The sequence below is a fragment of the Phodopus roborovskii genome, unplaced genomic scaffold (genome assembly GCF_943737965.1).
Source record: "Phodopus roborovskii unplaced genomic scaffold, PHOROB, whole genome shotgun sequence".
In the NCBI taxonomy this organism is placed as follows: Eukaryota; Metazoa; Chordata; class Mammalia; order Rodentia; family Cricetidae; genus Phodopus; species Phodopus roborovskii.
Window position 1 is genome coordinate 658,855 of NW_026126606.1, and position 144,179 is coordinate 803,033.

Genomic DNA, 144,179 nt, shown 5'->3' on the forward strand with positions numbered 1-144,179 from the left:
AGGGGAGGGGTGTTGAGACACAGAGGGATGTTGGGCATATTTATTGGGCTGGGCATCTGCTGCTTGGAGGGAGGGCTCCCACAGAGTAAAAACAGAAAAGGAGCCAGCTATCAGGAGAGGGTAGACACTGAAAAGAGCTCTTCATCTTCCCAAGAAGGCTCTGGGGATGAAGAGATGACAGCCTTGTCTGTGGCTGTGTGACAAGTATGAGCCCTGGGGAAATGGAGACGATGACCTTATCCAACCATACTTTGTTTCTAGACTCTAAGGCAGAGTTGATAATAGGCACAGGCTTCTCTCTCCCCCCCTGGGGATTTCCTGGATAGAGGCTGCTGGCCTCAGGAGCACTGCTGTCCTCCAGAGTCATGATCCAGCCTGCAGTATTCTGTGTGGGCCCCCGGTACCTGCACCAGTGCAGGCTGCTGGGTACAGCTGTGCAAAAGTCCACTCTGTCACTACACCCACGTATGACACTGACATGGTGGGGGAGGTCAGGTCCAGCCTGTTGGGAGTGAACTATAGCAACTCAGGGATCTGAGAGCCCAGGAGTCCAGACCAGGGCTGTGGCAACCAGGGCCAAGCCCCTGGTAGCATGAGCACACGCAGCATCTGCCTTGAGCATAGGGTCTAGGCTAGAAAGTAGGAAGGTGGGCTGTTCATCTGAAAATGAGACCTCTGTGACTTCCAATGCTCCTGAGAAACAGTGTGAGCAGGAGCTATATAATGGATAGGGACAGACGATAGATACCAGTAGTGGATCAATTGATAACCAGACAAGCTATCCATGCGCATGTGCAAACAATCTCTTGTTGATAAAAAGTCCTTCCATAGGGGAGACATAAACAATGTCTTTCTCCTAAGGCCCCAATCACATCCACCAGAGTTCAGTCTGTGTTTATTGGGCTTCCTTACAGAGCACTGGGGAAGGGTTTCTTATAGGAGTGAGGGTGCTCCTCTTACAGGAGTGAGGTGCTCCTCTTACAGGATGCCACACTAGAGGTCTTCATCCAGCAAGGTGGCAGCTTTTCCATACCTGCATCGATGGAGCCTCCTCTTACTATACACTCTAGCTCCACCCAAGGTCATGTAATATGGAACAGCTAGATACTCAGGTGAGGTCTTATGACTTCCCCACCCCCTCTGTGAGAGGGAATAATCCCATCTGGGTGATGGCTAGAAAGTGGGCAGAGGATGGCCCTGTGTCTCCATATAACCATATATATTATCTTCCATTGTCTCTTTAATGCTCTCTCTCCCTCCCCCTTCTCCCTGTCTCTCTGTCTCTCTCTCTCTCTCTCTCTCTCTCTCTCTCTCTCTCTCTCTCACACACACACACACACACACACACACACACACACACACACACACGGGGAAGTAAGGGTGGGGACCACAGGATTATCCGGGCAGAGAACATCTACTAACACCTAAGGCTCATTTGCTTACTGGAGACCCAGGGGAGCTAAAGCAGGCTCAGTCTGGAGACCTGAGACTGTATGGGGGCGGGGGGGGGGGAAGGGTGGGAGATGGGTGAGCAGGGAGGTGGGGGATGGGTGGGAAAGCCAGAGCAGTAGAGTAGTGTGGTATCTGAGGCCAGGAAAAAGGGATACACCAGCCTAAGAAGGGAGAATGGCTCACTCCTTCCTTTACCTCATTCTAATCAGGCTCCCAAAGTGTTGGCTGGTGCAAGTCCAGGCTGGTGAGTGGTATCTCCCTCGTTGGTCCACAAATTCAAAGGCTGCTACAGATGTATTTCCTGTTGCAGTGCAGTGAAAGTCTCATGTAGTCCAAATTGGCCTTGAACTCACTGTGTACCAAGGCTGGCCTTGAACTGCTGAGCTTCTTAACTTCCAAGTGCTGGGACCACAGGTATGTGCCACCATATCCCCAATGCCCATCTCTTCAAGAAACAATTTCACAGAGGCTGCCAGAAGTGATGTTTTGCTAGATTCCTGGGGATTCTTAGCCTCTTCCCACCCTTTCGTCCTTTTAGTACCCACACTTATTACCCTAAAACATACTTCATCTCCATAGATGTGCCTCTTCTCATACAGCCCCAAACACCCCAATCCTCTCCCCGAGGAGCGCTGTATACTCTTAATAACCCACAACTTAAAATACTGTGATTCGAAAGTGCAATTCTCACATACTGATAAAAGTCTATAGCTTACACTGCATGGGAAGGGAATAAGCACGAAGAGAAAACAAAGATTTGCATCATGCATGGGCCTATGCACAGCTGTACTTATAACAAAGAGGAATTACTACTGTCACAATCCTTACTTTCGTGACTGGCTGAAGGTGGTAGCTGGCTTTACAATCTACCTTTTATGTGTTCTGTATTTGCTCTGACTGAACCATGTATCTCAACATTGTAAAGCACCCATTCCCTCCTGGAGAGTCTGGGCCTTTATCATGGTTAATTTTAATGGCCACTTTGACTGGATGAGGGACCACATATGGCATTAATGAAGTGAATCACATCTAGGCATGTCTGTGAGGACATTTTCAAGGGGTATTAGCGCAGCGGGAAAGAACTGTCCTGATTGTGGCAGCTCCATCCATGGTCTGAGTCTCTTAGTACAAAGGAAGAGAAAGCCAGCATTCCTACTTCAGCTTCTAGAACCTTCTAGGAGTGAGCAGATTCCTGCAGCCATGCCTTTCTCACCATGATGGACTGCACCCTCTCAAATGTGAGTCACAAGGTATCTTCATCCCCAAGTTGGTTAGCTGAGTGTTTTATCATTGTGATGAGAAAGCCAGTTCATCATTCTGGCTCCATCAAGCTGGTGTTAACCACTGATTGAATCACAGGACTCAGCAGGAAGCTGCTCCCTAAGTGACACCCCACCCCATGTTCCATACTTCCTCCTCCTTCTATCTGCCACACAGCTGTCCAGTTTCTCCATGTGTACTGGCTAGTCTTATGTCAACTTGACACAAGCTAGAGTTATCTGAAAGGAGGGAGCCTCAATTGAGCAAAAGCCTCCACAAGACATAGCTATAGGGAGTTTTCTTAATTAGTGATTGATCGCGGGGGGGTCCCACCCCTGGGCTGCTGGTCCTGGTTTCTACCAGCGTAAGCACCTGAAGAGGCTAGCAGAGGTTTACAAGTGGTTGTAAAAACCAGTGTGGGTGCTGGGACCCGAACTTGCATCCTCAATCAGTGCACACTCTAACTGATGACTGCCTCTCCAGCTCCTCGTTCTCTATTTTGAGACAGGGTCTTGTAGCAGAGGCATGACTATCCATGTCCCGGAGGCTGACCAACTTCTGACCTGCCCACCTCCCAAGTGTTGTGATTACAGGCATGTGCCACCATGACTGGACAGAAAGCGGTTTTTCTGGGGGTGGGAGGGGTCGCAGCAGTACCATTGCCACTTCACCTGTTGACTCCTGGATGCCATAAGGACTAGGTGGCCTTGTAACCAAAGGGACACTCCACACATAATTCTATTAAGGCAGCCCTTGGGACATGAGGAACATGCAAGACCTGAGAATTCTCGGAGCATGGGCTCACTGAAGACTCCTGTTTGTGGAGAATTTTGATCAGAGGCATTGCTGTGGAACATCATGATGGTGGATAGGGCACTCTGTAAGTGTGCAGATGGTAGTTTTAGCAGGATCATTAACCAAGGAAGGAAGCAAACACAGTGTTAATTCCAGTGAGAGTCACTGTCCCTTACTATGACTAAAGATGTGTTGTAGCACGGTTTAGTGCTTGCCTCTGCTCATGGTTGATTGGGCACTCAACAGTAGCCAAAGCCATATCAGCCTTGAAGAGTGGAAAGCTACTGATGAGCCAATGTATAACCTCCATTCCCACCATGGATACCACTGTGGGTGGGGAGGCTACCTCTCTTTAGCTTAGTCAATCTACTCAAATGTTCACATTCCAAAGTACAGAGTCCCTCATCCCCAAGGCAATGTCTTTACATTAATAGACACCCTGCATGGCTGTACCACAGTCACAGGATGACGGTCTCTGTCTGATGTCCAGCCAGGGACATCTGCTGCTGTAGGAGACACAGGTCCTTCCAGCCCAGACCTAGGAGCCCAGGGTCTACATGGCACCTCAACTAGGTCTCTGGAACCCAGAACACATCTTTCTCTTCCATTGTTTTGTCCCTTAAGGCCAAACAAACACCATTCTGTTTCTTGGCTTTTCAAGTTGTCTAGAGGTCCCATAGTCAGAGTCGCAGCTCTTTGATTAGAAGCATTTAAGGAAGAGTTGGTCCAGTGGTGAGATTTCCCATATCCCTTATTCACAGTTCATTATTATGGTGTTCATTACTATGGTGATGGTGGAGGCAGCAGTATTTTAATTCTGTTAGATAGCCCACTCCAGAAACTTTTCTGCCTTAGGACTTTCTCTGTGGTTATCTTAGAGACCTCCAATTGCCTTGTCATAGAGGTGCAACATTCATTCTGGTAGCTGACAGGATTTTCTTTCTTTTTTTTCTTTCTTTGTTTTTTTGGATGTGACATTTGTATTTGGTGCAGAGATTTGTATTTGAAGTGGGTAGCAACTACAGGAATTTGGGGCCAGGGGTCATGAGCACAAGACAGAGGAGACCTGAGCACAATCAGGTTTGACCCCAGAAGGCAAAGGTCAAGGATCAAAGGCTGGCTGCACTGGTAATGACCTCAGGTGGGTTGAGAACATCACCAGCAGGGTGACAGTCACAATCTCCTTTTCTGGAGTACCCTGAACCACAGACCCACCCATCCCCTCAGCACTCTCAAGGTGCAGCCAGTTCTCCACAGGCAAGGCCCACCCAACCTTCCTCTGTGATGCCCTCCCAACTGGGGTCTATTGACCCCTTGAAACCATCCTTTCCTGAGCCATTCTCTCAGGCACCTCTTAGCAATCCCCATTCACTAGTTTTCACTCAGCCTGAGTCAGAGCTGAGTGAGGAGGGAGCCAACAGCAGCTCTGGGGCTGGGAGGAAGGGCTCGTGTGGGGTAACTACCATCAACTCTGTTCCCCAAGATGGATCTGAGCCACCAAGTCATCAGTAGCCCAGGCTGTGGGCACAGGCTGGACTTCTGGCCTAAGGATTAAGGTGGAAAAATACATAGACGTCATGGGAAATCTTTTAGGGGAGTTGGTATCATTAACTGCATCATGTTCATTAAAAGCATGCAAGTAATCCCAGGGCTGGGGAGGCTGAGGCAGAAATCTCAGTTCAAAGGCAGCCTGAAGAAATGCTGGGCTGCGGTGGTGCATGCCTTTAATCCCTGCACTTGGGGAGCAGAGCTCTGAGTCTGAAGCCAGCCTGGGCTACATAGCAAACTCCAGGTTAGTCGGGACAGAGGAAAAGGATGGAGTGAAGGGTTCACCCTGAAAACTAGAGCCAACACCATGTGAAATAGACATAAAATTCAATCCCTTTTTAAACACATTCAATAATACAATTAAAACAAGTAAAATTTATTTCATAAAACAAAATATAAAATAATGTTATATGACCCGTATCCCATATCTCAGAAAACCAAGTATTTTGTTCACATACTTCATTAGAATATTTTTACCTAAGTATACCACTAACAATCCTACTCATACAAATGACCTATTCTACTTCCCTGAACCTAAAGAGACCCGCAATTGTATTTCTGATACAGGATTTGTTATAAAATTACATTGTAAAGTTTTTTATTTTTTAAATATTTAAGTGTGTACAAAACATTCCCCTGATGCAGTGATGTATGTCCATAAGAGCTTTCTAGTCAGCACTCCGTAGCTAAGCTTCAAAGTTCTCAAACATGGTACTCGCCAAAGTCGGCCCACTTTGGGGTGCATCGATGATTCACAATGACAGTTGTGACACTGCATGGGCACAGCTTGCTGACACTTGCATACACACCTCACAGTCACTGCAGCTGAGTCCCCCATTAGCTCCACTCAGGGTGCAGAAACCCCCATGGTGGTGACAACTCAAGAGCAGGCGGCTCTGCCACTTGAGACGGCTTTTTGCTAGGTAACACTTGCTTGTGTTTGGGAAAATGCATTCTACCTGCTTGGTCCACATTATCAAAAATAACCTCTTCTCTGGGGAGGGTTTTCAGAGTAGATCTTCCTGCTTGCCTCCACTATCTGTACACAGACACCACATATATATATATATTATATTTATATCAGACATGTATGTACACATTTACATGCAGGCCTTCAAAAAGATATTGCACTTATATACAATGCAGCTTTTAACTGAACTAACTTCACACTGTCACCCACTCTGGTTCTTCATAAGAAAGGCAGTCCACATGTCCAAGGAAGTTGCAAGGAGGATTCCAGGAATGCACCCTATTTAGTAAACATTAGAGGAGGAGAGGTGGAGGGAGAGGGCTCAATCCTTTATTGCTCAGGGCTGGGCCCACTCCTCAAGGCAGCTGGATTTAGATTGAGGCCAGGCAAGAACACAGAGTCCTCAAAGACAAGCTATTGCCTTCCCAACTCTTGCCAGCCAGCAGCCCACCACTATCATGGACATAGGCAGATCTCCTGAGATTTGGTAAGTAATGTAGCAGATAACCCAAAGGTTCCCACAGTCTGTTTTATCCAGTACAAGGTTCTCAGAAACTCAAACACAGCAACACATGATTTCTATCACACAGGAAATAGCCACACAGCTTGCTACACGCACTGCCATCTCCTATGTGAAAGGTTCCTTCCCTGATATTCCAGGTGTTGGCAGGGTGGGTGCCCCAGCTCCTCAGCTGTCCCAACTGTAAGTTCTAGGGAACGTTTTCTCGGAGCTTCCATACCTGGGGGCTGAGCGCACCCTACACCTCAAATCTCTGTCAGGGTGAGCTTGTACGACCCACCAGTTTCTTCAATGTGCAACTGGAAGGTGTCTTCATTGGAGTAGTGTTTCACAATGTTGTCGTCCATGTTCACCAGGATCCTGAACAAAAACAGCACATGAGTCCCCACCATCCTACTTGGTTGCGCAGCAAGGCTTGGATTTGCTTGTTAGCTGGGAGTTGGGCGACTGTGACTTGTGGGAACATTGTTACACCCTCCCATGCTATGGCTGCCTCATTCAGAGAAAACAGAGAGCCCCATGGTGCCTATGGCAAGGACTAGTGAGAACCAGGTAGGGAGGGAAGGAGTTAAGGATCCCAGTGATGGAAGCTGGAGGCAGACAGGAAAACACTGCCCATTTTATCACATCCAGCCTGGATGTTCACACACTAAGTGGTACTCAATATGGGCTGTTCTACATTAGAATTAGTAGAACTCATCTTCATGGAGTCACAGCTGCCTGACCTATTTATTACCTTCCTGGAAAGCCACCCTCAACATTTAAACAAAGTAGTAAAGCTTAACCCTTCCTGTTAGATTCATCTTGAAAATTCCAATTAGCATTTAATTTAGAAATAAGACAAATACTCTACTTATTCATGCCAAAGAACACAAACACTTCAACTAAAACATAACTAAAAATCGTAATTCTGGAGCCAGCAAGATGAGTCAGCAGGTAAAGGTGCTTGCAGCCAAATCTGGAGATCTGTGTTCCATCCTCAGTATCCACATGGTAGAAGGAAAGAACTGACTCCTGAAAGTTGTCCTCTGACCTCAGACCTGCACTGAGTCATACACACAAGCACGCACACACACTAACTAAAAATTTCTGGACAAGAAGCAATTTTCTATAGCTTGAAATTACAACCTAAGGTAGGGCATATCCAAGAAGAAAGGGAAAAGGCTTTGGGGTCAGTCATAACTGGTTTGAGTCACAGTTCCGCATCAGCAAACCACAGGACCACGGAGCACCACACCACCAAACCACAGGACCACGGAGCACCACACCACCAAACCACAGGACCACGGAGCACCACACCACCAAACCACAGGACCACAGAGCTCCACATCAGCAAACCACAGGACCACAGAACTCCACACCACTAAACCACATGATCACGAATAAGCCCTTCCTCTCCTGAGCCTGAGACACCTCACTGACAAACACTAAAACCCATCTCAAAAACATGAGATGAAAAGTAGGTGAGTGGTGAAGATGTGTCCAGGCTCACACCTGGCTGGTGATGGGAAAGGAGGGCCCTGACATCTTTAGTCAGCTTCATTGCACACCCTGGAGTGTGGAGCCGCTTCACCGCTGCCAGACAGAAAAAAACTTATCTTCAAGTTTTATAAGGAAAAGAAAGTGAGGCATGGCTCATGCCTACACTCCATGCACTGGGGAGTCTGAGGCAAGAGAATTGCCGTGAGTTCAGGGCTAGACCAGGCTACAGAGCATGACCCGAATCACTCTTCCACTTCTTCCCACACAAATAAAAGCAGAAAGCCAAGCTTTAACACCTGAATTTTCATGGCTGCTTCTGGACTGCGCATCACATGAAAGCCATGTGACATCAGTGCTATGGACGACAGTCATCGGGGATACACACAACACTGGTCATTACTCACTCACCCTTTTTTGCACTTCTTAAATATTTTCCCAATCTTCTCATGGGGGACATCATACTTGTCTGAGATCTAGAAGAACAGAATAGGAATGCTGTTGTCAAAGTTTTTAAAAACAGCCACACAATTATATTCAACTTGCCATTTTAGCTTTTTTTTTTTATTTTTGTTTATGTTTATGTGTAGACACATTTACTAATTTTGAATTTCTGTGAAAGAGTGTTTTGTCTGCATGTGTGTCTGTGTGCCACATAATGCCTGGTACCTCTGGGTCCTCGGAGACTGGAATTATAGACAGCTGTGCACCATTGTAAGAGTCCTGAGAACTGAACCCAGGTCCTCTGGAAGATCAGCCAGTGCTCTTAATCACAGAATCTTCTCTTTAGTCTACCAGCATGCATGTGTGTATGAGTGTGTGTGTGTGCCTGTGTGTGTGTTTTGAGATAAGGACTTACTATGGCTAAAACTGGCCTCAAATTTGGAATTCCTCCTGTCCTGCTCCACCTCTCCCCCAATATTGGGTTTTACTGTGTAGCCCTGGCTGTCCTGGAACTCACTCTGGAGACCAGGTTGGCCTCCAGAGATTTGCCTGCCTCTGTTTCCTAATTACTGGGATTAAAGGCGTGCCTCACCATAGCCCAGCTTTCAGCCTCCTGTTTTAAAAAGATGCCTGAATGTCAAGACCCAGACTATGTCGTGGGCAGGGCAAGGGAAGATGGTGTTTCCACTACTTAATTCAGATGTCAGCAAGCCAACTGTCTGAAAGAAACATCCATAGGACCATGTGACAAGGCTTGGTTTCGTGATTCAGAGGCTTTGTGTTCAGAGTGGCTCTAGTTTATGTGGCAACTCCTTGACTTGTTCTGCCGCCTCTGCTCCATCCAGGAGCTAATACTTTGTCAGCTGTGCTCACTGAAGCCTCTGTGCACATCAGTTCATGCTGCTGGTCTGATGAATGACATGTATTCATCCTTGAGATTCATGGACAAGTCACACAGTGTAAGTCAAAAGTTTGTGCCATCTTTAAAGTATGCAAAAGCCAACATGGTGGGCATGCCTGAGATCCCAGCACCCAGGAGGCTAATGCTGGAAGATCACTGAGCTGAGGCCAATCTAAGCAGGAAGGGTCACACGGAGGGATGCTGGGACACATGTGGATGTCTGGCTATTTCATTGTCTTCTGTCTTCCTATCGGGGCAGACCACTCCATTTGGGATTGTGTCATTTACTCTCGTGGCTCCAATGCCCACAACAGCACCTGGACAAAGCTAAGTGTGTTAACCATGTCTGAAATCCCAGCAATGGGGAGTCTTGAGGCCAGAGTGGGCTATATAAGCAAGTTCTAGACCAGCCTGAACTACACAGCAAAACATAGGTTTTTGTGCATTTGCTTTTAAAAGACTTTCTAAGTGGGTTCATCATACTGCAATTGCCAAGGGAGCTAAGGGACATATTTCTAGCCCAATTTCACTTTGAGATAAACATTTCTATGGTTTGTAAGGGCTGGTGCTGGGTCCTCCCATGCTTCTCCCACTGACATCCCCATGGGGACATGAGCTCAGCTGAGTGCAGCCCTGTGTCAGCTCCTGGGACTGGTGGTCATCACAGGTCACACAACTACACCCTCTCAGATATACTCTGGATAAGGTCTGTCATGGTTGGCAAAGGCAAGGAAGGAGCAGGGGCAGACTGGGCCCTGATGAGGAGCAGGCCAGACTGGGAGCTGGAGTTTTTGTTTGGAGACAGGTTTGTCTTAAATACCCATGTTTCTGCCCTAGCTTCTAGAGTTCTGGAAGTTACAGATATTGCTCTTAAGTCTGACTGAACCACTAGTTTATGGATGACACTTTTAAGATTTTACTATTGTCAACTTCTATGTGGTTTGCTACATGGATTTTCTTTTAATCAAGAATATAAAAGTTAAACTGCCCCCTAGGCCATCACAAATGGAATTCAACAGGACACACATGACAGAGGGATCCACCTACCAACTCCAGGCTGGTCACAAGGGACAGACAGACCTGCAGTCAAGCGAGGATGCCCAAGGCAGGTCAGATGGATGCAATTCTACAGGCATACAAAGGATGGCTGGGAAAGAGGTCAAGGTTCCAGCATGACAGAGGAATCGGGTTGTCTAATAAAATGCTTCAGCGTGACTGTGAGGCCACTTCATTGTCACAGAGGGACTGTGGTGTGTGTCCTACTTACCGCCTCCATCAAGCCCTTCAAAGACGGAGACTTGAGCATCAGGGCATCGAAGACCTCTTCAGACTCTTTTCTGACATAGAGCAGTACTGGGTAGGGGCAGGGAGAAAAGAGTTAATTCTCCTAAGCGAGATTCATGAAAACGGCCACAAGTACTAGTTAAGTCCCATGAGGGACAGCAACATATACCACCACAGTGTGAGCCCCAAGACCCAACTGCAGCTTCCCCTGAACTCTGCCCCCTCCCAACTTGGTGGTCTGAAAGGTGAACATGCAGGGGGGGGGGCAGAGAAGCCAAGTTTATGAGCTCACTGCCAGCTAAGAATTCCTATCTATCACTGGGATCTACACACCTCTCTTCGGTTCTTCTGTCCGGGTCATCTTAGCAGGTGGAGGAACTAGAAAGTCATCTTCGGTTCCGAATGGCCCCCTTTTCAAGACAGACCTGTGGGTAAGCCGCAGCACAGTTAGGTCATGCCCTTCAACTCTGGAGAACTGCATGAGCGGTCACTACACTTCAGACTCAAACTCCTTCATCCTTTATGTGGTCCAAGCTGGATGAGGGCTCATGAGGCCTGGGCCACCCAAATGACATGCTGGGCGGGCTTCATTGCCTGACACACTTCCACCAACTCAACAATAAGCACACGAAGGCAGAGCCAGGTCTGCTGTGATACACGACACACCTAGGCAGGCAGGCTGCCTCCTGCGTTCAGCTTTAAGGAGTCATGGGTTTTATGTCACAGGTCAGGAGACTCTGCAAGTTGTATCAAGTGGACAGTTGTGGCTAAAATGTCAGGCCCACAGGTAGGACAGTCTATTAGAAGGCGTGGATGACAACCACAGTGTAGCTTCTAAAGGCTTCCATGGAAATAGCAAGGGAAAGTGGAAAAGGAGCCTGAGAGGAAAGTTCACAGGTCCGAGCCACAGCTGGCAAAGCATGTGTGCTGGGGAAAGGCTATGGAGGTAAGCGAAGAAATAGAAAGAAGGACAGAACAAGCCCAGAAGTATCAGGGCGCCTCAGCTCCTCGGTGGCAATAGCACTTGGTGAGGTGGCCCAGGGGCAACACGATTAATGGACCCGGTGGCACAGGCCTAGTGGCAACAAACGTGGGCCGGGAGCTGCTCAGAGAGGAGGGAAACCAGAAAAATAACCAAGAGAGCCAGGTGTGGGGGCTTTGTGCCTGCATTCCAGCACTCAAAAGCCCGAGGTGGGAGCTGCTCCTGAGCTGGATGCCAGGATGGGTCACACAGTGAGTCCTAGGCCGGCCTGGGCCAGGGTACAGCCCTGTCTCAAAAGCCAAAAACAAAACTGGGACGCAATGAGGCAAAGGAAGCCAGCAGTAGCTGCACTCCATCTCCATGCACTTTTGTGTGAGCAGAAAAAGGAATGGCCAAAGCAGACCCCAGTATTCCTTCAAAACTGAGTCCCAAAGCCATCATGAAGGATGAGCCAGGCTGGGGTCTGCGCAGGCTGTGGATATTCTAACAGCAGGGGACTGTGGTGGTGTAAGGGGGCCAGGGGAATGAGCAGGCTAGCTACAGAGAGGAGCATCAAGACTTCAGAGGGACATCTAGGGTCCCTTGTCCTGAGTTCTACACACTGTCTCCCCTACGGGAACTGGCGTTTCTTAAAGACTGGTTCTGTGGCAAGACAGGGAAGATCCCAGCACTAAAAGTGAGTCAAAAGGAGCGGGGCTGCTCCAAGGGACAAGAGCCCTGTGTCAACACAGGCAGTCAGTGAACCCATCCCTGTGAGTGGAAGGGATGGGTCACAACTTAAAAAGTGAGGGGCAGAGCCTGGGACTGAGTAAGTTGCAAGTTTGGGGGTGAACAAGGTATTTGAGGGCGCAACTGTCTCCACAGAGTAGACAAAAGGGAAGAAATCTCAGCAGAGATTTAGTCGTGTGGTCACTGTGGTCACAGTGAATGAGATAAACTGAGCAGGGTGTCAAGGGGAAGAGGTATCAGAGGGCAGGGTTGCTGTAAGTAATCCTGCCAATACATACATCTGGAGTGTGCAATGAGGCCTCAACTGCAGATGCCCCAAAAGTTAAGTCAAAGCAGGCTGTCCTAGACTGAGGTAGTTCAAGACACAGTACCATGGGAGGCTCTGAACAGTATCTGACCTTGCATACGGTGTTACCATTCCCTTCCTCATCGTGGGATATAAGCAAGGTCCTTGTTGGTGGGAGACAGACACCCAATACTGGGACTCGGGGTCAGCTCCGACGGGTCTTGCTATGATGTCCTGGCCTGGGACTCACTGTGTAGTCCAGGATGGCCTGAACTCACATCTTCCTGTCTCATCTCACAAGCTCTAGGATGGCAGGTGGGTGTCGCCACACCTGGTTGAGAAACTTATGCTCAGATAGTGCAGATGAAAACAAGTTCTTTGTATCTTATCTCTACATTTTTGGTGAGTTTGAGTTTATTAGAGTAAAGCAAAACATAGCCTTACCCTTCACCTTCCAGTTCTTCAGAGGGGATGGAAAGAACCTAAAACCAAAAACACAAGATTCAGATTGCTTCCCAAACTTGTTCAAATATTTCAGATGATAAGTAAATTAGTCCCCAAATGGAGATAATTTTGAATGGGACCAGCCTAATACTAAACCATTCCTCTAAAAAGACACAATCCTGTAGTCATATCTTTTAACACCAGATTTTTACAGTTCTCTTCAACTTGGCTGACTCAGAGGCTGGTCTCTGTGGCCCATGGACCAAGCCTGATGGAGGCTGGCTGATGTAAACATTTAGTGAAATGAGGTCCCACTCATTTTCAGTCACTGTGTGTGGCTCCTTCTGCAACAGAGTGGGAGAGCGGAATAGCACCCAGTGGACGACACAGATCACAAAAGTCTGAAGCATTCACTGGTGCCAGCCCCTTCAAAGAAAAAGCCCTGAGCTCTCACTAGAATAAGAGTATTGGCAATGCCTCTGAAAATTCATTAGTCCCTTACAAATCTTCCCACTAAGTGCATGGCAGGGTCGCTTTTGTGAATTTACCTGACCTCAGTATAAAAAGAAAAGCCACACTCTCCTGAAACTCCTGTCCCACAAAGCAGGCTTTTAAATTTATCATGGGTTGCCAAGACATGGCTGTAGAGTACATGGCACATGCCAATGACATCTAACATGTAGAGTACATGGCACATGCCAATGACCACAGACTCAGACTCCAAATGTGATGCTACTCTCAACACCTTTAAATGAGCTACAACATGAAAGAAAGCACGTGGAACTGAGATCGACAGGTTCAGCACTGTATCTTCGGACCAGCACCATTTACCATCCCATTGTAATGGGTATCACGTCACCATGACTGAAAGTTCCAGAGAGCTCACTGATTGGTCAGGGACCACTGCAGTCTGAGTTTCTTTTTGCCAGGCCCTGCAGCCTCTCCCGGAAGGCTGGTACCTACATGACTGCCCCGCTGCAGGTTGGTAAAATGCACGTCAGGGATGAAGAGGACAGGCTGGGTATCCAGGTCCAGGAAGGGCTTGAACACTGTGATGTCTGTCCGTTTGTGTGAGGGAAGCAGCTGCACTTTAACATCAGAAACTGGGGAATCAAAAACAGAAGCCACCAAGAGGTTAGTTATGGGCTGGCTGTGTTAATCCCAGCATTTGGGAGGCAGAGGCTGCTTCATTTCTGTTACTTGGAGGCCAGCCTGGTCTATATAGTGAGCTAGAACCAACATCCACTGGCCTGCAGTTCTGTGGGTAAGCCTCTGCCCTCCTCAGCAGCTGCTGGTGAACACCTTGATGCAGTACTCTCCCCCATCCAGCTGGCACTCCCCCGGGAACTGGCCAGGGCTCTTGCCTTTTCTCTTGCTTTGCTTTCGCTCTTCATCCCTGATTTTCCGCTCAGCTCCCTGCAGACAAAGGAGACAAGAGCCTGCCCGTCAGATCCTCTGGAAACTACTAGGCTCTCTGCAAGATAGTGCTATCGCAAGGGCTTGCCACCCCTCCCATTTCCCCGTACAAGCCCATCCCTCTCACTGAAGGACATCATAAGCATGTGTGGAAATGTCATATGGACTTATCTACAATTAACATATCTAATAACACTTTCACAACTTTTTAAACACATTCCTAGCTACATGAAATCAACCACAGGGAACATTTTAAATAATAAATAAAGCAAAATTCCTGTTGATAACAAATGCAGCCGGGTTAAAGGCAAAGATGAGAGAACCTGCTAGCACACCACATGGGCCAGCCAAAGGGGTGGGTAACTTTCCCCCTTCTTATAGGAAAGGGCCATCAAAAACAAAAAGAAAAGGTGGCCCTATGAATAGTCTCTGTGTGGCCGCTGTCATCACAGGGAGCAACGGCTCCCTCTAAAGACATGATGCCCATGAGTGACAGACACAACCAGGTATCAATGACAAAAACAAATGTCACTAGTGGTCTTTGTGCTCTGTGTTCTATAAAAGGACTTATCTGTGCCATGCATATCAACCACACAGAGAGGCGGTATCATGCAACTGAACCCACAAAAATATTCACAAGAACTTTACTGGTAAAACCTATGACCTGAAACCGGGTACCATTTGACACATTAACATGTAACGTTGACTCATTCTCCTTTGTCTAGTAATGCTGTCTCTGGACTGTGCAGATGGGTGACTTCACAGCTGCCCAGTGAGGCAGGGACTGTTGGCGTACATTCTGTCAAATATACTCCCTGATAGGAAGGAGCTGGTGAAGGGCCTCTCATTGATCTTTGGCCTTGTTACACAATAAGGATCAGCTTTGAAAACAACACAGAACCTCTTGCCTGCTTTAGAAGGTTCTAGCACCTTGTACACGCACATGGTAGATGTACAACATGGGAGATGTACAGCCTGCTTATAAGAATTGCTTTCAGTACAAGGGTAAGGACTAGAATTCTGATCCCCCCCAACACCCATGTAAACTGTGGATGGGCATCACAGTCCCACCTACAATCCCAGTGGGCAAAAAGAGATAGTGCATGCCTGAAATAAGTGGCAATTTGGGTTCAAAAGAGATCCTGCCTCAGTATATACTGTGAAAAGTGACTGAGGAAGACAGTACATCAAACTCTGGCCTCTTCCTCTCATAAGTGTGTGTGTGTGCATACACACACACACACACACACACACACACACAAATAAAATGATTGCTATGTGCTACACAGACTCCTTGATACAGAGAAGCAGGGCAGTGCCCATAGCCCTAGCCAATCCTGAATAGATCTGCACCCCCACCCCAAAGGTGGCCTCACACAGAACTTATTATTGGCCATGTCCACAAAGAGTAACAAGGAACTTGGACTCACAACCTATTGTGAAATAAAGGACCGAATCTAACTTAGGAACCAAGGAGTTTGATAGCCCCTTGACAGCCCCTGAGGAGGAGGGGGGGCAGGCCCTTCATCTGCAAGCCCTGACACCTCCCTCCCCAGTCCCAAGCTGAACAACAGGAGGGAGACGAAGGAGATTCAAGCCTGAGAGCTCCGCGCAGCTTCACGGTACACAGGTGCAAAGAGATTACTCCAAACACACCCCAGACAGAGAGCCACACCCTGACACAAACACAGGGTAAACATACTGTCTGTTCCCACCAACTGGACTGGAAAAAACTTTCCTCTCATAGGGCACTGAGCCAACACCCAGGAAATCCTGCACAGTAGTGCAGAATAATGGGTCTGACACAGTATGGCCCAGAGTTCCCTATGGATCATAAGATGGGTCTGACACAGTGTAGCCCGGAGTCACCGATGATCATAAGATGACATCTGAATGAATCTAACTGTTTCCAAGAAACTGAGTGAGCACAAACCTGAAGAAGCAGCCCCAGAAAGGCAAAACACACAAGGCTAGATACCCAGCAAGACAGACTGACTTGGAAATCAAACAGGGGACGTAGACCCAGATGTGGGTATCAGGAACAGACATTAAGCTGGCGATATCATTTGAAAGCTATTGAAAAACTAAGCCTGGGCTGAGGGTATGGCTCAGTGGGACAGCATCTGCCTGGTGTGCACAAGTACCCATGTTTGCTGCCCAAGACCACAACAGGAACCACCAAAACCAACAAATAATAACATCACTCCCAACAGCAAAGATAAACCCACTGCTTGCTGAGCAGAGTCATGATGGAAAAGGGGTCCAGCTTGAATTTTCAGAGATAAAAACACCAACAGATGGAGTTCAGTTGATCAGCTCAGAGCGGGCAAAGGATCAGGGAACCTAGGAGAAACGGTGGGAACTATCTGGGATGAAGTAAGAAAAGCCAAACAATGATGACAACAGGCCATCAGTGAAACTCAAAGCACTTCGCAGATGTACCTGGAGACTCTGAGGGGAAGGAGCAGGCATGTCTAAATAAACAACAGCCAAACATGCTCCAAAACCCAGCAAAAGCCATCAACACACAGATGCTCCACAGACTCAAGGACATGCAGCTTCATCAGACTCAAATGCTCACAACCAGTGGAAGAGAAAATCTTGCTAAGAGCTAGGAAGATTTTACGCATAGAATAGACTGGCATAATCTGTGCAGCATCCACTGACAGATGGACTGTACAGACAGACGGACCTTAACACCCAGCACAAGAGTGTAACATGAAATAAGAGCTTCTCTCGCAGAAGAGCTGAAGGGTTCATTCCCAGTTCAGGCGCTGCACGGTGTCAAAGGAAGTCCTGGGATGGTATGGGGACCAAGTAGCCACAAGCTTTTTGTACTCTCATCATCACCTGCTGGAATGTGCTTGGCACGGGAGGACTTATCCCAAAAAAATGTTTGCCTGAAGAACCCGCTGCCTGTTAGGGCAGTTAGGAGACTGACTCCTGAGAAGGTGTTAGTGAGATGGTGGCACAGGCCTAAGCTCAGCAGAAGGCTCAGGAGTTCAAGGCCGTCGCTGCTTCTACAGTGAGCACAGGCTACGTAAGACAGCCTGTCAGAAGCAAAAGGACGGGCCAGTGAGACAATAGGAAAAGCAGCGGCTCAAGTCCCAGTGGTTAGAAATCCAAACTCTGCCCGCATTTTCTCTGAAAATACATTTACCAAACCAGCCAAGCAGCTCATAACAGAGAGGGATTCCATAGGAAGGAATCACACTGTCCATATGTCAAAGGACACCTCAAAGTGACTTACTGGTAGTTTCTGATTGAAAGTGGAGATCAGACTAGTCAAGAGCTCTGAGAGCCAGTGGAAGGCAATCAAAAGGCAACAAGTAACTCGTGGGGCAGGGGCACAGGGCAGTCAGGGCTGCAGGTGCTCAGGCAGCGGAGAGCTGAGGCAGCTCCGGGTTGCAGAGGTCTTATTGAAAGGGGGGAAAAAAATCTTCATGGCACTCAAAAAATCGAACTCAGGAATTCTTAAGAATGCCCAGGGAAATTATTAGTCAGATTTAACAGAAACATCAGATGTGAAAAAAACAAAATGTTTGAATAAAACTGAAAATTCTCTAGTTTTATAAAGAGTGCAAATATCCTGGTAGCTCCTCCTAAGTGTGTGAGTGTGTGTGTGTGTGTGTGTGTGTGTGTGTGTGTGTGTGTGTGTGTGTGTGTGTAGCCCAGGCTGGCCTGTCTCCCAATTCTCCTGGCCTATTGGGTGTGGGTACCACACACCTAGATCATCAGGTTTTCTCCGGGCTATGGAGGAATGTGGTCAGATGGGAAGAGCCTGACCTGGGTCATGAGTGCACGTGCCCACCCAGCTGTGACTCACTGTTTCCAAGTGCAGCCCACAGGAAGCACCTGCGTTCCATTAATCTCTACACCTGATCCTGGGGCCTGGGAAGGAGCAGATTACACGGCAAAGGGGAAGGAAGGCTGCTAGATGACTGTCTGGAAGATGGGGAAACATTCTCAGGTCAGCTGTGGAAGCCCTAGGTGATGACAAAGGCACCAGAAAGCAGAACAAACCAGAGGCATAATGAAGATGCACGAAGAGGGGGTATGAGTGATCAGGTGTGAGCCACTGCAGGGTTGAGACAGGCATGGCTGCAAACTGAGTCCAGCAGGAGGAAAAAGCATGGAAACAGACCCGAGATAGTTTAGAAAGGATCGCAGACCTGCTCACACCTCGATATCAGCTCAGGTAGAGTGAACTACCAACAGATAATAGTGTTGCTTTAAGCAGCTGAGTTTGTGATCATTTGTTACAGGTGAAGACCCTGGTCTGCAGGAGAGCCTGACCTGGCCAGTGGTTGAGAAAGCTCTCTGAAGGCAAAGGTCCCAGGCGCCCCCCAGTGGTCAGATGCAAGTTTGATTTGATACAGAAACCTGGCTCTGTACCCAGCAAAAGCAGCATGAGTTTCCCAGGGAAGAAGCTGCAACAGAAAAACTTGAAGCAGATGCAGAAATCTTGGGGATGGCCTGCCCAAGGGCCTTCTTGGAGGCAAGTCAGGTGGAGGAAGTTGGTACGGTAGTTACTGGTCTGGACTGGATCCACATCCTTTACTTATTGGACACAAACAACAAAACGTAGCATCCAATCATCTCCATCTTTTTTAGTTTGAGGGAGTACTCACCCTTCCTTATATAATTTAGCTTCCTTTCATGCAAGGGTAAAATGCTAAGTATATCCATTTAAGGTTGGAAGGAAGTGCCAGGCATTGTTCGGGAAGGATGAGCCACCTCAGCTGCTCCTCCCGAAGCCCGCTGCTCACTCACCTTGTCACAGAACACCTTTATCTGGCAGTAGGCCCGGTGTACTGGCTTGTTGCTGCGGTTGTTGTAGCTGTAGGTGTCAATCTGGATGTTGAGAGGCAAGCCCTTCACACCCTTCTGAGAAGAGAAGTCTGTGCTCAAGCAGTTCACGGAGATGAACACCTGTGAAGGAAGACAAGTCTCCATGAGTGACAACTCCAGCAGTCAGCCCCACCCAGACCGGCCTTTGCAAATGATGGACACTGGAGCCTGCCATGAATCTGTTTTTGTTTTCTCTCACATTACAGCTTATCATCATGAAGGGAAGTCAGCAGGAACATAGTGGCAGGAACTGAAGTAGAGGCCATGCAGGGGAAACGCTTACTACCTTATTCTCCACAGCTTGCTCAAAATGCTTTCTCTTACTACCCAGGACCATCTATCTAGGGTGGCATTGGGACCAGTGGGCTGGGACACTCATGATTCTTAGAAGCAGTGGAGGACATATCCTAAGAGCAGTTCTGAGCATAGGTGTGGAGAGGAAGAGGGGGTGCTCGGAAGCTGTCTAATCCCAGGCTTGCTCTTGAATGTCAGTTTGGAGAAGCAATGTGGAGTAGCCCCCGTGCTAATGTCATTTGCCAGGGACACTGTAGTGTGTCCCCTGGCTGCTAGGGAACAGGTCTGTACACTCTCTGGAATCACCCATTATGGTTCTGCATAATTAGTGAGCATGCTCCATCTCGTCCCCCTTTATGGTCTGGGTTTGAATCTGTCTGATGTGGTCCAGATGCTTTTCATTCTCCAGAGCACTGGCTTTGGAATTAATTTATGGGCACCATACAGAGGATAGGATTAGAATCATAGGTTTATTTAAAATGGGCAATTGCAGAGATGCAAGACCCTATGCCACACAACCGGGATTCCTTCCAATGCCTAGGCCCCAACAGTCAAGGGCAGGTTACCTGAGACACACAACAGTCCCATTCAACTAAGGCACAGCAGGGGTGGCCTTGGGTCGTGAATGGGTATGCAGTGGGGACTGTGTGCTACAAGGACATTGGGTGGAAGAGAAGAGGCCAAGAGAAACTGGAGAGAGAATTAGAGCCACAGTGACAGAGAGCCAGTTCCAGAAGGGGTGCAGGCCTGGCTAGACAGTTACTCTCCTCTGCCTAAGTGGGAAAGGGTCGAACCTCCTAAAGAGCCTGGGGTGTGTACCATCACAGGATCTGAAGATTACCCCTCATCTGTTCCTTCCCAGGTCTTTCTCACTTTCCCTGGACACTGTCAGACTCACCACATGCGGACCCTGCCAGCTCCCTTGCTGACCTGGTCAGGTCCACACACAGCCCTTTCTGCCTGTCAGGGCTGAGGGTCCTGTGGGATCCTGTCCTCCACATAAAACTCGTCTCTTCATACAGGCTGTCACACTCAGCTGTCACACGTGCTTGGACCACGATGTGCTCTTCAGATGCTCTACAGAGCTATCCCTGTGCCCAGAAGAGGGCGCTGTCCCTCCATATTTGAAGCCCCAGGAGCTGTTAGGGCTGGCCCTGGTGGAAAGTGCTTTCCTACCTCTGTGAAGTGATCTTTCCCACACTAACATAATCCCACGGACTTTATTCTTTGGGTGGAGGTTGGGATGGAAGGTGCCCAGATGTATCCCTTTCTCCAGGCTGTTCACACACAGACAATGTGGTATCTTGCTTCTAACAGTTTTCTAATTATTTCCAGTAAACAAACAAAAGTACTTAAAAACAAACAAAAAAACAAAAAAAAAAACTGTGTGTCTGTGTGAGTGCACATGCATGCATGTGCCAGAGGACAACCCTGGGTGCTATCCCATCTGCCAGCTCTGAGGCAGGCCTGCCCTTGGCCTGAAGCTCACTGATGAGGCTGAAGGGTCCATTAGGGACTCCCAGACAGCCTCTTCTTTTCCACTTCCTCGGCACCTGGTGAGGAAGGCACACCACACCCAGGTCCTTGAGCTTGCACAACAAGCACTTTACTGACTGAGTCATTTTCCCAGCCCTGCTTCTTTGTTTAAAGACTTAGGTCTAGATGCACAAGCAGGAAATGGCTCGTGAGATTTCTGAACTGCCTTACTGAAACACCAGTGCTTTGACTTGCTACCTTCTCCTCATAGTTAAAAGAACATTATGAATCCATAAATATGCTAATGAGAGATAGGAGACAGTCTGTGGGAAAAGGGTCGCTGAGATGGTCCAGCAGGTAAAGAAAGGCACCTGCCACCAACCCTGCCGACCTGGAGTCAATGCTCAGAATCCATGGGGTGAAAGGGGAGAGCTGGCTCCCTGACCTCTGACCTCCACATGCATGCTGTGATACATAATACATAAATACATAAATGTGAGAGAAAAGAAATCTGAAAAGGAAAAATAAAATTAAAAAAGGTGAAAAAAGAAGGCAGTCTTTGTAAACAATAGAAGTTACTAACTCACTGTAGGTTTTAATTTCCAACCAAATGTTAAAATCTAAACTTCTGTCCTCCTGGGCCATGTGACACAATTCCTAACTCAAAAGTGGTTCTCCAAATCTAGGAAGCCTCTGACACACAGGGCCATTCCCCTGACAAGAGGATTTCACAGTAGTGCACTCAATCCCCCCCACCCCACCCCCAGCTTCCCAGCTTCAAGCTTCTGCTCCCAGCAGCCAGGGCCCAGGACCAGCCTGAAGGCAGAGAGAGCCTCCAGGAAGCCCTACCTCAAGGTCTTGCTTCCATGTGTTTACTCAGATGCTTCCTACTTATGAGAATCCCTTTCAACTCACAAGACTTCAAAGGTTATCACAAAGGGCTGGGTCATCCTAACTCCTTGACCAGGTAAAACACCACACACCAGTGGGTAGGACAATGTGGGAGACAGATGCACACTGTATGAAGGGCAGTGGCCTGAAGACCCCAGAGCAAACAGCACAGCACTTACTATTCTCATTTCTCACACAGTAGCATTATGGAAGAGATTGTCAGGCCATTCTGGGCATCCTAGGCCAAACCAAGGGATACCCATGCTGGTTTAGGCATTCACCAAAGGCCAACAAAAAAGCAACATCCCCACCCCACCCCCATGTTTTTGCTGGGTGTGTGTGGGGTAAGGTGCTCAACAGAGGAGGATTTGATCTGAAAACTAAAGCAAGTTTGGCCCCACTCTGTCACTAACTAGCGATGTCACATTAACCAGCCAAGGCAGAGGATCTCCAGGTCACTTCCAACTCCAGATCTTTGGATAAGGAAGATGAGCCCCAAGCCTTACTGTCATTACTACAGATAAAATGATCAAATCTGGGGCCATGAAGACCCATGTTTGATCTCCAGTACACACCTAAATCCTGGGTGTGACAGCACATGCTGTAATCCCAGTGCTGAGGAGACAGAGACAAGGGGAGAGCTGGGGTCTGCCCACCCTCAGTCAGTCTAGAGAGCTGGTGAGCTCCATATTCAGTGAGAGACTGTCTCAAAATGCAAGGTGGAAAGTGAGGGAGGGAGGCACCCACTATCAACCTCTGGCTTCTGCATACATGTGCACACACACAGAGATACATTCGTGTGCACATGTGACCACACACACACTCACACACACACACACAAAATGAAAATATGTTTCACCAGTCTGTTCTCGATAAACACTGTTACTTTAAAGGTGCCATGTAACCTCCTTCAATTTGGCCTGGGAACTTGGTAGACACATAGATCTCTTGTGTCCTCCCTCCTCCCCACAGTCACTGCAGGGGAGCTACTGCACACAAAAGCCCTGGGAGCCCATCTCTCAAACACTGGTCCCACCACAGCCATGCTGGAGTCCCTCATGTCCCCAAGCCCGCTAGGACAGGTCACATGGCTGAGGATTTGGACCACCTCTGCTTGAGTAGGTCTGACACCAGGACATCCCCTTCTGGTGTTCCCCGGGTATTCATGTGATCATCCGGGATAACACCACCTTGTGAAGGGACTGGTCTCCCACACACTGGCATACTTCAGGTCACCTATGGTCTCCTTCTGCTCCAAAACCCTGGGGTTATGAAACACGCCCCAGTGCATGATTTAATCCAAAGTGTCTTACAGAGAGAGACATAGACCTACTGGATAGGAATACTCACTAACCACAGATCTTTCTATTTAACAAGGCCATAGCAATCCTCAGCTACTCAGTTGGTAAGAACTTTTCTCTGAATTAACACCTCTGTAAGAACGGGTGAGCTGAGGCTCAGATTCCAGTTGTGACTCTGAACTGTACTACATGAGACCCCTTAGATCACACCAGTCACCTCTGTTCCTGACACCTGGGACATGCCTATACTTAATGCCTATGCTTTTATTATTATTATCTTCTTGGTTCTCTTTGTCCTGGAACTCACTCTGTAGCCCAGGCTGGCCTTGAACTCAGAGATCTGCCTGCCTCTGCCTCCCCAGTGCTCTGGGATCAAAGGCATGTGCCACCACCTCCTGGCCCACATACCCTTTTAGTAAAAGAGAAAACGGAGACGGAGTGTTCCATTTCCTACAAGGTGTCCAGCCTGGGCTTGATGGAGCTTCAACTGAGTTCTAGAGCCACAATGGCTGGCTATACTCAGAGGGCTTAGGGAGGTAGCAAGACACCCAAACACATAAAGTTATTTAAGGAGCACTCCATTCCACATCTCGAATGAATAAGAATAGACCAAGGCAACCCAGTCTGTATAAAATAAGCATTCCAATCATTCTTCCCGGCAGAAGAATCCCACTGATAACATCACAGTGCAAACTCAAAGTCTCTTCCAGAAGCCATCAGAGTCAGAGTGAAACAGATGGTTACACACCCAACTTTTCCATGAAACACATGTGGAAAGACATGCATGAGTGTGCAGACACAAGCATGCACAAGCATGCACCACTTTCAATTCTACAGCTAAAGTCTGCAGGAAGGCTGGCACATGAGTTCCCTTCTGCTGAGTGTTGGGAAGGTCTCTACTTGGAAAAGAACCCTTAACGCTGACTTTTGTTTCTATACTTCCTTGTTGCTTACTCTGAAGTAAAGTAGTGATGTTATTCAACCAATCAACATTAATCTCAAAAGATTACAACTAAAGTCCCCACCCAAAATGGCTATTAGGGAAATAAAAAGCTAAAAACAAACAAAAAAACAAACCCCTAACCACAAAAACCAACTACTGAACAGGCCAAAGATGTTCTGCAAGATTCTTTTTAACGGTCCAGCCCCCTTTTCTAGGACAGTTCCTCATTCCTGGTTGAGAATTCACACACACAATATTTAAAAGGATTTCCATTGGTTTGCAAACATGGCTTGAAAGTGAGGGATGTGCGTTAGTGGATAACTAGTGGAGGATTGACCTGTCAGGGGGTTCATCCTTATGTTCTCCCACACCCTGCTGTGCAGGATTCTCCATCAGCTCCTTGATACCATTCACACAGCTGGCTGCTCCTCCATGTCTACCCTCCAAGGAACAGAGGTGCAAAAACACAAGGAGGCAGAACATGCACTCAGAAATGACGGCCCAGAAGCCATCTCCCAGCCGGCAAAGCAGATGAGACTAAAAATACCGATTATGAGTCTTTGCCTCATCCAGTCCTCTAGGAGCTTTTCTTTTTTCTTCCTAACTGAGATTTGAGCACAGTCCCAGCAAAACCCACGGGACTGTGAAGAGACTAGCCTGGCATATAGCTGACAAGGGCTCTCGCCTGTAGGGAGAAACTCGGGGACTCTGAACCACACATTTAATTCATGGAAAAGGACACATATTCACAAAACACTTGGAATTCTAGACTGGACACAGCTCGGAGATGTAGCACTTGCCCAGCTCCTGGAACTCCCTCCCCCACACCTTCAGAAAACAAGACACCTGGACTCCATCAGCCAAAAGTTAGGAAACTTCCAAGGAGCCGAGCCAAATCCTGAATGACAGTATTGATCAAAGTAGGGTTCACTATCCCACGAATAACGAAGAAGCTGGCCTTAAAGAACTACAGTGATGGTGGTGACAGCCACTCCGTGTTTCTGTACAAGGAGTGTGAGCACTGACTGACTGGCATCGTTTGGCTTTTTTTTTCCACTGAGAGATTTAGGTAGAAGGTTGTACGCTGCTGTAAGTTCATGCTGTGGGGGCGAACACAATGTCTTTCGGCTTTCACGATGCAGTGTGCTCAAACGATATACTACAGTGAGGAAGTTGCCACAGCGTGACTCACTCAACAATAGGAATCACGCTTTGACAATTTCTTAAGGCATGAAGATTTCATTCAAAGGGCCCAATTCACAAGCAGAAAGAGAACTAGTAAAACACTGTGTGCCCGAACAGGTTCTTCAGTGACACCAGAGGGAGACAGAAGGGACTGTGAGAGCAAGCCCAGTGCCTAGGCCTGGAATGTGCCTGCAGACACCACGTGTGTTATGTGGATGCAAAGATTTGAGGCAGGCAGTGAAGTGGGCCATGGGCCAGAGGCAGGAGCAATGGCTCCCAGGGATGCCGCTCTCTGCCCAGGCCACTTGAACTTCACACTATAAAGAGCTGTCTCTTGCCGGGTCTGATGGCATACACCTTTCACACCGGCTCTGGGGATGTAACTCGGGCCTTCACACTTGCATAGCAAATACGTTATCCACTATGCTGATGAGGCCAACATAGACACACCTGAGAGGAAAAACCCCAATAACGAATTGCCTCCACCAGGGAGGCCTGTGAGCATGCCTGGGAGTGTAGGGGCATCTTGTTCTGCCAATAGACTTGAGGTAATGGCCTTAGTGTGTATGGAGGTGACCCCTTATAGGGAAGAGGAGGGGCTTACTCTTGGGCTGTGGTCTCTGTATGCTGGACTGCAGACCTTTCGAGGCCAAACCCATTGGGGGCGTTTTCTTTCAAACCACCACAGAGGTCTAGCCCACTTTGAGCCTGGGGTGTGTAAGAAATGTAGGTGAGCAAGCCAGGGTACTAAATGAATAACCACCATTCCTCCATGGTCTCTGTTCCGTTCCTACCTCCAGGTCCCTGCTTTGCTGTCTCTCAATGATAGGCTACAGCCTACAGGTGAAATAAACCTTTCCCTCCCCACAATGCGTTTGTTCATGGTGTTTATCGATGGCAACAGAACTTGCATTTGGTCACCCAGTGCGTCATCTTTTAAGTTCGGGCTTTTATCGGGCTTTGACTTGGTACCTGTGCTGGCTTGTTTTTATGTCAACTCGACACAAGGAGGAGCCATCTGAAGAGGGAACCTCTATTGAGAAAAGTGCCTCTATACGATTGGATATAGACACTCTTTCCATTAGTGATCAATGGGGAGGACCAGTCCATTGTGGGTGGAGCCATCCCTGGGCTGGTGGTCCTGGGTTCTATAAGAAAACAGGCTGACAAGCCATGGGGAGCAAGCCAGTAAGCAGCACCTTCTATGGTCTCTGCATCAGCTCCTGCCTCCAGGTTCCTGCCCTGACTTCCTTAAGGAATGGGCTGTGATGTGAAGTGTAAGCCAAACGAACCCTCCCCACATTGCTTTTGGTCATGGTGTTTCATCTAAGCATAGAAACCCCAACTAGGACGATAATTAATTACCTTACTCCACCCCCTGCAGCTTCACAGCAGTTACACACAGGGCAAGGACTCCTAGTCTCCAGTGTGACCTTGGAGTTACAGAGCACAAGTCCACCATTGTTTCTTCCTCCCCCAGGCCATGCTGGGTCCTCATATGCCAGGCTGCTCTTCAGACTAGGCTGCTCAGTTGCCTCTTTCCCACCTAAACTCACAGCAGCTGCTCAGACAAGCAGAAAGAACACTCCAATTAAAACAGGCCTTGCCGAAATATTCAGCAGCCGATGAAACCCTGGCTTAAACTGCTTCTTCCCCCTGGAACGCCTAAGAACATGGTGCTTGCCTGGCTGATGACAGACCCAAGAGCGGTTTTGGCATTACTACCCATGAGCATCACAGTCTGGAGGATGCCTCAGGCCAGGCTGCCTGCTCCAATCATGCCTGTCTCCTTCCAGAGCTGCACAGGTGATTGGCTGGCAGGCAGCTGAGTTAGGAAAGCCAGCTTTTTGCAACGTGGCCTCTCAAGCCAGTTTTTCTGCCCTAGTAGCAAAGCATTGGTTCTGTGTAGTACTTCCTGGAAGGATGTTAGAAACAGTCATACTCGTCCAGAAAAGTTCAAGGGTGAACCAATGGCATTTTGCTCTTACACTGCAGAGTGATTTGTGGGAAAGGCCTGGTTTCAGAGCCCAGAGTTCATCATTCACTTGATACCTGTACATTTAGATGCAGCTAAAAAGGTCTCACTGCCCCATATACACCAGAGAAGCTCCGATGGAGGGGAAAGGAAAAAGTAGATGGGCCCAACTGGGGAAGATGCTTTGGTGAGTTACCATGCTAACTGAAGACAGTTTGACATACTCCATATGAACGGATCCCCAATGCCCACTCTTCTCTCAGACGCCGCACTACCCACAGTCTCTGGCTCTCATAATCCTCCACCAGAGACAGGCAGGGCCAAGCTGTGGGGTTCAGGGTTACAGAGCGCAGATGGGGCCAGGGAAAACGATGACAAAGCTCTAGTAGGGCCCAGCTCTCAGGACTCCAGAGCCAACGCCTGACCTGGCCGGCACTCACGGAGAAGTGGGGCAGTGGGGGACAGTGGACACCCAGACAGAATACGGAGCTGAAGGGCACCTTGATCATGAGGCATGAAGTTAAAGATCTCCGTGTTTCAAATCAAACAGCTACTCTCTGCCAAGCTTCCTACTTGTTACAAATAAGTCACAGACAGGATTTAGTTGATGGCCACATGGCTCCAGAAGACACAGAGACAGACATCTTGGATACAATCCCAGTGGCCTCTGGGAATCTAACTCAGTTTTTGTTTTTTAAAAAATAAATCAAAATTCAACTTAGTCAAATACAGAGAATATGTATTCTGTCTTCTAAAAGGAAGCAGAGTCTGTAGGATAAGTTTAAATTTAATTATCCAAATCATTATAAAAATCTAAGTAGCTCTTTACAGGTAGAAACTGACCGACAGCTTAAGTGAAAATACAAGTAACATTTCTCCCTCGTTCCCAATAGCACTACTTAAAGAGAGTAAAATCACCACTTTTCTAGTACATTTCAATGAGGTTAAGAAACTGGATCGAAGCTGATAGACTAGGCAAGATTTTAAACTCGGCCAAACACTATCTAGCAGGGGACATTTACTGGGCTTACACAGTCGTGTCCGTCCTCCCCCCCCCCCCAAGAACAAACTAACAAACCCGCCTCCCTCCCAGCTCTGTCCCTCTTCCACTCCTGGTTGCCCTGTCCACAGCTAATGAGCGTGTGGTGCTGAGGCGGTATCGAGACTGAGTCATCCACTCGGCAGCGTCGGTCCGGTTCCACTACTGATGCCGCCGATAATCTGGGGTGCGTCACATCTGCTCCCTGCTCTGATGGGAGGTGACCGCATCGTCCTAACTACACAACTACAAGTACATGGCCACTGTCACCACCAGCTGAAGAGCTGATCGGAGGGCTTCAAGGGCACAAGCAGCTGAAACACTTGGGTTGCTTCTCAGACTATCAAATGACCATCAAAAGAAAAGAGACGAATGGGCAGGAAGGGGTGGGGCGGGCAGGGACGTGGGAGGAGAAAAAGTACCGACTCACAGTCTTCCCACGGCCAGGAGGGGCGTTCCCTGAAGGGGAAACAAGCTCCGAGTCAGCAAGGCTGTTGCCACAGCCCGCTTCCCACGCCGCCCACACAGTGTCTCGGTTTCTGTGCCACGCAGAGAGCCAGGGGAAAAGTCACCGAGATAAAAGAGAGGGAGGCATGGAGGAGAAAACATTTGGAGGGACCAGCCTGCTCCCCTTTCCTCTGGTATGTCCCATATGCAAGACCCACTGAACCTAAGGACACTTGGCAGATGCAGTCATTTGGCACTTGCTGTCCCAAATAAGCAGACTGTGTGCTCTGAAATTTGCAGAACTGCATGGGGGCGTGACTCAAGGCAAACACAGACCACATTCCATCCCCACTGCAGAGAACAGGACAGGTGAGCGAGCCCATGGGTCACAGAGGGGACTCGCAGGCGAGCTGACTGCCAGCCAAATGTTCTAGACTCACTAATGTAAACGGGCTAAAGGTAGGAGTCTGTGGATTAAGGCAGAGAGGCCAGTGGGACCTGTGGGAAAGGCTGCTACTTCCAAGAGCCCCTGACTCCAAGGTCCCCTCAGGCCAGAGCCACAGCTGTTCTGTTTTGGTTTAAAAGTAGCAAATCTACAAAAAAAAAGGGGGGGGGGAGTTAAAAAACAAGGAGCAGCAAACCTGACTGAAACAACAGAGAAAGCCACAGGTGGGATTTCCAGGAAGAAATAGGAGATGGCAGGTTAGGTTGACAAGCTGTCAAATGAGAAGTCTCTACACAAGGGCTCATTGTCTCCTCGGGGTGCCATAGGGGAGGAAGGGTAAAAATTCACTCCACCTCCCCCGAAAAAAGAAAACACATAACTCAAGCAACAACACAAACGGTGTCTAAATAGACAGGGGTGCCTGAAACTCGTTCCACAGGATAAAGGTTTCACTACCAAACTGAGGCTTTCTTCAGCTGCCAAGAGTCTCCTCGGCAGTCAGAGACACCTTAGGCTGGCCCTCACCCTCAGGCACATGCTGAATAAAATGCTTATATTGTTACTGTGGGTTCTAAGTCCTGCCATGGCTCAGAGTGTTTCAGTTTACAAATAGGCGGAACCTCTTGCTTGGACACTGCAGAGTACACACACAGAGCGCACACACACACACACACACACACACACACACACACACACACACACAATGTGAGAGCAAAGCCCCAAAGTCCTAGCTTTTAATGACACCCAAGGAGAGGTCATCCTTGTAGTGGTACCCAAGGCAGCTGCCTCATTGAAGTGCTCGGTCTAAGACAGACCAACCAAACCCCGTTGTCGGCAGGCCCCCCCCCCTTTGGTGGTTTTTTAAAATTTTTTTATGTTGGGGGGGGGGGGGGGGGGGGGGGGGCTTGGATGAACTATTTCTGCTGTCAACAAACCCTCCATCTTAGTCCCTTGAGACAAGGTCTCCCTTGGAACATGGAGCTAGCCCAGCAACCAGCAACCCTAGAAATCCCCGTCTTTGCCATCCACAACGTTACAGATGTGCACAGCTACACAAGGCTTTTGCCATAGGTGCTTCAATTTTGACCCACAGAGCCATCTTTTCAACCATAAATAGATGTTTTAAACTACATAAGAGAAAATCTTTGTAGTCAAATAAACTCTAAGCACGGTGGCTACCTTCCTTGCATGTTCCTGGAGGTGAAAGGTGTCTGTGTACAGATAACCCATGGTCTGTCTAGGCTCGATAGCCTAGTCACTTCTTTGCTGTCATTTTAAAAATATTTATTATTTAGTATATGTGTGTGTGGCTGTGGGGGGGTCAAAGGAAAAATGTGGGGGTGTGTTTTCTCCTTCTACCATGTGGGTCTGGTGGTTGATCTCAGACTGCTAGGCTTTGCAGCAAACAACATGCCTGCTAAGCCACCTCCCTGGCCATGTGCTTTCTTTAAAAAATAACACTGTTTCCTGATGGTATCCCCACTTTAGCTTTAAGTCCCCTGCCTAGCATTTAATTTGCAATTATAAGCATAATATATGACTCATTTCTTTCTTGCCTCCTGCCTTCCATTCACACTGGAAATTTAAAGTTGCAAAACAAAACAAACCTGTCCCAGCTTAATGCAACCAAACATGGTACCACCTTATTTTAATATCACTCAAAGAACACTTCACTAGAATGGAATCCCTTTAAATGCAAGCAATGTGTTCAGTTTAAACACATTTAAAAAAAAAAAAAACACTCTCACAATGAATTCCAAACTTTATGCTTAGACAAAACAACAAACTGTCATTAAACTCAGAAGCCATGCACCCCACAAGCACACACAAAACATCCCAAGTTCAAGTTACCAGAGCGACCACGCCCCTTTTACAGCCTTCAGCCTAGATGGTCCCGCCCCAGGAACTCTTGCTGTGACCAAGAGGCAAAAGGAAAGATGTCATTCCACCTAAACACAAGAACCCTCATGGTAAAACTCAAGGTAGGCATCAAATCATTTTAATCCTCTTTATTTTATAACATGAGACTTTCCATGACAGAACACTTGTGTCCCAGAACCATCTGAGTCTCCTGAGTACCTTCTCAGAGCAGTCAGTGAAAGCATACACTCTAACCCCACAGCTTTTCCAGGACACTGTGCCTCTGACTGCCCTTGTTCCTGCCCTATCCACTCCCTCAGTCTAGGCCCTGCATGGAAGGCAAGAAAAGGGGGAAGCTAACTAGACCGAGAGATGAAAAGTGTGTTGTAACTGATCTGTCACACCCACAGATGGGTCACAGCATGGAAAGTTGCCTTCTCATTGGTCATCGAGCAGCCTGGTCACACAGTGAGATTAATCAGCTGCCTTCCTTCTACAGATCTGACAGCAAGTCATAAAGAGCATCAAAGGCCTTGCAGCAGAGTGGTGTAAACAGACCCACAGCTCAGGCATCCTCAGGCCCCAGGAGGCACAACAGGTAGGCGACACCAGGCTCTATGCTAGCACTCCAAGGTACCACCCATCCCAGGGCCCATGCCTGGTAGGGAGCTCTTTGGTATTGGTAGTTTCTGAGTGGGACATGTGAATGCAGCTATAACACAGTCTACCTTGAAGGCTGACCATTTATATCTGCCCTAGAGAAATTTCCTGGTTAGAGATTTTGTATTTAATATTCACAAAGACCACGTCTAGAGCAAACAACAAAGAGATCTCGAGGTGTGCTTTGAACTGCCGCCATCTTCCCCTTTGCCATTCTTTCTGGTTGGTTGTGATCAGAGCCACTCCCAGGCAGCTGCTAGATGACCTTCCTTGGAGATACTGCCCCAGGACCAGTTGCTTTTCGATTTATAATGTCCTCTCCTCTGCAGCCGACTATCATCCCATACAAACTTATTACTTGGCAGTGAACATGTTTTCTAGAGTAATTCTATTAGTGAGTCTGCCATGCTGTCCTACCAGTAACAGCAGCTTCAAATAACAACATACAGCCGGAAACACTGGCTATCCACTTCCTGGTTTACCACTGTTCCTCAGGTGCCTGGTTTCACTAAGCCAAAAAAGGACCCTGGGAGGGATAAGTGTTGCTGGGTGCTGGATGAAGTGTGAACATGGCAAGGGCCCCAGCACAGCCTGTGAGTGACAGTTACACAGAGGACTTAGTTCTCCCTCTCACTTCTCTTCCCATTATCTATTTTAGATCCCTATGCTTCTGCTCCCTTCCTATCACTAACCCATCTCAGCCCTGTTGTAAACACTTAAGGTTTATGATTCAAGCCAGATAAGAACAGACTCTAGGCCAGGAGCTCCAGTAGATCCACAATTCTTCCCTTTTGTTAGAACTATTGCAGAATAGAGAAAGACCTTGACTGAAATGTCTGTCTCTAAACTTCATGTGTAAAGTAATGCACACATTTTCCCTTGACATGGTGATGTTTTACTTAAGGTCTTAGGCTACTCCCCAAAAGTCCATTTAATGCATGACCTATGTGGTACAGTCTGGAACCCCAGATCTGGAGTTAGGAGTCTGCGGCTAGCCTTGCCAGTGGGGTCAGTCTGGCTCCCGCAGGGTGGAAGGAACCTGCTGGCACAGGGGGATGTCCATGCAGCTGAATGCATGCCCACTTTGTTGTATGCCTGCCCCTCACATCCCTTCTTCTCTGGGTGAGAGGGCCCGAATGTCTTTCCCTAAAAATCCTACACTCCAGCACCTTGACAATCTTTGAAGGCCCAAATGCAGATGTTGCCTCTTTCTGCTGAACTATGTATGGTCAGTAGCCCAGCTTGGCTATACAGTGTTGGGAAGAAATTGGAGCTGCTGCCTAAAGGAAGGTCAATGGCTGAACTATAACCTGTCCATAGACTTCTAAGTCTTTAGAAAGACATCCAGAACAAACGGACGTCTTTCACTAGGCAGCCCTGGCTGACCTGGGACTTGTTATGTAAACCTGTCTGGCTTCAAACTCAGAGGTTTGCCTGTCTCAGCCTCATGAGTGCTTGGGGCAAAAGGCGTGCATCAGCACGCCTAGACATTCCTACTTTTCAAAGCAACCTCCCTTTCTACCTGTGCTTTAAAAACAAATGGATTTCCCTTCTTGCTTCCGTGGCACCAGCAGGTCCCAGTTTACACCCATGAACCTCGAGTGCACAGGCATCCTGTGAGTTGAGATCAGGCTGGAACAGTGTTTTCCCAAGTAGCACATTCATGATTTACCTTTGCTTGTTCTCAAAACCGTGGCATCAAATGAAGAGGCAGACGCCCACTAACAGGTAGGACTCAGAGAGAGATGCTGGGCCAGAAATGTGGATTTACTCACACTGGCGTGCTAGTGTACACTGCCATGGGAAGTCAGAGCAAAGGAATGCCATACATCCCCCACCAACCTGGACGTTTGTGGAAGACAATCAGGAATTAACATAAGCTGGACTGGAGTATAGCTCACTGGGAGAGCACTTGCCTATCGAGCAAGAAGCCGGGGTTTACTTCCCTGCACTATTAAGACAACTATGAGTTAATTAGGAACGAACATACCTAAGTGAGAACAAAAAGGGAGCCATTTAAGAAGGGAGATACTTTCATAAGTGAGTAAACAAAACACCCCAACTCTACAGGATTCTGCATGCACTCCTATTCACTCTAGCTACCTCGAGGCAGTAATTACTTTAAGTATGAAAACAGGAGCATGGACTTGGCTGGGGAGAGCAAAGAATCCTCTTGCTGGATTCCAGCACATGGTTGCAACTGATGTCTGCTATCAGCTTCAAAAGGGAGCAGCCTCATTAAGAAATGGCACACCACCATGGGAGCAGGAAAGGGCTGTGCATAGACTGTGAGCTGGTAAGGAGGGAGCCAGCTCTACCTCCCTGTTATGGGGGCTGAAGACTCCCCTCCTTAGGGAGCGCTTCTCTCTGTGCAGTCCCCAGCCTGCAGCACACAGCCAAGCTGTCCTTATCTGTTTTCTCAGCCTTCCTTACTGCCACCCTCAGTGACACATCAAGCAAACAGAGCTCCTGCCCAGTTCTTCCAGGCCCTGACAAGTGCTTATTAATGCTGGCCACACCCATTAGAGCCAGAACTGGCCTCATCAGCCTTTTGAGTTTTCAGTGGTAGAAAAGGTGCAAAAAGCAAACAAACAAACAGCACAACCCCGCCCCCTCCAGCTAGGGACTGACATAGGTCACACAAATTGGAATAGAGAACTCAGTACAGGGTTTCTTTGCTGCTCTTTCCTCAGGCTCCCAGTGTGAAGCAGGAAGCATTTCTCAGGAGCCAGAGGCCAGGAGCACCCAGAGGGCATGGGCAGCTCCTCTGACCTAGCTTCTTAGAAGCCACGCACTAAGTCCTACTGCAGTTTTAAATTTCAAAATAACTGAGACAGAGGAAGTGGCGGACTTGCTTCCCTCAGCAACCCCTCTAAAACTTAACCCAGTACCCAGCGCTCTTGGAGCAGTGGGCTAACATTTGGATGGAGTGGTGTGGGCTGGTAGGAGAGCTGCCACAGCCCTCTGAGGTCCCTGCACACTGTCACATGCAGTGGAAGGATGTCCTCTGCCTTAGATACAACCACCATGGCATGGGGGACAGGAGAACTCACTTCATGAGAACCAAGACCTCATTATTTAGTTTTTGATTTCTTTTCCTTTTTTTTTTTTTTTTTTTTTTTTTTTTTGAGACAGGTTCTCACTATGTAGTTCTAGCTGTGGCCTGGAACTCACTATGTACAAGAGGCTGGCTTGGAACTCACAGAGATCCATCTGCCTCTGCCTCTGCCTTCTGAGAGCTGGGAGTAAAGGCGTGTGTCACCACACCCAAACACATTATTTTATTTTTTCAAAGTAACTTTAAGCAATAGAAATTGAAGCCCTGGTAACCAACCCTAAGCTTCTAATATAACATCTTGTTCCATTAATTTAAAGAGTTTCTCTTTTTGAGGGAGAGCAGGCATGAGATGCTGGGGATCAAGCCCGAGTCTCAGGTATACTTTATTATAAGGGCCACACTCTCAATGAAGACTAGAATTCTTGCTGAATAGAAGACTAAAGAGGAGAGGGTGAAAAATGGCAGAAAGGTGATCAGACTGTACATGGGAACCCTGGAAGAAAAGCATCACTAATCTTGTAACAAAAGCTTGCGATGGATTTTGCCCCAACACCTGTCCAAGAGTTTCTGGGGCTTGCTCTGATTTTTAAAGTAACTAGATGCCAGAACTCTATACTTTTTGGTTTTGTTTTTCTCGAGACAGGGTTTCTCTGTCCTGGAACTCATTCTGTAGAGCAGGCTGGCCTTGAAATCAGAGATCTGCCTGCCTCTGCCTGCCATGGGAAGGGAGGGAGATACATCTTAAGAATATGTTTGCTTGCCCCAAGAACTCCTGAGAAGCCCCAGAAAATCATCCAAGCGACCCTCTGACTCCACAGCACTGTGCATTGTAAAAGCATGAGGCAGAAGGCTCTTCTAAGGTAGTGTTTGGTAACAGTGGGGAATGGGCACTGCAGGTAACTTGGCTTTGCCCTGTTTGCAGGAACCCCACCTGGCTGACGGTGGTATTGCACTGATCCTCACATCACTGTGAATGGAGGCAGGGCAGGGTGTGACTGCTATTCTGCAAATGAGGAAGTGCAGCCAAGTGAAGGATGGCTGGGTGGGCCTGGAGGTCACACAGGAGGCACTGGCAGGTGACAGCCCAGCCTGGAGATTTCACATACTGGTCCCTGTGTTGAGGGATAGTAAGAAAAACGCTGCTTTGGAAGAGGGTGGGAACTGAAAGGGACAGTTTAATAACATCCAGGAGGGGAAGAATGTAGAAGTGCCAAACACATCAGCTATGAAATCGTGAAGCTCCTCCCATTTTTCTAACACCCTGACATTATGAAATACCTTTGCTTCGTCATTGATGTCCCAGGTGAAGGAGATGGCGTTATAAGCAATCTCTTCAATGTTGCTGATCGTATTGAAGCTTTCTTTGTAGTCAGCTACATGAGGCAAAGGATGAGAAAAAGAGTCACAACTGTTAGTTCTGATGTGCGATCATAGCGGACCAAGAAATACTCAGTTTTCTGCATCATCCTCTGAACGATTTGAAATAGCATATTGTTGGGTTGAAAGAAATTCCCAAATAAAGGAGGAAAAAATAATTCCAGGACTCCTTTTTTTTTTGTTTTGTTTTGTTTTGTTTTTAATAGTGGCAAGCTTAAATATAGTTAATTCCATATCATTGAGTCAAAATTAGGAAGTTTAAGCCTAAAAAGTTTAAGCAATGGTCTCAAGGTCCAAAATTGATCTGTGGAACCAAGATTAGAACTTTATTCTTCTAAGTTGGGTGTGGAGGCACATGCCTATAATTCCAGAAATTGGAAGGCAGAAGCAGGAAGATTTTGGTGTGAATTCAAGGGCAGCTTGGGATATGCAATCAGTTCAAGACCAGACTGAGCTACCTCAAAATACCTTGTCCCAACAAAAAGAGACTCAGCTCTTCTGGTTCTTACAGAAAAGAGAGCCATAGAATTTCAGAAGGTAAAGAAACAGGAGCCCCAAGGTGGGCAGCTATCTGTTAGCACATGATGACAGGAGCCCCCAGGTGGAGGGCTACCTGTTGGTAGATGATGGTGCTGTGTGAGACTGGAAACCGAAAGGGAACAAACGCTTTGAAGAGCTGTACCCTGGGAATCCACCACTGGGTTATTACAGACCAGTGAGTTCAGCAACTTAGCTCAGGGCATAGCTGGAGAAGTGATTTCCTTTTGCACATTTGGAAACCTCCTTATCATTATCTCTAAATAAACTCCAGCATCTCCTAATGAAGACAGTTCTGCACCCCTGAAAATGTGCAGACTGAGTGGTTGTCTAGCATGTATGCAGCCCCAGGGTTCCATCCCCAGCAGAGAAAGGGATAAAAAGAAATATAGGCTCAAAGTAAGACACTCCTGTTGATTGGCTAATAAAGTTTCTGGCTCCAGGGTCATGTGGCAAACCAATGCCTGGCACAGGCCCCAAGAAGGAAGTGAAGATGGGAGTCCTGATTCCGGGAGGCCCAGGACACTGCCTGGAACACACCAGTGGCTGGCAATGAAATCCAAACACTTTTGGCAGGAAGGTCATCATGACCAAAAATTGGAACCTGGCAGGCCAGGCACTCGAATCTGGGAGAGGGAAGGTGGGCTCCTGGCCACTCACCGATGTCAATGCACCTCTGCTTGGCTGTGTGCTGCCGGGAGTGCCAATATTTCCAGTGTCTTAGCTGGTCTTCTCTGCTTTTGTCCTCAGCGAAAACCACCATGATCACGCTCTGAGAATGCAGTGTAAGGACACCAGGGGGTGAGCAACTTCAGGGAAATCATTTGTTGTTAGATCTTACAGTTAAGGCTTAAAGTAACACTGGGGGCAAGAAGGGGGGGTGTAGAGAAATGTCCTATTGGTTAAGAACACTTGCTGCTCTCCCAGGGGACCAGAGTTCTGTTCCCAGAACCCACATCTGGCCTCTTTTAACAACCTGTAACTCCAGTTCCAAGGGAGCTGATGCCCCCGAGGGCATGGCTAATGTGCACAGCCACAGATCATAGGAATGAAAGTAAAAATAGTCCTTGAAAACAACCCACCAGCCCTGGCACTTTCAGGCCTGTATGCAGTGACAAGGACCCGGAAGTATTTGGACCTAGGGTCATCTGACAGAAGCTTTTTGGGAGAAGAACAGAATCAGGTATAGAACTTACTCGAACTTTGCTGATCGGATGATGAATCCCTTCGTTGCTGCTTACTTCTTTTAAGGTGACAGGATAGAACTGGCCTTTGTTCAGGTATGTCATAGTGCTATCCCCTTGCTTCTGCCGAAGTGACTTGGAGGCTTCTAGGGTATACTCAAAGTTGTTCCTACAGGACAAAGAAGCACCAGGTTTTGGGGGCCAATCTCTTGGAAGCTTCCAGTACATGCCTCTGTGTGTGTGTGTGTGTGTTTGAGTGCATGTGCATGTAGGTTACTGAGACAGAAGAACACCAGCAAACACCCATCTGACTGTGCAGTTGCCCCCTTTTCTTGATAAACAGGGTCCTAAACACAGGTGCTTCATGATCAGAGATTCTCAGATTGTAGGCCACGAAATACTGATTACAAGTTCTATGACATAATGTTAACAACCAGACGTCTGAATGCCTGGGCTACAAATGACATCAGGAACTGAACAGGTGGTAGCAGGATGCTCTTGGGGCTTGCTGCCAATTTGGTCTTTATGGAGCAAAGGCTGCAAACTGGCACTCTCTTGCAGCTCCCACCCGCAATTTGTCTCAAGACAGGTACACCATGATTGCCTGTGTCTCCTATTACTTTATACAACCACTCAGAACTTTCCTAGACTGGATGTCAGTCAATTACACCTATGCTTTCAAATAGTTTTATTAGAACATAGCCTCACCACTCATTTATGTCTTATCTGCAGACCCCTTTTTCATTATCTAGCCCACAGAGCCTAAAATATTTGCTATCTGACATGTCACAGAGCTTGCCAGCTTTATCCCAAACCATAATGTTTGTGAGTTTGTGATCCTTGAGCCTTGAGACATACTTACAAAAGGAAGTCTAAATCCCACAAATCCAGAAAACAAGGGCTTTACACGTATTTATTTCCCTATGTATGTATGTATGTATGTATGTATGTATGTATGTATGTATCTATCTATCTATCTATCTATCTATCTATCAATCATGTGTGTGGTGGTCAGAGGACAACTTGTAGGAGGTTCCCTGCTTCTACCTTGTGGCCTCCAGGGACTGAACTAGGATCATTAGGCTTGGTGGCAAGTGCCTTTACCCACTAAGCCATCTCATTGCCCCCCCTTTAAACTGAAAAATATGATGCAGTTAGACACATAAAATAAAAAAATGAAATCCTAAACTTTAAAAACAATCTTGAAGTGTCTGTATAATTCTTATGAACCTAGAGAATGCTATTTCCAGAGTAGGGTGTAAATTTGCTAAGTTAAAACAAGTCACTGGGTTAAAGAAAAAAAGTTACATTTGTTTATTTTATCATTAACAAGAATAATAAAGTCCTTTGTTCACTTAATTTACCCCCAAACTGTCAGCTATATACATACTTTTAGGAACAGACCGCTCTAGTGATCTACCTTAATCCCCATCTCTCTCCTTCAGATTGCATCCCACCATACCACAGAAGGGAGCCAGGGAAGGAAAAACACCAGCACCAGTGGGTGAGGAAGCCGAAAACCAGAGTCCCGCATTGGATCACCACAGGAAAAGTTCCCTACCCAAGGTAAGGCCACAGCTGGCAGAGTCACAAGAAGGCAAAAGCGCACCAAAGTCACCTCAGATTTGTCAGGATCAACACACCAAAAAGAGAAGAGACCACAGAGGCTGAAAATCCAAAAGTCAAATAAAAAGACAACTATTACCCAGAAACACTGTCAAACACATAGTCCTCTGAATTCATGCCCGGCATCCGAAGACTGAGGTCCGAGGGGAAGAAAACCTGAAATAGCAATGTAGTGAGCCACAACCATTTAACCATCATCATGGTTACTAAAGACCAGGGTCTGGTATGGACACAGCATGTGGCGTACGGTAACCCACAACTCCATGAGGCTCTTTTCAAAGTAAGGAGTTTAGAGCTATTAAAAAATTTAAACTAAGAAAAATTATAAAAAGTAAATATTAGCCTGGAGGTGGTATCTCACACCTTTAATCCCAGCATTCGGGAGGTAGAAGCAGGCTGATCTCTGAGTTCAAGGCCAGCCTGATCTACAGAGCTAGTTCCAGGATAGCCTCCAAAGCAATACAGAGAAATCCTGTCTCAAAAAACAAAACATGAAAAACAAAACAAATATAAAAAGTAAATATCTAATTTTATAAAGCACTCACCTGAATAACCACACATGCACAGACATACACATACATACTCTTCACACACACACACACACACACACACACACACACACACACACACACTCTTTATACACACACTCTTCACACACACATACATACACCACATGCACAGATATGTGTATACACACTTTTCACATACATTCTCCCCACACACATACACTCTTCACACACATGCACACAGATATGCACATACATTCTTCACACATTCTCCACACATACACATTCTCCATTCACTCACACTCTCTACACACACACACACACAGACACACTCACTCTTCACACACACCACACTCTCTTCAGACATGCATACAGATCACTCACATACACTCTCTTCAGACATACACACAGACACACTCACACACACCCTTCACACACACAATCCACTAGTCCCCTTCTCTTATCTTTCCCACATACCACATGTTCAGAGTCTAGAAACTGTAGCCAAAATACAGGGGCCAGGAGTCAAGCTTGCACCAGGCTGGACAAGTCTGCTGCCCTTTCCTGGACAGTGTCAGTTTCTACACATAGAAGTCCCTCCAGGGGCAGTAAGACCACCTCCAACACCCTAAGTGCCTATCTTCTCCCTGAGTGCCATCTGTATGACCAGACCTTTCTGACCCCCAGGGATCATAGACTGCCCAGATTCTGTATCACACCACAAAATAAGCAAAACCCAATGAAGATTTGACAGCTCCATGCTAGGCCAGCTCAGTAGCTTGCTTGGGTCCAGAAGGCAAACTCAAGAAATGCTATAGGAACATAGTTGTGGTCAGTGGAAGATTGTGCATGGGCTTCCTTTCTCCCCCACTCCCCCAGAAAATCTCTTAGCAGAAACCATAATTGTTAACTCAGCTGTTGGTAAGATTACCCATGTGCCCTTGATGATAATTTTTGGATTTGTAGGTTTAGCTTACAAATTATACCTACGGACCTTTCTTTTAAAAAAAAAAAAAAAATCTTTTTATTCCTGATCCACTTGTTCTGGGCTAAGTTTCAAGCTTACATAACCAGGAAAAGGTGGAACCCAATACTTAGACAAACATGCTGCCGTCTTAGGAAGATGTTTTTGTCTTTTGTACCTCCTGAACACCCTCCTTGAAGGTCTCTGAGAAGGTAGAGTCTGGAGTCCTCCGCTGAGCATTGGGTGGCTGAGTGCTGGGGCTGAACTGGTCAGTGCTGAGGTTTCGGTCAAACACCACCACACGCTCGGCAGGCTCTGGATGGTACACTGACGGGGGGATTCCCACAGCAAAGCCGTGTGGCTGGATTTCTGTCTTGATGGAGTGGGTAGGCATGGTTGCTATGGAGACAGTGACTGTTGTATCAGGAGCTGTCAGGTGGCCTCTCTTATCAGTGCCCAGCTGGTTGCCATGAGGGAGGACAATGTTGAAGGGCACATTTTTCAGCACTTGCACCCTGTTTTCCCCAGCAGAAATGAGGGGCTGCTCTGTCACGTTTGGCATGCTGCTCCTTCGAGAAAGGAGAAAGGACATTATATTTTCAACCTTGGTGTTGATACAGAGTTTTGATGCTTTGGGAGGTGCAGGTGCTGGGGGCCCAGGGCATACTAAGCAATGCTCTGTACATACAACCTGAGGCAGGAAGATTGGAAGCTGCACCAACCGGGACAGCTTGAGACCCATTCTCAAAATAAAGGTTTTCCCTGTGGCTGTGTCACATCAAAAGACTAGACATGGCTGCAAATGTTAGTACATTTTGAGTTTATTTCCAGACACTCCAGCAAAAGTATATAAATGAAACATGAATTAATTCTAGCGTGAAGGAAGAGGAAAGAACAGCCTTACCATTATAGCTGTTGCCTGGCAATGGATATACACTCACTTCTAACATTTCTCCTTTTATCTTGCTCAAAAAGGTTCATAACAAAGTGTAAAAAATAAAATCTATACATAAGCCATTCTCCAAAAAATAATCATGCAGTTTTAAATAGCAACATGGAGAATACTTCTGAAACAAATTATGTGGAATAAATGCACACTTCCAAAAACTACCTGTATCTAAGTGCAGCAGCCATGTTAAAGAAATAATTGTCAGGAGTGTGGAATATGAACCGTTACTCATTCCTTAAATCAACTTCTGTTCCCTTCCCTTGCAAGATGGGATTTGACTGTCATAGCCCAGACTGGCTTTGAAACTCCTGCTTAAGGCTCCCTAGGATTGCAGGTATCTGCTATCATGCCCAGTTGTTGTACTTCTTACTACTAATAAAACATGGGTCAATTTAAAAGCTATTTTTAGTGCCAGCAAGTGCTTGCCACCAAGTCTGATGACTTGAAGGGGGACTTCTCTTAATCTATCCTCTGACTGTCACACACATGCCTTGGTATGCACAAACATGTTCATGCACACAAATAAAATAAATAGATGTAAAATGTATCTTTTAAAAATGTTTCATGGCCATAAGGTTGAGTTGTAACTAATTTACTAAAGTTTTAACCTAAAATGCCTTCAAGAGGAATTTGGACATTAACTCCTTGAGTTTTACTCAGGCAACTATTCTGGAGTCATTGGTGTCTTTCTGTTTTTTGTTTTTTGTTTTTTTTTTTCTTTTTGTAGATCTGGGGAGTGAACCCAGGACCCTGTCCATGCTAGGCAAGTGTTCCATCACAAAACTGCACCCCAAGCCTTGCTTTGTCTGAAGAGGGCTCTCCCAAGAATCCAGGCTAGCTAGAACTCCTAACAGGAGCCTCCTGCTTCTGCCTTCCAGGTACTGGGTTTACAGATATGTGCCACCACACTTGGATGGTTTTTAGACTCTTCCCGCTTTAGATGAACAAACACTTCAGGTTTTACTAAAAACACCCCTCTGGAGGAGTAGAGCTTGATGTATGTTTTTTAGGAAAAGGAACCCTGCCTAAATAAACAGTAACTTCACAGAGTAGCAGCAAATCAGCAACAGAATCTAATGCTGAGATGACGGCCACTCTACTGTCTCTTCCACCAGGCCATTCTGGCTGACTCTTGGAGCCTGGCCACCTCTTCATGATAATACCAGTGTGTACCGGCTGCCACACTTACCTTTTGCTGTGCTCTGGTTCTGGGTGATCCCCCTCTGGCTTTGCTGCTGACGACCGACGCTCTCTGGGAACCTACAGCGTCAACACCAATGAAAGGGATTCAGTCCTTTTCCAGGGGAGAAGCCTTCGGCTTTTATTTCTCAGGACTCACTGTTTATTCATCTCCTGATTGTCTGCTGAGCACCAATCTGCTCAGAAGGACGTGGCAGCCTGGTCACCATGCAAGAGGTGACAAGCAACTGCCAGACAGACTTTTTTAAAAAAATGTTAAGATATGTGTTTTATTTTATGTGTATGAAAGTTTAGCCTTTACTTATGTCTGTGCAGCAAATGAGTGAACCATGCCCATGAGGGCACTGGATACCCTGGAACTGGAGCTACAGACAGCTGTGAACCACCATGTGGATGCTGGGAATTGAACCTGGGCCCTCTGGGAGAGTAGCCAGTGCCCTTAACCACTGAGCCATCTCTCCTGTTCTATTCCTTTTATAACTCCTTTGTTTGCTCCAAAGCCAAAGAGCAGACAAATGACAATGGACACATTGTGACATTAACCCATCTGAGAAAAAGAGAGAGGTCCAAACAGGTGCACAAGTGTAGTTGAGATGTGTGCGGTTGAGGGACGTGAGATATTTGCAGTGCAAGAATTCCTTCATACTTCACAATTAACAGCAAACAAAGGGCTTGTGGGATGCTCATTTCATTGCTCTTGCAGAGGAGTCTGGATTCCAGCACTCACATCCAGCAGTCCACAGTGACACTCCAGCTTCAGGGGATCCAGCTCCCTCTTCTGGCCCCTATGGGCACCTGCACTCATGTGCAGACACTCTTCATAATCCCCCATACACATACACATAACATGAAAGTAATGCTTAATTTATTAGCAATCTGTTTTTAAAGCATCACTAGTTATTAAGTAATAACAGCTGATGCTCTCAACTAAGAAACTTAAATGGCCATCCCATGAGCATCTGCCATTGGTCAAGCCTAGGAAGACAGCAGACATGGGCCACTTTCCAGCACCAGACAGGACAGTCTGTGTCAGGAAGTGGACTGGGACTAGAACCTAACTGAATACATCCTAGTTGCAGGACCTGAGAGTCGGAAGTGACATAGAGGCTGTCCAGCGTGACACAAGTCATCAGTGAGTGACAGCTGAATTCCTGGGACTCCATTAAAGAACGACGAGGCAGACTGGTGCAAAAACCTATACACAGTACATATGACAGTTAAGGATAATTCAACTGTCTGAAAACAGACATGATAAACATATTAGAATGAGGCCCCAGAATTGTAAAAGTGTGCATTTCCTCCAGCCAATCCTAAATACAGGCTTGTGATGGCAGTTACAGAAAAGGCAATCACCCTGACCACGGGAAAGGGAATGGCCCAGGTCAGCTGGCACCAGGAACCAAGTTTGTTTCAACTGGGAGAGATATGGCTACTACTTTTTCTTGTAGCAGCATCTCCTTCAGCTAGGGCCAGAGCAGCTGTTTAAAAGCCATCCTTTGATTCTGTGATCCGAGGTGCTCAGCTTTGAACCACAGAAAGTCCAAGTGCTCATTAAACTATTTATAGTCACTACAGAGGCAGCCAGCCGGACATTCAGCAAATGACTGTTTTATAGGCTGCTGAGTCAGGTGCGTCTGAGAACGCCATTCAGGGCTGTAAAGAGCCCGCAACCCACCTTGTAGTAGTCATAGAGCAGGCCCAGTGCAGCTGCGCTGTCTTCATCTCCATTGATGCTCATCATTGCTTTAGTTGCAGCAGTGAGAGGGTTTTCCAGGAAAGACTTCCAGGCCTCATCCTCGCTGGTGTAGGAGCGCCGCTGTGGGTAAAGGGCTTCATTCTGAAGAACCAGCACTGGCCTTTTGCTTCAGAGAGAGAAGTTCAAAGTTAAATCCTCACTTCCCATAGCCAGACAGCTTACAAGCTGTAAAAACAAAACAAAACAAAGCAAAAAAAAAAAACCAAAAAGCAAAACTGAACAAACAGTTCTTTGACATTCCTATAAAATAGGACACAAGGTCCTGTGCCAAGAGATAATTACAGGTGGGAGGCAGCTCAGTGACAGGGCAACTGCCTAGCATGGCACTGGATTCCATCTCCTGCATTATACTGAATTAAATACCAGCACCTTTCCAAGGCCTGCCTGAAGAAAACTCAGTAAAGGAAATGAAATGGTGTTCATGCTCCTCTTAAAACATCTTAAAGATATTTTTGAAATAAATAAAATGCTTTTTCTAAAAGCATGTTTTAAACTACCCCATGACCCTAGTAGTCAAATGAAGACACACTCAAGACAGAGCAGACCCGAGGACCCCCATCAGAGAACCTGAGGGTGCAATTTGTCAAAACCCATAACCACCCCCAAGAAGACACAGAGCTACTCACACACAGGGACACACAAAGTACGGATGCTTTTCAAACACTGTCAGGTCGGTGCCCTCTCCCAAAGCCCACACGGAGCTCCAGGGCGCCTCAAGCTGCTACACGTGACTTCCCCCTTCCCAATGCCTATGCCATGACTTTAAAAATGCTCCTTCCCAGAACCAGGGGCAGGAAGGAGGGACCGAGGGCAGAAGGGACATTTCACTTAATCCTTCAGGGTGTATGACAAAGTTAGAAGACTCTACTGTTACTAGAAGAAGGAGCCTGGAATGTAGCCAAAGGGGAATATAAATCAATAAACAAACATAATTTTCTGGCATGGGAGTGAACTGCTTATCTTAGAGATAAACACAACCTACAACCAAAGAAGCCATCTGGATGAAAATCAGCCTTTACAAAAAACAGTGAACAAATCTGATTTAAAAATCTTCACATGGACCCCATAAAACAGACCTGGGCCCTACAGAGTGGAAGGAGACAATAGGTTCCTCTGAGTTGTCCTCTGACTTTCAGACATACACACACAGGCACACAGAGCAAACCAATCAATTAAAAACCTTCCTTAGTGGATGACATAGTTCAGTTGGTGAAGGAGCCCGTTTAAGTCTCCAAGATCCAAGAAGAGACGGGCCCTGCCAAAAGAGGGGGTGGAGAGAGAGGGAGAAAGAGAGAGAGAGAGGAGCATAAATGCAAACTAGTACAATAACATAAGGAGTAAAAAAAGGAAATCTTTGCTGGGCTTTAGGGCTTGAGGGCACAGCTCAGGTGAGCATATGATCTCTCTCCTCAGGGTCCAGGGCTTTCTGGGGTTAGTCCCTAGTGCTCCCTTTCCCCTAAATAAATAAAATCTTTATTAGTTTTTCACATCAGGCAAGGGCTATGTCACCTTAACAGTGCAGTTTGTGGGAAAAATCTGGAAAATCAATGGTAACTTTAGAGTCGCTTTTATAGGAGATTTAATTTTAAATAATTCAGGCAAACATTGCTGATTCCAAAAACTGGAAATGTCAACAGTCTCAACAACTGTTCAGCTGGTAATATTTAGTAAGTCAATAGACGGGGAAAAAATGGAACACAGACTTTAATTAGCGAGGTGAAGCGGTACTTTTTGTGTGTGTGAAGGGAAAAGAATGGAGGTGTCTGGAACTTCTCTGAATGATGATGGCTGCCTTGACAGCAGAATTTAGGGCTCAGTTCTCGTTGCAACACATGAATGAAATATGTAAACGGCCTGGAGGTGACCCTACCTTTTCTAAAAGTGAGTGTAGAAAGTCTTATTATCTTTTCAAGTAATCAGCAAAAGTTAGGGCTTGGCAGTCACCCAAATCCTTCAAAAACAGATACAGATTTAGCAAGAAAATGAAAGATGGAAGAAAGGAAGAAAGAGGGAAAAGGAGGTCATCTGTGAAATGCAGTAATTTCTCCTGCCCTCAGAAGGCTGAGTTGTTTGGAGACCAAGTCTTTAACTTGTGCCTATGAAGACGATTCTAAGGGCTTGCATCTGGAGGTGGGCTTATTATTTTGAAATTTAAAAATAGAGGCTTATCTTCACAAATCTCAAATTTTAACCAGAGAAAGAAAAATACACAAAAAGGCATTACTCAAGCTATTGGGTCTTGAGTCCAATGGTGGCACGGTACCCTGGTGAGATTCCCTGATATACAGCTGAGCTGTTACTAATAGCCTAATAACTACTTCCAAGAGATTCTCACAGCAGTTGGCTCGTTCAGCAGTCGTAATGCTAGATTTGCAAGCTTTCTGTCTTCTCCCACCTCATCCTACATTGGTACAAGCATCAAAAAATAAATATTTTCCATTGGTTTTATGTCTGCATTTTATATTTCCAAAGTATGCCTAAGGCCCAGATGTTAGCGCTGGGACTTTTGCCTTGTCAGTACATAGAGAAATAAACAGAACAACCACAGCCCACTTCTTCATGATCAGCAAGCTGTTGTTCTGGCCCTGAAGGTTCATGGGTGTTTCCAGATGAGCCTCAGACTTTCAAGAGAGCCGATCACTAAAATGAACCTCATTTTCTACAAGACAAAATTAATCTGTCGCTGATTCCACCCACCGCTAACCTCCTTCAGAAAACAAGCACAAGGGGGGAAAAAAAAATCCACCTTTAACAAGTAACTACGAAGCCAAACTGTGCTCTAGGTTTATTGAGGGCGTCTTCATACTTATAGAAAAGTTACGAGTAAAATCAAGAACCATCCTTGCCCCCTAGTCCTGCCGACGTCTTACACCACCCCAAACTCCAAAAGGCAATCCCGATTCGCAAAGAGTTCTCCCGTGTATCACCCCGCTTGCAGCCTCCTGCCCTACATGTTCACGAACGGCAGAAATTACCATCGGTGATGCGAGGGCCCAAGGACACCCACAGCAGTGTTCTCACTCAGCAGCCGCGGCGAAGAAGACGCGCGGGCAGCGGACACACCAACATTCCCCCAGATCGCTCGCTCGCTCCCGCGGCTCGGCAGGTGACAGCAGGCTGCTCGGGGTCCACCCGTCCCCGCCGAGCCGGGGGCGCGGGGCCCGGGAGCCCCGCCCGGCCCAGCCCAGCCCAGCCCAGCCGGGCCTCGAGGCCCCCGGAGCCCGCGCCGTCGCGGCGGCAGGTGCGGTGGCCCCCGAGCCCTGGCCGGACTCGCGCCCGCGCCTCACTCACTTGTCGTACTCCTGTGTCATCGCGCTCGCTCGCCGCAGCCGGGCCGCAGAACTGGACTTTCGGGTTGGGACAGTACACCCGATCCGGGGGGAGGAGGCGGCAGCGGGCGGCGCACGGCGGCAGGCGGTGGGTCCGGAGCGGCGGCCCCGACGGGTTGGGTTCGCTTTTCTCGCTCTGAGCCGGCTCGGCGCCGGCAGCGCGCACTGAGCGCTAGGCTCGGCCTCCCATTGGTTGGCGGCGCGCCGGCTAGGGGCGGGGCCTCGGGAGCTGGGGGGAGGGAAGATCCGTGTGATTGGCGGGGTAGCGGGCCGGGGGCGGAGTCCGAGGGCCGGGCGGGAGGGCGGGGGCCACGCGGTACGCGGCGGAGGCGCTGGGGAGCTTGCGCGCCGCTGGCCGCGGTGGCGCCGGGTCGCAGTGGCGCCGGCGCCGCGAGGCTTCGGCGCACACCCGCGTGGGCGCGTCTCACCTTCCAGTCCTCGCTTGCGGTCACTTCCCCGGCCCCATGGCCTTTCCCTCGGAAGTATCTTGAGAAGGTTCCGTCCTGTCTTTGCTACTGTGCAGGTTTGGAGTTTTCCTGCTGGTCCATCTCTTAGTTTCCACTGTGTGACAGTCGCAAATGTGCACAGCCCCTTAATAGCCCACTTTACCAGGGCCAGCGGTTCCTATTTATTGGTCGCCTACACGTGTCAGGGCCATTGGGCCACTCCAAGTCTCCTTACCAAGCTCCAGAGCGCCCACCCCACCCCCAGCCTCCCGGGAGCATCCCTACTTGCTTCTTCATCTGCTCAGACCTCCATTTGGGCTTCAGCGTCCTCACCTCCTAGCTGACTGTACGCAATCTTTGTCTAGCTGGCTCCAGGTTGGTTTTCACTCTCCTCCTATACTCTCTTTCCCCTAAAGACGCTCTTTTCTAAGGGTCTGCTTCTTTAACTTCAGGAGGCCTACTACAGTCCAGACAGGGTCCTAGACACAGGACCGGGCAGAGGCAGAGCACACAAATTCCCCTGCTTCCTAGAGCATCCTAGTTTGGGAGTGACGATGATTGCTTTGGTGTACGGAGAGATGGCAAGCTCTGAAGGCAGGTGAAGAGAGTATGGTGGAGCTCCGGGTTAAAGATGTCCGTGGTGAGGGGTGGGCATCCAAGGTGAAGGCACAGCTATGGATGGGATAGGCAGGACATCAGCGTGTCCACATAAGAGCATGAGAACAAAGACAACTGGGCACAGGCGGCAACAGAGCCCCGCAGGATTCTGGAAGGTCTTAACTGAGGAACCTTTATGGAGGGCTTGGGGTAGGGCATAGACCTCATTCTTGCTTTAAAATAATCTGGCTACTGAACAGTGGGGAACCAGTAGGAGACAATTTCAAAAATACAAGCGAAAGATAAAATAGTAGCCAGAAGCCTGGCCTGGGGTGATGGAGCAGTGAGAAGTGTTTGAATTCTAGATGCAGTTGTGTTAGCTAACAGGATTTCCTGAGAACCGGAGAGAAAGTTTAAAAGAGTTTCATGGAGAGATGGTGTGTCCGAAATCCCAGGACTGAGGAAGCTGAGTCAGGAGGCTTTCCAGTTTCAGGCCGGTCCCAAAGTGAAACCTTCAACAACACCACCAAAAACAAACAAACAACAACCAAAAAAAAAAAAAAAAAAAAAAAAAAAAAAAAAAAAAGAAAGAAAGAAAGAAAGAAAAAAGAATTAAGTATGAATGCAGTTTTTGTAATTGAGCAACAGGACAGAATGACTTTTGTCCCCTGAGATGGTGAGAAGCAGTGAATATGAAAGTTTAGGGGTACACAATGGTCCTGTTTAGGATGTGTTAAGTTAAAGTGCAGTTTTTGTCTGAGTAGATGGTCATGTAGATGGATGCTACACTGGTGTCCAGGAGGAAAATCTGGGCCGAAATTTGACCTTTGGCATTTGTCATCCTGAGGGTGGAATTCAAAGCCTTGAAATGTGCCTGAACCTCCAAGGCAGGGAGGAGGAAATAGGATGCAATGGACCCTGGGTCCTGGGGCCTCAGACGCTAAAAGCTTGGAGGGAGAAGAGCCAGTAGAGGAGACATCACAGACAGAGGCTGAGCTGGGAGGGAAGAAAGAGGGGGGTAGGGTGGGGCGCTGAACCAAGAAGGAAGGACCCATGCCTTTGTCCTGTGTTAGCCACCCCTCTCTTCTGCGCCCTGTCTTCTCACATCTCTAAGGCCACAGTCAGTAACCATACCTGTTTCCAGTCTCTGTGCCCAGCCCTGGTGCAATACTGGGGCCCGACCCCCTGTTCTTTCTTTACTTAATAGTTCTACATTTAAGAAAATCACACACATGCATGCACTGCTATGCACCCCCCCACACACACACTCAGAGAAAGAGGTCTCCATACTCTTGCCAGAGTGTCCCTTCATAAAGCTAACCCCATGTCACTCCCAATAAAGCCCACTCTTCCCAAGCCAGCCACTACCCTGAGATCAGCAGACTACACATCACTCACAGACTCAAGAGCATTTCCATTCACCTATTCAGAGTTCCTGAGCCTTGGCCCAGTGAACCATCCTGTGTGCCTGTGTGATCCACAGCACTTCCAACAGAGTTCCAGTGTTTACTGTGCCATCTTCCATGTACATGTACAAGATCCTTATGTGATCTTTCTCAGAGAGGACATTGTCATCACATGGTCCCCAGCACTTGGCATGGACATGGAAAATGTCCTGGAGATGGTTATTGAATAGTATCGTTGGTACCGTTGGTCCTTTCTGGCCTATCTGTGGGGCTGACAGGTGGGCCTCTCGTGTGGAGGGCATAGAGGAGTGCTGGTCCATTGGGTTCGCTATCTGACACATGGTAGGTCCCATGTAAACAGGAATGATGAAGATATGTTAGGCCATAGAGTCAGAAACAGAACAGGAAGGCCCATTGGTACCAGATATAGAAGTGGTGGTAAAAATGTATGGTCTTAGGTATGATGATGCACAACTGTAATAATCCCAGCTGTCAGGAGGTAGAGGCAGTCACCCTCGCCTATATTTCTAGTCTGAGGCCAGCCGGGGCTACACAAGACCCCGTAACAAAACAGAAAAACTGAAGAATTTAGGTCTCATCTGTAAACTTCAAGGTAGGATTATTTCACTTATTTCTAATAAAGTCTCAAGTTTAAGTCCATATCTGTGTGTTGTTAGCATTGTCCTTATTTTTACTTCAAATTCTTTTACACTTATTTATTTAGTGTGGGGGTATCTGTGGGTGTATGGGCCACACACAGCATGTGTGTGGACATGAAAGGGCAACTTGTGGGAGTTGGTTCTCTTCTCCCATTATGTAGGTCCCAGGAATTGAACTCAGGTCATCAGGCTTGCTGACAAGCTCCTATACCCCTGAGCCATCTAGAAGGCCCTTCATTATACTCAATGCTACTTTTAATTATAAAAATAATAACTACTCGAAGCTGGGTGGTGGTGGTACACGCCTTTGATCCCAGCACTCAGGAGGCAGAGGCAGGCAGATTTCTGTAAGTTTGAGGCCAGCCTGTTCTACAGAGCTACACAGAGAAACCCTGTCTCTAAAAACCAAACCAAAACAAAAGAATGGGGTGGTATTGTTGGTTTCTGCATTGCTTTACTGAGATAGAATCTGATTATATGGTCCCAACTGATCTCAAACTCCTGGGCTCTAACAATCCTCCTCCCTCAGGCTCCTGAGTAGCTGTGTCCAGACATGTCACTATGCATCCAGCTGCAGTCTTATTTTGTTTCTTTGTTACTATTGCTTTCACTGGGAGGGATGTGCTTGTGGCTGTTTATTTTTTAGACAGTCTCACTATGTACCCCATGCTGACCTCAAACTCATGATCCTCCTGTCACAGGATCTCAAAAGCTAGGGCTACGGAAATGTCACACACTGCCCAGTCAATGGCATTGTTTTTAAAAAGAAGAGCATGTCCTAAGTGATGAGTGTCAGTGGTGGAATTCATTGGGCCTCCCTCCCAGTGCAGATCCTGGGTAGCAATGGACTCTGGAAATAATGTGTCAAGGCTGGGTGCACATTGAGAGGGTCATAGAATAGGTGCTCCTGCTGGCTAGTGAGGTGCTTTCAACACAGTGTAGATGCTCCAGCTGGCTAGTGAGGTGCTCTCTCTGGGCCTCAGTAAAAGACACAGTTGGACAGGTCGTGTGTGTGTGTGTGTGTGTGTGTGTGTGTGTGTTTGTGTGTGTATGTGTGCACACACGCACGTTGGCCCATCACGCTCCTGTGTCTCAGGGCTCTAAGAACAGTTTCTGTGATGAGAATCACCCTGGATATTGCAGTTGCTTCCCAATCTGGCCCCCAACATGTATCCTAATTGACATCCCAGTTAAAAGCTTCCTACACGATGTAGCCCTATTACAGTGTGCCCTGGACCTTGTGATTCACATCTGCTGAGTTTTAGCCCCTTTCCCTGGCTCCCGCTGTGCCACTAGAATTGCTCTGAGGGGCTCTGCTCACAGTCCCTTCTAGAGGACTCAGGCTGCTTGGCCTTCTCATTAGTTTCAGTCCCATGTGACTTTTCCAGTTCAGGATTCAAATTGTAGGTCGGCATCACATTTTACCTCACGTGGCTACGTCCCTGATGGCCCTCAGTTTCCACTCGGGAAGTAGTTCTGAGTGTGGTGGAGTGAACTGGGATGATGTATTTCAAGAATACCCACAGTGGGTTGTGTAACATGAAAGCAGACGGGAGACTATTGACGTGAGTTGGTGAGAGGGGGACAATAGAGGAGACCAGGGATGGAAGTAAGGTCAAATGACACAGGTATGAAGATATCATAATGAAACCCATTACTGTGTGTGTTAGCTTTAAAAATTAAAGACACACTTAAAAAAAAAAAAACCCTAAAAAGAGCAGGGAATGGTGGCACATGACTTTAATCCCAGCACTCGGGAGGCAGAGGCAGGCAGATCTCTGTGAGTTCGAGGCCAACCTGGTCTATAGAGTGAGTTCCAGGACAGCCAGAGTTATTACAAAGAGAAACCCTGTCTAGAAAATAAAATCCCACATTGTCTGCCTGGCACATAGACATTTAAAGATGTCTTCTATCTTCTCTAAAGATCTTTAGGTGGGTAGAGTATAGCTCAGCGGTAGGACACTTGCCCAGAGAGTGCCAGGACTGGCATTCAGCCATTCAGCCCCTCGTATTCACCCTCCATCCCAACAACAAAAATATTCTAAGAGCAGGAACCTATGCTCTTAGTCCTTAGGCACGGCACCCCATTGCTTCACAGCTGCCATTTGTGCGACTGGATGACAAGGCTGGTATGGAAAGGACATCTCAAGAGTCTCAATGATAAAGGCAGAGCCTCTGTGCCAGATCTCTACCGCCCCACCCAGCTCACCGTCTCAGGCCTTTGCCAGTCTGAGATGAAAGACTTTTCACTCTGGAGAACAGGGTGTGGGAGGCAAGGAAGGCTGACTCTCCCTTCCACCTCCAGCCCTGAGATGTCGGAAGCTGTTTACCTTTGAGTCCACTGTGGCAATTATCATAATCACTGTTATTATTAAAGTCTTTTGCTAGTTAAAAAAAAATGTCACAAATTGGGAATAAACATTGGAACATACCTGTAATCTCATCTTTTCCAAAGGCTGTGGCAGGAGGCTTAAGACTCAAAACTTGTCTGAGTGGTTACAATAAGACCCTCTCAAAAAAAAAAAAAAAGAAAAGAGAGATGTCCCATACAGTTTCAGGTATATAACAGGAGCTTAGTGAACACTAAACTTACAACTTGCTCACTTTTTTCCTTATCCTCTTATTAAAACAAAACAAAAACTGCCAAGCATATTTAGCATCAGTGGTCATTGTTATTCAAATGGCAATGACATTGGTCTTCTTTGGGGAGTATGGAGTGTCCAGCATGATCATACACACCCTGAAGGCTTTGATCCTTAAAGCTCTTTGAGGCAGTTTGAGGTCATCTCTCATAGATGGAGAAGTTGCTGATATAATTAGTTTCATGGTCCTAGAGACCATAAGTGTGGGATGTGTGCTTCAACATCCTGAACCCCACGCTTCCGAACAGGTTTTGATGTTTCTGCCTAAGATTCCAAGATTAACCCTTCCCCCCATTGTAGATCAGTCCCAACACACTGAACGCAGCAGAGATGTAGCTGGAACTGTCTAGTGACAGTCTCCCGTCTTGAGATCCACGGACTCTTGGGATCATGTCCATTTTCATCATCCATAGGCTCTGCTTTCAAATGTGACAGCTGTCATGAGTATGCCTGCTGACGGTTTGCCCCCTTCCCCCATCCTGTCTGCCAGCTGCCAGGTTTACTGATCTCAGGTGAGTCTTGTCAGGTACCTGGGACTTGATCCAGCTGAGCTCCTGTTTGTGAATGAAGGCAGACGTGGCTCAGTGGGCTAGGGCGTCACCCGCCTGCTGGCAGCTAGAAGAACCAGCATGCCTCACATTCTTTTCCTGTGGCTTCACTGTCAATTGATCATTCCAGCAAGGGCTCAGCAGTTGCAACACAGCTACCAGAAAGCTCTAGGCTCAGGAGTGCAGGCCTTAACCTCCAGAAAGCCCTCTCACCTATGACTAACAGTGCGTAGGCGTAGCCATCGGGTTCGCTGCCACTTGAAGGAAACACTTAGGTGGGGTCTGAGAGGCTAACGCATGCTTGTTGGCTCACACAGCAATATTTGCTCCTTGATACAGCTAGCGGCCCTAGTGGTAACTTGTGGTCAGATATCTTTGATATAAAAGAGATACCTATTTAAAATTGTTGGAGCATCACATACATTGTAGTGAAGGCAAGACAACCTTACTTTGTGATGAGAACAAGCAAGGGTCAAATCACTCTGGATCTTACAGTGACTTCCCTGCCCTAACCATTCCCTTTGCTCTCAGTTTTATATGTCCTTTCTCAATCACAAACACACCAAGTCCAGTGTTTGGAATGTTGAGTGACTTTTGTACTAATTGGAATAAAGATCTATAGGCTGAAGAAAGAGGGGAAATAAGGGCACTGTGATATAAGCATCAACAAGGAGAAGCAGGAACCAGATAGGGGAGTTTCCTGATGGCTCTCCAAGAGCAGGGTGCTTGGTCTGAACATGAGCAGTGTTGCTGCTTTGGATCAGGGAGCTTGCCCAGCAGCACTCAGCCTAGATATCCTTCAATTCCCCTTTTAAGAAACATTTTAAATAACTTTATCATTTTTATGTGTACCCATGTTTTGCATGTACACATGCACACGAGAGTGTGTGCACTGACTGAGTATGGAACTCAGGGTCTTGCACATGATATCTGCCACTTGTAGCATCCCCAGCCATGTGAATGGGTGTGTAGTAAGATGAGCACACTTACAGTGCAATGACAATGTAGACAGGATGACCAGAGCTGGTGGCAAAGGACTGTGACCCCAGCTACTCAGGGAGCTGAGGGAGGATCATGGGTTCAAGGCTAACCTGGAGTTCACGGTTGAGACAGAAAGAAAAAAGAACTAGAGTTGCAGCCCAGTACTAGAGCTCTTGCTAGGATGCATGAGATCCTGGCTTGAATTAACAGCATTATCACAGAGATGGGAGACTGGGATCCTGCAGTTCTGGGGAGATGAATGGTGAACAGAGTCCATTTGTACTTCAATGTATGGTATGTCCTAAGTGCTCGTCTTTGAATACTGCCTGCACTCTTAGCAATTCTAATTCTTTTTTGTTTGTTTGTTTGTTTGTTTGTTCCCCCCCCCCAAACACAGGGTTTCTCTGTGGCTTTGGAGGCTGTCTAGGAACTAGCTCGTGTAGACCAGGCTGGTCTCAAACTCACAGAGATCCACCTGCCTTGGCCTCCCCAGTGCTGGGATTAAAGGTGTGCACCACCACTGCCCAGAAGGAATTCTAATTCTTATAAAAGGTCTTGAATTTCTTAACCCAAAGTCTTTTGGGCCCTCAGGGCCATGGAGACAACATGCTGATCTGATCTACCTGGCTTGTGGCACTGAACCCATGTGTGCACAGCTGACCCCACCCCTACTGTCCAGTCTTCTGTCTAAGGAACTGTAACTACACAAATGCCTTTTATTCACTGACCATGGTGTGTGCTAAGAACAAGGAACTTCCCTGGGGAGCTGAGCTGGGCAAGCTGGGGAAGGCTGGCTGGAGGTGACATCTAAACAGGGTTCCCAGGGAGGAAAAGCTCTTCTGAGAAGAGAGAGGACATTCCTCACAGCAATGCCAGCCCTGGGAAGAGCCTGGGGGAATGAGATGCCATGGCTTGTCTGAGCCCAGGAGTACATGAGGCAGGAGGTGCGAAGGAGTATAGGAGCCATGGTCCAGTGACAAGCCACTGGGCCTGTAGACAGCAAGGAGCCATCAGAGGATTTGGAGCCCCAGAGTGCTAGTAAATCTATTTTTAGAAAATTACTGGCTGAGGAATGATAAATGCCTAGAGAGAAGGGAGGTTTTGCAATCCCCCTAGTAGAGAGGGAAGGGTGTATCTGAGCTGGGCAGAGAGGACTAGAGATTTGCAGTTGGTGTGAGTGGAAGGCAGGGAACACCTCTGGGAGATCAGGTTTGGGGTGAGGGTGGGGGTGGTTCTGAGGATTTCTTTAGATTGAGGGCAGTGTATTCATCCATACCATCCTCAATTGAGAAAGTAGCCCTGTGAGTGGATGCAGCCCAGGGACTCTGCAGCTAGGACGCCTGGGATCAGATCTAGATTCTCTGTTTGACCCTGAGCAATTGATGAACGCGGTGTCTCAATATTCACACTCACAAAATATGGGGAGCCACATCATAGCAGTTAAGAAGTTGAGTATAAAATAATGATGTACCACATCATGGTAGTTAAGAGGCCGAGTATTAAATAATGGGGTACCATGTCATGTTAGGTAAGAGGATAAGCAGCACTAGAGCAGGGCCTTGTGACGCTAGGCAGGAAGCAGCTATTTGATAGCCATGGAAGCCCAGTTCCCCTCTCTCTTTAAGAACTCAGAGTGGCCAGACAGTGGTGGTAACGCACACCTTTAATCCCAGCAGTTGGCAGACAGAAGCAGATGGATCTCTGTGAGTTTGAGGCCAGCCTGGTCCTCAGAGTGAGTTCCAGGACAGCCACGGCTACATAGAGAAACCCTGTCTCAAAAAGGAACTCAAGAGTGATTCAAAACCAACCCTCAAAGGATACAGATGAGTCTGTTCATTAAACAGTGCCAAGTGTCCTGCAGTGGCTGCTGGAGGGAGGAGCAGTTATCGACATCCCCCTCTTAGTTATTACATGGTTGGAGCATCTACCAGCAACAGGGTTCTCTAAGGACCCACAAGAGATGACCCTGTACAAGAGGACCCAGGCAAGCCAACCTTTAATGTGCCAAGTCAGATGTACTGTAGGTGCTGAGTAATTGAAAGACAGGAGTATTCAGGTGCCAAGGAAGAGTCAGGGAGCAAGGTCAGGGAAGGAGGTACAGGGTGAGGCACAGGGAGAAGGTGCCAGCTGCAGATCCTGGGAAAGCAGAGCCAAAGGGGCACGTGTAGGGGGGTGGATGACCCATCCACTCTGTCTTCCCTGTTGAACGACTCTGGGATACTTCTTCCCCTTCATCTGATGCAGGACTGCACTGTGCAAAGCATGTCAGCTAGACACAGAGACAGCTGAAACCAAGCCACAAAAGGACAGCTAAACCAGTTATGGAGTAGAGAGGAGCTGGCTGCCCTGAGCCTGGAGGTTGAGGGGAGAGTGGTTCAACAGGCCTTTCCAGAAAGATTTTTCTTCTGGTATGGATTTCTAAGAAGAAAAAACTAGGAACATCTTCCATCCTCCTACTGCTTTAGCCTTGGGGGTAGTTTTCTTCCTAAGACCGACCTCCCTTCTTCCTTTCCTCCGTCCCTCCCTCCTTCTGTCTGGTATGTGTAGACAGGCAAGCCAGTGAGCCGTGGGGATCCGCCTATCTAGGCTCCTACCCAGCATTAGAGTTACAGCTGTGCTGTCCAGCTAGGCTTTTTTACCTGGGTGCTGGGGATCTGAACTCAGGGCCTCATGCTCGTGCAGCAGGCCCTTTCCCAGCCCAATCCTGGGTGATTTTAAATTAAGAAACTATCCTTTCTGCTTCAGGTAAAATTTAATCACTTAATGCAATTAATGTGAACAACGGTGACAAAGGGTAATTATACTGAGGTGGTAGTTTGACTTTAAAGGCCCTTGGGAGTACTCACCAGCTACCCAGATCCCTGCAAAGATTCATAAGGCAGGCACTGGTTGTTCCAAAGGAAGATAACTACCCCAAAGAGCCAAGGGCCAAGTGAACCAAACTGCAGAGCTCTTTATCTACAGAGTCTTCTTGGCTATGGGTATTAGCAGGTCAAGCTGGCACAACATAAGGTGGCAAACAATTGAACACATGCTAAGAGCTCCTTGAGTGAATTTTATGGGAGACTGAACTGTGTGAATTTACTCAGCTTTCAAGAACCCAGAGGCATTTTAAGTTAAAAAAACACAACAACAACAAAAACCCTCACCAGCTACATACACACTTGAGATAGAAATCTCTACTCTTAGCTATCTGTAGCATTCAAGGACCTCAAGCAACTTTTACAGCAGCTGTGCTTGGAAACGCTGATCACAGTCGTGCAGTATCTCTCTGTGTGTACAGAATCGCATGTGCACCAGTGAATGGAGCTGGGGTGTGGGGATGAGAGTTACAGGCACTCTACAGGCCAACTCACCATCTGCTGGCTGCCAGGTGTCAGCAGCCAGGTCCTGGGCTCTCCCCTCCACTGCAGCTTTCGGAGTGGTTTCTCTTCTAAGTGTCAATGTCAGGCTTGCTGAGTGCCCCCTGAAACCACACCTGACAAGGAGAGGCACTTCACCCACTTGGAAGCAGCACTATAACCCACAATAATGCCCACTGCTGCTGTGCATGGGAGTCAAGGCTGCAGGGAGACACTCCTTTTAAGTGCAATGCCAGTCCTCAAACTACCAAAGAACACACAGTTTAGAGGGTTATGACGAGTAGACAGCAGTGCGCTGGCACTCCACAGAGGAAGTGGCTGAGTTGTACCAGTGCACATGATCGTGTTTGTGTGTAAAGAATAGTAACTTGGTCAAAGTTCACTGAAAAGATTAAAATGCAGGAGTCGGGGGTTTGCAGAATGGTAGGCTGTCAGCTTTGACAGCCTTACCACCTGCTGCTCCGGATCCTGAGCCCCTGTGCCTAAAGCTGGAGCCCTGCAGGTGAAGTAGGTCACCTGGCAGTCTTGGAGCAGACTCCTTCCTGGTTATGTCAGAGCTAAGGACTGCCACAGTCCCATTGATGGAAAACATGATAAGATCTCAAGAAATCCAAGGCCATACAAAAGAAAACTGCAGAATGTCCCTCATGAACAGAGAACAAAGACTCATCAACAAAATTTTAGTGTATCTGCTATGCCTCTAATCCCAGCTGCCTTAGGAGGCTGAGATAGGAGAATTGAGTTAAGGCTATCAAAATATTGTCTCGAACAAATCTAAACACATTTTCCAGAGACCAAACTTAATATACAAAACAGATGACAGGTCAAGGCTAAGTGAGGGGTAGCCCAGGAATGCAAGGTTGATTCAACATTAACTGACTAAAATGAGACCACCAGATCACCGCAGAGATGTCAAAAAAACGACTGGATTCATTACTGATCTCCAAAACAAAACCTGAAACCAGCAAATGTAAAAAGAATTCCTCAGGCTTTTGCTTCTATTTCCCCCAAAGCTTCCCGCGACAAACCGGGCTAGAAATTCTTCTCGTGGCCTTGAATGACATGGCCCCTCTCTTCTGCCCTATCTCTGTACCCTCTCCCTCCTGTTACCCGACATCCCCAGGAGCTGGCTGTTCTTGAATCTGTCATCTTTGTGCTTGGTCCCTACGTCATGGATGATCTTCCCTGAGGTGACACATCTTGTTCCCTCTGCTGTAGAGTTGGTCTCCGCTCAAATGTCACCTCTGTGGAAGGTCCCTCTCAATCGTGTTTGTCAGTCACCCCACTTGTTCCTGCTTGATTTCATTCCCCATAAGTCAGACATACTATGAGCTCAAGTCAATCATGGGGCTCTTAAAGCAGGGCACTTGTTCAATGCTGTACCCCTGGTGCCTAGATCATGACCAGAACACGGCAGTTGTTAGCATTCCCAGCCACAATAACTCTGAATAAGAATGCCCAACTGTCAATATCCTCAGCGTGTGTACACTTCTGTATACTATGTGGAAAACTCTTCACTCTGAGTGAGGCTGAGGAGCAGATCTTTTCAGCTTGCCTTTCAATTCCCCTAGCCTTTTACCTGTTGCTTTGTGAGCACCATTGATACATTAAATAAACTGTTCCTCTGCCCACTGTATGCTCAGATATGTTGCCCAGTTTGCTGGTTGTCATGGTGATGCTGCTCATCTTCCCAGGCTTCTGGGTTTGAGGTAAGCTCAGGTCTTCCCAGTCGCAGGACCATGGAAGCATCCATACGTTTCCTCAGAATCTTTACATATATGTGTGCATGAATGCTTTTTTGTTTAGACCTTAGATTCCCCTGGGATTAACTTTATAAAGAGTAAGGAATAATCTAATATAAGAAGTAAATTCATAGACAATCACATTGGTGCAGTCTTGTAATCCCTGATTGGATATGGGAGATGCATTGAGGCTAGCCTGGGCTACAATAGTGAGTTCCAGGCTAGCCTGAGCTATACACTGAATTCTAGGTCTGAACTAAATGGCTTGTTGTAATCTTGGAAAAAAGAAAGTTAAGCTTTAAAATCCAATGAATACAAGTTTCCAGGTATCATTTATGTAATTAATGTTTTAATTTTCTGAAAAAAGTATTCATGAAAATAATTCAAAGTTCACCTATTTTACAATGCATATAAAGTGTCAATATGTATGTGTGTGCAATAATGTATTTCCCACAATTCCCTGGACTGTGGCACTAAGATCCAAAGTTACCCCTAAAGAACATTCTTCTACACAAGCCCCTCTCTGGTTCTCAGTGTCTTCTTAATTTCTTGGGTCTTGATCTCTTTTTTGATTCACTGTATTTCTTTTCAAAAAGTTTCTTCTCAATTAAGCTCACTTCTTCATGGAGAATAGAGGTCTTTACTCTTAGTAAGAATGAGAAGATACTTAGTATAAACTGGTAACTCAGAGAAAAATTTGATTCTTCATACGTTGTCACATGTTTACAATAGCTAGAATGTGAAGGAAGAAAGGTAAGTTATCTTTAAAAAGTAATTCAGAGATTCATCCACTGACCACCCCAAAATCCCTTTGCCAGTAGACATATTTAAAACAGTGTTATGACTTAAGGGAAAACTTGGGAAATTTGCTGCAGCTCCTTAATTATATGAAGAGAAAACTCTGTGTTCACAGTGTCCATGATTGCTAAGCTGGGGACAGGACAGGAGACAAGTAAGCACCCATCCCTTGGCTGTCATTCTGAGAAGTGTGATCCATATGTATGTGTGGCCCTAAACTCCTGAGGGTTTGTTTGTTTGTTTGTTTTTTAAGGAATGAAAACCCATAATCAGCACCATTCCTAACTACACTGCCGTCCTTGCATCCACAGGTAAGTGTAGCCCTAGCCCTCAGGGAGGGAACTTCTCTTTGTAATAGATGCAGGCCTGTCCAAAAAAATCACAACCAGTCCAAATGTAGAGGTGTGGAGCCCGCCCTAATGGATACATCTACAAGGTACTCCTGCATCTCAGGCTCAACACGCATAGCAGAGGAGGCAGCCGAGGAGGGACTGTGAGAGGAGTTTGCTATGGGATTGAGTGTCCTAACATCAGAAGCTATACCATAAAGACACACAAACATGACTCTCTAAACAAGGATAACAGACATGCCAAAATGGACAGGGATAAGACAAGCCCACAAGGCCTCAACACTACACAAAGCAGGACAGGCAACTAAGGGACGCAGGAAAAATAGTCCTCCCCAGGAAAGAGCACACCAACTGGTTACCAACAGCGAATGGACAGCCCTGAAAACATACGTACAAGTAACACTATACAGACAGAGCAGGCTGCATTTAGGAATATATACGCGTATACATACATGTACATGACAATGAGAAAAGGGGAAGGCCGTGAATTTGAAAGGCAGGAAGGAGGGGTTTTGGAAAGGTCTGGGAGGAAGAAATGGGCATAGCAAATGTGAAATTATGTTATAATCTCAAAGAAGTATCGAAAGGAACACTCTTCAGGCACAGCTGGGGATCTCATCATACCCCATGCTCCTCAAGTTTGGAAAACATGTGTACCTTTTGCAGAATTTCTGGGTACTTAGCCAATACAGTGAGTTCTTGGTTATCAAGGACTGGCCTTTTGTTTTCAGGAGTCCCTGGAGGCTGTGTCCATGGAAACAAGGGTTATCAGTGTCTCCTTCTGTCCAGTTGAACTGAAAACTCGAAGGGTTCTTCTTTTCAACCACAGGTGTTGAACCAACTAGGGCACTAAATTGCTTTTGAAGATTCTCCACCATTTCTGCAGATGGAAGGCAACGGCAAATGTTATTTCACAAGTAAAATGTGCAGTTTATAAGAATGGACTAGTTCTTAGCCTCTGGGGATGGGGCAATCTGGCCCCCAACTCTGGAGCTACCTCCCTCCCTCAGCCTCCCCAGTGCACATGCACACCCAGCTGGTTTCATGAACACAGTAACAAACAGGTAGCATTAGGAGAGGCTGGAGCTGCATGAGGGGCCTCAGGAAGTAAGTTACTTTAACAATGATTAAAAAAAAAAAAAATGACACCAGACAGTCTCAGGGCAAGCTTCCAACAGCTCTCACAGTCACACAAACAGATGATCTCAGATTTTGCTGGGCCCTTAAGCTCTGCTATGCAGAGGCAGGCAAGTTCCTGGAATGTGGATTTCTATGCGGTTTCTCCATTGGAAAGAGACAGACATGAGAGCATCCCATGGAGCGTGTTCATGCACTGGCTTTCCATGTACAGACGGTTGGTCATCCCAAACTGTACTGGTCCTGGTACACGAAGAAAACCAGCAGACTCACCTCTTCTCTTATATGCTACGGACTTGTCGATGTGTGAACGGTAGATCGGTCTTTTGGTTTTCCAAGAATATCTGTACAGGACAGGAAAGAAGGAGCAGAATGAGAAGCGAATGTCCATACTCATTCCAGAGGCGGTGCCCAGACCTGAGGCTCAGTGGCCCTGGGCACTTGTCTGCATTCTCTCAGTGCTTCTGTGTCCCCAGTGAGTAGGAGTACTGCTCCCTTTAGGAGTTCTTATACAGAATACAGAAGAGACCACTTCCATCACCACACGTGCCCTTGATGTTTACTCCTCTCACTGCCGTTTCTCCTGCCTTTGCCCCAAATGCCCATGGCCAAGGGCTAGACAGTGAGTGCTAATCTCTCTGGCACACTGTGCCTGGAAATCTCCCCTCTTCCTGGTGAGAAGGGGCAGGAAACATCCAGGCTCCGGCATGATAGACCTAAGAACATGCCCATGCCCAGGCAACCTGATCCAGTCAGGTGTGTTCACTGCAGAGGGGTGCTGGGCTGACCTGGTCCACAGGTTCTCCCATCCCCCACCCCATGGCATAGGCTAAGTGTTATCTAGTATTCCTGAAGGTGACTGGTGACCAGAAATGAATAGTGGCTTAACTATTTATGATCCACGAAGTTAGCAAAAAGCCCAGCAGAGGCTGCTGGTGTGGGACAGGATAATGATGTGCTTCTCAGCTTATACCATCCCTCCTGTGCTTTATAAAGTATGAGACTTCCAGAAACCAAAATACAAATTCACTTTGACTGGAGCCACCAAAACATAGAGACACCATGACAGCAGACAAGGACACTGAGATCAGAGGGGCTGGTTTGCTTCTGCAAGTGTCCAGCAGCCCAAGTGACCATGGAGGTTCTGGAAGGCACAAGGCTGTCTTGTCTCCTTTATGCCCTCTGGGGCACACAGTAAGTATTCAACTTAAGTGTTCATTAATAATGGATGGGATGGCACACAGTAGGCATTCAACTTAAGTATTTGTTAATAATTGAATAGATGAATAAATCAGCTAACAAACACACTTAGCATCTGTACGTTTCCTCCTCTTAGGAATGTTATGAGCATAATTTGCATCATATTTGTGAGGCCTGGAATAGTGGTTGCATACACCTTTAGTCCCAGTGCTCAGAATGCAGAGGTGAGGTGAGTTCAAGCCAGCCAGGACTACATGATGAGACCCTGCCTTAAAAAAAAAAAAAGAAGGTGACATGCATGTTGCTATGTGCTGCCAGAAGTGATAGTACAGGTCTATAATCTCAATACTTAAGAAGTATAAGAATCAGGATTTCAAGGCTAGCCTGAGCTACATGATGAATTCGAGACCAATCAGAGTTACATGAGATTCTGTCTTAATAACAAGAAAAATAGCCATCAAATTACACTGTATGGACCCTATGTACTCACTAGATGTGGCAAATCTAGTGCTTGGTAAAGTGCCTGTCTCAGAAGTACTTATGAAACAAACTATAACTTTCTAGAATAGACACTAAGGAGCAGGAAGCCAGAAACACAAATGTCTCCATTTGCCTATAAAACTTAACAATTGGCAATCTCCCCTCATTTTTAAGTGTTAGTTAATAAAATATATTTACACATAGACTGTTCAGTGGTGTTAGGATTAAGTTACAAATATCACTTTATCCAATTTAAGAACTGAGATTTTTCTCTAAGATTAAAAAAAATTCAAATTAGCTGGGCATGGTGGCATATGCCTGTAACCCCAGTACTCAGGAGGCTGAGGCAGGCAGATATCTGAGTATGAGGCCATACTGGCTGCAAAGCCAGTTCTAAGACAGCCAGAGCTACACAGAGAAACCCTGTCTTGTAAAAACAAACAAACAAACAACAACAAAACATCAGAGAGGTGGTCATTTAGCTCTACAGTGAGGCTCTGATTCTCTAAGACAGCTTTCTTAAATTGTCATTTATTTTCTTTAGTGATAAGTGTTCCAAGTACCCTAGAGGGTCACGTTCCCAGGAATACCCACTCTAAGCTGTCCTTAGGAGTTGGGTCTAGACAGGTGTTTCTTGTGCACTGATAATGAAGGCCTACTTAAGTGCCCACCACCATAATCAAGGTGGCATTACTACCATCTCAGACCACATGCCCCCAAATGGGCCAGGGACTGAAGATCACAAAGTTCCAACTGTCTGGACACCTTCTGCCTGCTACGCAAGGTTCCCAAACAGATACGCCACCAAGAACTTGGGTTCTAGCTAGACCTTATCTACAAGCTTCCCTTACCTTTACATAGTTTGTTTCACTGTTTGAAAGAAAGGATCAAGGTATAATTTACATATAATGAAACCCCTTTCAGAGCACTTCCAATTAGCATTCACATATAGCTGTGTAATCACCACTGTGACTCATACACAGAACAATCCCATCACTCCAAACAGATCCCTTTGTAGTTGATCCTTTCCACACCCTTGATCTTGGGAAGCCACCGTCTTTATTCTGTAAGCCTGGCCATTTTGAGAATGTGATATAAATAGACTCATACAGCATGCAGCTTTTGAGTCCTCTGTTTAGCATCTAAGACTCACTGCTGGCTGGCTCAGAGGCTTTAGTTTGTACTTTCAGTGGGCTGTGTGGCATGGACATGCTTGTTACTCTGTCTCCTAACTAGCCAAAGTAACAACAAACATTTCTATATGGACTTCTGTGGGAAGATAAATTTTCATTTCACTTGAACTTTTTAAAGTAGCTATACCATTTTATACTGCTGTGCTTGGTATGTACAACTGCAGTTTGAAAATGAACCCCTTTCTCATTACAGTAGGCATCTTTGCTTGTGTATCCTGTATATCTTCAGTTCTTTTCATTTGGAAAATTGAGTTGTTTTCCTATTTTTATGAATTCTTTATTTATTATTATTATTATTTGGTTTTTCAATACAGGGTTTGTTTATGGCTTTGGACCCTGTCCTGGAACTAGCTCTTGCAGACCAGGCTGGTCTTGAACTCACAGAGATCCGCCTGCCTCTGCCTCCCAACATATATGTGATCTTCAACTACTCTCTTTGGCTCCCCCTTCCCCCAGGACAGTGTCTCACTATGTAGCCCTGGCTGTCCTGGAACTCACTCTGAAGATCAGGGTGGCCCTGACCTCAGAGATCTGCCTACCTCTGCCTTTTGAGTGCTGGGATTAAAGGAATGTGCCAACATGCCCAGCTTCTAACTGTTTTCTCTAAGTCTAGGTTTTGTTTTCTCTTAAGCATCTTTGGAAAAACTTTCCCTCTACAGTCAAGTTTACCAATTTCTCTTTTATGGATCACGCTTTTGATGTTGTCCTGGAACTCACTCTGAAGATCAGGGTGGCCCTGACCTCAGAGATCTGCCTGCCTCTGCCTTTTGAGTGCTGGGATTAAAGGAATGTGCCACTATGCCCTGCTTCTAACTGTTTTCTCTAAGTCTAGGTTTTGTTTTCTTTTAAGCATCTTTGGAAAAATTTTCCCTCTACAGTCAAGTTTACCAATTTCTCTTTTATGGATAATGCTTTTGATGTTATACCTAAGAAAATTTTGCCTAACCCAAGAGACTAGCAAGTGTTTTCTGTCTCTCATCTTTCCTCCCTTTCTTCTTACTGTATGTGCACATATGCACCTGAGTGTAGGCCAGTGGTCAACCTCAGGAGCAGCTTCTCCTTGTTTTTTGAGGCAGGGTCTCTCATGGGGATCTAGGGCTTACTCACTAGGCTAGACTGGGCAGCCAGCAAGCCCTAGGGGTCTCCTTGTCTCTGTCTCCCCAGTGCTAGGATTCCAGATGTGTACTCACCACATCTGGGGATCAAACTCACATCCTAATGCTTGCTGGCTGCACCATCTCCCCCAGCCCAGCCTTTAAATTTTCATTCAGGCTCTTCTCTGCCCTGTGATAAGCTGGTAGCTGGTAGCCCTCAAAATAGCCCAACAAGCTGGTTTTTCATGATCTCATACGAAGTATCATAATTAACTTCAGAAAATGTGTTAATGACCATCTGACAGCTCAAAAGATGATGTCTAGAGCAACAGGGAGGCCTGGGTTTCATCCCAAGTAATAAACAAACAAACACACAAACAAATAATCACACTGCAGTGTTAGAATCAGCTGCACATCTCAAAGTACTGACATTTAGCTATATTAGGGGAGTATTTTGCAGCCCAAAGGAGTAAGTCTTTTTATAAAAATCCATTTGCCAGGAAGAGGTTTTTTTTGGAGGATCCCATACCAAAGCTACCCTCTACAGTGTATGATGGTGCTAATACATATAGGCAATGGCTGCCCCTCCTAATTGATGTCAGTCACAGTCTGTGTGGGCAGAGTCCCTGGGCATGCTAAACACCTGCCTCTTGGTACATCTATGACAACCCATTTTCACATAAATTTATGTTTTCTGCTCCCCGCCAAAACCCAATTAACTAGGATGTATAAACATTTCCGAAGAAAGGAAGGTCACATGCTACCAAGAACACACTGACTAGTGCAAAGCAAGGGACACACAGTAGGTGAGGCAGAGGCGGGGGACACACAGTAGGTGAGGCAGAGGCTGGGGACACACAGTAGGTGAGGCAGAGGCTGGGGACACACAGTAGGTGAGGCAGAGGCGGGGGACACACAGTAGGTGAGGCAGAGGCTGGGGACACACAGTAGGTGAGGCAGAGGCGGGGGACACACAGTAGGTGAGGCAGAGGCGGGGGACACACAGTAGGTGAGGCAGAGGCGGGGGACATACTTGGCTCTTGCTTCTTCCCATTTTTGTCTTTTCTCATCAAAAGTTTTCTTCATAACTTGGTACCATTTTCTGAAATCAAACTGAGGCTTATCTGAAAGAAATAAAATCCATGCTTAGCAGTGTTGTCCATCCATTAAAACAATACATTATCATATCTGAGTTTATTCCTAAAGAGAACACTAACCATGACAGCTCCTGGCAGCCGAGCCACAGTCTCCACACTGGATCTCCATCCCACCTGGGGCTCTCCCCTAAGTTGCAACCTATATTGTGGCCCCACAAGACCATCCTCAAACAATCTTTTTACACATGGTTCTCCTAGACTTTAAAGGTGTTCTGCTGCTTCCTGGAGAAGGCTGCTACACAACCAGACCCCCTCTCCCCAGTTCCCACACCCAGCACCTGCGGCCTAACTCCTGGTGGTACTCCACACCCCTGTCAACTGTGTTGAGAAGTAAATGGTTGATAATTATATGAAGTGATCCTATTGTGGACAAATCCAGACTGCATTCTCCTCAGGGCCTATTTCTGTTCTTCATACTCCTAATTCACAGAGTCTGATTGCTGGAGTGTGAAGCAGAGACATGGACTAGAGAGACAACCGACTCGGACATGGCAAGTATAAACAAGACAACTATCTGTTATCCTCTAGTAAGAATGGCCTCTTTAATGTCTAATTACAAATCTTTCCAGCTGATCAGTATCACTATACAACACAGCCTTGTAAGCCTTACAGCTAGAGGAGAGGGAACCACCCAAAGGACTGGAAGGCCAGAGGACAATGAGGTTATGTCAACTCCAGTTCTTGATCCCCAATCTCCTCATGACAGGAGCAAAGGGGACAGAGCCAAAGTTTCTCTGACCCCAATGTCCTTGTAAGAGAGGGATGAAGGGATGGAGGGACAGCACACAGGGAAGTTGAGAACATGGAATAAAATCCTGGTGCTGTTGATGGGAGACTCATTGTGAAGTCTACAAGGACAAGTCAAAGTGCTCTCTTAGCCACGCCCATATAACTGTCACCTCTAGCAGTGAAGCAACATCAGAGGACATCTAGTTCAACCCTATGCACATGTTCCTGTAAGCACTGGACAGGAAAAAATGCTTCACTTCACATACATTATGGAAAATGTATGAGCTGAGACTATTAAACCCAAACTCCAAAAACTAATGAACAAAAATCTGTCTACAAACAGGAACTGTACCTGAATTAAGAATTCATGTAGACACAAAACTGCACTGAGTTATTCATGGGTTAGTAACTCTGTTCTGCAGCAAAGATAAACTTTTTAAAAATCAAATACAAACATGGTGGCACTGGATTGCAAGCCAGCTATTTGGGAGGCTGAAGCAGGAGGATCATAGGCCAAGTACAAAAGAACACAGACCAACATGGGCAATTTAGCGAGACCTTGTTTTAAAATAAAGATGCAAAAAGGCTGGGGTACACTTCAGTGGGAGAGAGCTGGCCAAGCCATGCGTGAAGCCCTGCGTTCAATCCATGGTAGCTATCTTTCTTCTTACTGCCTGCACAGTGCAGTAGGCAATCACCTAAGAGTTTATAAACACCGGCAGGCTAACAGGGACAGGTATGCTTAGGCCATGAGTTATAATCCACATGCTACATGTGCAGTGGAAGTCTGCACAGCAGCAATGGTGGTAGGGCAAGTGTGATCAACCCTGGCTGGTGTGAAGTGAGCAGGTATGGGAGGCAGACTTGCTGAGTCTGAAGGGCTGTGGGAATACCAAAAAAAGAGCACTTTATGTGCAGGGGCCAGTGCAGGCAGCCCCAGGAACCAAGCTGCTGTAGAAGCTCATGGTCTGGCTAGTGAGCCGCAAACAAGAATGAACACAAATGACAATTAGCTCTCCAGATGGACAAGGCACAGTTTGTGCACATACGGACGCCCGCATGTGACTGTCCACCATTTTCCTCCACACTGAATACCTTTTAACCCATCATTTACAACCACTTTGAATTTGATGGAGACAAAACCCATGTACCTTCTGTGTGTTCTTCATTATATGCTTCAGCAAGGCCAGAGTAGGACCTGTTGGCAACAACACGCAAGGGAACTTCTTTAGATGATATGTGTTAGACATGGAAATTTGATTTTATTTTGGTTTTCTGAGACAGGGTCTCACTGTGTAGCTCCAGCTGAGCTGGAACTCTCTTTATAGACCAGGCAGGCTGGCCTAGAATTCAGAGACTGCCTGCCTCTGTCTCCTGAGTGCTGGGATTAAAGGCGTGGCCACCACACCCAACTTGGACAGCTAATTTTGAATTCTGAGGAGAAAGTACAAAAGCTGGAGAGGCAATCACTATCCTGAAAGAAGACACCAAGAATCTTCATTCCTTGTGACTGTTAAGACAATAACATTGCAAAGTTTCTTTATGACCTAAAGGAATCTCTGAGAGATTGGGTGCCAGGAGACTAAGGACATCCTGATACGGTACCTAATTCTTCTTTACAATGTATGGTGTTTTATTTTAATTTAATTTAGTCTTTAGGTTTTCGAGACAGGGTTTCTCTGTGTAACTTTGGAGCCTGTCCTAGAATTTGCTCATGTAGACCAGGCTGGCCTTGAACTCACTGAGATCGAGATCCGCCTGCCTCTGCTTTCCTAGTGCTGGGATTAAAGGCATGCACCACCACTGCCTGGCCAAAGTATGATGTTTTAAAAATCAGAAATATGTAGGGTGATGAGAAATGCTGCTAGCTCAGAAACAGGCATAATCAGGTACCTGAGTACTTTCTAGAAATCCTCATGGCTACAGCACACCAGACTTTACATTCTGCTGAGGAAACACTGGATTCCCGAAATCTGAGTGACTAGCAATAGCAACGCTTCTTTCCATTGTTTAAAAAGCAGAAAAATGGAGTCGTCATAAAGAGCCACTCCATCTACTTACCATTCTAATTTGTCATCCAGCAAAAAGAGCAGTTTCAACACAACAACAATGACAGCCACAGCCTGCACATCATATTTAACTGTCCTTTTCTTTTTAGCTATAGGATCAAATGTCAGAAAATCCACTTCTCCGATTCCAGTCATCTTTACCACTTGGCAGGTTAAACTGTGCATTTCATCTGTTGAAAAACAAAACACACTAATAATACTAAAACATAAAAATAACACTAAAAGATGGATAAGGCCAGTATAGAAACAGTAATAGGTGAGTCTTGGTAAGACTACTTGACACTCTAAAACATTTATGTGTGGGACACTTTTGGGTCTCATGCAAACAGCCACATATCAGCTTTGTGCTGTCCCATACAAGTCCCTTGCCTGTGTCTCTACAGCAAGGCATGCTTACCTGTGTGTGTGTGTGTGTGTGTGTGTGTGTACTAGACTTCCAAGAAGCACTGGGCTGCCAGGTGCCATGTATGGTGGGCCCTAGAGGCTCAGCAAGCTCCCAGATAGATGTTCTGCCTTCTCAAAGAAACTGCATTCAGCATGGGCTGTGTCTGCAGCATAAAGGCAGAGTCATGAGAGACTTAAACCTGGAACCCCCAGGACCTTTTCAATCAGTAGCCACATGACTAGAGTCACATAGCCTCAGTTTGCTTACTTTTTTGTTTTTTTTTTGTTTTGTTTTTTCTTTTAAAGACAGGGTTTGCTGTATAGCTTAGGCTTGCCTTAAATTTGTGATTGGGATTACAGGTGTGAACCACTATACCTAGCCATAGCCTCCTCTTTTGTTAAGTGGGTTGTGAGAGAATAAAGTGAGATTAAATGATTATACAGATGAATATTCTTTGAAAATTTTAAGTTATTAAGCAATATTCCTCACTAACCTACATATAACAGATATACCACAGCCTCTTCTAACTGCAGTAAGATGGGCTTTGAGGAAAAGCACTAAGCTCACACAGAGTCTACATGGATCTCTAGGCCTACTGACCTCACTCCCTCCATGGAGCACATGGCAAAGGGTCGCTAGTTATGAATGTGATGTGAACGAACCAACCTAAAGCACTCGGCTCAATGCTGACTGATACCCATCCCTGTCTGATCTCCATCATGGACTGTCTCTGGCTCCCTTGTGAGTTGGGCTCTCTCCTGCTCGCCCCATAAAGATGTAACAATCAGCTCAGACCCCTGATCAAAAACGGGGCCCCAGCAGCACTCAGATTTCCCTAACGCCTACGGTGTCATCTGCCTCTGTTTTACACAGCTCTTTGGTACACTAACCTCAACAGTTCTTGTCCCCATTTTGCATCACAAGCTTCTCTTGGCTGATTTTTGTGTCATAGGCTGTGGCTATACCAATGGCTTCTAAGACCTGGGTACCATCAGCAGGCTTTTCCAGTCAGGCCTGTCTAGGTGCTAAGGTGACTCCCCAAAGATGTCCTACATGGATGGATGGTTTGTAATCTGAATTCCAACACATAGAGTTGTCACATTATAATCTGAACTGCTTTCCCTAACCTGCTATACTAGGAATTCAACATAGCCATCTACAATAAAGCAGGAGAAGGGAAATGAATTGTGGTAATTCGGCAATAGTCACCGAGGCTGAGCATAGACTGACCCCTATAGTCCCAGCACTCAGGAGGCAGAGGTAGAAGGATCTCTGTGAGTTCCAGGCCAGTTTAGTCTACATAGTGAGCTCCAGGCTAATGCTATAAAGACAGGCCCTGTCTCAACCCTTCCTGTATCCCTCACAAAAAAATCCAACCAAACAGACAATAAAAGTCCAAGACTTCTATTTCTAGTCTGGTATGAAATCAGGGCTGCCTGGAGTCACATGCTGCATCAGAGTTGCCTGACACATTCTCTGCATAAAGTGGCTGAGACTCTCATCACACTCCTCGCTGTCCTCAAGAGCCCACTGGGCTGTTCACACCGTTTTCTGTGGCTTTGGGGCCTGGAACTTGCAAAAGTTACCAGGGTTCAAGTATTATGTGAGTGAGTTAGCCTCCAGGTCCCTTGCTAGCTCAGTCCAGCCTTGAGCTCTGGCTCCCTCACCTATCAAGGGCTGACATCACATTTGGCTGGCATTTTTGTTCTGAATTAGTCCACACTGAGATACTTGCTGCCCTGCCTGCACTTAGTCAACCTGCCACAGGAGCCACACAAGTTTTCCCAGGCGTATGTCACACAGAAACAGAAATGTTCCTGACCAGTGTCCTTTAACCACAATGCGTGGTCTGAATCATTTTTTTAAGAGAGCATTTGAATTAAGTCCCTGTTACTATGGACTCCCTAGGGTGGCTTAAGAGGTCTGCAGAGGAAAGAAAGGCCCTCAGTTCTGCTTAACACAACTCAGGTAAAGCCCCCTCCCTGCACACCTCAGCTCACCAGGGAGATTGAGCTCCAGTAAGTATTTCATGCACAAGATGTTGGGATGAAGGTAGCAGTCTTCGGTTACGTCTGGAAAACGAGGCAAATCTAAAAATATGGCAACTTCAATCATGTTTTTATAGATGTCTTCATAATCGGGCCAAGACTGAAATTTTAAAAAGGACAAAATCAAGATAGTAATTCTTGCAACATAAATTCTAAAAAATATTTTCTTCAAGCAGTGGTGGTGCATGCCTCTAATCCCAGAACTTGGGAGGTAGGAGCAGGCAGTCTTATCTAGGTAGTAAGTTATAGGGCGGCCAGGCTATAGAGAAACTGTTTCAAAAACAAACAATATTTTCTACTTTAAAGGTATTTTCTGACTTAATACATGGGGAAAGAGGGCAGCTAGGGAGATGGCTCAGCAGTTAAGAGGATTAGCCGCTCTTGTGGAGGAACAAAGATCAGTTCCCAGCACCTGTGTCAGTGTGACTCCAGCTCCAGGAGAGCCAATACCCTCTTCTGGCCTCCATGGGTACTTGTGTGCACGTGCATATGCATACACATACACACAAATAAATAAATCTTTTTTGAAAAGTAGCATGTGGGCCGGTAAGATGCTCAGTGGGTACACATGCTTGGTATCAAGCCTGGCTTTGATCAGTTGTCCTCTGAGGTCCATAGAGACTACTGAGCTACCCAGCTCAGTCCTTCTACTGGTTGTAGGCTAACTGCTAAAAAATGTCTCCCTGTTACCAAGGGAGTTGTTCAGAAGCTCTGCCAACTGAGTTTTGTCTTCCCACCTACCATGTGTGAATGTGCTTGGGAGCCAATGAAGGAAGTACTATTTCTTTATAAAACTTCATGTTGTTAAATTCAGTTCCTCCACAGACGTAAGTAAAAGACAGGGGTGATACTTTTTAAGGGGTCAGGAGTAGGTGCACAGGAAGAAGTGCTGAGTTTAGTTCTACACTTCATATCCATGCTGATCACTTTTCATGATGCTATAGCCATCTCTATATATGGTACTTATTTTAACATGATTTCAATATCTGGGATCATGAATTTTACCAGGAGCAAAAAATACTTCCCATCCATGCTCTTGTCAACACATGATTAATCTGCAGTTGGGAATACAAAGTGAACTGCTATCATTGCAAAGTGACAATGTGTTCTTTTAAAATCATTTTAATGTGGAAATAAAGTAATTCTATTTATATACTAAAATACTATTAACTATATTCTTGTTTGCCAGTTGAAAAGAGAACAAACACAAATTCCCATCAGCCTTGGAAGTAAAGTGTCTGTTTCTTTAAGAAAAAAATTAATTTAGAACTCTCTGCAGAGAACCTGGAGTATCTTTGAAGTTAAGACAATTTTAGCATCAATGACAGGATTTATGGCAGCCCTAATCCTTTTCAATAAGGCAAGGAGGAGATGTAATAAGTACTTTTTACCTTCAAGCAAAAACACTAGAGAGTACACGGCCCCTTAGAAAAATAATCCTCACCCAAAAAAGTGATTTAATAGATGACAAATTCCTGACAAACAGGTCATTAATGAGCAGCAATTTGGTAGGCTAATACCACTAAGTATGTTTTCAAAACTGCCACACAAAGAGCTGATCCATCAGTCTAAACATCTTGTCATGAACTGTCCACCATCTTTTCAAATACCAACAAAGGAGAAAAAAATTGCTCATAATGCAAATCTACTCATTTGTACTAACATTTAGATTCTACATTTTTCCATTTTTCTAGTCTCAAGGTGACATTTAAGATTTCACTTTTAAATTTCCCTACTTAAGTATTTGCCTTGGCTTTTAGGTTTGTTTGCTTTCAGCCCAAGCTGGTTTAAAGTTCACTGGGTAGCCCAGGCGGGCTTCAAGCTTGTGATCCTCCCCCACCTCCCTGGCCTATACCTCCCAAGTTTTAGGATATGAGTGAGCTACCAGTCTTAGGAAACTTTTATCTATTTTTTGGGTGGTTTTGAGACAGGGTTTCTCTGTGTAACAGCCTTGGTTATCCTGGAACTCATTCTGTAGACCAGGCTGGCCTTGAACTCACAGAGATCCTCCTGCCTTTGCATCCCAAGGACTGGGATTAAAAGTGAGTGTCACCACTGCCCGGGCAGGAAAACTTATTTTTAAACAGAGCCAATTTTTAAATGTTTGAAGGACTCAAAATGTTTTTCAAGGTGACTAAGGTGCACAGTATCATTCCACTTGTTTTTAGGGCAGTTTTCCATCATTACCATGTATTTATATTACAACTGTATTTCAACAACATTTAAATTTGATTATAAAACTAATAATAATGATCATAAAATTCAGAAATATGGAATACTGCACTGGAGACAACAATGGTGTGGTGGTGCACAGGTGTGTGGTGCACAGGTGTGTGGTGCACAGGTGTGTGGTGCACAGCCTTCATCTCAGCACTTAGCAGTGCTGTGAGATCTGTGAGATCAAAGCCAGACTGATCTACACAAGTTCCAGGCTGACCAGGACTATAGTGAGACACTAAACACACACGTGTGTACACACACTCTCTCTCTCTCTCTCTCTCTCTCTCTCTCTCTCTCATCAAAATGTCACAACTTGTTAGGCAGTGATAGCTTAGGCCTTTCATTTTAACACTACATCACTAAGGAGTCAGAGGCAGGCAATCTCTGAGTTTGAGGCCAGTGTGGCCCTACAAAGAGAGTTTCAGGATAACCAGGGCTACACAGAGAAACTCTGTGTCAGAAAACCAAAAACTAAAATAAAATAAAAGGTCACAATTCAAGTGTGGGCTTTCCTCTCAACCATCTTGGTCACTCCAAGTTTGCAACACTGGGCTTTTGCCCCAACAGCCTAGCCTGGTTAGCATTTCTACATAGACAGCTCTCCGTGTGTTCAAACATCCCACACAAACGCTATCTCCCTCCCACACGCTACCCACCAACAACAGTGTTGCTTAGGCTGGAACTGTAATGACACTTTCTTAAAATCAACATGTATAAAATCTGCACTACCCCACTGTTACCTGACTTAATGTTAGCAGTGGAGGCATGCTCTGGTAGAGTTAAAACCAAACACTAGCTACGTGACACCATGGCATGGGTCCTTCTTCCCAGAAGACAGAGGCACACTGAACGAAAGGGCAAGGGTGACTGCAGACTCTTCTGCTACAAGCCTCTGCCCGATGCATCTGATTATTATTCAGTGAGACTAGACTAGGACAAGTAAAGTAAAAGAGTAATTATGTCACCACTGAACCTCACTCCTATCCCAGGGGAGGTTGCCAATGAGACAGGGTTTGGCTTGACCATGGACACACACCATAGCCCCAAACTTCTCCTCAGCCTGGTTTTAGAAAAGGTATATTTTGCCTTTGTCCTACCTGCCCTTAGTCCAGAGAGGGTAGCCAGGCTCTGATACCCACAAGATTCTAAGGCTCAGATAGCCAGCATGTAATTACTGTAAACATCCAGGTGAGACTGCATAACACACCCAAGGGAAGGGTCCTACACAAGCTGCAGGCATGTGTAGCATGTTCTCACTAGGTAAGTCCACAGTGTACTAATCCAGGAGCTTTTGGAACCCCAAAGCAGGAATTTGGGGGCCCTGCTCAAAGCTTTGCTTGTTTAAGGCGCAGAAACATTTTATTGCACACTGACCCCCAGGTTATCTGCTAACTAATGCAACTCCTACCCAAATTCTCTGTGGCACAGTGTGGACTAAAAAGGAAGGACAGAGGACAGAGATAAGACATTTGTATACTGTGCAAAGCAGCATCTTCCAAAATCACTGCAGATGCTTATTACTGAGGCGTCTGCTTAGATCGTATAAGCAGATTTCCTGAGTCAGTCTGAGTCTAAGACAACACAGGCTGAACAACCACTTCAGAATTTATTATATCAAATCTTTTGTTTTGTTTTGTTTTTCAAGACAGGGTTTCTCTGTGTATCTCTGGTTGTCCTGGAACTAGCTCTTAGACCAGACCAGGCTGGCCTCAAACTCAGAGATCCACCATGCCAGCTACTATTTTTTTTTTTTTTTTTTTTTTTTTTGAGACAGTGTCTCACACTAAACAGCTCAAGCTTGTCCCAGATCTGACAATTCTCCTGCCTCATCCTTCTGAGTGCTGGGGTGACAGGTGTATGCCACAGTCTTATGCTTACTAAAGTTCAAGGTGTCCAGTGGATGGGTGAAGTCTCTGTAGCCTGCCAGGGAATACGATATGCCAGTCTGGAGGGGGGGCACTAATACACAAACACAGTGGCCTTCATTCTTACTTTTCTTCCACAGTGGCAGAAATCCTCAGTTGGTTTTTCTTTGTGTAGCATATGCACACACATTCAAGTGGTGTTTAAGCTATGGGAGAGCCAGGACAAAGCCATCAGCTGGTGCCTATGCTGTCTAGCAGTAGTGATCCCCAAGGGAGGAGTAGGATCGAGGGAACTAAGCACACCTGTTGTCACCACATTGGGTTTCATTTCTCTTGGATTATTATTCTAACAAAGATTGCACAAGCATACTCAAGGGACACACTGACTTCCTGAGTGGGAGGGTGAACAGATCTATAGTAAGGTTTGAAGACGGGTGTGTTAACCTGATCCTCTAAGTCCTTCAGTTGTTGCTGCTTACTCAGGCAGTGATTGACAGCTCTGGAGGAGCCTCTCTTCCTTCAACCAAAAGGGACCTAGTTTCACAAAGGGTGTAAGATTGCTTCAAGGCAAGATGAGTCATCATGGCAGAGTGCCATTCAGTGGGTTTGGCTGAACCTGCATTACATCTTTTCTCTCTGCTTGTCTGGAAGGAGAGGAAAATGGTGCTATCAGTACTCAGGACATCCCATGGGGACGTCAGAAGGACTCTGTTCTCTTCTTTATCCCCACTTGCCAAGAACAAAACGGCTAAGTCTTGAGAGGAAGATTTAGAAAAACTGCCAAGAATGGCAGTTGGATATGTATACCATCTAGTATCTATTTATAAATATATAAAAGAACCATGGCCCAAATGATAGGTGATACCTTCCTGCCTGTTGGTCTTCAGGAGATAAACTGTATCTAATGAGCCAGGGTCAATACTTTGGCTCTGCCAATGAATCAGGTGTTGTAAACAGGGTGCCCCTGAAGGAAGGAAACTAGATGTTCAGCTTTACTCTATCAGAAGACCCAAAAGATTTTTGCTAGAAGCGAATGCTGCATCACTATCCAGGATCTTGAGTGAAAAATGAATCAAGAAGGATGCAGACATGTTATCTCCAAGTTAATTAAGTACAGACCAACACAAAGGCTGCCCACTTGGAGTTAGGAGTCACAACTCAGACAAGGAGGTCAGGAGAAGTAATGAGGCTTAATGTGTCACACACTGGCTGCTCTGCAGACTGCCTGAAGTCAGACACTGAAACTCTCTGGGTCTGTCATTCAGAAACAACCCTCTCACCACTCTTGGGGTTCCACTCCATCCCTACTGTCTAAGTGGATTTCCTCACACCTGATGTCCCCGGGGAAAGCGCCCTCCCAGAACTAACAGAACAGGAAGGCAGCAGCTCCCGTCCAGCAAAGATGCAGAGTTTTCAGAGCCTTTTTTTGGTGGGGTGGTTGCTCTTGGTGTTGTTAAGACATGCTAAACCTCCTGAAGTAACAAAAATGGAACAAAACCCAGAAGAAAACCTGTCCCCAGGAGCCCACACAAACTCCAGCACCATCATCTTTGTGACCATCTCTGAGCACAATCACACCTTTTGTCATTTCTGGGGGAGGTGCAGCTGCTGAAGTGTGGCCAAGGAACAGTGGGGACAGCTAAGACATGGGGAAGGAATGCTCCCTTTGTTAGAGAAAAGCCATTTCCACTGAAAAGTTTCAACATCCTATAGCGGAGTGAATGCACTTTTGTGAGCAGAGGCCAAGCACACAATGAGGGAAACTGGCCTGTCCATTAAACAAACCTGGGTCCACAGCAGCCGGACTTTCCCCTTCTCTTGAAAAAACAAAGGGGCTGGCTTAGGCCACCACTCTACCTGACACACTGTGACATGGCTTCTAGAGTAACACAGGTCCATGTTACCACAGGGCTATAACAAACTGTCCAGTATTTAAAGCATTGCACTTGGGAAAGGATTTTCATTGGATTTCACAAATATTTCAGTGAGTTTCTTCCCCTCTGTGAAGCAATGCTCTAGGACAGGCAAGGACAAGCTGGAGTTTCTGTTACACAACAGCACGCTCCTGTGATAAAGCGATTACAATACCCCATCAGAGCCCACTTCCTGCTCTGCTATTAAAAGTGCGGCCGCACCCTAACTACTGGTGTCGTGAGGCTAAAATCAGCTAAGAAGCTAGCTAGCACTGGATGCACCTGTGAATCCAGATTTATTACAAGACTTGACCCAAGAGAAATGACAAGGAATAAAATTATCACAATAAAAAAAGCACCGCAGCATGTGTTCTTTATGGAGAAAGGGTAAAATGAATTTCACATAGATTATGATTCATAAAAGAGCTCACCAGGCCATTTCAGACTGCTAGAATCATCTTAATGGTTACACATTTACTATTTAGTAACAAAAAGCACTTATGTCCATCATGTCATTCTGGTGGTGAAAGTGGTACCTGCATGGAGAACAGCCCAGGGAGACAGCCTCTCACAAACATTTGCACAGGCAAATCTAAGCCCTGTGAGCAAATACAAAATTAGGAACTGACAACCAAGGAGGACTTGCCACCTACAGGAAGGAGATTGTGCCTTGTTCTGGCCCCAGGATCATCAGAGCTGGGAACAAACTTTTGGGTTGTGCTGATGGTTGAGTTCCAATGTCACAGCCTCTTACTAGAGATTAAGAGTTTGTGTCCAGCAGAGCAGATAATCCCTACTTGGAAGTGATGCTGGAAGAGCTGAGTGACTATTTTTTTTTTTTTTTGCAGCAGCAGCAGATTTACACCTGTCAATATCAAGTGCAAAGCAAGTTCCTACTCTCTTTCCCGGGGAGTGCAGGGAGAAGATGATTCACTGAGCACACTGGGTACTGGGGTGTAGTAGCTCAGGATCAAAATAATCACTGATAATCCACGTGATATCACCAGTTTCACTTGGCAGTGAAGTATGGCTCTCCTAAAAGTGATACAAATGTCCCCTCAGAGACACCCTTTCTGAGCACTGTTGGCTTGAGGACTGGTAAGAGCTGATGAGGGCTGGTGAAGGTTGGTGAGGAGCACACGTTAACTGATAAAAAAGATTTACCCCACAGCTGATACTGAGACACCTATGATTCTTACTGTTAAATGCCCTAGCTTTAGAATCAGAAGTTACACAACTTAGGTATTTATTACACAAACTTATTAAAATTCTTGTTTTATTTTATGTGCATTGGTGTTTTTGCTTGTATGTATGTCTGAGTGAGGGTGTCAGGTCCCCTGGAACTGGAGTTATAGACAGTTGTAAGCTGTCATGTGAGTGCTGGGAATTGAACACAGGTCCTCTGAAAGAACAGCCAGTGCTCTTAACTACTGAGTCATCTCCCCAACCCAAATTCTTTTTTTTTTTTTTTTTTTTAACTCAGTATTACTACTTAATGGACTTCTGATGTATTACACAATGATTATGTCAGAAGCAGTCTAGAAATTTCTGGTTTGTATGGAAAAATAAAAACTTCAGCAAATCAACCTGAATCCTCCCAAAGGAAAGTATTTAAATATATTTTGTTTCATATTGATCTCTTGTTATTTGCTCAACCGCACAGACTAGGCCCTTCAGTTCTTGTGGACCGAACCAGCAAATATGGGTCCTGAGTCACAAAGAGTTTATGCTTCACAGCCAGAGATGTAAGACACAGAAATATCCCCATGACACAAGCTGCCTGAGGCCTCTCTTCCAGGGATCCCACTTAGACAGTCTCCTCTAACTATCTTTAAACTTTGGAGAAACACACAAGAACACAAGTCACACATTTGTCCTGTGAAGTAAGATGAAAAAGTAAACACCAATGAACCTACTTCTGCTCAGGAACTAAGACATCATCGCTAGGGATGTATCCAGCATGCTCCTCCCCCACCCAGCCCTCTGTCTACTGGAGGCACTTTCCTGGTATTGTGAACTTGAATCGCCAATAACTTATGCTTAAAAATGAGAAACCCTATTATAGACTTACCTGAGTTTTACTTTCTAAACTCGGCATGTTTCTTAGATCCACCCTAGTTCCTTGAAGCTGCAGTCCATTCACTTACACATTTAATACAGTCAAGACAAACTTGACATGTCTTATCAATTTTCCCACTGTAGACATTTAGATGACTTTTAGCTTAGTTTTTGTTTTTTATTAGCTAGCTAGCTGCCTTTTTTAGCCTTTTCTCCTCAAACACAAAACTTGTATCAGAGAGATCCTTAAATCATGGTGCATCTGTGACACAGCTCTAAAGAGAATAAAATTTGTAAGTAAATTGCAGCATGTAAAAGAATATTCTTAGTCTTGGGAAATGCATGATGAAGTACTTAGAGGCAAGAAGCCATGGCTGTAACTTGTCTCAGTAACTCAGAAGTAGAATTATGTAGGTACATAAGTAGACAGAGGGAGACAACGGCACCAGTACTTCTAAAAAGATTAAAACAAATAAATTTGAGTAAAGGCAGAAGGCAAAATATGGATGTTCTCTGGACTACTTTTTGCATTGCAGTTTTCCTATAAATCTAAGGCTTTCTCCTAAAAGAAGGTTGATTTTCAGCAGCTGTCCATGAGGGCCAGTGAGATTTGTCAGAGGGTACGGTGCTTTCGATCACCTGACAAGCTCAGCACAACCTCTGGACCAACAAGGTAAAGGGAGAGAGCCACCCCTGTAATCCGTTCTCTGACTCCACATGTATATCAAGGTGACTGCCCTCTCCCAATGAATGTCATAAAAGTGATTAAATGAAAAGACTGGGGTTGGAGAGGGCTCCGTGGTCAAGAGCACTGGCTGCTCTTTTGCAGATCCCAGCACCTTCTGCAGCGCATAATCATCTCAGACTCCAGTTCCAGGGGATCTGACGCCCTTTTATGGCCTCCAAGGGCATAGCATGCACATGGTGCACAGACATACATGCAGGGAAAACAACCACACGCACGAAAGAAAAGCTCTCTAATTTGTAAGTGGAAATTTCAATTCAATAGCTGTTACCAATAGTTCTCTACCTTTATTAAATTTATATTTTTCTACTGGAAACTTTGTGAGAGATCTCTCTAGTTTTCGTAACATTTCATCAGGATTACTTCTGAGGGATAAAAGACAACTGGTAAGGATGTGGAGAAAAAAGAACTCTTACCCATTGCTGGTAGAGTAAGGATTGGTATAATTATTGTGATAAACTGTCCCATGCGGGACACACAGACCAAAGAGCTAAGGTTTGCATTCCCATCATCCCTGGAGCATTGCTGACAGTAAATGCCCATCCTGGGTGGATGGACAGCACCCATCCCTGTCCTGAAATACGTGTGAGTGAGAAAGGAGCTGGGCACAGGCAGGCAAATGGGCAGCATACATACTCATGTCCTCTGCTCTTGACTGGGGTTGCGGATGATGAGACCTGAAACTCCCATCACCTTCATGTCCCCACAGTGAGGGAGGGAAATAAATCCCTTCCTCCCTAAACTGCTTGTTGTGAGGGTATTTACCACACCAGATGAAACCAGAGCAGGGACAGGTAGGTACTGAAGAAGTACCGGCACTGCTGGGGTAGAACCTGACTGACTATGCAGCTTTTATGTCTTCCAGTATTTTGTGGAAGAGCTCGTAACTGGAGAAACTGCCGAGTGCTATGGGAAAGGCACACTGGACTTTACAGCGGGAGTTCAGAAGACAAGCATGATGAGGGAGGTGGAGGACAGCTCAGCAGTGAAGGGAACCAAGCTATGTTCATATCTGACTCCAGTTTGGATCTCAGCACTCATGCCAGGCAGCTCACAACTACCAGAACCCCAGCTCCAAAAGATATGATGCCCTCTTCTGTGAGTGCCTGCACACAAGTAGACACATGTGTGCACGCGCGCGCATGCACACATACACACACACACATTCGAAAAAAAGAGAGGCTCTTGGGAGGAATGCAGATAGCTGAGGCCTAGCTCAGGGGGTTAGGAGGAACAAAGACAACCAGACAAGGCTTCCTTGTGGCATTCTGTCTAAGAATCTGTGTGTGCCGATCATGCTGTGGCTGAAGGTTGACAGCAGGGGTCAAAGATCAACACTGAAGTGAAACCCCTCATGCTTTACCGGGCAATGGGAAAGTGTTCTCTCAGAGTGAGAACACACAAGCTGACAGCCTGAAACTCCAGCTACCAGCAGAGCTTTGCCAGTCTCCGTGTTGTCTTCATGGCACTAGCTTTGACGGCATGAAAGATGCAAGATCAAGGGTCTCGTGGAGAGCAACTGAGGCTGGCACTGTGTAGTAGGGTCAGAGGCCCTGAGAAGCCATTAGGGAAGCTAAGCCTCAGCTGTCCCACAATGGAAACTTCAGGACATTAGAGATGTAAACCATGGGATGGCCACCAAGGAGAGCTGGCGGTGTAGAGCGGGGCTGGCTAAAGCCTAAAGAGAAACTGAGAGTATTGCAGGTGGCAGAGCTGGAAGGAAGGACCGGACTACTGTGGCTCTTGGAAGCCCAGAAGACAAGCCCCAGATGCTAGACACTGTGCTACAAGACATGATACTTGTGGATTTGGGATTTGTTTTGATCTGATTATTTCCTGTGATGCCGTGATGCTTCCCTTTAGGAAGAATACTATCTTGTGTCATCATATATTTCAAGTATATAAATTGTTTTCAATTTTGCAAGGTCCCATAGTTAAGAGACTTTTAAAATTGGGTTACATTTTATATTATATTTAAAATGAGACTTTGGGGATAAGATGTAGAAGGTTATAGTTTAAAAGTGATGCTTGGTTTGTCAAATTGACAAGAAGTGTGATAGTTAGCTTTAACTGTCAACTAATATAACCTAGAATATGGAAAAAGAGTCTTAATGGGGGATTATTTACATTGGCTTGATGTGTAGACATGTCTATGAGAGACTGTCTTAATTAAGTTAAGTAATGTGGGAAAAACCAGTCCACAGTGGGTAGCACCATTCCCTAGACAGAGTCCTGACCTGTCTAAGAGTAGAGAAATCCAGCTGAGTACACACAGGCAAGTAAGCAAGTAGCAGGCATGCATTTTTTTTTTTTTCTCTCATCTCCCAACTGCCAAGATAATATGAAGAGTTGCTTCAAGCGCCTGTCACTGTGACTTCCCCACAATGGCAGACTATAAAACAAACACCACTCAGCTTTAAGAGAGATTAAAACGGCACTATTTATGATGATATGGATGAGCCCAGAGTGTATTATGCTAAGTGAAATAAGGCACCAAAAGCCAAACATCTCACTTGGGTGTGGGATTTTTAAGAAGTTTGGAATGGTAAGATTGTTACCAGAAGCTAGATGCTGGGGTGATGTAGAGAAATGGGGGACCACTGGTCATGGCATAGTCTCAGACCGAAGGAATACATTTGGCAGTCTATTATACAGCAAGTGATTACTGTCAACAATGATGTATTGAGTATTTCAAAATAATTGAAAACAATTTCAAAAGTCTCATTAAGAATGACATAGATAAACCAGTCTGGCTGCACATGCGTGTACTCTCAGATGCTGGGGACCTGTACCAGGAGGGTCACACGTTCAAGTCCAACCTGGGCAACTAAGCAAGACTCTGCCCCAAAGTGAAAGCTTTAAAGGCGAGGATGCAGCTCAGAGGTAGAATGCTTACTGTCATACACAGGGCCCTGGGTTCAACCCTTAGTACAAAAAGAAAAAAGGGTAAAATAAAAGTTTCTTATACTGGATTACTCCATCTGAAATACCAGTAGTATGATATCAAGATGCAGTTCATAAATGTACCAACCAAAAATAGAAAGAAAACAGTTGACAGAAGGGATTATAAGAGTTCTCCATAACCAACACCATGGCCCCCAAACCCACACCCCTACAGGAAATATTTTTTACCTAAGTGCTCTACCACTCAGCAAAACCTGTGCATGGGGGTGTCTTGACTATGTAAAGATAATAGAGATTACAATAGGTTTAAAATCTGAGAATGAACAAGTAAGCACTGAGATGGATGCCTGGAGGCATTTAGGGAAAGATGTGCTCAGCATCTCAACTCTGTAGTTAGAGCCCAACACTGGAACACTCCCGAGTCTACCCTGGGAAATTAATCACTCTGGGAAATGATCTTTCACCATAAACAACAGAGAGGTGAAAAGAATATGCAAAAGGGTTTTGAGGTGTGAGACAACAGGGCACACTGAGTTAGCACCCTGAGCAAAGAAACCAAGGAACTCAGCTTACCGCCTGGGCAGCCTTCAACCCACGCTGCAAGGAACTGGGGTGGGACAGCCAGGAGTCAGGATAGATTTCATAAGTTAAAAAGCTGCAATTCACATGCAGGTCCCAGAGAGGATAAAGCTGCATGGAGAGGAAGCACAAGGGATCTATGCAAGGGCAAGAGCAGACACAGCAGTGTGTAATGTTCGCATTTGGGAAGATGAGGCGGGAGGGATACTATGAGTTCAAGGTCCCCTTAGGATACAGAGTAATGAATTTGCTGAAAAGAACACAACACCAGGAACTCAATGGTAGAGCACTTGTCTGGTATGTATGTGGTTCAAGGTTTAATCCCCATCACTGTAAAAATAAAATCATAGCCTTAAAAAATCAAAACCAAATAAACAACCAGAGCAGAGATCTGCACAGGGTCTGCCAAGCCTTCAGCTCAGGGCACATCTGTGGGGGAAAACAAACATTTGAGGCCAGGGAACACTACAACCCTAATTGCTGGGAAACTCCAGAGCTCAAAGAAGGCTTTGTGTTGGGTTTCCAGCACCAGGAGGGGAAAAAGAAAATCAACCAGACAGAAAGGGGTTGTTACTGATCTGCCTGGGCTGGTGCCTTAGACTCTGGACCTTTCTGCCTCAGCCTCCCATACACCACCATTCTTGACACGACCCACACCCCCAATAAAGGGTGGGGGCTGATTTTTTTTTAAAGAGATTTTAAAATTGTTTCAACAGTTAGACTAAGAAATAAGTAGAGGTAAACCTCAAATAAAACAGGAGACAAAAAGAAGACATGAGAGCTGACACCAGAGAAAGGCAGCATTAGAGACTCTTCGTGAACAACTACACTAGGTTCTCAATCTCCCTGACACCACAACTTTAATACAGTTCCTCATGTTGTGGTGACCCCAACCATAACATTATTTTCACTGCTACTTCATAGCTGTAATTTTGCTATTGTTATGAATCATAATGCAAATACTGTGTTTTCTAATGGTCTTAGGAAACTCCTGTGAAGGCCTCATTTGACCCCAAAGGGGTCCTAATCCACAGGTTGAAAACCACTGCATTAGGGACTCTTGTGAACAATTACTTGTCAACAGATTGGAAGGCCTAGAAGAAATAGTCATTCCTGAACTCACATAACCTCCCAAGACTGTAGCATTAAGCAACAAACAACCTAAGAAAGACAAGGAAACAACAAAACTTGTAGGAAGGACAAGTCCAGTACCAGGAAGCTTCACTGCTCGATTTTACCAAACTTTTAAAGAACTAATTCTAATTATTCTCAAACTATTCCAGAAATTTGAAAGGGGTAAAATTCTATGAGTACAGCATTACCTGACACTAAAACCAGACAAGACCAGAGGAACAGAAAGAAAATTATAGGTCAATGTCACTCATGAGCATACATGCAAACTTCTCAACAAAACATTAGCAAACTGAATCCAGGAGCACGCTAGTCATACAACACATGTGATTTATCCTGGGGACATAGATAACTCAGCACACACATCTGTACATGTGACATGCTGCACCTACAGAATGAAGGGGAAAGAAAAAATAAAAACAACAACAGTGTGCTCCATCTTGATACACAGGGAAACAGCATTCAATAAAATTCAACCCTCCTTTGTTGATATGGCTCTTGACAATTCAGGTTTACAAGAAACAAATCTCTACATCACTAAAGCTATGTATGACAACACACCCCACCCCACCCCCACCCCACTCCTGGCTTACATCAGACTAAAGGTGGCAAAGTGGAAAACATTTCTGGGGAGATTTGGAGCAGGACAAGGCCTCCCACTCCCACATCTCCTAGCAAGTATGTAAATAGTCCTAGCCAGAACAACAGGGTAAGGCAAAGAAAGAAAAAACACTAAAATAGGAAAGAAGAGACCAAGGTATCCTTGCTTGTACATGAAATGTAGAAAAACCTAAACACCCAACCAAAAATTAGACCTGATAATGAATTCAATAAATTTGCAGGACACAAGATGAACATGCAAGAGTCAGTAGCATCTCTAAGCTCCATTAACTACCAAAAAGTCAAGGAAGTGGCCTGAGCAGAGCTATGATGCAGATGCCCCAAGAGATCTAACCAAGAGATGAGAGAACTCTATAATGAAAGCTGTGAAACACTGATGGAGACTGAAAAGGACACCAAAAGCTCGTGTGTGAGTGTGTGTGTGTGTGTGTGTGTGTGTGTGTGTGTGTGTCTGTCTGTCTGTCTGTCTGTCTATCTGTCTGTCTATATGTGTGTGTGTGGTTCCCATATATACAAAGACATACACAGACACACACACACAGACAGACATACACAGACACACACACACAGAACTCATACTTGTGGATTGAAAGAAATCATCTAATGTCGATACAACCCAAAGTGACCTACCACACATCCAATGCAATCGCTATCAAATTCCAATGGTAGCCTTTACATAAATAGAAAGAACCCCCTAAGCTCTATGAAACCAAGCAGACTACATAACAGAAGCAACACTAAGTAACAAGAACAAAGCCAGCGGGATAACACCTGACTTCAAAATGTGCTTCAAGTCTATAGTAACCACAGCAATAGCAGAAACACACATACACAAAGACCAGTGCAACTAACAGAGAGCACAGGAACAATCCATGAATGACAGCCAACTGGTTTTGGTAGAGATACCAGAAGTATATGGTAGCGAAAGGACAGTTGCTAATAAGTGGCACCTGGAACACTGGAGACCCATATGCAAAATGAAAAACAAACAAACAAACAAAAAGTATAACCAGACTTCCATTTTTCACCATAAACAACCAAAAAACAAAAAAGCAACAACAACAACAACAAAAAAACCCAACTCAAAGTAGTTCAAAGGCTTAAAGATATGACCTAAAACAATGAGGAATCCAGAAGAAAACACAGGGAAATGCTTCAGGGCATTTAGTCAGAACAAAGATTTTTTTTTTGGATATGACATCAAAGGCATAGGCAACTAGGACAGAAACAGATAAATGGAATTACATCAGACTCCAAACAGCAGAATTAAGAAATGTAAGAAAATCCTTATGAACTATTCTTCTGATAAGAGATAAACACTCAAACTACATAAAGAAGGAAATAGCATATTTTAGATTAAACAGAGTTTTAAATGGGCAAGGGATTTGACATTTGAAGAAAACACTTAACATGAATGAGAAAACATTCAACTTGCATGAGAAGGTGCACATGAATGAGAAAACATTCAATAGCCCTAGCAGTCAGGAAGCCCAAAGGAAAACCAGGGAACACCTGATCCCTTTCAGGACGACTACTAAAAGATGAAAACCCTTTTCTTTCTCTTTTATAAAATGGCACTGTGAGGAGAAAAAAAGAAAAAAAAAAAACCTTAAAGAACTCACCCCAAAGGGGGAAAAATGGGCAAAAAACAAACAAACAAACAAACAAACAAAAAAACAAACCAACTGTTGATCTGAACTCATCAACACTGTCATGGCAACATAAAGTGGAATAGTCATCATAGAGATTAGAACTAGACATGGGTGCAGTGGCACAGGCCTGTAATCACTGAGGCAGGGGGTTGTGAGTTTGAGGTTGTCAGCCTTTGATATGGAGATTTCTAAAAAACAAACAAAAAACTAAGAAACTACCATATGACCCAGCATACTGTGGTAGGGGTAGGAGGGTAGGCTAGAGGAATGAAAGAGAAACAAGGAACATCCAGGTAGACTGATCAATGTCCAATCCCAGTTTATGTGCAAGCTCACTCATGTATAAGACTGACCACATTATCCCACCTGCAACCCCCTGCCTATCCCTCCTCCTATCCCACCTATCATTGCCACCAGCTTAAAGTATCCAGTCACAATGTGTGCAACCACACAGAGAGGATGAGGGAACCCAAAGTGTCCACAGTCCCAGCCCTGGGATCTGAAAGGCTCTGCCCCTTCATCTGTTTCTTTGTGAACTGATGTTCCTGCTTCCTGGCACACAGCTGGAGGGGGGGCTCTTCCTTTGGTTTCCTCCACAACACTTTCTGGTATACCTCCAGGGACCTAAGTCAGCACTCTAGAGACACTTGCACATTCATGCTTATTTCAACACTGTTTACAACAGCCAAGCTGTGGAACCAAGCTAGATGCTTGACATGCATCAACCGGTAAAGATAGTGTAGCATATGTACACAATGGGGCTATATTCAGCTGTAAAGAGAAAGAAACTGTGTCACTTGGAGAAATAACAGACATCATCAAAATAAACAAGGCAAGTCACACTCAGAAGACAAAAACCACGTTTTCTATTATGCACAGTAAATAGATTTAATTAAACACATACACATGCACACCCATGCACACCCAGAGACACGCATACAAAATTAGAAAGGATTTGAGGAGTGGAAGAGACCATGAGTGGGTGACAGGATCAGGAAAACACAAAGACATACATGCACAAAAATGTCCTAAGGAAATATTATAGATGCTCATGAAAGAAACCAATAACTAAAAGTAATTATGGAGAGAGGGTGGAGGAACGTAAAACTAAGTGGGCTGGTTGGTTTGTCAACTTAACACAAATCTTCTCTTTTCCTTTTTATGTGCATTGGGGTTTGGCCTGCATATATGTCTGTCTGAGAGAGTTAGATCTACTGGAACTTTAGCTTCAGACAATTGTGAGCTGCTTTGTGGGTGCTGGGAACTGAACCCCAGTCCTCTACAAGAGCAGCTAGTGCTCTTAAACACCAAGCCCCTGGGAAGAGGGATTCTTAATTAAAGTGCCTCCATATGAAATCTTATAAGCAAGTATGTGGGGAACTATCTTAAGGATTGATGTGACAGCCCACTGTGGGTGGAATCATCCCTAGGCAGGTGGTCCAGGTACTCGAAGAGCAAATTGAGCAGACCAGGAGGAACAAGCCAGTAAGCTGCACTCCTCCAAACTGACTGCATCATCCTGGTTCCTGCCCTGCTGGAGTCCCTGCCCTGACTTCCCTCCCTGATAGACTGAGCTATAGAGCTGTAAACTGAAATAAAAACCCTTTCCTCCCTAAGTTGCTTTTGGTCATGGCACTTTATCACAGTGACACTAAGCTGGGAGAGGTGGCTCAGTGGGTATAGACTTCCTATGCAAGCATGAGGATCTGAGCTCAGATTCCCAGCACCCCATAAATGCCATGCATGCACACTGGTAATCCCAGCACCACTCCCAGGAAACAGGCAGCCAGCCTAACTAAGGTTCAGTGAGATGCCTCTCAAAAAAAAAAAAAAAAAAAAAAGATGGAGAGGTAGAGGTAGACACTTGACTTCTGGCCTCCACACACATGCGTACACACATGTGCATACCACCTGCAAAACAGTAAATCTACATTTCCTAACTAAAAGAACTATTTTAATACTAATCTCAAACACATAACCTCAGCTCAAGATGCAATATCCTCTATAACCAAGATTAAGGTCCTACAGAAGCCGGATGTGCAGAAATTTCCTACTTTGAGACACCCTAGAAATGGGCAAGATCAAAGGCTAAAGGAAAGTTGTATTGAAAACCTTTTTTTTCAAAACCAATACTGCCCCTCCCCACCACAGTTTTATCGTTCCCTTCACCCCCATCAGGGGAGGGGGCTTCCTTCTTGGGGCCTGAAGGAAGACACTGTGTGGATACTTGTCATATATTTGCATATCACAGGCAGTACTCAAGTACTGAAAGATTGTTGGGTTAGTTTTCACATTGGAAACATGAAAAGCAGGCTGTGTGATCACCCAATTCCCCTCTAGCTGTAGTTTCCTATTCGTCTAGGATAAAGTTGTTGGTGTCTGTCCTGGGCTGCAATTTGGTTAGGGAGGTGACCACCAGAATACTTTCAGACATCAGCAGAACAGACACGAAGCCTTGCCCAGGCACAGCTAGAGTGCCGGCTGTGAGGAGTCATGTAAGCTCTCCGTGTCAGGAGGTGCGCTCGCTGCATGACACAGTGGCCATGGAAGGAGAGGACGGAAAGAAGACAATCCAGGGCTGAAGAACAGGTGAGAAACCCTGCCTCAATGTAATTAGGTAAACAGGAAACAGCAATAGTGGGAAGCACTTGGCATCTTCTGGCCTCTGCATAAGTGTATACACTCAGACACACACATTTGTACACATCTGTGCATGTACCATAAAGATAAAATATCAACTCTGAGTCCAGACCACTTCCAAGACTAAGAACTTGAGTTTTTATTCTCCCCAACAAGTCTACGAGGGTAGTGTTTCCTCCCTGTGTCGTCTAGATTTGGCTTCTACCACATTCTGACAAGCTTTGAAACAGGGGTCCTCTGTCCTTCACACCAATGACCTCATCCCTGCCCAAGCCAGGAAACACTAACTTGCCATATCAGGAAGAAGTCCACTTCAGGTGGCTGCTCTGGGTAGCAGGCCTGGCCTTGAGCCAGAAACGGAATAGCTCCCATTTGAACCACCAGCCTGTTCCCTATCACAGGCCTTTTGTTCCTAGTGCCATCTCTGCCTCAGGCCACCTGTTGGCTTCAGTAAGCAGGTTGAGGCTCCCTTTACCCTATCTCTGCCTCCTGTTCCCTAACTCACAACCCCACCCCCATGATACTCATGGGTTCTTACAGTCCCCTCCAGACTCGGCCAGTCTAGGCTATGTTCAGAGTAAGAATGCCGGCCCAGCTACCTAACTACTGTCACACCCCCCAAATGTAAAAAGAACAGTAACAGTGCATGAAACATACTTCATGGGCTTGGCGTGAGTAATCAGTTAGAAAGCACTTCAAACCTGGGCTGCTGAAACACAGCAAGGGTTTCTACTATTACTATTTCCTTTTGTTTTCTACAGGTCAGGTGGGAGCTATAGCCACACTCTGCTCCCATAATCGTCTGTGGATGTTCACCATCACAAGCGCAACACACTCAGTCATTCCTAGCATGATGGAAAATGGTGACTATAGCAGCCCCCCGCCTCGAGATTGGCCCCCTCCAAGATTGCTTCCTGATGGCCAAGATTTTAGGGACCTTCACAGCTGTGGTTAGAGCCTGAAGGAGCAGATGTGGGAGCTGATGAGTGTAATGCAATAGACAAATCTCTCACCATGTCCAAATCCCCACGCAAAGATGCAGAAAGTCAGTGAGCAATGACTTGAGATGTCAGTCACATGATGTAGCCTGCTTAACTGCCCTTCTAGTCATACACTTTCATCTGGTTCAACACTTCCAATTAGTACCTCACAAAAAATATAACAAGCTCAATTCTTCACAGATAGTGTCTTCAACAACCTTGACAAAAATTAAAAATAAATACATCTTTTAAAAAAGTGGCTACAATTTAAAAATAGAAATAAGCCATTAAAGGATTTTTGTTTAAATGTAACATAAGTATGATTAAAGGTTTTTCATTTATTTACGTGTGTGTGTGTGTGTGTGTGTGTGTGTGTGTGTGTGTGTGTGTTAGCTCTATGTGTCACGTTTGGGTTTGGACCCGAGTTGTCAGGCTTTGAGAAAGGCCCCTCTACCCAGTATGCAATCCCACTAGCCCAAGTGTGATTTTTGTACCCTTACTGTATTTTCACCATACTGTTATTACTATCTAAAATTAACTTATATTAGTAAAAGCCATTCAAAATATATCTACTTAAAAATGGATGCTAACCTGTACTCATATGCACACACTCACCCACAGATAGATATGTACAATTTAAAATAATAAAAATACATTTTAAAAATGAAGGCCAATCCTTACTGGTAAATAGTAAAGGAAATTTGGCCAAGGGGGGGCATATAAATAAGTTTATCTTATTTTGTTCTATTGTTTTGGTTTGGTTTATCTTTTTGTTTTTTGATACAGGGTTTCTCTGTGTGACAGCCCTGGCTATCCTGGAACTCATCTGCTGGCCTTGAACTCAGAGATCCTTCTGCCTCTGTCTCCCGAGTGCTGGGATTAAAGATGTGTGCCATCACTATCTGGCTTTATTTTGAGCAATTTTTCTTATTTATTTATTTATTTATTTATTTATTTATTTATGTGTACAGTGTTCTGTCTGCATGTATTCCTGCAGGCCAGAAGAGGGCACGAGACCTCATTACAGATGGTTGCAAGCCATTATGTGGTTGCTGGGAATTGAACACAGAACCTCTGGAAGATTAGCTAGTGTTCCTAACCACTGAGCAATCTCTCCAGCCCCTATTCTGAACAATTTTTAAGTTGTAATTTCACTTATCAAATAATGAATATAAACACTGACTTTCTTTTTCAAATAATTTTCTACTCCCACCCCCCAAAAGTGTACAATACAACAAGGCATCCTATTGTCTCTGACTTAATTGTATCTGTTAGAAAGAAGACAATAGCAAGATGTCCACATACATGTACACATGTGCAGGCACACACACACACAGAGGCACACACGCATGCATGCACACATGCACATACATGCATGCATGCAAGAACACTCCCATTAAAGAAGTAAAAGAGAACTACTTTATAAACCACACTGGTTTGGTTTGCCATGGAATGTTTCTCTTGCCTCAAATATTATTTCTGAAAAAGGAACTCTACCTACTTTTGAAAGATTGAATAATAATAAATGAAGTAACAAAGATAGACAGGTGGATAGATAATAGACAGATAGATAGACAAACACATGTGACAGTCTGTGCCTCAACTTTTGGTATGAGACATCAACTTTAGATGGATGTCATTTTCTCTCCATCCATGGTGACATCAGTAGAGACACTTACTCAGAATCTGCGCTGTCCCCGTAATAACTACGGCTCTCTGCTTGGTTCATAAGCAGTCAATATCAGGCTGGGAAGGTGTGGCCTTTCTCAGGCCATTCCCTGTGGAATTTCTTATTTCACCTGGCCTCTGTTTCTCTCCAAATGAAGCTAATGGTAACAGTCACACCCTGGTGGCAGCAGCCCACAGCTGGGACTAAGTTGGTGACTGGTGGGAACAACCTCAGGTAAAAATACCCCGGACTCATGTTTTTACTGAAGTTCTGCAGAGTTTTCCATCGCTGTTGTTTTGTTTCTATTTTTCATAGATAAATAGAACTTCCCAATGTACTCTTCACTTTGGTCATTTCTCAAGCCCCATGTTCTTGGGAATTTTTGGACATTGTTGTCCAATGCTTGTTTTTTAAAGAAAAAAACCTGTGACCTGTCTAGCTGTCCTTTTCACCAAAGACTGACAAACCATAATGGCACAGAAGACTTCTAACATGGGAGATCTAGCCCAGACCCAGGCCTCATGATCTGCCTGTCATATAAGGCTGTGGAAAAGCTACAGTGGTTTAGCCTTAACACCATTGTGTTATGTACTAAGCTGTCTTTATTAAGTTGCCACAAGCATTACAAGAGTCAGAAACCACTGGTATGTATTCCACAGAAGCCTCTTAAGCTACAAACAGCGCTATCACCACAGAGACCACAAAGTCCTAGCACAATACTCCCTTCTGTGGAAAATGGAAGGAAACACTTAACATTAATAGTTAGCGTTCTCACAAGCATGATGAAGAATAAAGGGGAAGTAAGCTTTGTGTACTGAATGGTAACAGCATTTCTACTGGAAAGTAGGTCTAGAGAGATACAGGAGGCCAGGGATGTGGTTCACACCTGTAATCTCAGCACTCAGCAGGCTGAGGCAGAGGGATGGTGAGCTGAAGGCCAGCAGGTGAGGCAGTAAGACCCTGTCTCAGGAAGGAAGACCAAGTACCACAAGCAGAAGACTTGAACTGGCGCCTCCTGGCACAAGTGATGACTTTCTTCTCTCCTGTGAAGCCACAGTGCATGAACAGTGACACACAGACAGACACACATCTTTTTCAGAGTGGTCACATATGCAAATTTTAAAAAAGAATACATCTACCCTTCATTATGATACAGCTATTGAAACTAGACTTTGGACATGCTAGAAGACTGTAGACTCAGATACTGCACCAGAGACCATACAAACAATACACTGTCGCCTTGTTACTCACTGCAATGCACAGAAGAACACAACTTACCTCTATAGCAAAGATACCTTTGTCACGACCATACACTTTCATCTCTTCTGGGAAAAGCTGAAAAGCATTTACATATGGGATACGGTCCTCTTCTACAAACCTGCACATCACAGAAAGAAGTCTTGATGAGAGCTGTGCACTGGCTCTGGGTAACTTCTTGAAAATCTCCCCCTTCGAAAGGGGAGTGGATTCTATCTCCAGCATCCCTGTATAAGAACAGTCAGCTGACTGTCTACATAGTGTCTAACTCTAACCAACACGCTAAGTGTGCCCATTCATACTAACTCTCACCAACACATTAAGTATGTCTGAGAAGTACCTGCCCATTCACACCAGGCCCAGAGAGCACTACTTTCTCACTGGCTGCCATCACATGACTAGCTCCTGCGCATCCCTTCTTCAGGAAGCTCTTCCTTAGTCCCTGTTTCCTTGTCTCCCTCTGTCCTCAGGACCTAGCACAGTGCATGCTGCTGGTGGAAAACTAGTAAGGCTTCCATACCCTGTATACAAGCGGGAGGCCAAGCATTTTGAGTCAAATTTTGAGTCTGAAGAAAACTCCAGAGTTTAAAAATAGACTAAAACACTTATTTACATTTCATCCATCAAGTCAGATAAAGTCATGGGGTACAATATGGCCAGCATTATGGGGAAACAGCAGTGAACCAAACAGGTAAAAGTTCTGTTCCCATAGTGCTTGTGTTTCAATGAGAAGAGGAAGATGTGGGCAGCCAGCCACTACAAAGGAGAGAGGGAGAGGGAGAGAAAGGAAGAGAGAGAGAGAGAGAGAGAGAGAGAGAGAGAGAGAGAGAGAGAGAGAGAGAGAGAGAGCCCAAAGTGCTCTGACATGTAAATCCTGAAACACAGCATCAAGGGAAATAAGACCCAGTTAGGAAGAAGCTCCCACAATGCACTGCCTCAAAAAGTGCTGCCCTAAGCTTAATTCCAAAAAGAAAATGCAATTCCTTTTGGTGTACTGAAACATAAGAATTAAATATTTAAGGTACAACCCAGATGGGTTTTTATTAGTTGTTTTAGTTTATATACAGTATCTATGCATAGTAAACTACAATATTGGCTTGATAGTATTATATAACAATATGCCACTTTAAAGCCACCTAGATTCCAAATGCTTACACATACATATATCTATACACACACACATTTGTGGTAATATGACATATACATATAATATGCAAATGTATAATAAATGTGAGAACACATGCTAGCAGTGTGCCCAGTGCTGCAAGTGAGAGGGTGGCAAGGGATGAAGAGTGCCCCACCCACCCCACCAGCTCAGCAGACAGGAGACGTGGCCACATGGACCAGCAGAGGGGACAGGTAGGAGAGATGAATCTGGGGAGCACTCGGTCTTGAGGCATGTGGGAGTCTCACTGCCTACAGTATTGTTCACAGCCTCTTCTCAAAGTCCACTTACTTTTGAATTTGAAATGTCTTTTAGAAAAACCGTTTTCCCAAAGGATGGATCCTAGCATGCCTTACAAAGACACACCTATGTCCTATTCACTTCTCAGTCCTCCCTTCCTTCATCAGTGTTCTGGAGGAGGCTTCACCCCAGCCTCTGGCATCCATACCCAAAGAGTCTGGAATGTTATGATACAAGTTCCACCCAAGGCCGTGTGGTGATGGCACATGCCTTTAACCCCAGTACTCAGGAGGCAGAGGCAGGCAGATCTCCGTGGTCTACAGAGCAAGTTTCAGGAATGGCTCCAAAGCCACAGAGAAACCCTGTCTCGAAAAACCAAAAAAAAAAAAAAAAAAAAAAAAAAAAAAAAAAAAAGAAAAAGAAAAAAAAAAGTTGTTCCACCCAAGCCCCCTCCCTCCCCCATCTCTCTCCAAACCCTGCTGCTTCTCAGAAAGCCTGCCCAATGATGACCCCTGCCCTAGAGATGCTCAAGACCACTCCCATAGGGTATTTAAACTGCCTCCCAGAAAACAGACGTGTGGTTTTCTGGTCTCTCTTTCCCGTCTCCTCTCTGGGGAGGCAGGAAGACCACACAGGAGCATTGTATCCATTAAATGTGGGCTTCTTCTAATTCAGTTTGATTAGGTCTGGTTTGTATTGCTGCATCTGCAGAGAGGCTTATCGGGTGTAGAAACTTTTCAATCGGTTCTCTCCCTCCAGGCCCACTATTCGCTCTTTGTTCCTGCTTAGAGCATGGCTGCTAACAGCCATCTTCCACAGCATCCAAGTTCGGCCTCTAGTCTGCACCTGCCTGGCAGATCATTTTCCCCTTTATTCATGTCCATATCTCCCCCTCCCATCTTCAACCTCATCAGAGAGAGGGCTTAACACTCATCTTTCCCAACTGCATCTCAAGGGTCTAAACTCCAGACCACTGTACGAGTGTAGCAATAGTCAGCAAATATCTGTGCAGTAGATGCTGGCTGCTGACACTTCCTATGGTTAGAGCCAGCAGGAGGGTCCTCTACAGCAATGTGAAGAGAGGAACAATCCCAAGGAATGGAGGCCACCGCTCTGAAGACAAATAGGAACAACACACAGCTTACAATCTGTAAGATCATTAGGGCCGGGCGTGGTGGCGCACACCTTCAGTCACATCGCTGGAGGCAAGAGGCAGGTGGAAGTCTGTGTTAGAGGCCAGTTTGGTCTGCTGAGTGAACAACACTGTCTCAAGAAAAGAAAAGAGAGAGGAAAGACATGCACGCATTCTGGCCCAGCTAACCAGCATGTCTCCCTGCAGACCAAAGTTCTTTAGCTTTGCAAAGCTTAGCAAGAGGCTCTCAGACTGAAACACCCTGAAGAATCTCCTGGCTGGAGGGCAGCTAAACAGAGATAAACGGGCCCTAGCCCTGAGTTAGATTCCTGCAGTTCTGAGTTCCCAGATAATGCTGGAGCTGAGGTCAAGAGGTGACAAGCTGAGGATCTGTCTTAGAGCTCTTTCTGGGGGGGAAAGCAAATCGAGAGAAACAATGGTAACAGCCCCTTCGCCCACTGCCCCAAGCAAGGAAGCTCTGTCCCCAACTTGTATTCCCCAAGGAGCAGAGTGACAGCCCTCCAGCTAACTAGATCCAATCTCCTCCAAGTCATTTTAGAACTCCCCTCTGTGGGGGAGGAGAATGGAAGCCAAGGAGGGTGAGCAAGGGAGGGACTGGGGACTGGGACTGTTGCTTCCATGCAAACACTTTCCTCTGAGAACTGCAGGTGTTTTCTTGTCATTTGTTGAATTTCTGGAGGGTTCTGCTGCCTACTTACAAATTGCCCTGGGACAGCTGGCCCCCTCACCCAGCTCTGAAGCCACCATTAGGTTTTCATGATCAGGGATCATTTTGAAAGACCCTCTGGTCGTCAGCAGAAAGATGAAGAGGAACAGCAGGACTGGAGACAGCTCACTCAGTAGGGAAATCAGCAAATGCCCAGGTGAGGTGAGGTGAGGTGAGGCACAGGGGAAGAATGGGTTCCAGGGCTTTTGGAAGTACAAGCAACAGGACATAGTGACTGACTGTGTATGCAGAGAGAGGAGAGAGTCCAGGAGAAGCCCTGGTCTTCCCGAGAGAACACCAGGGTCACAGCATGTGCTAGGAACACTGGAGAAGAGCAAGGTCCAAGAGGCAGATGGTGAGGCACGTTTTAGTCATACAGATTTAACCATAAAGACATCAAGTCGTCCTGTCCAGTGGGCAGCTACACAGATGAATGAATGTATGGGTCGGGCCCTCACTAGACAAGCCTGGGCAGTGATACAGAGTCGGGAGTCTTCAGCATATAGATAATAATTAGAGTCTTGGGAGAAGATGATGTCATCTAGTGAGGGCACAGAGCAAAGCAATATTCAATTCAGAACCACGAGTGGTTTTCACACCCGAGAAAAGCTTGGTTATTTGGTTAATGTGCCAAATCAAAGGCACTATCGTCATTTACTAGAAGCATTTTATTTAATAAAAAGGCCAAGCGCCAACAATGACGATGGCTCTACTCATGCTCCAGACCTGCTCTAACTGCAAATGGCCAACGTGGCTAGAACCCTCAAGTGCCATTATTAGTACAGCCATTTTACCTAGAGGGAAGCAGAAACAAAGACACACACTGACTTCCTCAGTGTCATGCCATGTGACAATGAATGGCCAGAGCCACAAGTCTGGCTTCACACTTCTGCCCTTGTAAGTATGCCATACACCGATTAAATTCAATGCTATTGTTCTCAACACATATAAAGGAAGGGATAAATAAACATATTAATGGTTGTGGTCTGCATAGTTAGTGATTGGTTTTTGTACACTCAGCTTGGTAGTCATAAAACCCTGTAAAAACAGACCTGGCTTTAGCACAGGCATCTACTCCTTTAGGCCAGTCTTTCTGTCTAAAATTCTCTTGACTACCTGGAAATATGTAAATGCCTACTACTGCTTTACAAGGTCTTTCTATAGTTTTGATATCAACTTTTCCTAATAAACAGACTGCCTATATTTTAGTTTTTACAGTCACAATACATGGTTTTATATAACTGCTAATGGCCATTTTGTTAGTAAAAGATCCCCTGTTTATTTTTTCTTAGAAAAATATTTAAGATGTCTAAACAGCAACATTAATGTCAACTTTCTCTTCAAAGTACTTTATTTACATTAGATAATTAACTTTATAATATCTCATGTGAGGGGAACACACTGTATTTCTACTGTATCAGTAAAAACTCAGATTATTAGATGTAAAGGTAATTAACTTCAAGAATGAGAACCCAAGTTCCATGCTGTGATTAAGGGTCACTGTCAGTCTGACTGGATTTGGACTGGTCTAGGAGACACATCTACCTCTGGGGAAATGTTCCCAGAGAGGCTTAACTAAGGGAAAATCCACCATGGATGCAGGTGGCACCCTCCATGGACTGGAAATGGAATAAAGGCAGCCACACCCCTTCCCCTACTCAGTGATCAGACATGAGCCCACCACCAGCATGGAGGACTGTCATCTCCCCTCTTCTAAGTTAGTTGCTTTCATCAGTTGTCAGTCAAAACAAGGGGAAAAGAAACCCACACACAGCCCGAGCATCCCAGGTTTGTCCTGTAAAGTTAGAAATACCCAGAGGCTGCTCCTTAATTCACACAGATAACCAAGTTCAGCTCACCTCAAAAGGTCTGAAAGGGTAATTGTTTCTCTCTGCCAGAGCAAGGACAGATAGCAGAGAGCAAGGGTCCTGGGCACAGTCATCTTGAGGATGCCCTTCTCCTTCCACTCCGAGTATTCTACTCCATCAACAGATCCGGAACAGATATCTGCTGCTTCTTCAGGAACAAAGCAAGACTTTAAAAAATGAGTAACAAAACAACAGGGCATTTGAAATAGATCATAACTGATTCACTTTGTATAAACACTCTGGCAATGAAGGCCAGTGGAGGCTTTAAAAGGGAACCAGGCTAACAGGCAATTAGAGTTACCTGTGGGAGTGGGTGGAGTGAAATTCTGAAGAGATGTTTTTAAAATAAAAGGATGAACAATTACAAATAAATTGAAAGTGTGGAAGTCCTTGGCTTGATGTCCTCAGAGAGGCCTCTCCCAGAGCCTCTGAAAAACGCAGCACTTCCTCCCCCCACACCAGGCACCTCAAGTGAACTGTCCATTCTACAAATAGTGATGGATCTCACTCTGCCACTCCCCTGGGCCTAGGGGAATGAGAGTGAATGATGGTTCACCTCTCCTGTAACTTACACTCTCCTAAGAGCAATAAACAAATATTACAATGCATGGAGGAAAGTGCTACCAGAAAAATGGCCATGCAAAGGCACCCAAAGGTAGGAGGGTCAAGTGGGTGGCCAGTAAGACCTCTGTAAGAAGGCAATATCTGAGCAGAAAGCTGATGAATTCTACCTTGAAGGAAAATCCCAACAGGCTAACAGCAGTGAAAAGGTGTGCGTGGATGTGTGTGTGCTAGTGTGTGTGTGTGTGTGTGTGTGTTTGTGTGTGTGTGTACTAGTGTGGGTGGGTATGTGTGTATGTGTACTAGTGTGTGTGTGTGTGTGTGTGTTTGTGTGTGTGTGTACTAGTGTGGGTGGGTATGTGTGTATGTGTACTAGTGTGTGTGTGTGGGTGGGTATGTGTGTGTGTACTAGTGTGGGTGGGTATGTGTGTGTGTGTGTGTACTAGTGTGTGTGTGTGTGGGTGGGTATGTGTGTGTGTACTAGTGTGGGTGGGTATGTGTGTGTGTGTGTGTACTAGTGTGTGTGTGAGTGGGTGGGTATGTGTGTGTGTACTAGTGTGGGTGGGTATGTGTGTGTGTACTAGTGTGTGTGTGTGCGCGCGCTAGTGTGGGTGGGTATAAGTGTGGGTGGGTATGTGCATGTGTGTGAGTGGAGTTACAAATGAGAAAAAGTGACAGACAGGGTGAACTATACTGTGTGGGGCTTCAGGATCAGGGTCTATACTTTGCATTTCATTTTATGTAAGGACAGAAGTTTACAGAGAGTTCTAACATGAGAGCAACACGGCCTCACTCTGTGACTGGAACTACTATCCAGTCCACAGCACAGATGAAATTACAGGAGGTCTGGGATGGGAACAGGAGGCTCTCTTCCAGGACAGAAGGACAAGAGCTTCACTAGGAGTACTTGCTCTGCAGATGGTGAAAAGTGGTCAGGTTTGAGGCAGACTTTGAAGGCAGAGTCAGGGGGCTTAGTGATGGCTGGTATAAGCTACTAGAAGAACACAAGCATGATCCCAGGTTTTGGCTTATGCAATGAGAATGAAGACATTTGCCAAGACAAAGGAGATGGCAAAAGGGCCAGTTTGCCAGAGAAATCAAGATGTCACACTGATCAGGTGTGGTGACACAAATCTGTGTTTCTAGCATTGTCAAGAAGGAGGCAGGAAAGTTGTGAGTCAGAGACCACAGTAGGCAGCACAGTGAGCTACTGCTCCAAAAGCACATACAGAGTTCAGTGGTGGGGATGAGGTCTTTCCACACACACGGATGAATGTAAGGTAAGCACTTAACCAGGGAATCTACTGGCTGGAGAAGTGAGATTAGATGTCTCACCCTTTTCAATGCTGGAGTTTAAATTTCTGATTTGGAACAGTAGTTCCAGAGTTAGCACTGTGGAGCCAGTGAGCTAGCTCAGCAAGTTCAATTCCCAGGACCCACACAGTGGAAGGAAATGTGTGTGTGTGGAACACATATACACACACACACACTCACACGTTCACAAATATACACTCCCACACTTTCTCACATATACTCACACTCTCACATCTGCACACACACATACACTCACACATGTTCACACATGCACACATACATACACTCATTTTCACACACACATACTCACACTTTCACACAGATACACTCTCATATACTATTTACACTCTCATATACTCACACTTGCACACACATTCACATTCACACTAGCACACCCATTCATACTCACACATACACTTACATACTCTTGTATACATATGCACACATATACACTTACACACATGTGCTTGTACTCCTACACACTAATACATATGCACACACATATACTCACTCTCATACCTCACACACATACACTCACAGACATACACACACACTCACACATGCACACACTCACACACATACACTCACACATTCACATGCACACACTCAAACTCTCATACTTGCACACACACTCACACACATACTGACACACTTTCACACATGTACTTAACACATTTTCACAAATATACACTGGCAAACACATTCACACATACACACACATACTCACATACATACACACATACTTACACATATACACACACTCTCTCACACATACACTCACACACTCTCACATTTTCACACATGTACTTACTTTCACACACATACACTCACACACTCACATACAAATACACATGCACACACACACATACACTCACACACACATACCCCCTAGTGGCCACTGTGACCTGACTGCGCTTCACTAGACTGAGTGAATCCAGCTGTGTAAATTCTGTGTGGAGACGAAATGTGGAGCTGGGGTCTCTACCTTTCTCAAATGTTGATTTTACTACATTTGTTTTTCACTTTGATTATGTGCATGCATGCACTGGGGGAGGACCCGTGCCAGTGTGCATGTGGAGTCAGAGAACAACTTAGAGTGGGGGTCAGTTCTCTCCTTCCACCTTATGATTTCCTGGGATCGAACTCAGGTCGTTAGGCCTGGCAGTAGTTTCCTGATTCTCCTGCCTCTAGCTCCCAAGTGCTAGGATTATAGGCATCATACCACACCTGGCAGGACTCTGCTGTTCTTAGGATGCGATGCTGGCTTAAAGAGTCTAAACATCAGGCCAGCAGTCACAGCTGTTCTATCTCTAACCTGAGTTAGAGATCTGGGACCCACACTATGGAAGGAAAGAACACTCCCATGAGCTGTCCTCTGACTGTCACTCTGTACATATACACTGCTAACACATAAACGGTTCTCTGAAAGGCTCTAGGGAGACTGGTTCTCTTCTTACCTGACTTTGGGGATACTTTGGTGACAGGGAAAGGCTTTGGGATCTGGGGGTCAGACTGGAACTCTGCTCCACTTTCAAGGGGACAGCTGGTATCACTTAGCAGCTCAAGTTCACTGGCCCAGTCTGAACTCTGTAGATTGTCTTCCAATACCTGTCCATATAACAGACAGAAATGACTGCTGTAGTTTAAATGTTAGCTTCTGTGACAGGCCTTCCTGGGGAACTGTTCCCCAACAGTACCCCTCCTGAAGAGGGGCTGCAAACAAGGGCAAATGGGGAGACAGTCTGCTAACACACACACACACACACACACACACACACACACACACCAGGTCTTCTGTTTTTAGGAGTACCTCTTTTGTCAAGTGAAGGGAATGACATAGTCAGAACTGGGGATGTGGCTCAGAGAGTAACTGTTTGCCAGGCATGCACAAAGCCCTTGGCTTGGCTCTCTGCACATAAACATGGCACCACAGCTTATGCCTCTCAATCCAGCATTTGAGAGATGGAGGCAAGTCAAGTTGTCCTTTACTACACAGCAAGGCTGGCTTATGATAATGATGTTTTATCACAACAATAGAAGCCCTAACTAAAACTAAAACTTGGTTAGAAGATAATAGTGCAGAGGCAGACTGCTTGCCTACCATGCATGAAAGCCTGGATTCAATCCCCACACACAAACAATGTATGGTAATGGATGCTATAATCTCAGCACAAAAGAGCTATCGACAGGAGGAGTACAAATTCAAGGTCATCCTCAGCTATATACTGAGATCAGTAAGACTTGAGCATGTCTTACAAACAACAACACATCAGAGTTGATGATTTTAACACCCAGTGACCGTTTTACATTCCTATCTTTTCAACTGCAGATACATGTGTCTACACTTTTCAGAGCTCCTTCATCTCCCTGGGGAGTTCTCCTTGGGAAGTTCTCCCTGACCGTTCTGGGTTATACAATACTTTTCCTGATGCTCCAACATACAGGTTTGTTTGCTTACTCTGGGAGTTTCCAGTTTATCCATAACTCAAAAGTTATAGGGCAGGATTGAGATGCAGGCCTCTGTAATTCTTGGAACAGTGGCATCCAGAGCTCTAAGATACACATGCAGACTTACTGAAAAGCTTACATTTTTGAGGTCAGAACCCCTGGGCTTGAACTGCTGGGCAAGTTCTGTCTATAAGCTATACCCCAAATCCGTTTCTAATTTCAAATGTAATTTCCTCTCTCTTTCAACAAAGGGTGTTGCTGTGCTTCTGAGACAGAAATTATATAATTTACCCATGAGCTTCCAATGCCACTTCTTATTTATTCACCAGGATTGAGTGTGATTCTGTCCACCCAGGGGCTTACTCACAAAAAACACTTTTGTCTGTAAAAGTTTTCAGCTGACCTAAAGAGATTAGTATCACAGAGAACCCTCGGTTCTCATTCCTATTTTCTACTTAACAGGCAATGTCACAGAACACAAAGACAACCACAAACAAAACACCATGTGTGAGATTTGAAGGCCATGTTCTCACCATATTGAATAATTCTCTTTTTTCCCCTTTTAAAGAGCCACCATAAAACCATATAGCATCTTTTGCTTTTCTTGTGGCTCACATATTCAAACAGGCTAGTGTTCCATAATTTCATGATAATAAAATATTTCCTTTTTCTAGTTAATCCAAATTATCTTTGGGGAGCTGGCTGAAGTTTATCATCTCGTATTTTAAGAGGGTCAACTCCAGGTCATTTCCCTAACTTGTGCCTTGCATGACTTAACTACTCTAACCTCAGCCCCAGGACTAGTTGCTAAGCACGGAGGATGCATGTGTGGCTCAGAGGTACCTCCTTTACTCACTTCTGTAAGCTATTCCTTTCATCTTGACCAAGGATTCTCAGTCCTGGATCACTGATCTATGTAGACCTGACCAAACAAGAAAGAGCTGGGCCATGCTCCCAAGCTTCTACCAAATGTGAGTCACATGGACTTAGACTCTCATCTTAGCCCTGGAGGGTAGCTACCACTCATGGGACATATCTGTGGTTGGGACACTCGCCATTCTCTGCAGGCTGTTCTCTATTCCAAGCAAAAGGTAACACTGCACACTTCTGAAGCAATTTGGAACAGACTGCTCACAGACAGAGCAGCTCTGATAGGCTGCCTGACTTTCCTTTACTTCAAAGTTTCTGAGATGAGACAATAAGGAGACTGGGTATGGAAATGCCAGGTAAAGTAAGCAGGAATGTCAAGTGAAGGGAATGAATGATGTCAACACAGGATGTGGCTCAGAGAGTACACTGCTTGCCAGGCATGCACAAAGCCCTTGGTTTGGTCCTCTGCACATAAACAGAGCATCACAGCTTATGTCTCTCAATCTAGCACTTGAGAGGTGGAGGCAAGTCAAGGTTGTCCTTGACTATGCAGCAAGCAAACCTGGCCTGGGATACATAAGACCCTATCTTAAAATAAAATAAAATAAAATAAAATAAACTGGGTAGTGGCACACTCCTTTAATCACAGCACTTGAGTGGCAGAGCCAGAGATCTCTGTGAATTTAAGGTCAGCCAGGATAGGTGTGGTGGCTATAATCCTAGCACTTGAAAAACTGAGGCAGGAGGATTACCAGAGTTCAAGGTTAGCCTGAGCTATGGAGTGCTATCCTGACTCAAAAAACCAAAAACAAACAACAACAAAAACTTTAAAAAGAAAGATGAAGCCAGCGGTAGTGGTGCACGCCTTTAATCCCAGCACTCGGAAAGCAGAGGCAGGAGGACCTCTGTGAACTTGAGGCCAACCTGATCTACAGAGTGAGTTGTAGGACAGGCTCAAAGCCACAGAAACCCTGACTCAAAAAAGAAAAAAAAAAAAAAAAAAAAAAAAAAGGAGGGGGAGGACTGGAGAAATGGCTCAGCGGTTGAAAGCACTGGCTGCTCTCCCAGAGGACCTGAGTTCAATTCACAGCAACCACATGGTGCACATGGTGGCTCACAACCATCTGCAATGAGATCTCATGCCCTCTTCTGGCCTGCAGGTGTACATGCAGACAGAACTTTGCATACATGACAAATCTTTAAAAAAAAAAAAAGAAGAAGATGAGGTGCAAAGATGAAGTTGAATATCTCCTTCCCCGGCACCGGCTGCCAGAAGCTCATCGAAGTGGATGATGAGCGCAAGCTTCGTACGTTCTATGAGAAGCATGGCCACAGAAGTAGCTGCTGATGCTCTGGGTGAAGAGTGGAAGGGTTAGGTGGTCCGAATCAGTGGTGGGAATGACAAACAAGGTTTTCCCATGAAGCAAGGTGTTTTGACCCATGGCAGAGTGTGCCTGCTGTTGAGTAAGGGGCATTCATGTTATAGACCAAGGAGAACTGGAGAGAGGAAGCGCAAGTCTGTTCAAGGATGCATCGTGGATGCCAATCTGAGCGTTCTCAACTTGGTCATAGTAAAAAAAAGGAAAGAAGGATATTCCTGGACTGACAGATACTACTGTTCCTCGTCGGTTGGGACCTAAAAGAGCTAGCAGAATCCAAAAGCTTTTTAATCTCTCTAAAGAAGATGATGTCCGCCAATATGTCGTGAGAAAGCCTTTAAACAAAGAAGGTAAGAAGCCCAGGACCAAAGCACCCAAGATTCAGTGTCTTGTTACTCCACATGTCCTGTAACACAAATGCCGTCGTATTGCTCTGAAGAAACAACGTACAAAGAAAAACAAGGAGGAGGCTGCAGAATATGCTAAACTTTTGGCCAAGAGAATGAAGGAAGCAAAAGAAAAGCGCCAGGAACAGATCGCCAAAGATGCAGGCTGTCCTCTCTGAGAGCTTCTACTTCCAAGTCTGAGTCCAGTCAAAAATAAGGGTAACAAATAAATAATCATACATTGAAAAAAAAAGATGAATTATAATTGCCTTTATGCTACAACTAGTTAATAAGCAACCTCACTTCATTGTGAGGTCTGGTCTGGACTGTTCTGGATTGCCCCAGAGCCCCTTCCCTGACAACCCATAAACAAGCACCACAATCAGACTCATGCAACCACAAACAGCACCTTTGTCACTGCCACATAAGGTGAATTTTGCTCCTGCTGATAGGCTCCAAGGCTCACCTTGGCTTTCCTTCCTCTTGTATGAACTGGATTTTTACAATAGGCCTGCTTGCTCTTCTGAAGGTAGCGCTTCCAAAGGTTGTGTAAAACGTCATTCTAGGGTGAGAGGAAAACAAGTGGTAAATCACTATGATGGCATGACACAGACACACCTATAGCACACCTGCACACCTATAGCACACCTGCACACCTATAGCACACCTGCACACCTATAGCACACCTGCACACCTATAGCACACCTGCACACCTATAGCACACCTGCACACCTATACCACACCTGCATACCTATAGCACACCTGCACACCTATAGCACACCTGCATACCTATAGCACACCTGCACACCTATACCACACCTGCATACCTATAGCACACCTGCACACCTATAGCACACCTGCTCACATATAGCACACCTGCACACCTATAGCACACCTGCACACCTATAGCACACCTGCACACCTATAGCACACCTGCACACCTATAGCACACCTGCTCACCTATAGCACACCTGCATACCTATAGCACAACCGCACACCTCACCACACCTGCATACCTATAGCACACCTGCACACCTATAGCACACCTGCATACCTATAGCACACCTGCACACCTATAGCACACCTGCTCACATATAGCACACCTGCACACCTATAGCACACCTGCACACCTATAGCACACCTGCACACCTATAGCACACCTGCACACTTATAGCACACCTGCTCACCTATAGCACACCTGCATACCTATAGCACATCTGCACACTTATAGCACACCTGCACACCTATGCCACTCCTGCACACCTATACCACACCTGCACACCTATACCACACCTGCACACCTATACCACACCTGCACACCTATACCACACCTGCACACCTAATACCACACATACTCATCCTTCACAGATCACCTGCTTTTCCTTATCAGGCACATGAGAAACACTGAATCAACAAACACTTTACTTTGCTTTTCAGTACTGGAGATTAAAGATAGACCTCAAAATATACCTCTAATCTTGGAGTTAGGGAACAGAATAGGCATTAAAGATCACCATGAAATGCCTGTCCTTTTACAATCAAGAGTCACAGAAAGAAAACAATTTGCACAGGCTGACACTCCCACTCAGGGTCAGAGCCCGGCTCTTCCTGATGACTCCTGCTCAAGTCCACTCAAATGTCCCCCTTCAAACAGTGAGGAGCTAACATCTAGACATGCATGACTTACCTTTAGCTCTGTGCCTACTCCAAGGGTCTCCAGGGCTTCTGCCTGGTGGTATAGTATGCACTGAAAACCTTCACACACATACCAATCCCAGCCTTTTTCTAAAGGACAAATAACAAGCTTTAGACACACATATTCCTAATTTACTATGATTCTTCTACATAATGCAATTTCTGTTTACACATGCTAAAAGACTACTTTTATATCTCAAATAGTCTTTCTTCCTTCCTTTCTCTTTCTTCCTTTTTGTTTTTTTTGTGTGTGTGTGTATGTGTGCACTTTGCTTTATTCTAAATTATCTATGTATCTATCTATCTATTTATTTATTTTACCTGTGTATATCTGTGAGAATGTCAGATAACTGGATCTGTAACTGAAGTTACAGGCAGTTATGAGCTGCCATACAGGATCTGGGAACCGAAATCGGGGCCTCTGGAAGAGCAGCCAATGCAGAACTTGCTATGCAGACCAGGCAGGCGGACTTTAAACTTGTATCAGTTTCCCTGCCTCTGTCTCCTCTTCCTAAGTGCTGAGAGCATAGGCATCCACTATCATGTGCAGCTGTGAAAAATTTCTACCTTTATATTCTTTTTTCCAATATGATGTATTTGTATCAATTTCCAAATTGATATATTTGTATTTAACAAAACCAAGCATTTTGTTAATATATTGTACTTTGAATTATCTATCATACTTTAACTACTTACATATATGAGTTACAATTAATCAAGTTTTACTCTGATAAAACTGAATAAAAATCAATCAGGTTTTAGCCCATAAACAGCCATTCCTGGACTGGAGATGCAGATGGTTCAGTGACAAAGAGCACTGATTGCTCTCAAAGAGGACCTGGGTTTGGTTTCCAGCACCTAAATACTGGGTCACAACCATCTGTCACTCCAGTCCAGGAGCTCCAACATGGAGCCTTTAAGGGGACCTGCACACACAAGGTACACAGACCTACAGGGTTTCTCCATGTAGCTTTGGAAGCTATCCTGGAACTCGTTCTGTAGACCAGGCTGGCCTCAAACTCAGAGATCCGCCTGCCTCTGCCTCCCGAGTGCTGGGATTAAAGGAGTGTGCCACATTTTTTAATATGTGTTAATATTTTAGCTTCTCTCTATTATTCATCTAAGAGTGTCAAGTATGCTGTCTATACGTATGTTTATACATATGCATACACAAGTATGTTTGTATGTATACCTTCACAGTTACCGTTTATGAACTGTTTACTGTCATCATTAGGTCAGTGGTTTCCAACTTAAGAACCTAGCAAGTCACAAAAATACACAACATCAGCCAGATGTGTCCAGACCCTTCTCCATAATGGCTTCCTCACTGAACTCACACCAATACTCCAGCCACTTTAGGGAAAATTCATTTTTCCTATTTTAAAAAGCTATGTTCAAAATTCAATGTGAGAAATGGTGTTTTGAAAGCTGAATATGGTGTTTAACTTGCCTAATCTGACAAGCCCACAGTTGAGTCGTTTCAAAAAGTGACATCATAGTCAACGGCACAGACCAGCACAGTAAGGCAGCAGGCACGGTCACTACCTTCTGCACACCAGCTGCCCCACAGGAAGAGTGGCTTACCAACAACATATTATCCAATGCATCTGCTTCTAATTTTACCATCAGCCATAACTTTAATTCTAGTTTGGATTTTCTCCTTAAAATGCTGGCATTTTGTCTGGAATTTATTTAAAATTCCACTCTGTGTCCCCAGGTCATGAAGGAGAGCATAAGGAGAGATTTGAAGTGCCAGCAGGCACTCACTGCTCACCATGCTTGCTTCTCTTCCTCAGTCCCCGGCTAATGGAGTTGATCTTGGTATTAGGAATGACTGCAGTGCTTACAACTTCCTCAGATCGCTGCAGGAAACAAAACAGACAGTGAGGAAAAGAGCTTTATACACATTCCGAGCATGCTCTGGAAAACAGAGTGCATGGATGGACAATGGTGAAACCATACTACACTAGTTAATCTTTATGCTGCTTTTTCATCTAAAATGTTTAGGTTTCTAAAAGAGCTGGCACACAGTAACCAAACAAATACATCTTTATTTTAAACGATGAAATTATGTTTTAATTAAACAGAATTCTAAAAGCTAGGCATGGTGGTGCACGCCTTTAATCCAGCACTCGGGAGGCAGATGCAGGAGAATCTTTGTGAGTTTGAGGCCAGCCTGGTCTACAGAGCGAGTTCCAGGACAGCCAAGGATACACAGAGAGACCCTGTCTCAAAACAAAAAAACAAAAAAACAAAACAAAAAAAAAGTATTAAAAAATAAACTTAATTTTTTAAAAATAAGGGGAACCATGTAAAAATATATTAACATTTCAAAGCAGAGAATAAAATATACTCAATTTTTTATTCATGAAAAATACACATTAACATTAGAACAATTATGCAATTATGGTTAGAGACAGTGGCATATACCCATAATCCTAGACTTAGGAGGTGAAAGCAGGAACAGCAGGAGTTTAAGGCCAGCCTGTGTTACATATATCTTCTCTCAAAGCGAATCAAATTACTGACTCAGTAAGGCTGGTACCCCTGCCCAACCCCCACACACAGGGAGGCCCCTTCTCCCTGAGAAGCTGGGACAACCTGGTCTATGAAGTGAGTTCCAGGTCAGACAGGGTTACAAAGCAAGAGCCTATCTGAAAAAAATAAAATAAGTAGAATAAAAGTGATATTTTTCTTTTCTGTTTATTTATATATTTTTGGTGCTACTTTTTATTTCCAATAAAACAGAATTTTAGAATGGTAATGGTTAGTAATATTTATAACAAACTGATCAATGCCAACTTTTATCAAGGGCAATTATCTCTGACTGATCTTCTTACAACTAAAAACAAACCACTGAGTCTGATTTCTAGAGAGACGTAACAAGTTTTTAAATAATAAGTGGCATTACTATATTTTTCTAAATGAGGATGAAGCTTATCTTTTTAGGGGGTGTGGGGGGGATGTTTCCAGATAGCCTGGGAAAGCCTCAATTTGTGGTCACCTTGCCCTTCAAGTATTTGGAATCCCAGGCTATCCCACACCAACAGAATGAATCTCAATAAGAATAAAAAGTACCAGCTGAGGATATAACCCAGTTGATAAAAACTTGCCTAACATGCCCAAACCCTAGGTTTAATACCCAGAAGCCTGCCTGGGCTACATGAGACCCTATCTCAAACAAACAGAATGACAGACACACCCCTAACAAACAGTAGGATTTCTGGACTACAGTTTCCCTAATTTTCAAAGCAATATGATTTACTAAGTTGGCTATAGTGATAAGGTAAGATATGCCCCCCCCCAAAAAAAAACCCACTAAAGCAATTACTGAGAAAAGACAGGTAAAACAAAGTACAAGGTGGGAGGGGCTTTACTCTTAAGATATATAAGACATAAACAACAAAAACAAAATAGAAAAGGCTAAACATCCCCATGACACTATGATTAGCTAACTCAATGGTTAGATTGTGGAATATTTGCATAACAAATAGAAATCCATAAAATTTAGACTAACAGAGTAAAAATCATGAAATGACAGGCTCGGTGGCTCTCATAAGTCTCCCCCTCCCTTCTCATACTCAAAAGAACAAAAGACTGAGGAAGCTGCTGAATGTATACTGAGGATATTAGTGATTTTTGCTTTCATTTGCAGTTTTCCACTTCCTACAGTGAGCATTTATAAAATCTATGAAACTCACATAATTTGAGCCCATACTTTTATTAAATGCTTAAGAACTTGCAAAAAAATACATGGAGTCTAAACCGGCCAGATTAAGGACCTTACATTCTTTGTCCTGACTAAAACACATCAGGGGAAAGAGCTTTCTACCCAGAAGGCTTTTCTGGAATTGTCCAGTGCCAAGAGCTTGAAAAATCAGGCACAGTGAACTAGGTGAAGGCAAGAAGCACAAAGCCAGGCGAGATGTACCACAGCTTCACTTGCCCCAGGTGGACTGGCACTGACCATTCTTCACCCACTGAATTTCAACACCTCACACTACACACCAGGAAGCACAACTCCTGCTGTATACTAATTGTGTTGAATATGCCCGGATTAGTGTAAATCCAGAAATATCAATTGATGTTGTACAACACCCTGGTTTGCTTATTGTGTGGAGGGAAGCCTCTGAGGTTCGTGGCCTTTTACAAATACATGTAGGGACCAGGGATGTAATTAGTATGACACATGCCTAGATGAGATCATCCCCCTACACAGGAGGAAAAAGAAATGCCACCCACCTTCAAAAATTTTATATATTACTCCTTTGGGTTGAGTCTTAAATGTGAAACTAGGCAGTAATATTATATTCTTTCAAACTAAAAATGATGGTACCAGATTTGAGCAGATAGAACCATGAAGTATCAAAGACAGAAATAAAAGAAGCCATTAGTTATGGCTGTTCAGTTCCTATAAAAATAGTGCCCTGGCTCCATCCATAAATGGACACTTTTCCATTATGACACTCACTCCTTCACTATGTTTATATTTGAACTACGCCATGAAATTAACAGTGACTAAACCACCAGAGTCTTAATGGGCATCAAAGCTAAGGACAAAGTGCACAGTCTTCAAGTGCCCAATCTGATGGTTTTTGTGGACATGAGTATTTATGCATTTTGACGAGACCTGATCAAGGAGAGTAGTACTCAGTCATTCTCCAGTGGTTTTGTCAGTTAAGTATATATCTTATTAATATCCTGTCTGCCTAACAGGGCCACAAGCAAGCATCTGAGCTGTAGACTGAAGAAGCCACATCAAGGAAACACACCAGTGTGGGGCTAGAGAGATGGCCAGGGCTAAGGCCATGCACAGGTCTTGCAGAGGATGCTTGGGTTTCCACATCTGTGTCAGGCAGCTCACAACCACCCCAAAACAAGCTCCCTCTTCTGGCCTCCACAGGTACCTGCACTCACATGTGTGTGTGTGTGTGTGTGCGCGCACGCGCACACACACACACACACACACACACACCTACTTATAAAAGAAAAGCGCTCCCATAACTGTGTTATCAAACATATTAGCTATGCTGGGCAGTGATGGTGCACACCTTTAATCCCAGCACTCAGGAGGCAGAGGTGGGGAGATCTCTGTGAGTTTGAGACTAGCGTGGTCTATAAGGCCAGCTTCCAAAGCCACAGAGAAAGCCTGTCTCAAAAATAAAAAATAAAAATAAAAACCACATCAGCTATGGCTCTTAAGGGGTTTGTTTGTTTTATACCTTTTGTCCAGACTTTTAGTTGTCTGAGGTGGAAAGGCAAATCAGGCCCTACCACACTGTGTTGGGGTGCAGCTTCTCTTAGGATCCGCCTGGCCTTTGTGAACGAGTGGTGAAGGCAGCGCCTGCCTGCCCCGTCCTACCTCTACACTCCTAGCAAACCCTTTCCTATGGAGAACACTGGCATGTTTAGTTCGTCCAGCAGCAGGCCAGCCACACTCCTGTGACATTAGCCAACCAACTCAACTAGTGCCAGGAGTGGTGGCAAATGCCTTTAGTCCCAGCTCTCTTGGGTCTCTGAATTGGAGCCCAGCATGGTCTACAGAGTAACACTCTATCTTAAAACCAAACAACAAACAACAGCAACAAAACCTGCTAACAACTCATGTGCCCTTGTCTGTCTAGGTATAACCCTGTGTCTCACAGGTTGTTGTGAGACAGAAATCACATAATGGGTAAGAAAGTGCTCAGTACTTTGTAAAGGAACTGCACAAAGATAAGTGATAATGAAGCAGTTCCAATACAACCAGCACTCACCCTACATCCCACCTTCCAAATCTCTGTGCTAGTACAACCCACTAAAAACTTTCCAAGTGTACTCTAAATATTCCATACACACAGTCTAAAAGAAACATTCATTTCTAAATGTAGCCCAACATTTTCTTTTTTTAATTTTTTGAGGCAGGCTGTTCTGGAACTCGTTCTGTAGACCAGGCTGGCCTCAAACTCAGAGATCCGCCTGCCTCTGCCTCCCAAGTGCTGGGATTAAAGGTGTGCACCACCACCACTGTCCAGGGGCTCAACATAATTTTAAAAGTTCAACTTCAATCTAATTTGCAAAGTTCTTAATCCAAGATTGTGCTCTTGAAGACTGTTACTATTCTTAGAAGTTGGCCACTGAATGATTGACGAAAATATTCATTTTTAGGAACTAGGCCACACACCAGGTTGAAACTACAATTTTAAAAGCATCAGTAAATCCATGAGTAGCATGTTACTTACATCTGTGACATTATGGCAGGAAGTACAATAGTATTTGCCTTCATCAGTAAGGCCCCAGGAGACAGCATCACATTGAGAACAACGTTCTGTGAGTGATTTCTGTAGAAGGCAGAAGAACTGTTATTGTCAGACAGATACACAGCATCTTAAACCTCATGGTTCTAAGTTTTACCTCCAGCATTCTTGGAAATTTCATTCCCAAAATTAAAAAGTCATAGAGAATTAAAAATACATCAAACTATTAAAAAAAGGAGTTCAGTCTCTTTAGCAGCATGAAACAGTCTAGCAGTCTAACTATTCCACAAAACTACTAAAATATTCAGACTGAAAACCAAGAAAGAAAGGTGGACAAGGCTAAACTGAAAACAAAGACACAAGTAAAACTTGAATGTGCTGAGGGAGAAAAAGATGACCCAATGTATGGATAGGCAAAACAAAAATACAGAGACTAGAAACACCATTGGCATTTCCTTTAAGGCACTGAAACCATACCAAGAAGCAGATGTTTCAAGTTTTAATTTATTCATCCAGCAATATAAGGGATGTCAACTGTATTATGTGTCATAGATGTGTAACTGGGTGCCTGGGATTCTATATTACAAAAGAGGAACATGGGATTCACCCTTGGCCTACATGGATGGATCATGGTAAGCTGCAATTTCAGTTTTATCAACTTATTTTCCTGACTTTAATCATCCATCATTCAACACTTATTAGTATTTACTGGGATTCTGCTATGGGACCCTCTATGATTATTCTGCTGTGCACACACACACGGAATTAGATCTTAATTCTTTGGTATTTGACTTATGGGTCAGTTACTGGATACACCTATCGTGTTAAAGTGCATCTAAAATTCAACATCTTGACCACTTTTATGATGAGGTATAGTACAACTTGCCACAATCTAAAGTCATCTGAGGAGATAATCCCACCTGAGAAGATGCCAATTTAAGATTGGGCTGTAGACATGCCTGTAAGGACTTTTCTTAATAAGTGATTAATGGGGAGGACCCAGGCCAAGGTGAGTGGTGCGATCCCTGGACTGATGGTCTTGGATTCTATAAGAAAGCAACCTGAACAAGCCACGGGGAGCAAGCCAGTAAGCAGCAGCCCTCCATGGCCTCTGCATTAGCTCCTGCCTCCAGGTTCCTGCCCTGTTCGAGTTTCTGTTCCGACTTCCTTAGATGATGAACAGTTGCATGAAATGTAAGCCAAGTAAACCCTTTTCTCCCCAACTTGCTTTTTCTTTCATGGTGTTTCATGCCATAGAAACCCTAACTAAGACAGCACATTGGAATATCCTCAGCAGGGGTCTGGAATCGATAATCCCAGAGAAACTGGCAAGGGTTTCTTCCAGGCATCCCAATTCCCAAGTCCTGCCCTTCCTCACCCACCCAGCATCAAAGGGAGCATTGCTGGGTGGTCCGCTCCGGAGAGGATGAGCCATGGGAGCGTCCATCCCATAGACCCACTGCTTCATCCTCCTCCAGGCCCACGCCCCATGCGCACAAACACTCCACCCACTCGCACCTATTCCCATCCCGCATCCTCCCCGGGTGGCAGCTCAGCCTGGTTCCGGGCCGCGTGTTCGCCGCCCCTCGCTCCGCCCCCTCTGCGGGTCACCGCCCCCAGCCGACACCTCCTCCCCGCGCTGCTCCTCCTCCGCCTGGCTCCCCTCAGCTCTTTGAGGTAGGGAACGCCAAGTCCGATCTCCGTGCAGTCCTGTAGGTCCTTACCGCCTCCTCCAGATCCATCGCTGCTCGACCGCCACCGTTATCCAGGCAGCGGGAGCCGCTTCCGGGAGAGGCGGGAAAGCGCTCCGGCCAGAAACACCCCCGCCTCCTTTGCGTTCCGCTGGTCTTCTGTTCTGCCCCTCTTGCTCCCCCAAGTCAAGCTGCAGGCGGCCAGTGCAGGACCGGGGACAGGCTCTAGAGACTGGGCTCAGACCTACGAGGAGGTGTCTTTTTTTCCTTTTTTTCTCTTTTTGATGGGGTATGTATTGATCCAGGGTTTCTCTGTGTGTCCCTGGCTGTCAGGGAACTCGCTGTGTAGACCAGGCCCGCCTGGAACTCGAAGAAATCCTCCTGCCTCTGGCTGCGGAGTGCTGGGATTAAAGGCATGCACTACCACCTCCCGGCTTCTCGCTTTACAAAATGTAATCTCGGTGTTTGAAGTAGAGAATACAGACTTGGCTTTCTACTTGGATTTTTTGTTTTTGTTTTTCCTCCCTCAGATCCTAGGAACCAAACCTTTGTGCATGTTTGTTAAGTACTTCACACCACCACTTCACACCACCATGCAACATCCCCAGCTCTTAACACCTAGATAGTCATGAAATTCATTTACTTTTCTTGTGCCTCCATTTCCTCCTGTGTAAAAATTGTATAATTACCTGTGAATATAATTTAGTCTTATATAATAAAGCCTCGACCAATTTAGCTCTTGTTCCTTGGTCCAACACACTAATCCCTTACTTCATTCCTTAAAGCAGAACTGCTTTAAGTTTTGGAGATTTACCCAACAAAATAAGTCTCCGCCTTCGTGAAGATTATATTTGTTTTTTTCTTTTAATTATTGTTTTATTTATTTTTTTCTAGACAGGGTTTCTCTGTGTAGCCCTGACTGTCCTGGAATTCACTCTATAGACCAGGCTGGCCTCAATCTCACAGAGATCTATGCCTGCCTCTGCCTCCCAAGTGCTGGGATTAAAGGTGTGCCTGGCTGTTTTTGTTTTAAATGCCAAAGATCTATTCCAGGGTTGGTAGAGATGGGCGTTGAGATGGATTTCAGGTAATAAGGTCCCTACTCATGTCTATGTCCCAAGTGCTGGGATTAAAAGTGTGCACCACTGATGCCCCGATTTATTTGAATTTTAAGAAGAAAGATACTTTTTAAAAAAGTAAAATACATTATTAAAAAAAATATTAAAAGGCTGGGCATTGGTGGCACACACCTTTAATCCCAGCACTTGGGAGGCAGAGCCAGGCAGATCTCTGTGAGTTCAAGGCCAGCCTGATGTACAGAGCAAGAGCCAGAACAGGCTCCAAAGCTACACAGAGAAATCCTGTCTCAAAAAAATAAAAGTATAAGAAATAAAAAAAAAAACAACAACAACAACAGGCAAAGACAAGGTCTCAGAGTGCATCCCAGCTCCTCTGGAGGCTGAGCAGGAGGATAGTAAGTTAGAGGGTCACCTGGGCTATATAATGACGCCCTACCTCAAAAATAAACAAACAAACAAACAAAAATGCTGATAAGGAATAGCAGTGATGGTGCAAAAAGGGGTTAGCTTCTGGATATAAGCAAAAGCCAAACCTGATGGATTGGATGAGAGAAAAGTTAAAATGAACCGTAAATGTCAGGACTTGACTTGCTGTGAGAAGATAGCCTTTACTGAGGCAAACAAACAAACAAATAATCTCCGGCCTAAGCACATGATACAGTGGAGGAGAAACAAAATTTCATTTTGGTATGTGTCTTAGTGCTTCTAGTCCCATGTCCAGGTGGGGCCCTGAGGACCATGCTGAATAGATGAGTCGGATATTCAGGGAAGAGGGCACAACTAACTGTGGATAGGAATGTAGGGATAAAGACCCGGGTAAGATCACTAGGGTGGGAGTGTCCAGAGAGGAAAAGGTCTGAGGACTGAGGCCAGTAAAGGACCTAGAGAATGAATGTCCTTGACATAGAAGGAAAACCAACAGTACCAGGCACTCTGGAAGCTGCAGTGTCTGAGAGAAAGCCCCTTCACCAGAGCAGGTGCTCCGGGGACCTGCAGGGAGGGAAAGATGGAATGACCTTCCCATGTTTCGGATGACTGATGGATCTAGCCATGAGTGTCAGTAGAGAAGAGCAGTGTGACAGTTAATCTCCATTGTCAGCTGGAGTGGATTGAGAAATGGTTAGGAGATCAGTGAACACATGTCTTCGAGAGTGTTTTCAGATATGACTGACATGTGCCATAGCAATGGAGTGGGGGAAAGACCCTCCCTCTTAATAAGCTGGAGACCTGGAGGGATCCGAAGTGAGAGGAGGGAGCCCCCAGCCCATGAAAACTGGATTACCTCTCCCCTGCAAGTTCATCTTGCTGCTCTCGCCATCAGCAGACATCAGACTCTCTAGCTGCTTCAACCTTTCAGCGAGATTCACACCAGCAGCCCTCCAGGGAGCCTCCAGGCTTTTAGCCTTAAACTGGGGCTGCATCTTTGAGGCCCTTGTTCTGAAGCTTCTTAGAGACAAGCCATCTGGTTACCACTCCCCCAACATACACACACACTTTCATTGGGCAGATGGCATTGTTGGTTTCAATGAACACCAAGGGTGTCCAACCTTTTAACATTGTAGCTTGGCATTGTCATCTACAGAGTTCACAGTCAAGAGCTGAACAACTGAATTAAAAGAGAAGGGGGGGGAACCCTTTTCTCTGCCATTATAAACTGCACCCAATGAATTTTCTCACCATATATTTTCACAAGACTGTCACAATCAAAATATTTCTGGCCAAGATACAAAAGCAAAAATGGTCCCATTCCCTCAATGGATTGGAATGAAAACTAGTATAAAATTGGTGCTACCTCCAAGACAAGACGCTGGACTAGAGCCACACCTGGTCTGTAAGGGCTCAATTACAGTGACACAGGTGTCTACACTGATTCATTGTCATCCATCCTACCAGGTGGAGGTGAAAGTCTCTGGAGAGGTGAGCACCTTAAATACAGGAGCAAGTTGGCTGGTGTAGTAATAAATATGTAGAACTTTTTGAACTGCTGAAACACACACACACACACAAAAGCCACCATAATGTTTCAAATAAGCTCGAAATTTTGTGTTGTGCTGCATTTCAAAGGCCTAGATGATCTAACCCGAGAGTTGTTTTTTTTTTTTTTTTTTTTTTAATTTTCACCAGTATTCTCTAGGCCTTCCAACAGTATTCGTCGTTTGGTATCTCAGCCATGTTTATCATGGGGGGTGGGAATGATAGAAAGCAGTCACATATGTAATGTAACCACTGAGTGTAAATGTTGTGACAGTGCATTGGGATGTGTGCTGGGGGAGAGGAAAGGGGACGGGGGCATGAAGAGAGTTTTATACAAATGTCAATAAGACAGGAATGGCATGAAAGCCATGTGAGAACAAAATGGGCAGAGCTGGGAACATAGCTTGGTGGATAAAGTGCTTGTATGCAAACATGAAGACCAGCATTTGGATCCAGAGCACCCATATAAAAGCTAGTCATGACAGTATACATGTAATGTCACCCAGCACTGGGGGTACATGAGGAACCTGGGGACTTCCTGACCAGGCAGTCTAGACTGAATGGGGAGCTCTGGGTTCAATGAGAGACCCTGTCTTGCAAAAATAAGTTGGACAAAGCCGTGCACTGGTGGCGCACACCTTTAACCCCAGCACTCAGGAGGCAGAGGTAGGCAGATCTCTATGACTTCTAGGCCAGCCTGGTCTATAGAGCGAGTTCCAGGACAGGCTCCAAAGCAATACAGAGAAACCCTGTCTCGAAAAACCAAAAAAGAAATAAATAAATAAAAGTTGGACTGCAAAAGAGAAAAACACTCAACATAGACCATAGATCCACATATACACACACATGCACATAAATGCACATAAATGATTATAACCCCCCCACATAAACATTCACACACACATGCACATTCATGAATATACCCCATACACATAAACACACATATATACACACAAATGCACAAACTGTAAAAACCCCACACACAAACATACATATGCATACACATACACACATGAATGCACATTCATGTATATACCCCCACATAAACATACACACACACACACACACACACACACACACACGAATGCACATACATGAATATAAGCCCCCACATAAGCATACACACACACATACAGACACACACAAATGCACATACATATATTTGCCGCCCATATAAATATACACAGAAAGAACAAGGGGCCACAATCTAGCACCCAGGAAACTAAAGTAGAAAGATTACAGGTTTGAGGCCAGCCTAAGCTACACAGCTAAGGAGGCTGATTCATAGTAAAACACAAGGAAAAATTAAAACATTTAAAGAGATTATGTGCTGAGCAATAAGGAAGAAGCAAAGAGAGAAAGAGAGGGAGGAGGAAGGAAAGGAGAGAGGGAGGGAGAGGGGAGTAGATATAAACAGATTTTTACGGGAGATTAAAAAAGCCTTGAGGCAGAATCAAGCAGAATGTTTGAGAAACTGAAGAGGCCCTTGTGACCAGAGGTTAGTGGGTGAGAGGCAGAGTTGTGGGATCAGAGGCCTAGGTAAGATCTCTTGCTGAAGGTCTTCTTGGCCTGCAGGCCTCAGAGTTAGCCAGAATTTACAGACAGCCTGTGTTTGCTAAAGTTCTTTCCAGGTGCTTGGCCATCAGCATGGGCTCTCAGCACAGAAGAGAGAAAGGAAGAGCATGGTGGGTCAACTGGCACCCTGAAACTGGTCGTAGCTACCCAAGCACCCCTGCCCCTGCCCCTGCCCCTGCCCCTGGGCCTGTGTGTGCAGTTGGCAGCTTTCTGAGGATTTTGACAGGCAGACAGAGACACTAGGAAAGCAGATGTTCACCATTGGGGACACCTTCCAAGCCCCCCTCAGACAGTTGGGATTGGTGGGAATATCCAGTTAGGCAGGTGTATTACTACTCTGCCAGGAAAATTTCACACAGATTTATATTTTTTGTGCTAGTTAAGGGCATCCCTTGGAGCCAGAGTTACAGATAGTTGTTACACACACACACACACACACACACACACACACAGAGAGAGAGAGGGGGGGGGGAGTGCTGGGAACCAGACTTGGATCTTCTGAAAGAGCAACAGGCATTAACTACTGAACCATTGTTTCAAGCCCTGATAGATCTATTCTTTTGTTTTGTTTTATTGTTGTTTTGTATTTCAAGGCAGGATCTCTCTGTGTAGCCCATTCTGAAACTCGCTCTGTTGGACTGGGCTGGCCTCAAACTCACAGAGATCTGCCTGCCTCTGCCTCCCAAGTGCTGGGGTTAAAGACGTGTGCTGACAGCGCCAGCATCAGAGTGGATGTAGATTCCAGGGAATAAAAGAGGGACAGAGAAGAGACACTGGGTGACAGTGGGATCCATCCTTGAGACGGCTGTCAGCAGAGGCAGGGGTGAAAATACAGATCTGGGTCACACTGAATGTGACTACAGGTAATATTGAGCAGCAAGCTAAGAATGGGCATCTGGACTGGTGGGATGTTCTGGGCCAGGGGTGACTTTTGGAGTCCTTGTCTACCAGGAGTACTTATATCTGTCGGGGGAAGTGAGAACATCTAAGTGAGAGAGGGTGGCAAATGAGAGAAGAAAATCCCGGGACTGGGCTATAGGATACTATATTCTCACAAGTCAGGCCCAGTAGGACGGTCCTGTGAAGATGGTGGAGGAAGAGACCCAGGATTGTGGGGTACAGAATCACCAAATGCACAGGAGTTTTGATGAACTCGGCACAGGATTTGCCAGAGTTTAAGGCAAGAAGAGGGATGAAAAGTTTAATAGAGACAGTTGGGCGTTAGTGGCACACACCTTTAATCCCAGCACTTGGGAAGCAGAGGAAGGCAGATCTCTGTGAGTTCGAGACCAGCCTGGTCTACAAGAGCTAGCTCCAGGACAGCCTCCAAAGCCACAGAGAAACCCTGTCTCGAAAAACCAAAAAGGAAAAAAAAAAGAAGTTTGGAGTCAGAGGAGAAGGAAAAAGTGGTTTCTTCCCGAACACAGGTCTATGAAAATAAAATAAAATAAAACTAAGAACAGTGCAGTAGCAGCAGGGAGCTGTGGATAGAGGGGTCAAGAAACATGGATGATGTAGTGTTCTGTGCACTAACAGTCATGCAGTAGAGGAAGGAGATGACAGGCACTCCCTGAGTGGGTGAGAGGGACAGATCTGACCCCTGACGAGGCCACCCTGAGGGGCTGTCTTATCCCAATGACCAGATCACTGGAATTCAGTGAATGTGACCACCATGCAGTAGGCTGGGGCCCTGGCCTGCTGAGATGGCCACCCACTGCCTCCTCTTTACCCTGGTGGCTGCCCGTAGGAATCCCAGCCCCAACAGGTCCCTGCTAGATTACGACTGAAATGATCCTCTCAAGTCTCACTTTTCCTCTGCATCATGGGAATGGTAACTTTACCGTCACCTCATGAGGTGGCAAGGTATAGTTGGGAGAGTGGATACGGCAGACCTTTGTCAAAACGTCATAAACACAGCAACAGTTAATTTACTGTATAATCCCTCTTTTGTGCCACGAAATGGCTTGCAGGGGATTCACTTCTAAGGACAGCCCCCCCCCCCCGTGCCACTGCACTCTGTGGGCTTAATTTTCATGACTCTCTTGTATTTTTCAAGATAAGGAACAAGTCCTTGCTGCTTGAAAAAACCTTCCAATTTCATCGCTGACATAAATGTATCTCTTGGAGATCACCAGTTGAAAGGAAGTGTAGACATATTATTATCTTCAAAGCTTTCTCGGGAACTTATTAAATGCTAATCACAGAGCACAAGGAAGTTCCAGAGAGCAAACAGTGGCCTCAACAGTCTCAAACGGAGCCTCCTTCCCAGCTACCCTCAAAATTCCCCACCAGAGAGAAGAAAGCACATGGTATCATCCCCTAAATGAGTCCTCGGACTGTTCCAGGTCTGCTCTTATGGCCCTGTCTGCCCACAGCTATCAGAACCCCTCTGTGATTTTCACAGTCTTGGAGAAAAGACAGAAGGAAGGAATATCTGCTAGGTATTTACTTTGTATATCAAACATCAGATCTCTTACTCAAGTCATCTCCTAAGCTAGATTATAGTCATTGTCTGATCACAGAAGGAGAAACTGAGGCTTGGCAAGTCAATCAGGTCATATAGCAGGCTAGAAGCCAGTTCTTCCCCAGCCTTCCTGCTGAAGGAATAGGTGCCTCCAGAGGTCTCTTATTGAATGAGCAACAAAAGGAACCATGTCTGCTAGGACCAGAACCACTTTATCTAAGGACACCAATGAAGACACACATCCAACCCAACAGAAGCAAAGTTAACACTCTAAGATTTGTGTGAGCTACCCTGGAGTTTCCCCCAAACTCTTGAGTGGTAAGCTCTCAGGCAAACTGCAGAACCTGTCTAGGGCTTGCTTGCACATTTATAGTCCCAAGGCAAGCTTGGTCTTTCTCCTGCTTCTCTTCTAGGAAGGAGAAGGACCAGACATCATGGCTCTGGCCACAAGCATCAGGGTCATGGAGAGAGAACTCTGGCTTCTGACCATCCTATATTCGTGACAGAGTACAGGAGACCTTATACAGCATGATAATGCAGAGGTCTTGCTCAACAAATGAGTGAGCATTTCAAGATGACAGCGGTGGAGAAAGAACTAAATGAGGAGCCCTGCTGAGCACAAAGTAACTCAGGCTGTACCCCAAGTCCTCAGTGATGCCCACGCCACTGATTTTGGGGACAGGTGGTTGGTAGGCAACAAATGTGTGACAAGTAGTTGTGACCACTATCTAGAGACTCCTAGTTCAAACTGATGAGGAAAAATGTCCCTAGTTCTTTTATAAATCTCAAAAGTCATCTCAAAATAACAAAAGAATATAAGAACATAGCCAAGCCTGAGTAATCACAGCTACTCTGGAGGCTGAGGTAGTTGGATTGATTATAAGTTAGTGAGACTAAGACTAGCCAACTTGGACAGCTCAGTGAGACCCTGTCTCAGTGAGAGAAAATTTGTGTAATATCACATATAGGCCCTGCATCGAACAAAACAGCAAAACCCATAAAATAAACTTTACTTGAGACTAGCTATACTGGTTTGTGTATGAGGTATGCCCCATAGGTTCGCATGTGTGAACACTTAGTGGCCAGTAGGTGGCACTGTTTATGCTTTGGAGGTGGGGCTTTGTTGGGCGGGCCTTGAGGTGTGATAGCCTGGCCCCACTTCCTTTTGTCTTACAGCTTCCTGACTGTGGTACCAATGTGACCAGCCACAGTGCTTTTTCTACAGTGATAGATTTATATTTCTTCTTAAACTGTATGCCAAGACAATTGCATTCTTTCTTGTCAGGTACTTGGTCACCAGAATGAAAAAGATCACAAAGACACTAATAAATGTCACGGCTCTGCCCTATTAAGTGTGAAGCTCCTGCATGGCTCATAACTGAAACCCCAGAATTAATGAGGAAGAGAAGGGGACCCATGGACTAGAAAGCCAGCCAATACAGCTGGAAGAGTGAAACTCAAATTATGTGAGAAGCCCAGTCTGTTCTAGGCAATGAGACAGAGCTACACAGGAAAACAGGCAATGTTTGCCCAGACTCTGCAGACACACTCACTCACATGCATATGCTACGTGCACACACACACACACACACACACACACACACACACACACACACACACACACAGAGAGAGAGAGAGAGAGAGGGTGATAGAGAAAGGTACCCAATTCTGACCTCTGGCCTCCACATTCTTGTACATGTGTACACATATGTATATGCCATGCACACAGACACACACAGCTTACCTCTAGATCTATAATCGGCTCCAAGATAATTTTCAAATGTAGCATGAGATAAGAGTTAAGATTTGTTCTCACTCAACAGCCGACCAACCTCTCCAGTACTTTTATCAAGATATATTTTCCCACAATTCCCTGTGTTGGCACCTTGCTGAAAATCAATTGACTGTGGAGATGTGAGTCTATTTTTGGTTTTTCTGCTTCATTCCAGGGACCTTTACAACATCCTTTGCCTGGATACCAAGCCACCTTGTCCACTGTGAACTTTATACTAGGTCTTGAAATCTGGCAGAATAAGCCCTTCAGCAATGCTTTACTTCAAAGCTATCCTATGGCCAAATAAATAAATAAATAAATTTTTTTTTCTGATTTCTTTGGGCTTACTGAAATATTTTCACACAGCCCTACTGAGATTTTATCATTGTGTTGAATCAGCAGATGAACTTGGGGAGGAGAATTGGTACTTTTTAACAACCACAAAGGTTTTAAATCCATGAGTATAGTTTATTCTACTGTTTCTATTCATCTGTGTGTGAAAAAAACTGAGGCAAAGAATGACATACAGCTACTTCCCTTTGTGTTCCCAAAGTTGAGCAAAACAAAATTGGTTAATTGGGAATTGTGGTTAGCTGGATTTCAGCTAAGTAAGAATCGACTGCATTTAGGATTCACACTAATAGCTTTGATTATGTCATAACCCATGTTCAAAAACCTTCATTGGGAAATAATTATGGGATGTGGTCAAAGAATACAAGTATCAATTTATAATGGGGAAAACTGGAGGCAACTGAGCCGGCTGCTTAAGTGAAGGGTGCCACGGTCTCACAGCACAGCCTTGAGAGCGCCGTTGTGCAATCATGGTTTTTAGAATGGGGTCAGGCCGTGGGACAGGCCCAGGCAGGTGTCACAGCTCCACTCAGGCTCCGATCACACTAGCTCTATTTTTATCTCTTTTGAATGTTACAGATCCTGGTAGGATTAAAAACAAAACAAACTAACAAAAAAAAAAAAAAAACCAGACTCAGTGAGGAAAACGTTGTAAAACTATTATTTGGGCCAGTGCAATGGCCCCAAATGTGTTTACTGTGTTAAAAAGGTTTGCTGTATAAGCCTGATGGCCTGAGTTTAATTGCCAGAAACCATAGGAGAAGACTGAATCCTGGAAGTTGTCCTCTGACTTACACCTAAGAGCCAGTGGCTTCTGAGTGTTTGTACACAGACATGTACACATACACACACATTCTGTACACATACACACACATACACACAGAGAATAATTTCTTTTAAATATTAAGAAGTATTGTAGCAAAATTATCTTAAAGACTATGATGAAGGAAAGAAAAGGAAAAAGAAATGCAGATACAGAAAAAAAACTGAAAAGCTACATTAGTACCAGAATATTAATAGAAATGGTCCATAGCCATTTGGATTATGAATTATTTCCAAATGTTTGTTATGTATGTTGCTTGTAAATATAAGCAACATGACATAGTCTCTAATGAGAATAGGATAAACAGGACTTCCCTAGTGTGCTATTGCAGGCTCTTCCCATGTGATGTAACTTGTCTTTCTGATTCATCCTTAACTCCCAGGTCATGATAGGGGCACAGGTTCTAGCCTCTGAGAATGATTCACTCTATTCCAAATCCCTCTGAAATTTCTTGTCTTTGTTCTTCTGTGGATCACTGGTCCAGAATTTTCTAATCCTGTACCATCACTTCCTGCTGGAATTCTACCTCTCAAAACCCATGATAATGTGCAAGAGAAAGCAAAAGCCCATATTTCAATTATAGAGAGATTGTGTCCTCAACTGAAGAGGAAGAATTGCAGAGGAAAACCATGGAAGGAAGGGCATGAGTACATCACAGAAGTAGCACCTGCAGCTACCTAGGGCTTGTCTTGTTTTTACTTTTTTTTTTTTTCTTTTTTAGTGTATTGTACAAATGCATTCATGAACATAGAAGTCAGTGGACAATCTGTGGAAGTTGGTGCTTTCCTTCCACCATATGCCAGTGCCAGGAACTGAACTCAGATCATCAGGCTGGGCAACAAGGCCCTTTACCTGCTGAGACATTTTGCTGGCCCCATGCTTATTCCCACCACCATTTTATTGTACTTTCCAAATAATTTATTTAAAAAAAGAAAAAAGAAAAAAAAAAAAGAAAACTACCATGCCATTTCAAAGACTTCTTATAAATACTTTCATTTTTTAACTATGTTTTGTTTGTTTTTTGCTTTCTGAACTGTGTGCCATTTTTGTAGGTTTCACGATATAAAGAACTGAGTCTAGAAGAAGACCAGGTTGGCCCTGGCTTCCCTTGTTAGCCTTTCCAATCCTCACAGGACTGAAGAGAGAATGGGTATTTAAAGTGTGTTTGCTTTTTAAATTGTAAAGTGCTGTTTAGAGGGCACGAGTGGGCCCCACACTGCCCACTCCATGGCTGCTAATTTAAAGATTTATTATGTTTATGTGTATGTGTGTGTATGCGTACAAGTTTATATGTGAGTGGAGGAGCTTTTAGAGGTCAGAAGAGGGCACCCAGTCCCATGGAACTGGTGTTACAGGCAGTTGTGAGGAGCTAAGTGAGTGCCAGGAGCTGAACCCAGGTCCTCTGCAAGAACATTAAGCATTCTTAACTGAGCAGTACTCACTTAAGACCTGCTGTGAGCCACATGTGGCTGTGTACATGCCAGCACTTAGGAGGCTGAAGCCAGAGGATCTCCAATCCAAGGCTACCCTGGGCTGCATAGTGACAATGCATTGCTGTTTCCTCCATATCGAAACATTCCATTAAGGCTCAGGAAATAAAACACACAAGTCTCAGGAGGCTCCTGAAAGTTACAAGATTTACAAAGCCACTTCCCAAATGTTATGGCATCAATAACAACTGCCAGGGAGAGGAGGACACCTCAATCTGCATGGAGCTGGGGATGCAGATTGAATTGTCACTCAAACTAGAGTGGGCTTTTTGATGACACAGAGTCCTGGAGTCATGCTTGCTCCTAAAGGAATCCCTCACCACACTGCTGCAAGGAACCCAGTAAACTCACTGGATCACTAAGATAGACCTGGAGACTTGGGTGTAGTCATTCTTTGGGCCTGTCATCAGTGTACTATCTGTGACTAAATGTCTCCCAGGAAATAAAGACACACACACACACACACACACACACACACACACACACACACTGAAAAGAGTCTGGGGATCAGCAAGACATCTTGGAAGGTAAATATACTTGCTGTTGAGCCATGTAAGTCTGAACACCTGAGTTTGATTCCTAGACCCACAATAATGGACTCCATAAAGTTGTCCTCTGACCCCTGCCCACACACCATGGCATAGTTTCCAACATATACATGTAGGACATAACACACTACTAACCAGGAAGTAAAAATGTCTAATCTCTACAGTCATTCTACAAATAGTGTATGTCTCTGTGTGTGTACATGTGCACATGCTGAAAGGTCACCTATAGGTCAGGGACTTCACAAAGGCCCATGTTCCAGTGGCCTAGAATTTTTCTTTGCTGCTCCCAGGACTTTGAGGCTGCTTCAAAGTGATAACCAGTGGACATGGGCACAGCCTGGAGGTGCTCTTCGGTATTATTAAACACTGAAAACTATAGACCAGAGGGACATACAGAAAATGGCTCAGGAACCCCAGAAACAACATGGTGCCCAGAACAGAATAGATGAGTGAATCTACCAGCCTGCCTTTACTAATTAAGTGGACCCCAAGAACTACAAAGATACCTAGCTATGATTCTCATTTATCGGGGGAACCCTGAGACCCAGGAGAGGAGTAACATGTCTGGGGCATGTACTAGGGACACTTAGCTCAAGAGCTTACCCAGGGTAAGGCAGGTCAGCTGGGATAATTCAGGGAGCCAAATGCCTCCTCTTTCCACCCACATCACCACGAATCCTCTAAATGTTTGCAAAGCACAGTTGTGTGCAAAGACCCATGGATACTTTCTGTGAGGTCCAGCTTCTGACCCTAGAAGAGATTCTTCCAGAATAAACAAGGACACTACGTATGTCTAGGGGGCTCTCAAGGATAGGGCCTCTGTGGTGTGTCCCAGCAGAGCCACCCATTCTGTCTGTCCATGCTCAGGTTCCCCACCTGCAAGAGAAGCTACACTGCTGACCCCATAGGGTTTTTGACAGGGCTGAGTAAGACATTGGAGGGAAAGTTGATGGGAGATGTCAGTCTGTAAATATGTTTCTCTTATTGGTTAATGAATAAAGTACTGTTGGCAAATAGGAAGGCAAGATAGGCGGGACTAGGAGACAAGGGGGATTCTGGGAGATGTAGTAGGAAAGTACATGTAGAGAATGGGGAGAGTAGAAGTCCAGATCCTCTCTCTGATAAGATAAGACCACATTGAAATACTTAGATTGATAGAAATGGGTTAATATTTAAGACAGAGCTAGCCAATAAGAAATGCTAGTAACAGGCCAACAGCTTTGTATCTAATACAGTGTCTCTGTGTGTTATTTGGGGCTGATGTGACTGTGGGACCAGTGTGGTGAGAAAAAAGTGCTGTAAGTTCTTTGTAAATGTGATACATCTAGTATTAACACACAAATAATACTATTAATAGGGTTATAAGCTCTTTAAGGCCTGAGGTTAAGGTCCTTTGGGTTTAAGACTTACAATCCCAGAAATGTGCTCTTAAACTAGAACACAAACCAAGAATACCATTGGCCAATCCTCAGGGTACTAAAAATAGAACTCTTATATGTCCACAACCCCATGACTGGGCATATTTCCAAAGGGAATGATACCAGTGTGTTAGAGGGAGTCTGCCCTTTCCATGGTCACTATAATACTATCCACAATAGCCAAAGTATGAATATAGATAGTCTAATGTGTCTGCCACTGATGAGTGGACAAGGACAATACAACCGGTACACACAATGGAATATTATCCAGCTATACAAATAATGGACTCCAGCATGAACAGCACTGGAGAGTCTTAAAGTTAGTAAATAAAACTATATGATCACATGCAAGTGGATTTTAAGCAGGCCGATCTCAAGATGCTGAGAATAAATGGTTGCTGCCATTGGACTGTGTGGTCCTGGGTCAATTCCTTCATCACTTTGGGCTCCAATTTCTCCATCCATAGTGTAGGCATCCTGGACCAGACTCCATCTCCCAGACTCCACAGATTTGTTTTTAAAAACAAGTAATTTAGTGTGTGTGTGTGTGTGTGTGTGTGTGTGTGTGTGTGTGTGTACACTCGTGTGGGCACATGTGCATGCTGCTGCCTGTAGGATCAGAGGAGCTGGAGTTATAGGTGTTTTTCAGTACTCTGATCCACTCTTGGGTCCTCTGACAGAGCAATAAGAACTGTTAACTGAGCCGGGCGGTAGTGGCACATGCCTTTAAACCCAGCACTAGGAAGGCAGAGGCAGGCAGAGGTCAGTTCGGGGCCAGCCTAGTCTACAGAGTGAGTTCCAGGACAGCCAGGACTATTACACATAAAAACCCTGTCTCTGCTGAGCCAGCCCCACAGCCCTCGCTCTCAGATTTTTTGATATCGATATCAGTCCATCTTAACAGTTGACAGAGCTGCTAAGTGTGGTGGCACATTCCTATCATCTCAGCTCTCAGAAGGCAAGGAAAGACATTGTGAGTTCAAAGCAAGCCCAGGCTACAAAGCAAAACACCCCCTAACAAAACAAAGAAAGCCAACAGGGCTAAGGTGAGAGATGCTCAGGAGATCCTCCGTGGCCTTTCTAGGAAGTTAACAACTGGGCAGTGGCTAGATCTTCATGAGCTGGTGTTATGTCGTAACCAAGCCGTCCCTTCCTTGTCTGCAAGCACAGGAGACCCAGGTATCAGAGATCCTGAAGAAAACTCACTGGGGTTGCTGTGGAGAGAGGAGAGGTTGAGGGTTGTCTTTGCTAGGGTTTCTATTGCTACAATGAAGCACCATGACCAAAACAATGTGGGGAGGAGAGGGTTTATTTGGCATACATTTCCACATCACTGAAGGAAGTCAAGGACAGGAACTCAAGCAGGGCAGGAACCTGGAGGCAGGAGCTGATGCAGAAGCCATGGAGGGTACTGCTTATTGGCTTGCTCAACCTGCTTTCTTAATAGAACCCAGGACCACCAGCCCAGGGATGGCTCCACCCACAATAGGCTGGGCCCTCCTCCATAATCACTAATTAAGAAAATGCCCTACAGTGGGATCTTGTGGAGGCATGTTCTCAGTTGTTTCTCTCCTTTCAGATGACTCAAGCTTGTATCAAGTGAACCTAAAGCTCTCTAGTACAGGGCGTAGGCAAAAGGAATAACGCAGGCTTCAGCTGAGCTCTCAGATTAAGGTCAGACAGATGAAGGAAACTGGTGGACAACAGCCAAATGGGGTCACAGTGAGCTGGCCCTGAAGAACTCCGTGGGCTTGAGTTCTAGAAACATCTATAGTTCTCATATTCATAAATAACAACAGGGTGAATAAGTTCTAACAATAAGTTTCAAATATTGGAACTAGAAGTGTTAGAAACACCTGTCCCCTACAAAGGAGCCATGCAGGACCCTGGCTTTGTGACCCAGCTACACATGGCATTTCAGTAAAATGACATGTCCCCACATGTGGTAGCTTCTAAGGTGGCTCCTATGGAGCAGACTGAGCAGAAATACCCTGACATCAGTGAATGGCAGGGAGCCGTCAACCCTGGTTATAAGCATCTACCATATTAGCAGCAGGAAGGACTCTCCACCATTTCCCTCACCATTGTCTAACTGTCTCATGCTGTTGAACTCTTCCCATGAAATTACTGCTGGTAACAACAGTGTTTCTGAGTCCCTCTCTGTAGCCTTGTGAACTTGCCTGATCTCCCCCAAAGTCCATGTCCCTATGTGAGGGCTGCTTCTTGTGACAGGAATCCAGGTCCCTTTTGCTTCCTTCACCCATCCAGTAACGGGGACCCGGGTCCCTTCTGTTCTCTGGCTACACAATCCTTAGTGGCATCCTCATCGTCTGCACTTGGGTAGCCTGTGTAGGATGCTTTCACCTTACCTTGTTTTCATTATTGTTGTTATTTTTTTTGTTTTTTTTTTGTTTTTTTCTTCCTCAGACATGGTCTCCTGTACTCCAGGCTAGCCTAGAACTTGCTAAGAGTGATCTTAGACTTCTCCCAAATGCCAGACTGGCAGTCATGATGCACCATGTTTGGTGCCCAGCTTTATACAGCTCTGAGGATCAAAACCAGGGCTCCAGGACTGGAGATGGCTCAGTGTTGGGAGCACTGGTTACTCTTCCAGAGGACCCAAGTTCAATCCCCAGCACCCACGTGGCAGCTCGCAACTGTCTGTAACTCCAGTTCCAGGTGATCTGACACTTTCACACCAATGCACATAAAATAAAGTCAATTATAAAAAAACAAAACAAACAAATAAAAGCCAGGGCTCCCTTCATGTTAGATGTGTAAGTGTGCTTTCTGTTGCTGTGATAAACATCATAACCAAAAGCAGCTTAGGGAGGGAAGGATTTGTTTGTCTCTTGTGTCCAGGTTCCTCACTGAGGGAAGTCAGGACAGGGGCTCAGGTAGGGATGGAAGCATGAGCTGTGGGGGAATGCTGCAAACCCTCTTGTCTCCGTCACTGATTCATGCTCAGCCAGCTTTCTCAGGCAGCCCAGACACAAGCTGGTAGGGAAGTGCCACCCACAGTGGGCTGGGCTCTCCAACATCAATCCATCAGTCAAAACTGTCTCCCAGATTGGCCACAAGGTTGTGTTTGATCTCAGCAATTGCTCAATTGTTCCTTCCTCCCAGGCGACTTTAGGCTGTGTCAAGTTGACAATAAAAACTAGCCAGCACACTAGGCACACACTACCAACTGTGCAACACTCCTAGCACCCTTATTTTTATTTCTTAAAATAAATGTCTATTTCAATTTTATTTTAAAAAAAAATTAGTGGCTGTGAAACATGTACAGAATCTCCCATAGATTGTAAGTATACGACTTGTGAAACGATAGTGGACATATTCATGTAAATAACTATTTGTCTTATGGAAGAGGCTGTTATGAAAGTCTCACCACCACCGCCCCAGGGCCTCCTTGGGCTTCTCCTCCCTAAAGGTGGCCTCCTGAGCCCTGACTTCTGTCACTTAGTTATGAATTTTACGTGAATATGATCATGTACATATAGTTCGTGCTTGGCCTCTGTGACTCACCTGCATGCTTGTGGAAGTCATATTCCCGGGCACACATGGTACCTTGTTTGCTTTCATTATCATGGAGCATTCCTTTCTGTTAGAGTGTTTATCCATTTCCCAGTTGATGGACATGTGGGGGAGCTGCAGCTGTTCTGGGCATTGTCCTCACCATCTCTTGGCAGCTGGGTTTGGACCAGGAAAGGAATCACTGAGTCAGAGAGAGAGAGCATACACTCTGCTTAGTGGACACCGCCAAGTCTTGATTTTTGTTTTTTAGAGTCTGGCCAGAACATGTGTTGGTGACACATGCCTGTAGTTCTAACACTGGGGAACCTGAGGCAGGAGGACCGTGAGTTCAAGACCACTTTGGCTTACAAAAATAAAAATGAACAAAAGAAAGAAAGACCCATCCAGATGATTACAAAGGGTGGGGGTGGATTAAGAGGAATGTAATAAATAAGACTGTACAAGGGGGCGACAGGGAATAAGGAGCCAGAGAGATAGGGCGCAAGTGAGACTTATAGACCTAGGGACCAGACAGTGATTGGCAGATGACAGGAATAGACTGATCCAGCATGGAGAGAGTGTGGGCCCCTGGGGGACTGGGCATAGATGGCAGTCCTTACAGAACAGTGTGGGGTGGTTAAACCTCTGGGTCTCTTCCTGGTGTTGGTTTCCATCAGTGAGAATGAGAGAAAAATGATTAGTCTCACAGGGTATAAAGAGAGTACATTAAAGAGCCCTGATATAGTGTTGCTGCTGTATTCTTTAGGTTCTTGTTAGTGCCCAGTTCCCCACGGAGGAGATGAGAGCTTTAATCCTGGGCTCTGCACATTGAGACTTCTGTCTGAGGGCACTAGAGAGAGCTGTCCATTACAAAGGCAGTGTCAATGCTCTGAGCACCCCAGTCCCCCAGCTTGCCCTGTCCCTTTCTGTTTGCCTTCACAGAGCAGGTAGATGGCCAAAGACCACCACAACAAAATAGAATAGAATGGCATAGAGGAAGTTTGAACCTTGATTAGAAGATACAGCCAAAGACCAAGGCAGAGTCCAGACGTCAGTGGGGGAGGGCAGGCCATCGAGGAAGGATGTGGGTCAGAGAGCGCAGACACAGGCCGAAGGTCATGGGCTAGCCCCCTTCAGGGAATGGGTGATAGGCCTGGTGTCTGGGAACTGTTCCTCTCACCCCACTTCCTGATCATGGCTCAGGCCAGGAGGATGTGACACTTGCTTTCCTGGTCTCTCTGATTCCTCTTCCCCGTTCCCATCTTTCTTCCAGTGGGGCTAGCCCTAGGGCATCCTTGACACAGAGCGAGTCATACATAAAACCCTATACTCAGTCAAGGCCCAGCTCTCCCGCATTGCTACAGACCATGACTCTTTCTGGAGTGACCAAAATGACAAGAGCTGGAGACTGGGGATGAGGAATCCCAAGTGCTGGAATGGCAGGTCCGAGTTACCATGCCTCTTGAAGACAGACTGATCCCAGTCACTGAGACCTGTGTTAACGCTAGGAGCTTGCAAGGTCAAAATCAGAGGGGTGAGGTACAATGTCTGTCAAACATAAGGCTTCCTCTGCTTGGAGGGTATTTTCTGGCCCCTTTGTTAAAAAAATGATCCCTCTAGCCCTGTTGCTTAAATCTAAGCGAGGAACTAGGGCGCCACCTAGTGGGGTACTGCTCCCACATTGCGTTGCACTGAGCTAGCTTCTCCAGGATGAAATAGGAAGAGCCTATTTTCCCAAATTCCATCCCTTCTGAATTACCACATGGAGTCACCCAGCCCCTGATAGGGGACTCCCCTATCTGGAGAGGCTATGGAAGTGCCAAGTTCTTCTACCAGGAGAAGCTTTTAGCCCTCAGTCAGTGGGTTAGGGTCTAGGTAGGTGGGTGAAATCCTGCACCAGGAGCTGTGGTCCAATGTTCATCAGGTCACCTGAGGCATTTTAAGAGACTATAAGCAAAGGAGAACATTGAGAGGCCTCCCCGTTTTCTCTCAGGAGAACCAAGTGTTGAGTGAACAGTTGCGGGGACAGAGGTATTCTAGCTAGGACTAGAGTAAAGGCACAGAAAACAAAACTGACCCATTGTGTCACCTGACCCACCATGTCAGCCACTGGGTTGCTGAGAGCCAGCTGGAAAAGAGCATTGGTCTGTGTGGACCAGTGGGCTGGGATTACTTCTAGAGTTTTCCAGGAAAGAAGTCGCTTGGGACTAAAAGATAGTTGGTAAAGCACCTTCCATGCAAGCATGAAGGTATGAGTTTGGGTATCCAGTTCCCACATAAAAGCCAGGCGAGATTGTAGCCCCAGAATGGGGATGGGAGGTAGAGGGGCAGATTCCCGGAAGCTCACTAGTCAGCATGTCTAGCCAAATCCATGATGTAAAAAACTGCAAGACTTATCATTAAGATAAAAAAGGAAGCCCACCCAGAGCACACTCAAATGTGCCATACCCAAATACTCAAAAGGATGTGACTTTCAGCTTCCATGGGTGAGTAGGAGAAGGACACCACTGAGTGTCATGTTACTCAAGGATGGGAACTTGACTGAGACCTGCATGTTAAGCAGTTGATTCTGTAGTGCGTGTTCACAAGGACTACATCAGCCATGAATGTCAGTGGGTGACAGAACTACATAGGAACACCCATGTGTATGTGATTTGATGGTGACAGAAATTCCTGGAGGCATCACGTGTGTTTATTTATTCTTTGTGTTTTATTTTAAAGATCATTTCAATGTTGTTGTTGTTTTGTAAATAGATCATGGCCTACAACCACAACTTTGAGCATCTCTAGAAGAAATGACTGTGCCCATTGTATTGATCTGTCCACACCCATCTGCCTATCCAGAAACAAACACTTACTGTAACCAGAGGATTCACCAGGAGGGGCACACTTTTGCCTCTCAGAAGCTCGTATACAAAAGGGTTAGTGGCCACAGCCTTAAATTGCAAATCAATAGTTGGTTCTGAGTGTCTGTGTGCGTGTGTGTTCATGTGGGTCTGTCTGTGTGAGTGGGCATGAATAGGGGCACACAGTCACTAGCCCTGCATCCTGGCATGGAGTTTCATGAGTCTCCCACCAGCTACCCCTGTAAGGTGCCTCTTGATGTCTGTTTTGTGTTCTGCACATGTCCTGAAGTAGCATCAAGGTAATTCAGGCCATTCAGCAACACTATAAATGTACCGAAGACCCTGTTGTCATGGTTCAGATAGCTGGAATTTCAGTTTCAAGTGCCAACATTCTGGTTGCTTTGTGTTACTGTAATAAACACTGTGACTGAAACCATCCTCAGGAAGAAAGGAAGGATTCCATCTTGCATTTACAGCCCTTCTGTGAAGGGAAGTCAGGGCAGGAAGTAGAGACCATGGAGGGATGCTGCTTACCTGCTTGCTTTCCATGGCTTGCTCAACCTGGTTTGTTTTTATGATTTTTTAAAATTTAAATTAGAAACAATCTTGTTTTACATGTCAATTCCAGTTCCCTCCCCACCTCCCTTGTCCCCACCAACTCCCATCCCATCCATCCCCTTTCTGCTCCCATCAACCTGTTTTCTTAGACAACCCAGGACCACCTGCGCAGGGACAGCAGCAGCAAAACACTTCCAAATGCTTACTGTACTCAAAAAAGGCCACCGGGAAAGTTGAGGCAGGCAGCTGTGGCTCCTCATGAGACATCTCCCCAGATGGGCTTCCTACCAGCAGTTTTCCCATGGATAACCTTCCAATTTCCCTTTCCCACCACAGGAACTTTCTAGCATGGGGTTAACGACAATAACATCTGCTAGAAATAGCTCACCTTCCAGCTGTTCTCATGCCTGACGCTCACTATGACCAGGTAGCTGGCCTGACCTCTGACCTTCAGCAAGGATTTTCTTTGGGGGACACTTGAGGACATGCATGCTTACATTTAAAATGGGTATTGAGTGACCTACTTCCAATACCAGCTGCTCAGTGAGCTCCCTCAGCACATGACAATTCACCAACGTAATGTGCCACCCCAGGCATCAAGGTAGCTTGTCTGTCTGTGGGATGGGGTGATGGGTCCAGATAGGCTTTGGGTGCTGAGCGGGGGCTATGTGAATGGCTCCAGTCCCATCCCGCTCTTCCCCACCCCTCTCCCAGTCCCTGCACCCAGACCTCAGTAGTTCCAGGACATCCATGGCCTTTGAGTGCCTTCTTGCTGGACTCCATGTCACTTACCACCACCACAGAATTGCTAATCCTTGTAACAGCAACCACAAAGGCAGGGCACAGCCAAGTAGGGGCCATCTGGGCTCCTTCTGCCCTGACCAGGAGAAATCTCCACACACAGACACTTGCCATATGGGTGACTCAGGCAGATAAGGCTTATAGAGAAGTCAAGACAGGGGGACAGAGGTCCCAGGTGACCACTAGGTCAGCCCAAGAAGTGGGTGACCTGAAATGGCATAGCTACGATCTGAACTGTTGACAAGAGTAATGTAACCAGTCAAGGTTAGCTTTCAAAGTGAGGACAGCTAGAGGGCCTTGAAGTCATCGGAAGGAGTGGTAGACAGGGACGACCCAACTGCCCAGGATCTGATAAAGGGGGTCAGAGAAGGATGACGAAGGACACTGGTGTTCATGGCAGGCCAGCATCGAGACACCCAGGAGCAGCACCCTCTATGACATAGGGTCTAAACCTGTGAGTAAACCCTTTGTAGGTAGAACACCCCCCTTCACGGGGGTCACCTAAGACCATCGGAAAACACAGATATTTGCATTAGGATTCATGACAGTAGCAAAATTACAGTTATGAAGTAGCAAGAAAATCACCATAACATGAAGAATGTAATAAAGGGAAGGTTGAGGACCACTGCTCTGTGATGAAGCAAGAGAATGAGCTCACTTTTGCATAGCTGCTGTTAGCCCTGGATCTTCAGTGAGGGTATCTGATCCAGACAAGTCATCAGCACTGAGGTCTAGAGGGAGCTGATGTATAAGGCCTTGGAGCGGGGAGGACAAGGCTATGTCCAGATTCACATCATAGGAAGAGAAGAGGCCTATGGTTGAGATTTCACTTTGGCCACCACTTATGGTAAAAGGATCTGTAAGATGGTGGACTTTCCTCTCCAGAGGCCTAATGGCCATGAGGCAGCCTCACCAGGGGAGGCTTTCCGAGGAGAGTGCCTTTGTTTATAGTTTCATTTGTAGTTTGTAGTGTAGAGGTCAGAGTCAGCACCTAGACAAGGCTTTACCCTTCCACAGAACTCAAGGGCACTGTCATGGCTGGTCCTGGTCTTCTTGGTGGTGATTCACAGAAAATAAATTCATTTCTCACATTTCTGGAGGCTGGTCCAAGATTAAAGCAACAGCAAAGCAACATGCTGTGTGATGATGATGTCTATACACTCCAGAGAAGGGGAAAACTGTTCTCACAGGCAGGGAGAGAAAGGGTGAGTTTTCCAAACAAAGTAGGGTGCTTCTTTAGTATGAGCTCAAACCCACTTCCAAGAGAGAAATCTTGGTCTGTGTGATGGCTAATCTCAACTGCTAACTTAATGAGACCTAGAATCTCCTTGGAGACCAGAATAAGTACATGCCTGTGGAGGGCTATTTTAGTTTGGTTAGTTGAGATGGGAAGACACACCCACTGTGAGTGGCAGCATTCCCTAGGCTGGGATCCCCGACTTTAGAAAATAGAGAGTGTGACTTGAGTACAAGTATTGCTACTGTCTGCTTCCTGACTATGTCTACAGCTGCAATGTGACTAGCGTTTCCTATGTTGGGACATCCCCACCACAACACATTGTAAACTTGAGCTTTGAGCCAAATCAACCCTTTCTCCCTTGAGTCAGAGTATTTCAACATGGTACCTGGAAAAGCAACTAATATGACCGGACTATTTCTTTTTGCTTGTTTGTTTGAGGTAGGGTTTCATGAGGCCCAGGCTAGCCCCAAATCCACCATGTAGTTGAGGATGATCTCAAACACCTGCCTTTGTCTTCCGAGTTCTGGCATTTCAGGCATGTACCACCATGCCGGATTTGATGTCAAGGCAATGCTGGGGACTGAATCCGGAGTTTTGTGCATGCTAGACAAACATTTTATCAACTGAGTTATATCCCTGACTCCCAACCATCTCCTTAAGGTCCCAAATCTTCATCACATCCCCCAGGTCCCACCTGAACGTCTCCCAAGTCCCTGTGTAGCAGTGCACGCAGGACTTATGTGTATGTCTGGTGTGTGTGTGTGTGTGTGTGTGTGTGTGTGTGTGTGTGTGTGTGTATGTGTGTGTGTGTGTGTACACTCATGATTGTTCATGAGGGCTGGGTGCAAGCATGCACATGAGAATGCCAGAGGACAGCTTTCCTTGTTTGAGACAAGGTCCCTTCATAATGTGGATGCCAGGTTACCTGGTCCTTGAGCTCCCAGAGAGCCCTTCAGCCTCCCATTTCCCTGTAGGGAGACCCAGGGATTTCAGATGCTTGCACTGCTATATATGCAGGTTCCAGGAATCTGAGCCTAGGTTATCAGGCTTGCCCAGCAAGCACATTGTGGCTGGGGCCATCCCTGGACTGGTGGTCCTGTGTTCTATAAGAAAGAAGACTGAGCAAGCCTTGGGGAGCAAGCAAGTAAGCAGCACCCATCCATGGCCTCTGCTTCAGCTCCTGCCTTCAGGTGCCTGCCCTGCTTGAGTTCCTGTTCTGACACCCTTTGATGATGAACAGTGATATGGAAGTGTGAGCCAAATAAACCCTTTCCTCCCCAAGTTTCTTTGGTCATGGTGTTTCATTGCCGGGATAGAAACCCTCACTAAGAGAATTGCTCAGTCTCGGGGATCTGCTACCACTGCTCTAGTGTGTGAGATAACAACACACTTTTAAAGCTTCCTTCAGCAGAAACAATCATTTGGTCAATGGCCAACAGGGCAGGCCAGGGGGTGGTGTCCACCCAGAAATGGACAAGCTGGTGTAGGGTCCAACACACTGAATCCTAAAGGGTTTTTGTCAGCAAAGCTTTGTGTGTTTGTCTTGCAGCCTGGGAAGTTGACTTGTTTGTTAACTTGACAAGGTGGAACCGCTCATCTAGGGAGGACTCCCACTGACTCGGGTGATACCAAATGACAACATATGGATTCCTAGTAAGAAATGGGTATCATACAGACCCACATTTAGCATCAGCAGGGCTGGTACATTTTTCCTTTCTAGGAAGCAGTCGTCTGCTTAGTAACATGGAATCTGCATATTAGAATTGAACCATTTGGGTATCTAAGGCATCAGATTGTCTGGTTGCTACTCATCTCCAGAAGGCTGCCTTGACAACCAACTGTCCTTAAATGTCACTGACTCGACCCTTTCGCCTTTGGGTCCTCCGTTTTCCATTCTCATGAGACACTATTCTCTTCTGAATTAAGATTTCTAAAAGTTGCTTTATTAAATTGGAAAAGATTTTGTGCTGGAGGGATGGCTCAGTGGTTAAGAACTGTATTGCTGTTGTAGAGGGCCTGAGTTCAGTTCCCAGTATCGGTCAGGTGGCTCACAAAAGCTATTACCTCCAGCTCCAGGTTATCTGACAACTCTGATTTGTGCAGGCTGCATTTTCTCTCTCTTTCTAAAAATTTTTTTAAAAAAACATAAAATTCCATTCTTTTTTTTTTATAAGCACATGAAATACAGGGTACACTAAGCAAAGCTCATTTGTTGAAAGCTGGTTGGAAACTGGCTAAGAGTCCTCAGGGGGCATAGAGGCTGAGGCAGAGTGGAGTTGGCAAGCCTGTAGTTTTCAAGGTGGCTTGGCAGGTGGCCATGTGGGCAACAGGTAACACTGCTGCTTGACCCTAAATATGTCAGGCTGGGGCCTCAGGTTAGGTCTCTGTGATGTGATCATCTCATCTCATCTGGAATTTTAAGCTGCAGAGTTTAGAAGTCCAGAACCTGATGGCTTGTGGCTTCTCTGAGGGCTGGTAAGGAGGCATCTGGCACAACTTCCTCCTTGTTTTGTAGGTGGGGTCTTCATCTCACACAGTTCCCCTGAGTGGCTAGATACCCTGTCCACGTTTCCCATTTGTAAGAGAAAGCCCGTTGTATTGGCTTGGAAGCTCCGATCTACTCTGAGCTTGTTATCTTCAGAGTCCATTCCCAAGGGAGGTCACATTCTGGGTGGTCATAGTCATCGAAGTCATCCCTCATGGTCCCAAAGGCCAAGAAGTCCAGAATCAAGGAGTCATGGGTGGCACTGCCTGCTGCATGCTTATATAGAGATCTCTCAGGTGTTTCTGAGGCAGTCTTCCTTTGTGAATTGACTAGTCAGGAAGTCACTATGTAGACAAATGTGGCCTCAAATCTGCGATGACCTGTGCCTCGTGAGTGCTGTGATTATAGGACTAGAAGATCATGCTTAGCTCAGAACCCTTCATGGGGCCACAGATCCCCATCATAGGGGCACCACACCTATTTCTTCCCAAAGCTTCACCTCCTGTTATCATTAACCTGAGGGCTGGGGTTTCAATACATAATAAACAGGAAATGTGCACTTCAGATTATAGTAGGAACACAATTTGCACTCTAAGAGGAGGGAGGGAAGGAGAAAGCTCCTTCGTGGTCAGCAAAGAAGAAGGATCTAGAAGCTTGGAAGGGACACAGTCTTCAACTTGGGGCTCTTGAGAGGACTGGGGTGCCATGCAGGGTGCATCTCGGTCCCTCTTATTGTTCAGACGCTTGAAGGCACAGTTGTCTGGCCTGGCTGAGCTAGGAGCCACCTTTAACCTAGATGAGGGTAGTTAGGGTAATAGGGAAACAGGCGACCTATTAACCACGGTCCTGTGTGGAAGTGCTGACTCCGCTTCCACCGTGGGGGAACGGATGAAAGGGGGCAGGAGAGACCAGTGGAAGATGTGCCCAGCTCCCTCTTGAGTGACTGTCCCGCTAGTCAGGGTACTCGGTTGTGGTTCCCTGGTTTGACTCATGGAGACAGACCTTCCACAGCTGAGAACAGCAAGGTACACAGGTATGGGAAGTCTGGCAGAGAGCCAAGAGGCCCAGGCGACCCGATGCCTCCAGACAAGTCCTGAATGTGGGTCAGCCCCCTTTTTCCTGGAGCGTTTGGAGCATCTAAGGTCCAGATGTCCCCACTGGCCGAGCCCAGAGAAAACTCTGGGCTTGGCCTCCAGAGTGCATTCCCCCACTTCTATAGCCTCCTCTCCACTCTGCTGGCTCCACCCCACCCTCAGGGGAGAGGGACAAAGGACACTCCCCTCCTTGGCTTCAGAAGGAGCCAGATACAACTCCAGGCGTGCCAGGGAAATGTACAAGGTTCAAGGGTTCCCTGCCAGGATGAAGAAAGAGGTTCCAGCTGGCTGGTATCTTCTACCTACAAGCTTGGGCCAGGGCTCCCAGTGAAGCCAGCAGCCTCTACGGCCTAGACCCCTGCCCTGTTCTTAATGGGAAAACTGTGTTTTTCAGACCCAGTAGTTGGCTGTGCTACACACTGACACCCACTCTGAGCTCAGACACTAGCTGTGCCCGAAACTCTGTGTCTGACTGGCTATAGGCCTGGGCCACCTCCAAAGAATCAAAGGCAAAGATGTCAGAACTTCAAGGAGCCTCAGACTGGGAAGCAAGGCTGGCAGACAATGGGTACACAAACTGGAGGCAGCATAGGACCGCAAGTGGTTCCTACCTTGTGCTCCTAGCTCTCATCATTTTCAGATTGTGGCCTCCCTTAGCTGAAGAGAAAATCGCTGCGTATCCCGAATTCTCTTTCCTTTCCCTTCCTTCCTTTTTCCCTCCTTCCCTGTTTTCTTCCCTCTGTCTTCCTCCCTCCCTCCCTTCTTTCCTTCAAGACAAGATATCTCATCTAGCCCAGGATGACCTTGCTCT

The 144,179-nt window shown here is 45.6% G+C and overlaps 2 protein-coding genes and 1 pseudogene across 4 annotated transcripts; 1 reads left to right on the plus strand and 2 right to left on the minus strand.

The window, feature by feature from the left end:
• Positions 1–5,257: 5,257 nt before the first annotated feature.
• Grhl1 (grainyhead like transcription factor 1) lies at positions 5,258–48,491 on the minus strand. 3 transcript variants are annotated; one of them, XM_051205935.1, is made up of 17 exons: positions 48,326–48,491; positions 44,954–45,140; positions 43,268–43,338; positions 41,308–41,698; positions 39,739–39,815; positions 38,046–38,202; positions 37,510–37,621; positions 36,214–36,308; positions 19,284–19,442; positions 14,459–14,510; positions 14,058–14,197; positions 13,095–13,132; positions 10,987–11,078; positions 10,637–10,722; positions 8,436–8,500; positions 6,766–6,905; positions 5,258–5,341 (listed from the first exon to the last, which is right to left on the minus strand). In XM_051205935.1, exons 1-16 carry the CDS (start codon positions 48,343–48,345, stop codon positions 6,791–6,793), a joined length of 1,857 nt encoding a protein of 618 aa, XP_051061892.1. In that variant the 5' UTR covers positions 48,346–48,491; the 3' UTR covers positions 5,258–5,341; positions 6,766–6,790. The 3 variants fall into 3 exon arrangements, with proteins under 3 accessions (XP_051061892.1, XP_051061891.1, XP_051061893.1); XM_051205934.1 differs by lacking the exon at positions 5,258–5,341 and adding an exon at positions 5,411–6,304; XM_051205936.1 differs by lacking the exons at positions 5,258–5,341; positions 48,326–48,491 and adding exons at positions 5,411–6,304; positions 48,010–48,201.
• A 12,584-nt stretch (positions 48,492–61,075) lies between these two features.
• On the minus strand, positions 61,076–117,447 carry Taf1b (TATA-box binding protein associated factor, RNA polymerase I subunit B). The gene is made up of 15 exons (XM_051205937.1): positions 117,366–117,447; positions 115,627–115,725; positions 111,180–111,267; positions 109,398–109,495; positions 108,177–108,272; positions 104,085–104,235; positions 100,744–100,900; positions 95,642–95,741; positions 73,339–73,486; positions 70,946–71,123; positions 70,036–70,082; positions 68,032–68,122; positions 63,305–63,375; positions 62,552–62,774; positions 61,076–61,478 (listed from the first exon to the last, which is right to left on the minus strand). Exons 1-15 carry the CDS (start codon positions 117,381–117,383, stop codon positions 61,277–61,279), a joined length of 1,767 nt encoding a protein of 588 aa, XP_051061894.1. The 5' UTR covers positions 117,384–117,447; the 3' UTR covers positions 61,076–61,276.
• On the plus strand, positions 107,180–107,927 carry LOC127237584 (40S ribosomal protein S6-like; annotated as a pseudogene).
• Positions 117,448–144,179: the final 26,732 nt, after the last annotated feature.

Coding starts and splice junctions, on each gene's coding strand:
- Grhl1 (XM_051205935.1), bottom strand. CDS start 48,345: ATGACACAGGAGTACGACAA. Junction 41,699..43,267: donor GAACCAGAGCACAGCAAAAG/GTAAGTGTGGCA, acceptor CCTTTCTCGAAG/GAGCAGCATGCCAAACGTGA. Junction 14,198..14,458: donor AAAGCAAAGCAAGAGAAAAG/GCAAGAGCCCTG, acceptor TTGATTCCCCAG/TTTCTGATGTTAAAGTGCAG.
- Taf1b (XM_051205937.1), bottom strand. Junction 73,487..95,641: donor AAGGTATCTTTGCTATAGAG/GTAAGTTGTGTT, acceptor TTAAAATTTCAG/TCTTGGCCCGATTATGAAGA. Junction 70,083..70,945: donor CTGGATGACAAATTAGAATG/GTAAGTAGATGG, acceptor TGTTGCCAACAG/GTCCTACTCTGGCCTTGCTG.